The sequence below is a fragment of the Malaya genurostris genome, chromosome 3, assembly GCF_030247185.1.
Source record: "Malaya genurostris strain Urasoe2022 chromosome 3, Malgen_1.1, whole genome shotgun sequence".
Lineage (NCBI taxonomy): Eukaryota > Metazoa > Arthropoda > Insecta > Diptera > Culicidae > Malaya > Malaya genurostris.
Window position 1 is genome coordinate 278308593 of NC_080572.1, and position 121896 is coordinate 278430488.

The 121896-nt window shown below is 37.6% G+C and overlaps 1 protein-coding gene across 1 annotated transcript; it reads right to left on the reverse strand.

The window, feature by feature from the left end:
* Window positions 1-74644: 74644 nt before the first annotated feature.
* On the reverse strand, window positions 74645-116882 carry LOC131435419 (PDZ domain-containing protein GIPC3). The gene is made up of 5 exons (XM_058603280.1): window positions 115305-116882; window positions 75967-76197; window positions 75657-75905; window positions 75471-75560; window positions 74645-75410 (listed from the first exon to the last, which is right to left on the reverse strand). The coding sequence occupies exons 1-5, from the start codon at window positions 115644-115646 to the stop codon at window positions 75258-75260; spliced, it is 1065 nt and encodes a 354-aa protein (XP_058459263.1). The 5' UTR covers window positions 115647-116882; the 3' UTR covers window positions 74645-75257.
* Window positions 116883-121896: the final 5014 nt, after the last annotated feature.

Genomic DNA, 121896 nt, shown 5'->3' on the forward strand with positions numbered 1-121896 from the left:
CGCATAACTTTAAAAAAAACTGGCATGAAAATGTGAGATTTGAGTGTAGTGTGTGACCAAGGAGACGATTTTGAAATAAGTAAACTTAACTAACGAAAAGGATTGCCGGAAATACAGAATGATACCATTGTTGTTAGTTCAAACGGACCCGTATTTAACCTTTTCCACTTTGCTTAGAAATAAAACGCACCTCTTTCTAAATCAGTTGTATCTGCTCCAACGGAATGAATCGAATAGTGTTATCTACATTGAATTCTACAAGGAGTACAAAGCAATTCAATTTACTAAAGACAACAACAATATGCATTATGTGAAGCAAAAAAAAAACATCAAATAGTACAACATACCAGTCAAGATGGAGGATTGTGAAATCGAAAAGGATGTGTGGAAACAAATTCTGCGCGTTAATCGTAATGGCGTACGTTTAGTGCACATACTCTAGAAGTATTTTCTTTTCTATTTGACTTTCCGTCAGTATACAAGGGTTCCTTGTAGATCGCTAGTGACCTACGACCATCAACTGGTCACATGCCAATATTGTCAAAAATCTTTTCACTACGGTTAGCCTTGCAAGAAACTGAACAAAAAGTCTGAACAACTATAGCTGACTGCCAAATTAGAGTAAATTCTTTAGCATATATATAGCTTAGGGGAGAATCGGCAGCCTTGGGCCACTCGCGATTTATCGAAAAGTGTTAAAAGAATTTATATGAATTTTTTATTAAAGTAAAGTGAGAACTTTCTTATTATTTCAAAAGAAAAAAAATCATTTTTGCGACGACAATGTAAATTTTGTGTTGCAAGATTTGTTATCATGAAATTGACAGAATTTCTGTTCTTCAGTTTTGCAGAGAATCAGAAACTATGATTTTATAGTACTCATTATGAGCGAAATATTACAAAAAAAAAGTTTCATATTTAAAGATTTAAAAATGCATATTCGGGTGCCTTGCGCCACAGAGAAAAAAGAAATGGAATCAGCAACGGCCTTGGCATGTACCATTTCGGACCAAAAAACGCAAGAAGTCCTCAACATCAAGAAAATTAGTAAAAAACGCTAAGTGAATGTATTGCGTCAAGTGTAAAAACTAATTTCGCTTCAAAAAATAATATTTTTTATTTTTTATTGCAAATTGTAATAATAATTTCAATTTTTTTTTAATTGTGATAATAATTTACAAAAAAAAATCCAAAATAAAGTCAGGAGCTATACTAAAAAACCTGAGTGCGAAGTTTTTAAATGCCTTCCATTTACAGTCATTAAAAAAACGTCAAGTGGAACATGGCCCATGACTACCGACTTTCCCCTATATTAAAATTTATATCAAAAACACGGTACCGGGTTCGATAGGTTTCAACCGTCTATACGGCTTCATTTTCCCGGAAGATTCATTTCTAAGTTTTTGTTATATCCACTTCCCGGACAAAATTTACCAGTGTGCGAAAAAAGGCCTTATGTAAACGGTTGACGCCTACGAAAAAATGCACTTTCGCCCGCTGGCCGGGAACACACACCTTACCCAGTCGAAAGCCTCTGGTCTCCTGGCATTACCTTACCGGCTGGAGTTTTTTTTTCCTGATCGCACCAGATTTTGTATGTGCGCTTTGATTAAATAACACCTTCTTCGGAGTGATTTTGTATCGCCTTGGCGCCCATCGGTGCAGCAAGTTTTCAGCCTTTGCTTTAGGCTTCGGCACCCTCACCGGCTATCAACAAGGTGCAGCTAAACTTGCAGACATAGCATAGGTTCGATCTCGCAATTACCAATCTCGGCACGGTTGCTGCTGATGACGGTAGGGTAGCTGCACATAAGCAGATATCACAGCTGTTAGATCACCCGGTTTCGGTTCAACTCCGTTCTTTTCGGGGAGGACGTTTGCTGCAATGCTTCATTCTTCAGAAGAAGAAAAAATAGGCAAGCCTACTTAGTTAGGCTCGCTGTATTGTGCAAAATTGCAATTTACTGTCTCCAGTTATAACAGTAATAGAAATGATAAGCAATCTAGCAGTTTAACACGACCGCAATGCCATGGCAGCAGCATTTGTCAAACGGTTTGTTGGATTATAGAATATAATTGAGCATAATGGTTAGCTTTGACACACAGAGAAGCGTTTGTGGAAAGGGATTGATGTATGCAAAATTGTGCCGCTTGGACATGGAGAAGAGGGGGTTTGTTGTTTGGCTCACTTTGGCGAACGGTGCTCGTTGCACAACGAAGCATTCCTTTCTCCCAGAGATATGCTGTTTTTTTCTCTCTATAGCTAAGAATTATGATTGCTTCAACAGTGTGGTGATATTTCTAGCTAAACTGTTATGAGACACTTGTTATGTGAGGGTGACGAAATTTCATCTCATGCAGTAACTTGAAACTTAGAAACATTAATTACATACTAGGAAATCGTAGGATCTAGAGAATGGTTTTTGTAGGTATGTTGTGCGATTACAGCATGGCTTTTTGCTCCATATCAGTACTAACTATTTTGATCAATTCATTCATTAGACCAATGACTACGCCAAATTTGCAATTAGTGAGTCACTTTTTTTGAAATTATGGTAACTCGTTTTCGAATCAGTAAAACTTGCAGATCCCTGATGCGGGATTTTAAATCGAGCCCGGGTAGACCGCGTATATTGTAATAATTTTATTCAACACGGTGCATTTCGCAATATATCCACTTATATTTAATCGAAACTTGCTTTATTGAGTCTTACAGTTAGTATTTTCCTTTTCATTACTGTACATTGACGTTTAAGGAGCGGTCGATTCACTGATCGCATCTTCATCCATCTAGATATCTGATCCATCTTCATCCATCTGATATTCTGTTTTCTTCAAAACGGATGAAAACTCGTACTTATGTGTTCTTGGTGCTGGTGGACTCGCTTGTGTTTTCAAAATCGAGCTCCGTTGTTGGTTTTTGTTTTCTTTATCGCATGTATGATATCGAACACCACACACAGCGTGCTTCGTTCGTAGAGCCGGTGTTGTGTTTTCTTCTTCCGTACCACCGCAAGTATGTACCGGTGCGCTTTATAAGACGGTTTGAAACTTTGGACCTACATAACCTGGAAATCCCGTTACCGGAAGTCAGATCCGGATGAAACTCAGGAGTAATGTATGGATATCATAAAAACTTAAGCCATCGCTGAGAGAAGCGAGTTCGTTCCACTATTCCCGTTGTTTCCGGAACCGGAATCTTGGGACTGGACACGTTCGGCCGTTAACTGATAAGGTGAATAGTACCATCCTGAAATTCGGAACGACCTCAAACATTTTGATCAGGCATCTGTTCAGCAAACCCCACCGGAAATACACATTTTGTAAGGGCTTTCAAGGAATATCAATAAACCGGAAGTCGTCAACTTGGATTTCGGAACCACCTGGAAACATCGTTTTCCGGTATATACTTGTCAAACCCGTTCCGAGAATATCCATTTTGTAAGATTGTTTAAGGAATTTCAATATACCGGAAGTCATCATATTGAATTTCGGAATCACCTCAAACGTTTAATAATGTAAATGGAGATTTCGGTGTGTAATAAATGTCTGTCACCTTCCCGCTTTCAATTGCCATATTACAGTTTTGTTCAGAGCGTTGTTTGATGTCGTTTGCTTTTACTTTTCGTCTTGATTCTTAGTTCGACGGTTGTACACGACACTCCTAGCTTAGAGGTTCCGCTAGAAGCAGGTGTTCACACTATTTGACGTATTTGTGGTCTCCGGCTTTCGATTTCCCCTCAATACAGTCTTTCTAGATGTCAACAAAAGTTTTACGAGCACTTTCATTGTATTGGTGACAGTAAACAGCGGGTCAACCTTTGGAATTTCACAATGCGCAAGCAAAATTTTGAAGCGTTGCTCCGATGTAATTTTCATGACCGAAGAGTAAATGTCAAAATCGAACAGTAATAGATCGGCTGAAAAGTTCGTATCGTTTCTATGAGAGGACGCCACTAGAATTAAATCCATACCATTTTCAGTTAGTACCAACCTTCAAAAGATACGTGTATAAATTTGACAGCTGTCTGATTATTAGTTTGTGAGATATTTCATTTTGAGTGAAGCTACTTTTGTTATTGTGAAAAAAATGGAAAAAAAGGAATTTCGTGTGTTGATGAAACACTACTTTTTGATGAAAAAAAGTGCCGCCGATACCAAAAAATGGCTTGATGAGTGTTATCCAGACTCTGCACCGGGCGAAGCAACAATTCGTAAGTGGTTTGCAAAATTTCGTACTGGTCATATGAGCACCGAAGACGATGAACGCAGTGGACGTCCAAAAGAGGCTGTTACCGATGAAAACGTGAAAAAAATCCACAAAATGATTTTCAATGACCGTAAAGTGAAGTTGATCGAGATAGCTGACACCCTAAAGATATCAAAGGAACGTGTTGGACATATTATTCACGAATATTTGGATATGAGAAAGCTTTGTGCTAAATGGGTGCCGCGTGAGCTCACAATCGATCAAAAACAACAACGAATTGATGATTCTGAGCAGTGTTTGGAGCTGTTATATCGAAATAATAAAACCGATTTTTTTCGTCGATATATAACAATGGACATGAAACATGGCTCCATCACTTCACTCCGGAGTCCAATCGACAGTCAGCTGAGTGGACTGCACGCGATGAACCGAACCCAACGCGTAGAAAGACTCAACAATCGGCCGGTAAGGTTATGGCGTCTGTATTTTGGGATTCGCATGGTATAATTTTCATCGACTACTTTGAAAAGGGAAAAACCATCAACAGTGACTATTATATAGCGTTATTAGAGCGTTTGAAGGACGAAATTTTAAAAAAAACGGCCTCATTTGAAGAAGAAAAAAGTTTTGTTTCATCGAGACAATGCACCGTGTCACAAGTCGATGAAAACCATGCTGAAATTGAACGAATTGGACTTCGAATTGCTCCCTCATCCACCGTATTCTCCAATTCTCAGACCTCAAGAGAATGCTCGCTGGTAAAAAATTTAGAAGCAATGAAGAGGTAATCGCTGAAACTGAGGCCTATTTTGAGGCAAAGGACAAAGTTGGAAGATCGCTATAATCGCTGTATCGCCTCTGATGGCAATTAGGTTGAATAATAAAAACCAATTTTGGCAAAAAAATGTGTGTTTCTATTAAACGATACGAACTTTTCAGCCGAACTGTTATTAGTACATTTTTCACTCATATTCGTAAGGCTTTACCATCTGCAATCTGTTCAAACTTAAGCGTGTGGGGGGGGGGGGGGGGTCTGGAGGTGTAGGTGGCAAAAAATCATCATTTTTGCTATCTTTTCCAGAGCTTCGTTCAACAAAATAAATTCCAATGTTTTGAATTATAAAAAGCCTCATTCGAACAATATTTTGTAATTTTTTCGTTGAAATTTTTTGAGAAATAAGTCGGGGAAGAGGTATTTTCGAGGACGCTTCTTAAAAATCATGATTTGCAGTGTCCACTGAATCCCTGCGCAGAATAATGAGAAGTGAACAAATAAACGAAACATAGTTAGAGTAGAAGATTTTCTAGACTCCAACGTTTCTGTTTGATTTTTTCAATTTTTTTTTAATTTTTGATGGTTGTTCAAAGTAAAAACTACGATTTTCACGAAAAAATCCGCCATTTTGTAACTGTTAAAACTTCCACAGAAAGGAAAACGTTGGGGTCTAGTTTTTTATATGTAGAAAGTGTGTGCAAAATTTGATGTGTGTGCAAAACTGATGCAGTAGTTTTTGAATGACGATGGACACGGACTTTTAAAACCTGCTTTCGAGAAAAATATGTTTAAAGTTTTTTGTCATAAAATCAATGGTAACAATTAATTACTCCAGTGAGCCCAGAGGATCTAAAATTTTCAAAAAATCATATTTTTTCTTTTACAATTTATTATAATGAAACATTTCAAGAATGTTTTGTCAAGTTTTGCATTCAATCGAAGTAGAACTCTTGGGCCTGTGCGCCGAGCTCTTGCTTCTTCGCAGAATGAGATGGCCATAGATAAAGGTCCATATCTTTCAGAATCTCGTTCCAATATGCATGAGAATTTCACAGAATATTCTTGAATTGTTTAACTTTTAAATGATTATTCAAAAGTTCTAGACCCTACCCGCCCCTTGAATAAATTTATAATTGTTTTCTGAATGCATGTGATATGTCAAAAGTATCACCATTGCGCTACCTCGTGGTAAACACGCTGATAGGATTCTTCAATAACTTTCAATCGTAAGAAGGAAACCATGGCCTACTAAGCGATCATCAAAGAGATTTCGAAAATTCTTCTATCTTTGCGTTGCTATCTACTATGTTTCCAGTCTTCAGTCATATGCTTTTCAAGCCGATATTTGAACATATTGCCACCAGCAGCGTCTGAATATATTTCCTGCGAGGTTGAACCTATAGAATTATAACAGTTTTGAATACTAAAACGCTATAAACATTTAAAATGAAGCAACCAGTCGGTCGGTGTTAAATTACCGTTTTTCTTCGTCGGCAACTTTGGTCGTCGTGAACCAGAGACATCAGTCATTAGGTTTTTTTCGCAACACATCACTGATGGATGTTATAGACAAAATTAGATAAAATTTATATCTTTGAGTGGCTTAACCGCACTGTTCAACTCCACGGCACTTGTGCACGTGTAGATCAATTTTTAAACCACAGCGGGTTGCTCTCTCTCTCCAAAGCCGCGGCACACCTTTACGGTGTCTATAAATCCATGCTCCAAAATGTAGTTGCCTCTTTAAAACTTAGCTACATACTCATGAACGTTGATCGACCTTGACGTTGTTGTTAGGTGAATGTTTGCATTTGGTGATGAGAGAGGGCGGTGAATATGCACAATTGAATCGAGGGCCAAACCAATTTTCACCTCCATTGTTGTAGTGATGCCAATTTGGTAGAGTAGCGAACAAAGTGTGCAGTCGAGCTGTCATCGCACCAGGTTGAGGTTAGGTTTAGGATTTTTCCAACGCTAACATATCAGATCAATTTGAAACAACAGAACATCCATCTAACAGCCTGTTGCAAGCTGTCGATCATTTATTGTTAATATCCACCCGGAGGCAACGAGGTCTGCACTTCAAGGGAGCCGATTCCCATCGCGGGCATCCTTTATGTGATTGCTGGCACCGCGTATGTTATTAAATTGTGGCAAGAGTACACATTTACACTGAGAAATCATGGTTGTTTTCGAAATGAAACATTAGAGTCGATGAGATCGATGCCCTAATTAACTTTCAAATATGGGGAAATGTTTGGAATGGTTGAACTGGTTGAACTATAAGCTTCACTCTATGAGGTAAGTACCGATCTGTGAACAACTGATTGAACAAATTTTTGTTCGCAACCGGCATATACATTCCTGAATGCATACACGCTCGTTCAATGTTACTCACAAGTGAGTAATTTGTACTCACTTTTGCGTATTTAATTCAAATGTCAAAAAGTGAGTAATATTGATTTGCAAGACTGAGTAACTTCTACTCAGTTTTTAAATTGACAACAAGTTTTACTCACAGTTCTTTGTAAATGTTGTGTGAAAATTTACGTTCACTGAACTTTTCCCTTTGTCGGAGGCGGAACCAGATTATAAGGGCACATTATCGAAATGCTTACTATACACCTCAAAGCAATTCGCGCAAGTTGAAGACGGTAAGAAAGTGTTCAGTCATATAGAGGGAAAATTGTTCGCTATTCACGTTATCATCCATCGAATCATCGTCGCCGTTATTATTGGAAACGTCATTAAAGGGTTATTCGGTTCTATTTTTCAGGCACTTCCTACTTCTTATCAGTTTGGTTTATGCTAACTGACTTTAAGGGGCGTGCATGCAGAGAAACATTTCCTAATTATAATGAAATTTTGGTTTATCATTTATTTTATTGTGATAGTAACAAAGAAATCCTTGTTTGCAGACCCGTACCCAGGATTTCATTGCGGGAGGGGCTATCAGATAAAAAAAAATAATGTTACTGAAGATTACTTATGTACCTCGGTGTGCCTTTTACCGGCGTATTGAACATTTCTGTAAGACATGTCTAAGACCTTCTAAATATTTGAACAAGACGCCATATATTCTGAGGTCATTTACATTCCTACTTTAAATAACGATAATTCACTGCATAGAGTAGTACAGCCGATTCGTGGAGAACGGAAAACATCTTTCAAATTTATAGGTCATATTAGTAGGTGGTCATACAAATTTACTTTGGCTATACTGGTTTCGGATTCAGGTTCCGGAAGTAGTGGTCTGAGATTCCAGAACGACTCACATAAATTTCTCAGAGAGGAAGCCAAAACAGGTGAACGAGGGTGATGCCCAAGTAATTGAATCCTAAAGCGTTGATTTTAACCATGGGTGCGATGCTCATGTGCTTCAAGTAAAGGCATTCACAGCGATTTCGGTCTTCAATCGCTTCATTCATGCACGTTAATGGTGGCTTTTTTCTGATTTTAGGTATTCCTCCAAAAATATACTATGCCGATCCCAGAAAACCGACATTGTGATATTTCCGTCTCATTGAGACGCCCTTCGAAGCACTCGTGCCGCTTCAAGTAACGCTTCGTAAGGTCTATAACTCATAAAAAGTAACGCAAGTTACGCTTCGTTACGCCCAAAACATAGGAAAAGTAAGACATGTAACGCTTGTAACTTACGAACGAGTTACGTTTGCAATGCTTCGTAAAGCCTTCAACTTACAAAAAAGAAACGCTTCGTATCACGCCTCGTATAAACTTATAAAAAGTAACGCATGTAATTCTTATAAATTTCAAACGAGTAACGCTTACAACGCTTAGTAACGTCATAATTCACAAAATGTGTAACGAATGTAACGCTTTGTAACGTTTTTAACTTACAAAAAAGTAACGCTTCGTAACGCCTATAACTCACAAAAAAGAAATGCATGTAACACTTTGTAACATCTTGAACTTAATAAAAAGTAACGCATGTAATGCTTCGTAACTCTCCGTAAATGGTTCACAAAGAAGTAACGCATGTAACGCTTCGTAACGTTTTTAACTTACTGAAAAGTAATGCATGTAACGCTTCGTAACGCGGATAACTGACAAAACGCATGTAACGCTTCGTAACACCTATAGCACAAAAAAGTAACGCATGTAACACTTCGTACCATCTTGAACTTAATGAAAAGTAACGCATGTAATACTTCGTAACTCTCCGTAAAGCCTATAACTTACTTGAAAGTAACGCATGTAACGCTTCGTAATGCCTATAACTCACGAAAAAGTAACGCATGTAACGCCTATAGCTTACAAAAAATTAACGTCTACAACTTCCAAAAATGTAACGCATGTAACGCTTTGTAACGCCTATGGTTCACAAAGAAGTAACGCAAGTAACGCTTTGTAACGTTTGTAACGTACTAAAAATACTGCATGTAACGCTTCGTAACACCTATGGCACATAAAAGTAACGCATGTAACGTTTCGTAACATCTTAAACTTAATGAAATGTAACGCATGTAATGCTTCGTAACTCTCCGTAAAGCCTATAACATACTAGAAAGTAACGCATGTAACGCTTCGTGACGTCTATGGTTCACAAAAAAGTAACGCATGTAACGTCTACAACTTACAAAAAAGTAACGCCTATGGTTCACAAAGAAGTAACGCTTCGTAACGTTTTTAACTTACTGAAAAGTAATGCATGTAACGCTTCGTAACGTCTATAACTCACGAAAAAGTAACGCATGTAACGCTTCGTAACGCTTATAACTCACGAAAAAGTAACGCATGTATAGCTTACAAAAAATTAACGTATCTAACTTACAAAAAAGTAATGCATGTAAGCTTCGTAACACCTATAACTTATAAAAGTGCGACTTATATAACATTTCGTAACACCTACAACTTCCTTAAAAGTAACGCATCGTAACTCGTTTACCACAAGAATCTAACCCTTATAATGGTTTTTAACATTCATAATTTCCACAAAATAACTCACATGATTTGTGAACCTCAATTTAAGAAAATTATCGTTTGAAACGCTCTCTAGCTTCTTTAACTTAACGTAACGCTTCCCATCTCACGATAATATCGAGTGGAACGCTTCGTCAAATGGAATATTTCTCCATATTGGGGACGGATATAGCGTGATGGGTAAATCGTTGCCTTTCACGCCACCCGTCTGGGTTCGATTCACAACCCCGCACATAGCGTCAGAAAGTTTTTCTTGCCCGAAGAGGCGAATGACCATAAAGTTAAAACCTCTATAATCGGAACCAAATATCCATAGTACCTTTACTCAATCGTTGACTCAGATAGGTCTCAAACTTCATAACGTATATTGCTTCAGAAACTAAACTACTATTTTATGTATTTTATTTTATTTTTTTTAAATTTTACTAATGACCATCCTATATTTTAAACATTTTTTTTATTTTTTTATTTATTTTATGTATTATTATTATTATTGTCATTGATTTTGCCCCGGTTTCATCCTCCATATGATGAGGTTTTAACCCTTTTCTGCTTGGTAGTAAACTAAGCTGAACGATACAGTTTAAAATGAACGAACTTTGGATAATGACCAGAGTCTGGTGCAGTGAACGACTGTCAACGGTATAAATCAAAACACAAAAAGTGTGAATCATATTTGATATTTTCCTATATTGAAAATTGGTCATTAAAAGAATGCAGTTAGTTCATATTGCATTAAAATAGAAATTCTTAAGCTGATCCAAATCCGACTATCAGTTCTATTATTTTACAATGACGAATGTACAACCAAAACGCAAGAAACGTTATTTTCTCAAGCTGTAGCAATACATAAGTCTTATTAGTTGATGGAGCCAATTTTATAGAATCGAGTTTTTATGGTTTTCTCATATTAATGATTATGGGAAATGCTAGATTACACCACTGGGTGGATTGAAAAACATAAATGTTTGTATCGCACTGCAATTTGATATGCCAGCCAAAATATTTATGGATGGTGTTTTACAAATCTTTTTGATAATTGCAGCGCATTTTGGCGGAAAATGAGTTTCATTTCCTCCCCCACGTAGTAGCGCTCTAACTCGACACGAATATTTCCGTTGTGGAAATGTGTCATTAATTAATTAAAAAATAATAAATAAAGAATAAAATGAGTAATAGAGCACTCAAAAGGAGTTCAACTTCGTTAGTCATACAGTATTATTCCACAATCTCACATAAAAAAATTAATTATCAGAACCTCAATTATTCGAAGTAGTTTTCAATCAACATCTCAATAAGCCTACAAAGCTGTTGATGGAATTGGTCATTAAAATGTAACTGCAACCGTGCTGAGCCTTGACATTGTTCAGGCGGATGAGGAGAGACAATCTAGAATTACCACTCGGGTCGCTGTGGTAGCTCACATATTCTATGTGCGTTAGTTTTGTTTGAAACTTTTACATTCTAACAACTTTTGTTTCCCTTTCAAGAACGTATGCCAATCCTGTCGATGAAAAGAGAACGTTATCTGATCAGTAATACGAACAGGTCGGGGTGTCCAATACATTGCATTTACCATACACAGAGGGGAGATACACAATGATTGCATACCCAAAGGCGGTTATATTGTTATTGAAGACATACAGAGTATCAGAGATAGCCATGGGCGTAAAAAAAGCACTCGCTATAAATGTTTTAAGGAAGTTGTAGGTGTTCACTTCAAACAGGAATTATACTCTCGCCGTGTAACGTTAACCAATTATAACGCGTGGGCTTCAAAATAAGAATCAAATTAACTGATATCATCAGTTTCATCATATCATGTGTTGAAGCCTATGGTAAACGCAAAATCACTGTTAGGAATCTTTCCTAAACGAAATTATCCCACAGTATGATAAAAAAGTTTAAAATCAAACTTTACATTGTTTTACACATTATTTCGGAATTCTTTTCACAGTTGTTCTGTTAATGTGGAATAAAATCGAAGGATCGATGTTTTTACTTTCAACCAATTCAATCAGTTATTTCATGAGAAATTGCACTAGCGTCTCATTCGATCGATTCTTATTCTCAACACATAGCTTTTAGTTTTCGTGTTGAAATACGAAGAATATGGAACTTGCGAACCATGAACATCAACATCGTTCTTCATAACTCGTATTTGGTTTATACCCGCCGAAATTAGAAGGCGAAACGCGCAGAAATCGAAACGAAATATGTACTTTTTATACAAACCAAAACCTCTAAATGTTCCTCTAACGTGTTTCATGCGAGAATCAAGCATTAGCAATCATTTTGCTCATATTTATAGACTCGAGTGCATGTCACCGTTTTAAGTTCGAAGCATCAAATAGAGTGATGCGTTCCGACTGATATGTTTCTTATTCCTTCCAAGCCATCGTCTCCGATACATGAAAATATCAACAAGAAAATACCGTAATCGAGAGTGTCCAATATTGCAACAAATAAAATTATTGAAATTTGCACTTAATGGGACTGTCATGACTTAGCATATGGGACAGACATAAGTTGATATTTTTTCACATTTTACTTAACAAATCCTTAACTTTTATTGCAATTTCTGAGAGTATATTGAGAATAGATTTCATAAATCGATATGGAACTGATATGAGAGTATGGGCAGTATAAAACTAAATGAATTCAAACTACAGGGTCCGGCACTCGAAGTGTAACCAACTTCAGACCGCTCGCGCAGCTGACGCACGGGCATCAGCTCTCTAGAAATTTGCTAAATGACAGTTCGGAGTTGTATTGTTTACAAGCGCAAGAAAGCATTTTGCCAAAAGTGAACGCGAAAAAAAAATCTTGACTTGAGAGAGCGAAGGAGTTGCTTCGTTTGGCCGAAAGCGGTCAATTTCCGAGCATTGTATTTTCTGACGAGAAAATTTTTCCAATTGAGCAATTCGTAAACTCTCAAAACGATAGGGTTTACTTGACCGACCGTTCATACGAGAATTTGAGTCATCGATTGGCCACCAGGAGGCAGCACCCGCAACAAATAATGGTTTGGGCCGCTGTAACCGCAGATGGGCGCTCTCCAATCGTTTTCATCGAGCCTGGCGTCAAGGTAAATGCGACATATTATCGGGAAAGTATTCTGGAGGTTGCTTTGAAGCCGTGGGCAGACAAACATTTCGGTGGCAGACCATGGACGTTTCAGCAGGACTCGGCACCGTCTCACAAAGCTCGAGTGAACCAAGAATGGCTGAAAAACAACGTTCCGAACTTCATCACGTCCACACAATGGCTCTCGAATTCACCAGATGCGAATCCAATGGAATGGGCGCTGAAAAAAGTTATTGTCCGCGAGTGGGCCAAAATACCTGCAAGTCACATTCGGGCAGCTTGCGATTCGTTTTTTGACCGTCTCAAGGCCATAGTCAAGGCAAAAGGTGGTCATATCGAGCAAAAGTGAATTGATTCTGAATTTTGTATTATTTTTACACATTTTGTACTTTGAATCAAGTAAAAGTAATTTTCCAAACTGAATTTATGGCCTTTTTAATTGGTTACACTTCGAGTGCCGGACCCTGTATTAAAAAATATTGAAAATTATTGTGAAATTTCAGTTAAAATAACATGAAATTATTAGTTGGAAGTGGTTGTGAGCTGAATTCGTTCGCGTCCCTTATCCTGTTTATGACGAGTCGTCAGCAAAGTAATCATTGAAAATGTTGACAATACGAGGGTTGTTACTTATGTATTTAACCTTAAAATGAAAACAGTATTATAAGGCTTTAAGGCACTTGAATCAATTTTCATAGCATTCGGTTGTTTGAGCCGATGATGAAGAATGATTGCGTCTTGCGTTTGTTTTCCTGATTTCAGGAAAAAACTTCTGGCAAACAAATGGTGGTATACCAATCATAATTGACGGTCTTACGATCTTCTTAACGCAATGGTAGCGATATATCCGTTTATACTGAAAAAAACCCTTCTTAATCCACCTAGTGGTGTGATAATGCCTTTCTCTTCTTTCATAACAGTCTCATGAAAATATGTTTCATACTTTTATTAAATAATTTTGGATACTAATTTTGACACCAATTGATTCAGATTGATTCGAGTAGTTCACAAAAGCATGCTTCAGTGTTTATGTCACACAGTCAGCATCATTTTTCCAAACTAGTGCTTGACATTTGCGTTGCCTATTTGTATGAGAACAGTGATGCTAATCTAAAATAAAAAAAGCCTTCTTAGTCCACTTAGTGAAATTTTCATATATCTTGAAAAATCACCATAGGGGGGAGTACATGAAATTTTCGAAATCGAAAAAAAATTTTTGATGCCAAAAGGCTTAGAATTGCATGAAACGTCGAGATTTAGTGTCATCTCGAAAAAAAATTTTTTTGAAAAAGTCGACTTTTTGGGACTTAGAAAAAATATGAAAATTTTTCTAAGTCCCAGAAAGTTGATTTTTTCAAAAAAAAATTTTTTCGGGATAACACTAAATTTCGATGTTTTATGCAGTTTTAAGAGTTTTGGCATCAAAAAAAATTTTTTATTTTGGAAATTTCATGTACTCCCCCCTATGGTGCTTTTTCAAGATCGATAATTGTCAAACCTTTACCACCGGGCAGCACCCCTTAAGCATGTCCAATTTAGGTCAAATTTTGCATGAAGGCTTTTTTCGAGGTGCTTGAACTTTTGAGCACTAGAACTTTACGAAAATAGAGTTGATCCCAAAATTTTGGCACCCTTATATATACAAGAGCGGTAAAAATCAACGTGTTTTGTCGGTTACGTCACTTATACAATCATATTTCTGGAACCAAAAGTCACAACCATTTGATCTTCGAACTTGATCAATGGCACGACAGTAGCTTTCAAACGAGCCCAAGTTTGTTGAAATCGGATCAGCCATCTCTGAGAAAATTGAGCGCGTTCAAATACAACGCTTTTTGTCGGTTACGTCACTTATAGAATCATATCTCCGGAACCAAAAATCACAGCCATTTGATCTTCGAACTTGATCAATGGCCCGACAGTAGCTTTCAAACGAGCCCAAGTTTGTTCAAATCGGTTCAGCCATCTCTGAGAAAATTGAGCGCGTTCAAATACAACGCTTTTTGTCGGTTACGTCACTTATAGAATCATATCTCCTGAACCAAAAATCACAGCCATTTGATCTTCGAACTTGATCAATGGCCCGACAGTAGCTTTCAAACGAGCCCAAGTTTGTTCAAATCGGTTCAGCCATCTCTGAGAAAATTGAGCGCGTTCAAATATCTTCGAAAAGTGCACACACATACACACACACACACATACACACACACACATACACACACACACACACACACAGACATTTTCCGATCTCGACGAACTGAGTCGAATGGTATATAACACTATGGGTCTCCGAGGCTCCGTTCGAAAGTCGGTTTTTCCAGCAATTCTAATACCTTTCTATAGAGAAAGGCAAAAAGCCTTCTTAGTCCACTTAGTGAAATTTTCATATATCTTGAAAAATCACCATAGGGGGGAGTACATGAAATTTTCGAAATCGAAAAAAAATTTTTGATGCCAAAAGGCTTAGAATTGCATGAAACGTCGAGATTTAGTGTCATCTCGAAAAAAAATTTTTTTGAAAAAGTCGACTTTTTGGGACTTAGAAAAAATATGAAAATTTTTCTAAGTCCCAGAAAGTTGATTTTTTCAAAAAAAAATTTTTTCGGGATAACACTAAATTTCGATGTTTTATGCAGTTTTAAGAGTTTTGGCATCAAAAAAAATTTTTTATTTTGGAAATTTCATGTACTCCCCCCTATGGTGCTTTTTCAAGATCGATAATTGTCAAACCTTTACCACCGGGCAGCACCCCTTAAGCATGTCCAATTTAGGTCAAATTTTGCATGAAGGCTTTTTTCGAGGTGCTTGAACTTTTGAGCACTAGAACTTTACGAAAATAGAGTTGATCCCAAAATTTTGGCACCCTTATATATACAAGAGCGGTAAAAATCAACGTGTTTTGTCGGTTACGTCACTTATACAATCATATTTCTGGAACCAAAAGTCACAGCCATTTGATCTTCGAACTTGATCAATGGCTCGCCAGTAGCTTTCAAACGAGTCCAAGTTTGTTAAAATCGGATCAGCCATCTCTGAGAAAATTGAGCGCGTTCAAATACAACGCTTTTTGTCGGTTACGTCACTTATACAATCATATCTCCGGAACCAAAAGTCACAGCCATTTGATCTTCGAACTTGATCAATGGTCCGACAGTAGCTTTCAAACGAGCCCAAGTTTGTTAAAATCGGTTCAGCCATCTCTGAGAAAATTGAGCGCGTTCAAATAGCACGATTTTTGTCGGTTACGTCACTTATACAATCATATCTCCGGAACCAAAAGTCACAGCCATTTGATCTTCGAACTTGATCAATGGCCCGCCAGTAGCTTTCAAACGAGTCCAAGTTTGTTAAAATCGGATCAGCCATCTCTGAGAAAATTGAGCGCGTTCAAATACAACGCTTTTTGTCGGTTACGTCACTTATACAATCATATCTCCGGAACCAAAAGTCACAGCCATTTGATCTTCGAACTTGATCAATGGCCCGCCAGTAGCTTTCAAACGAGTCCAAGTTTGTTCAAATCGGTTCAGCCATCTCTGAGAAAATTGAGCGCGTTCAAATACAACGCTTTTTGTCGGTTACGTCACTTATACAATCATATCTCCGGAACCAAAAGTCACAGCCATTTTATCTTCGAACTTGATCAATGCCCCGATAGTAGCTTTCAAACGAGCCCAAGTTTGTTAAAATCGGTTGAGCCATCTCTGAGAAAATTGAGCGCGTTCAAATATCTTCGAAAAGTGCACACACATACACACACACATACACACACACACACATACACACACACACACACACAGACATTTTCCGATCTCGACGAACTGAGTCGAATGGTATATAACACTATGGGTCTCCGAGGCTCCGTTCGAAAGTCGGTTTTTCCAGCAATTCTAATACCTTTCTATAGAGAAAGGCAAAAAGCCTTCTTAGTCCACTTAGTGAAATTTTCATATATCTTGAAAAATCACCATAGGGGGGAGTACATGAAATTTTCGAAATCGAAAAAAAATTTTTGATGCCAAAAGGCTTAGAATTGCATGAAACGTCGAGATTTAGTGTCATCTCGAAAAAAAATTTTTTTGAAAAAGTCGACTTTTTGGGACTTAGAAAAAATATGAAAATTTTTCTAAGTCCCAGAAAGTTGATTTTTTCAAAAAAAAATTTTTTCGGGATAACACTAAATTTCGATGTTTTATGCAGTTTTAAGAGTTTTGGCATCAAAAAAAATTTTTTATTTTGGAAATTTCATGTACTCCCCCCTATGGTGCTTTTTCAAGATCGATAATTGTCAAACCTTTACCACCGGGCAGCACCCCTTAAGCATGTCCAATTTAGGTCAAATTTTGCATGAAGGCTTTTTTCGAGGTGCTTGAACTTTTGAGCACTAGAACTTTACGAAAATAGAGTTGATCCCAAAATTTTGGCACCCTTATATATACAAGAGCGGTAAAAATCAACGTGTTTTGTCGGTTACGTCACTTATACAATCATATTTCTGGAACCAAAAGTCACAGCCATTTGATCTTCGAACTTGATCAATGGCTCGCCAGTAGCTTTCAAACGAGTCCAAGTTTGTTAAAATCGGATCAGCCATCTCTGAGAAAATTGAGCGCGTTCAAATACAACGCTTTTTGTCGGTTACGTCACTTATACAATCATATCTCCGGAACCAAAAGTCACAGCCATTTGATCTTCGAACTTGATCAATGGTCCGACAGTAGCTTTCAAACGAGCCCAAGTTTGTTAAAATCGGTTCAGCCATCTCTGAGAAAATTGAGCGCGTTCAAATACAACGCTTTTTGTCGGTTACGTCACTTATACAATCATATCTCCGGAACCAAAAGTCACAGCCATTTGATCTTCGAACTTGATCAATGGCCCGCCAGTAGCTTTCAAACGAGTCCAAGTTTGTTAAAATCGGATCAGCCATCTCTGAGAAAATTGAGCGCGTTCAAATACAACGCTTTTTGTCGGTTACGTCACTTATACAATCATATCTCCGGAACCAAAAGTCACAGCCATTTGATCTTCGAACTTGATCAATGGCCCGCCAGTAGCTTTCAAACGAGTCCAAGTTTGTTCAAATCGGTTCAGCCATCTCTGAGAAAATTGAGCGCGTTCAAATACAACGCTTTTTGTCGGTTACGTCACTTATACAATCATATCTCCGGAACCAAAAGTCACAGCCATTTTATCTTCGAACTTGATCAATGCCCCGATAGTAGCTTTCAAACGAGCCCAAGTTTGTTAAAATCGGTTGAGCCATCTCTGAGAAAATTGAGCGCGTTCAAATATCTTCGAAAAGTGCACACACATACACACACACATACACACACACACATACACACACACACACACACAGACATTTTCCGATCTCGACGAACTGAGTCGAATGGTATATAACACTATGGGTCTCCGAGGCTCCGTTCGAAAGTCGGTTTTTCCAGCAATTCTAATACCTTTCTATAGAGAAAGGCAAAAACCCTTCTTAGTCCACTTAGTGGAATTTTCATATATCTTGAAAAATCACCATAGGAGGGAGTACATGAAATTTTCGAAATCGAAAAAAAATTTTTGATGCCAAAAGGCTTAGAATTGCATGAAACGTCGAGATTTAGTGTCATCTCGAAAAAAAATTTTTTTGAAAAAGTCGACTTTTTGGGACTTAGAAAAAATATGAAAATTTTTCTAAGTCCCAGAAAGTTGATTTTTTCAAAAAAAAATTTTTTCGGGATAACACTAAATTTCGATGTTTTATGCAGTTTTAAGAGTTTTGGCATCAAAAAAAATTTTTTATTTTGGAAATTTCATGTACTCCCCCCTATGGTGCTTTTTCAAGATCGATAATTGTCAAACCTTTACCACCGGGCAGCACCCCTTAAGCATGTCCGATTTAGGTCAAATTTTGCATGAAGGCTTTTTTCGAGGTGCTTAAACTTTTGAGCACTAGAACTTTACGAAAATAGAGTTGATCCCAAAATTTTGGCACCCTTATATATACAAGAGCGGTAAAAATCAACGTGTTTTGTCGGTTACGTCACTTATACAATCATATTTCTGGAACCAAAAGTCACAACCATTTGATCTTCGAACTTGATCAATGGCACGACAGTAGCTTTCAAACGAGCCCAAGTTTGTTGAAATCGGATCAGCCATCTCTGAGAAAATTGAGCGCGTTCAAATACAACGCTTTTTGTCGGTTACGTCACTTATAGAATCATATCTCCGGAACCAAAAATCACAGCCATTTGATCTTCGAACTTGATCAATGGCCCGACAGTAGCTTTCAAACGAGCCCAAGTTTGTTCAAATCGGTTCAGCCATCTCTGAGAAAATTGAGCGCGTTCAAATACAACGCTTTTTGTCGGTTACGTCACTTATAGAATCATATCTCCTGAACCAAAAATCACAGCCATTTGATCTTCGAACTTGATCAATGGCCCGACAGTAGCTTTCAAACGAGCCCAAGTTTGTTCAAATCGGTTCAGCCATCTCTGAGAAAATTGAGCGCGTTCAAATATCTTCGAAAAGTGCACACACATACACACACACACACATACACACACACACACATACACACACACACACACACAGACATTTTCCGATCTCGACGAACTGAGTCGAATGGTATATAACACTATGGGTCTCCGAGGCTCCGTTCGAAAGTCGGTTTTTCCAGCAATTCTAATACCTTTCTATAGAGAAAGGCAAAAAGCCTTCTTAGTCCACTTAGTGAAAATTTCATATATCTTGAAAAATCACCATAGGGGGGAGTACATGAAATTTTCGAAATCGAAAAAAAATTTTTGATGCCAAAAGGCTTAGAATTGCATGAAACGTCGAGATTTAGTGTCATCTCGAAAAAAAATTTTTTTGAAAAAGTCGACTTTTTGGGACTTAGAAAAAATATGAAAATTTTTCTAAGTCCCGGAAAGTTGATTTTTTCAAAAAAAAATTTTTTCGGGATAACACTAAATTTCGATGTTTTATGCAGTTTTAAGAGTTTTGGCATCAAAAAAAATTTTTTATTTTGGAAATTTCATGTACTCCCCCCTATGGTGCTTTTTCAAGATCGATAATTGTCAAACCTTTACCACCGGGCAGCACCCCTTAAGCATGTCCAATTTAGGTCAAATTTTGCATGAAGGCTTTTTTCGAGGTGCTTGAACTTTTGAGCACTAGAACTTTACGAAAATAGAGTTGATCCCAAAATTTTGGCACCCTTATATATACAAGAGCGGTAAAAATCAACGTGTTTTGTCGGTTACGTCACTTATACAATCATATTTCTGGAACCAAAAGTCACAACCATTTGATCTTCGAACTTGATCAATGGCACGACAGTAGCTTTCAAACGAGCCCAAGTTTGTTGAAATCGGATCAGCCATCTCTGAGAAAATTGAGCGCGTTCAAATACAACGCTTTTTGTCGGTTACGTCACTTATAGAATCATATCTCCGGAACCAAAAATCACAGCCATTTGATCTTCGAACTTGATCAATGGCCCGACAGTAGCTTTCAAACGAGCCCAAGTTTGTTCAAATCGGTTCAGCCATCTCTGAGAAAATTGAGCGCGTTCAAATACAACGCTTTTTGTCGGTTACGTCACTTATAGAATCATATCTCCTGAACCAAAAATCACAGCCATTTGATCTTCGAACTTGATCAATGGCCCGACAGTAGCTTTCAAACGAGCCCAAGTTTGTTCAAATCGGTTCAGCCATCTCTGAGAAAATTGAGCGCGTTCAAATATCTTCGAAAAGTGCACACACATACACACACACACACATACACACACACACACATACACACACACACACACACACAGACATTTTCCGATCTCGACGAACTGAGTCGAATGGTATATAACACTATGGGTCTCCGAGGCTCCGTTCGAAAGTCGGTTTTTCCAGCAATTCTAATACCTTTCTATAGAGAAAGGCAAAAAGCCTTCTTAGTCCACTTAGTGAAAATTTCATATATCTTGAAAAATCACCATAGGGGGGAGTACATGAAATTTTCGAAATCGAAAAAAAATTTTTGATGCCAAAAGGCTTAGAATTGCATGAAACGTCGAGATTTAGTGTCATCTCGAAAAAAAATTTTTTTAAAAAAGTCGACTTTTTGGGACTTAGAAAAAATATGAAAATTTTTCTAAGTCCCAGAAAGTTGATTTTTTCAAAAAAAAATTTTTTCGGGATAACACTAAATTTCGATGTTTTATGCAGTTTTAAGAGTTTTGGCATCAAAAAAAATTTTTTATTTTGGAAATTTCATGTACTCCCCCCTATGGTGCTTTTTCAAGATCGATAATTGTCAAACCTTTACCACCGGGCAGCACCCCTTAAGCATGTCCAATTTAGGTCAAATTTTGCATGAAGGCTTTTTTCGAGGTGCTTGAACTTTTGAGCACTAGAACTTTACGAAAATAGAGTTGATCCCAAAATTTTGGCACCCTTATATATACAAGAGCGGTAAAAATCAACGTGTTTTGTCGGTTACGTCACTTATACAATCATATTTCTGGAACCAAAAGTCACAGCCATTTGATCTTCGAACTTGATCAATGGCTCGCCAGTAGCTTTCAAACGAGTCCAAGTTTGTTAAAATCGGATCAGCCATCTCTGAGAAAATTGAGCGCGTTCAAATACAACGCTTTTTGTCGGTTACGTCACTTATACAATCATATCTCCGGAACCAAAAGTCACAGCCATTTGATCTTCGAACTTGATCAATGGTCCGACAGTAGCTTTCAAACGAGCCCAAGTTTGTTAAAATCGGTTCAGCCATCTCTGAGAAAATTGAGCGCGTTCAAATAGCACGATTTTTGTCGGTTACGTCACTTATACAATCATATCTCCGGAACCAAAAGTCACAGCCATTTGATCTTCGAACTTGATCAATGGCCCGCCAGTAGCTTTCAAACGAGTCCAAGTTTGTTAAAATCGGATCAGCCATCTCTGAGAAAATTGAGCGCGTTCAAATACAACGCTTTTTGTCGGTTACGTCACTTATACAATCATATCTCCGGAACCAAAAGTCACAGCCATTTGATCTTCGAACTTGATCAATGGCCCGCCAGTAGCTTTCAAACGAGTCCAAGTTTGTTCAAATCGGTTCAGCCATCTCTGAGAAAATTGAGCGCGTTCAAATACAACGCTTTTTGTCGGTTACGTCACTTATACAATCATATCTCCGGAACCAAAAGTCACAGCCATTTTATCTTCGAACTTGATCAATGCCCCGATAGTAGCTTTCAAACGAGCCCAAGTTTGTTAAAATCGGTTGAGCCATCTCTGAGAAAATTGAGCGCGTTCAAATATCTTCGAAAAGTGCACACACATACACACACACATACACACACACACACACATACACACACACACACACACACACAGACATTTTCCGATCTCGACGAACTGAGTCGAATGGTATATAACACTATGGGTCTCCGAGGCTCCGTTCGAAAGTCGGTTTTTCCAGCAATTCTAATACCTTTCTATAGAGAAAGGCAAAAAGCCTTCTTAGTCCACTTAGTGAAATTTTCATATATCTTGAAAAATCACCATAGGGGGGAGTACATGAAATTTTCGAAATCGAAAAAAAATTTTTGATGCCAAAAGGCTTAGAATTGCATGAAACGTCGAGATTTAGTGTCATCTCGAAAAAAAATTTTTTTAAAAAAGTCGACTTTTTGGGACTTAGAAAAAATATGAAAATTTTTCTAAGTCCCAGAAAGTTGATTTTTTCAAAAAAAAATTTTTTCGGGATAACACTAAATTTCGATGTTTTATGCAGTTTTAAGAGTTTTGGCATCAAAAAAAATTTTTTATTTTGGAAATTTCATGTACTCCCCCCTATGGTGCTTTTTCAAGATCGATAATTGTCAAACCTTTACCACCGGGCAGCACCCCTTAAGCATGTCCAATTTAGGTCAAATTTTGCATGAAGGCTTTTTTCGAGGTGCTTGAACTTTTGAGCACTAGAACTTTACGAAAATAGAGTTGATCCCAAAATTTTGGCACCCTTATATATACAAGAGCGGTAAAAATCAACGTGTTTTGTCGGTTACGTCACTTATACAATCATATTTCTGGAACCAAAAGTCACAGCCATTTGATCTTCGAACTTGATCAATGGCTCGCCAGTAGCTTTCAAACGAGTCCAAGTTTGTTAAAATCGGATCAGCCATCTCTGAGAAAATTGAGCGCGTTCAAATACAACGCTTTTTGTCGGTTACGTCACTTATACAATCATATCTCCGGAACCAAAAGTCACAGCCATTTGATCTTCGAACTTGATCAATGGTCCGACAGTAGCTTTCAAACGAGCCCAAGTTTGTTAAAATCGGTTCAGCCATCTCTGAGAAAATTGAGCGCGTTCAAATAGCACGATTTTTGTCGGTTACGTCACTTATACAATCATATCTCCGGAACCAAAAGTCACAGCCATTTGATCTTCGAACTTGATCAATGGCCCGCCAGTAGCTTTCAAACGAGTCCAAGTTTGTTAAAATCGGATCAGCCATCTCTGAGAAAATTGAGCGCGTTCAAATACAACGCTTTTTGTCGGTTACGTCACTTATACAATCATATCTCCGGAACCAAAAGTCACAGCCATTTGATCTTCGAACTTGATCAATGGCCCGCCAGTAGCTTTCAAACGAGTCCAAGTTTGTTCAAATCGGTTCAGCCATCTCTGAGAAAATTGAGCGCGTTCAAATACAACGCTTTTTGTCGGTTACGTCACTTATACAATCATATCTCCGGAACCAAAAGTCACAGCCATTTTATCTTCGAACTTGATCAATGCCCCGATAGTAGCTTTCAAACGAGCCCAAGTTTGTTAAAATCGGTTGAGCCATCTCTGAGAAAATTGAGCGCGTTCAAATATCTTCGAAAAGTGCACACACATACACACACACATACACACACACACACATACACACACACACACACACACACAGACATTTTCCGATCTCGACGAACTGAGTCGAATGGTATATAACACTATGGGTCTCCGAGGCTCCGTTCGAAAGTCGGTTTTTCCAGCAATTCTAATACCTTTCTATAGAGAAAGGCAAAAACCCTTCTTAGTCCACTTAGTGGAATTTTCATATATCTTGAAAAATCACCATAGGAGGGAGTACATGAAATTTTCGAAATCGAAAAAAAATTTTTGATGCCAAAAGGCTTAGAATTGCATGAAACGTCGAGATTTAGTGTCATCTCGAAAAAAAATTTTTTTGAAAAAGTCGACTTTTTGGGACTTAGAAAAAATATGAAAATTTTTCTAAGTCCCAGAAAGTTGATTTTTTCAAAAAAAAATTTTTTCGGGATAACACTAAATTTCGATGTTTTATGCAGTTTTAAGAGTTTTGGCATCAAAAAAAATTTTTTATTTTGGAAATTTCATGTACTCCCCCCTATGGTGCTTTTTCAAGATCGATAATTGTCAAACCTTTACCACCGGGCAGCACCCCTTAAGCATGTCCAATTTAGGTCAAATTTTGCATGAAGGCTTTTTTCGAGGTGCTTGAACTTTTGAGCACTAGAACTTTACGAAAATAGAGTTGATCCCAAAATTTTGGCACCCTTATATATACAAGAGCGGTAAAAATCAACGTGTTTTGTCGGTTACGTCACTTATACAATCATATTTCTGGAACCAAAAGTCACAGCCATTTGATCTTCGAACTTGATCAATGGCTCGCCAGTAGCTTTCAAACGAGTCCAAGTTTGTTAAAATCGGATCAGCCATCTCTGAGAAAATTGAGCGCGTTCAAATACAACGCTTTTTGTCGGTTACGTCACTTATAGAATCATATCTCCGGAACCAAAAATCACAGCCATTTGATCTTCGAACTTGATCAATGGCCCGACAGTAGCTTTCAAACGAGCCCAAGTTTGTTCAAATCGGTTCAGCCATCTCTGAGAAAATTGAGCGCGTTCAAATACAACGCTTTTTGTCGGTTACGTCACTTATAGAATCATATCTCCTGAACCAAAAATCACAGCCATTTGATCTTCGAACTTGATCAATGGCCCGACAGTAGCTTTCAAACGAGCCCAAGTTTGTTCAAATCGGTTCAGCCATCTCTGAGAAAATTGAGCGCGTTCAAATATCTTCGAAAAGTGCACACACATACACACACACACACATACACACACACACACATACACACACACACACACACACAGACATTTTCCGATCTCGACGAACTGAGTCGAATGGTATATAACACTATGGGTCTCCGAGGCTCCGTTCGAAAGTCGGTTTTTCCAGCAATTCTAATACCTTTCTATAGAGAAAGGCAAAAAGCCTTCTTAGTCCACTTAGTGAAATTTTCATATATCTTGAAAAATCACCATAGGGGGGAGTACATGAAATTTTCGAAATCGAAAAAAAATTTTTGATGCCAAAAGGCTTAGAATTGCATGAAACGTCGAGATTTAGTGTCATCTCGAAAAAAAATTTTTTTGAAAAAGTCGACTTTTTGGGACTTAGAAAAAATATGAAAATTTTTCTAAGTCCCAGAAAGTTGATTTTTTCAAAAAAAAATTTTTTCGGGATAACACTAAATTTCGATGTTTTATGCAGTTTTAAGAGTTTTGGCATCAAAAAAAATTTTTTATTTTGGAAATTTCATGTACTCCCCCCTATGGTGCTTTTTCAAGATCGATAATTGTCAAACCTTTACCACCGGGCAGCACCCCTTAAGCATGTCCGATTTAGGTCAAATTTTGCATGAAGGCTTTTTTCGAGGTGCTTAAACTTTTGAGCACTAGAACTTTACGAAAATAGAGTTGATCCCAAAATTTTGGCACCCTTATATATACAAGAGCGGTAAAAATCAACGTGTTTTGTCGGTTACGTCACTTATACAATCATATTTCTGGAACCAAAAGTCACAACCATTTGATCTTCGAACTTGATCAATGGCCCGACAGTAGCTTTCAAACGAGCCCAAGTTTGTTCAAATCGGTTCAGCCATCTCTGAGAAAATTGAGCGCGTTCAAATACAACGCTTTTTGTCGGTTACGTCACTTATAGAATCATATCTCCGGAACCAAAAATCACAGCCATTTGATCTTCGAACTTGATCAATGGCCCGACAGTAGCTTTCAAACGAGCCCAAGTTTGTTCAAATCGGTTCAGCCATCTCTGAGAAAATTGAGCGCGTTCAAATACAACGCTTTTTGTCGGTTACGTCACTTATAGAATCATATCTCCGGAACCAAAAATCACAGCCATTTGATCTTCGAACTTGATCAATGGCCCGACAGTAGCTTTCAAACGAGCCCAAGTTTGTTCAAATCGGTTCAGCCATCTCTGAGAAAATTGAGCGCGTTCAAATACAACGCTTTTTGTCGGTTACGTCACTTATAGAATCATATCTCCTGAACCAAAAATCACAGCCATTTGATCTTCGAACTTGATCAATGGCCCGACAGTAGCTTTCAAACGAGCCCAAGTTTGTTCAAATCGGTTCAGCCATCTCTGAGAAAATTGAGCGCGTTCAAATATCTTCGAAAAGTGCACACACATACACACACACACACATACACACACACACACACATACACACACACACACACACACAGACATTTTCCGATCTCGACGAACTGAGTCGAATGGTATATAACACTATGGGTCTCCGAGGCTCCGTTCGAAAGTCGGTTTTTCCAGCAATTCTAATACCTTTCTATAGAGAAAGGCAAAAAGCCTTCTTAGTCCACTTAGTGAAAATTTCATATATCTTGAAAAATCACCATAGGGGGGAGTACATGAAATTTTCGAAATCGAAAAAAAATTTTTGATGCCAAAAGGCTTAGAATTGCATGAAACGTCGAGATTTAGTGTCATCTCGAAAAAAAATTTTTTTGAAAAAGTCGACTTTTTGGGACTTAGAAAAAATATGAAAATTTTTCTAAGTCCCAGAAAGTTGATTTTTTCAAAAAAAAATTTTTTCGGGACAACACTAAATTTCGATGTTTTATGCAGTTTTAAGAGTTTTGGCATCAAAAAAAATTTTTTATTTTGGAAATTTCATGTACTCCCCCCTATGGTGCTTTTTCAAGATCGATAATTGTCAAACCTTTACCACCGGGCAGCACCCCTTAAGCATGTCCAATTTAGGTCAAATTTTGCATGAAGGCTTTTTTCGAGGTGCTTGAACTTTTGAGCACTAGAACTTTACGAAAATAGAGTTGATCCCAAAATTTTGGCACCCTTATATATACAAGAGCGGTAAAAATCAACGTGTTTTGTCGGTTACGTCACTTATACAATCATATTTCTGGAACCAAAAGTCACAGCCATTTGATCTTCGAACTTGATCAATGGCTCGCCAGTAGCTTTCAAACGAGTCCAAGTTTGTTAAAATCGGATCAGCCATCTCTGAGAAAATTGAGCGCGTTCAAATACAACGCTTTTTGTCGGTTACGTCACTTATACAATCATATCTCCGGAACCAAAAGTCACAGCCATTTGATCTTCGAACTTGATCAATGGTCCGACAGTAGCTTTCAAACGAGTCCAAGTTTGTTAAAATCGGATCAGCCATCTCTGAGAAAATTGAGCGCGTTCAAATAGCACGATTTTTGTCGGTTACGTCACTTATACAATCATATCTCCGGAACCAAAAGTCACAGCCATTTGATCTTCGAACTTGATCAATGGCCCGCCAGTAGCTTTCAAACGAGTCCAAGTTTGTTAAAATCGGATCAGCCATCTCTGAGAAAATTGAGCGCGTTCAAATACAACGCTTTTTGTCGGTTACGTCACTTATACAATCATATCTCCGGAACCAAAAGTCACAGCCATTTGATCTTCGAACTTGATCAATGGCCCGCCAGTAGCTTTCAAACGAGTCCAAGTTTGTTCAAATCGGTTCAGCCATCTCTGAGAAAATTGAGCGCGTTCAAATACAACGCTTTTTGTCGGTTACGTCACTTATACAATCATATCTCCGGAACCAAAAGTCACAGCCATTTTATCTTCGAACTTGATCAATGCCCCGATAGTAGCTTTCAAACGAGCCCAAGTTTGTTAAAATCGGTTGAGCCATCTCTGAGAAAATTGAGCGCGTTCAAATATCTTCGAAAAGTGCACACACATACACACACACATACACACACACACACATACACACACACACACACACAGACATTTTCCGATCTCGACGAACTGAGTCGAATGGTATATAACACTATGGGTCTCCGAGGCTCCGTTCGAAAGTCGGTTTTTCCAGCAATTCTAATACCTTTCTATAGAGAAAGGCAAAAACCCTTCTTAGTCCACTTAGTGGAATTTTCATATATCTTGAAAAATCACCATAGGAGGGAGTACATGAAATTTTCGAAATCGAAAAAAAATTTTTGATGCCAAAAGGCTTAGAATTGCATGAAACGTCGAGATTTAGTGTCATCTCGAAAAAAAATTTTTTTAAAAAAGTCGACTTTTTGGGACTTAGAAAAAATATGAAAATTTTTCTAAGTCCCAGAAAGTTGATTTTTTCAAAAAAAAATTTTTTCGGGATAACACTAAATTTCGATGTTTTATGCAGTTTTAAGAGTTTTGGCATCAAAAAAAATTTTTTATTTTGGAAATTTCATGTACTCCCCCCTATGGTGCTTTTTCAAGATCGATAATTGTCAAACCTTTACCACCGGGCAGCACCCCTTAAGCATGTCCAATTTAGGTCAAATTTTGCATGAAGGCTTTTTTCGAGGTGCTTGAACTTTTGAGCACTAGAACTTTACGAAAATAGAGTTGATCCCAAAATTTTGGCACCCTTATATATACAAGAGCGGTAAAAATCAACGTGTTTTGTCGGTTACGTCACTTATACAATCATATTTCTGGAACCAAAAGTCACAGCCATTTGATCTTCGAACTTGATCAATGGCTCGCCAGTAGCTTTCAAACGAGTCCAAGTTTGTTAAAATCGGATCAGCCATCTCTGAGAAAATTGAGCGCGTTCAAATACAACGCTTTTTGTCGGTTACGTCACTTATAGAATCATATCTCCGGAACCAAAAATCACAGCCATTTGATCTTCGAACTTGATCAATGGCCCGACAGTAGCTTTCAAACGAGCCCAAGTTTGTTCAAATCGGTTCAGCCATCTCTGAGAAAATTGAGCGCGTTCAAATACAACGCTTTTTGTCGGTTACGTCACTTATAGAATCATATCTCCTGAACCAAAAATCACAGCCATTTGATCTTCGAACTTGATCAATGGCCCGACAGTAGCTTTCAAACGAGCCCAAGTTTGTTCAAATCGGTTCAGCCATCTCTGAGAAAATTGAGCGCGTTCAAATATCTTCGAAAAGTGCACACACATACACACACACACACATACACACACACACACACATACACACACACACACACACACACAGACATTTTCCGATCTCGACGAACTGAGTCGAATGGTATATAACACTATGGGTCTCCGAGGCTCCGTTCGAAAGTCGGTTTTTCCAGCAATTCTAATACCTTTCTATAGAGAAAGGCAAAAAGCCTTCTTAGTCCACTTAGTGAAAATTTCATATATCTTGAAAAATCACCATAGGGGGGAGTACATGAAATTTTCGAAATCGAAAAAAAATTTTTGATGCCAAAAGGCTTAGAATTGCATGAAACGTCGAGATTTAGTGTCATCTCGAAAAAAAATTTTTTTGAAAAAGTCGACTTTTTGGGACTTAGAAAAAATATGAAAATTTTTCTAAGTCCCAGAAAGTTGATTTTTTCAAAAAAAAATTTTTTCGGGACAACACTAAATTTCGATGTTTTATGCAGTTTTAAGAGTTTTGGCATCAAAAAAAATTTTTTATTTTGGAAATTTCATGTACTCCCCCCTATGGTGCTTTTTCAAGATCGATAATTGTCAAACCTTTACCACCGGGCAGCACCCCTTAAGCATGTCCAATTTAGGTCAAATTTTGCATGAAGGCTTTTTTCGAGGTGCTTGAACTTTTGAGCACTAGAACTTTACGAAAATAGAGTTGATCCCAAAATTTTGGCACCCTTATATATACAAGAGCGGTAAAAATCAACGTGTTTTGTCGGTTACGTCACTTATACAATCATATTTCTGGAACCAAAAGTCACAGCCATTTGATCTTCGAACTTGATCAATGGCTCGCCAGTAGCTTTCAAACGAGTCCAAGTTTGTTAAAATCGGATCAGCCATCTCTGAGAAAATTGAGCGCGTTCAAATACAACGCTTTTTGTCGGTTACGTCACTTATACAATCATATCTCCGGAACCAAAAGTCACAGCCATTTGATCTTCGAACTTGATCAATGGTCCGACAGTAGCTTTCAAACGAGTCCAAGTTTGTTAAAATCGGATCAGCCATCTCTGAGAAAATTGAGCGCGTTCAAATAGCACGATTTTTGTCGGTTACGTCACTTATACAATCATATCTCCGGAACCAAAAGTCACAGCCATTTGATCTTCGAACTTGATCAATGGCCCGCCAGTAGCTTTCAAACGAGTCCAAGTTTGTTAAAATCGGATCAGCCATCTCTGAGAAAATTGAGCGCGTTCAAATACAACGCTTTTTGTCGGTTACGTCACTTATACAATCATATCTCCGGAACCAAAAGTCACAGCCATTTGATCTTCGAACTTGATCAATGGCCCGCCAGTAGCTTTCAAACGAGTCCAAGTTTGTTCAAATCGGTTCAGCCATCTCTGAGAAAATTGAGCGCGTTCAAATACAACGCTTTTTGTCGGTTACGTCACTTATACAATCATATCTCCGGAACCAAAAGTCACAGCCATTTTATCTTCGAACTTGATCAATGCCCCGATAGTAGCTTTCAAACGAGCCCAAGTTTGTTAAAATCGGTTGAGCCATCTCTGAGAAAATTGAGCGCGTTCAAATATCTTCGAAAAGTGCACACACATACACACACACATACACACACACACACATACACACACACACACACACAGACATTTTCCGATCTCGACGAACTGAGTCGAATGGTATATAACACTATGGGTCTCCGAGGCTCCGTTCGAAAGTCGGTTTTTCCAGCAATTCTAATACCTTTCTATAGAGAAAGGCAAAAACCCTTCTTAGTCCACTTAGTGGAATTTTCATATATCTTGAAAAATCACCATAGGAGGGAGTACATGAAATTTTCGAAATCGAAAAAAAATTTTTGATGCCAAAAGGCTTAGAATTGCATGAAACGTCGAGATTTAGTGTCATCTCGAAAAAAAATTTTTTTAAAAAAGTCGACTTTTTGGGACTTAGAAAAAATATGAAAATTTTTCTAAGTCCCAGAAAGTTGATTTTTTCAAAAAAAAATTTTTTCGGGATAACACTAAATTTCGATGTTTTATGCAGTTTTAAGAGTTTTGGCATCAAAAAAAATTTTTTATTTTGGAAATTTCATGTACTCCCCCCTATGGTGCTTTTTCAAGATCGATAATTGTCAAACCTTTACCACCGGGCAGCACCCCTTAAGCATGTCCAATTTAGGTCAAATTTTGCATGAAGGCTTTTTTCGAGGTGCTTGAACTTTTGAGCACTAGAACTTTACGAAAATAGAGTTGATCCCAAAATTTTGGCACCCTTATATATACAAGAGCGGTAAAAATCAACGTGTTTTGTCGGTTACGTCACTTATACAATCATATTTCTGGAACCAAAAGTCACAGCCATTTGATCTTCGAACTTGATCAATGGCTCGCCAGTAGCTTTCAAACGAGTCCAAGTTTGTTAAAATCGGATCAGCCATCTCTGAGAAAATTGAGCGCGTTCAAATACAACGCTTTTTGTCGGTTACGTCACTTATAGAATCATATCTCCGGAACCAAAAATCACAGCCATTTGATCTTCGAACTTGATCAATGGCCCGACAGTAGCTTTCAAACGAGCCCAAGTTTGTTCAAATCGGTTCAGCCATCTCTGAGAAAATTGAGCGCGTTCAAATACAACGCTTTTTGTCGGTTACGTCACTTATAGAATCATATCTCCTGAACCAAAAATCACAGCCATTTGATCTTCGAACTTGATCAATGGCCCGACAGTAGCTTTCAAACGAGCCCAAGTTTGTTCAAATCGGTTCAGCCATCTCTGAGAAAATTGAGCGCGTTCAAATATCTTCGAAAAGTGCACACACATACACACACACACACATACACACACACACACATACACACACACACACACACAGACATTTTCCGATCTCGACGAACTGAGTCGAATGGTATATAACACTATGGGTCTCCGAGGCTCCGTTCGAAAGTCGGTTTTTCCAGCAATTCTAATACCTTTCTATAGAGAAAGGCAAAAAGCCTTCTTAGTCCACTTAGTGAAATTTTCATATATCTTGAAAAATCACCATAGGGGGGAGTACATGAAATTTTCGAAATCGAAAAAAAATTTTTGATGCCAAAAGGCTTAGAATTGCATGAAACGTCGAGATTTAGTGTCATCTCGAAAAAAAATTTTTTTAAAAAAGTCGACTTTTTGGGACTTAGAAAAAATATGAAAATTTTTCTAAGTCCCAGAAAGTTGATTTTTTCAAAAAAAAATTTTTTCGGGATAACACTAAATTTCGATGTTTTATGCAGTTTTAAGAGTTTTGGCATCAAAAAAAATTTTTTATTTTGGAAATTTCATGTACTCCCCCCTATGGTGCTTTTTCAAGATCGATAATTGTCAAACCTTTACCACCGGGCAGCACCCCTTAAGCATGTCCAATTTAGGTCAAATTTTGCATGAAGGCTTTTTTCGAGGTGCTTGAACTTTTGAGCACTAGAACTTTACGAAAATAGAGTTGATCCCAAAATTTTGGCACCCTTATATATACAAGAGCGGTAAAAATCAACGTGTTTTGTCGGTTACGTCACTTATACAATCATATTTCTGGAACCAAAAGTCACAGCCATTTGATCTTCGAACTTGATCAATGGCTCGCCAGTAGCTTTCAAACGAGTCCAAGTTTGTTAAAATCGGATCAGCCATCTCTGAGAAAATTGAGCGCGTTCAAATACAACGCTTTTTGTCGGTTACGTCACTTATACAATCATATCTCCGGAACCAAAAGTCACAGCCATTTGATCTTCGAACTTGATCAATGGTCCGACAGTAGCTTTCAAACGAGCCCAAGTTTGTTAAAATCGGTTCAGCCATCTCTGAGAAAATTGAGCGCGTTCAAATAGCACGATTTTTGTCGGTTACGTCACTTATACAATCATATCTCCGGAACCAAAAGTCACAGCCATTTGATCTTCGAACTTGATCAATGGCCCGCCAGTAGCTTTCAAACGAGTCCAAGTTTGTTAAAATCGGATCAGCCATCTCTGAGAAAATTGAGCGCGTTCAAATACAACGCTTTTTGTCGGTTACGTCACTTATACAATCATATCTCCGGAACCAAAAGTCACAGCCATTTGATCTTCGAACTTGATCAATGGCCCGCCAGTAGCTTTCAAACGAGTCCAAGTTTGTTCAAATCGGTTCAGCCATCTCTGAGAAAATTGAGCGCGTTCAAATACAACGCTTTTTGTCGGTTACGTCACTTATACAATCATATCTCCGGAACCAAAAGTCACAGCCATTTTATCTTCGAACTTGATCAATGCCCCGATAGTAGCTTTCAAACGAGCCCAAGTTTGTTAAAATCGGTTGAGCCATCTCTGAGAAAATTGAGCGCGTTCAAATATCTTCGAAAAGTGCACACACATACACACACACATACACACACACACACACATACACACACACACACACACACAGACATTTTCCGATCTCGACGAACTGAGTCGAATGGTATATAACACTATGGGTCTCCGAGGCTCCGTTCGAAAGTCGGTTTTTCCAGCAATTCTAATACCTTTCTATAGAGAAAGGCAAAAAGCCTTCTTAGTCCACTTAGTGAAATTTTCATATATCTTGAAAAATCACCATAGGGGGGAGTACATGAAATTTTCGAAATCGAAAAAAAATTTTTGATGCCAAAAGGCTTAGAATTGCATGAAACGTCGAGATTTAGTGTCATCTCGAAAAAAAATTTTTTTGAAAAAGTCGACTTTTTGGGACTTAGAAAAAATATGAAAATTTTTCTAAGTCCCAGAAAGTTGATTTTTTCAAAAAAAAATTTTTTCGGGATAACACTAAATTTCGATGTTTTATGCAGTTTTAAGAGTTTTGGCATCAAAAAAAATTTTTTATTTTGGAAATTTCATGTACTCCCCCCTATGGTGCTTTTTCAAGATCGATAATTGTCAAACCTTTACCACCGGGCAGCACCCCTTAAGCATGTCCAATTTAGGTCAAATTTTGCATGAAGGCTTTTTTCGAGGTGCTTGAACTTTTGAGCACTAGAACTTTACGAAAATAGAGTTGATCCCAAAATTTTGGCACCCTTATATATACAAGAGCGGTAAAAATCAACGTGTTTTGTCGGTTACGTCACTTATACAATCATATTTCTGGAACCAAAAGTCACAGCCATTTGATCTTCGAACTTGATCAATGGCTCGCCAGTAGCTTTCAAACGAGTCCAAGTTTGTTAAAATCGGATCAGCCATCTCTGAGAAAATTGAGCGCGTTCAAATACAACGCTTTTTGTCGGTTACGTCACTTATACAATCATATCTCCGGAACCAAAAGTCACAGCCATTTGATCTTCGAACTTGATCAATGGTCCGACAGTAGCTTTCAAACGAGTCCAAGTTTGTTAAAATCGGATCAGCCATCTCTGAGAAAATTGAGCGCGTTCAAATAGCACGATTTTTGTCGGTTACGTCACTTATACAATCATATCTCCGGAACCAAAAGTCACAGCCATTTGATCTTCGAACTTGATCAATGGCCCGCCAGTAGCTTTCAAACGAGTCCAAGTTTGTTAAAATCGGATCAGCCATCTCTGAGAAAATTGAGCGCGTTCAAATACAACGCTTTTTGTCGGTTACGTCACTTATACAATCATATCTCCGGAACCAAAAGTCACAGCCATTTGATCTTCGAACTTGATCAATGGCCCGCCAGTAGCTTTCAAACGAGTCCAAGTTTGTTCAAATCGGTTCAGCCATCTCTGAGAAAATTGAGCGCGTTCAAATACAACGCTTTTTGTCGGTTACGTCACTTATACAATCATATCTCCGGAACCAAAAGTCACAGCCATTTTATCTTCGAACTTGATCAATGCCCCGATAGTAGCTTTCAAACGAGCCCAAGTTTGTTAAAATCGGTTGAGCCATCTCTGAGAAAATTGAGCGCGTTCAAATATCTTCGAAAAGTGCACACACATACACACACACATACACACACACACATACACACACACACACACACACACACAGACATTTTCCGATCTCGACGAACTGAGTCGAATGGTATATAACACTATGGGTCTCCGAGGCTCCGTTCGAAAGTCGGTTTTTCCAGCAATTCTAATACCTTTCTATAGAGAAAGGCAAAAAGCCTTCTTAGTCCACTTAGTGAAATTTTCATATATCTTGAAAAATCACCATAGGGGGGAGTACATGAAATTTTCGAAATCGAAAAAAAATTTTTGATGCCAAAAGGCTTAGAATTGCATGAAACGTCGAGATTTAGTGTCATCTCGAAAAAAAATTTTTTTGAAAAAGTCGACTTTTTGGGACTTAGAAAAAATATGAAAATTTTTCTAAGTCCCAGAAAGTTGATTTTTTCAAAAAAAAATTTTTTCGGGATAACACTAAATTTCGATGTTTTATGCAGTTTTAAGAGTTTTGGCATCAAAAAAAATTTTTTATTTTGGAAATTTCATGTACTCCCCCCTATGGTGCTTTTTCAAGATCGATAATTGTCAAACCTTTACCACCGGGCAGCACCCCTTAAGCATGTCCGATTTAGGTCAAATTTTGCATGAAGGCTTTTTTCGAGGTGCTTAAACTTTTGAGCACTAGAACTTTACGAAAATAGAGTTGATCCCAAAATTTTGGCACCCTTATATATACAAGAGCGGTAAAAATCAACGTGTTTTGTCGGTTACGTCACTTATACAATCATATTTCTGGAACCAAAAGTCACAACCATTTGATCTTCGAACTTGATCAATGGCACGACAGTAGCTTTCAAACGAGCCCAAGTTTGTTGAAATCGGATCAGCCATCTCTGAGAAAATTGAGCGCGTTCAAATACAACGCTTTTTGTCGGTTACGTCACTTATAGAATCATATCTCCGGAACCAAAAATCACAGCCATTTGATCTTCGAACTTGATCAATGGCCCGACAGTAGCTTTCAAACGAGCCCAAGTTTGTTCAAATCGGTTCAGCCATCTCTGAGAAAATTGAGCGCGTTCAAATACAACGCTTTTTGTCGGTTACGTCACTTATAGAATCATATCTCCTGAACCAAAAATCACAGCCATTTGATCTTCGAACTTGATCAATGGCCCGACAGTAGCTTTCAAACGAGCCCAAGTTTGTTCAAATCGGTTCAGCCATCTCTGAGAAAATTGAGCGCGTTCAAATATCTTCGAAAAGTGCACACACATACACACACACACATACACACACACACAGACATTTTCCGATCTCGACGAACTGAGTCGAATGGTATATAACACTATGGGTCTCCGAGGCTCCGTTCGAAAGTCGGTTTTTCCAGCAATTCTAATACCTTTCTATAGAGAAAGGCAAAACCCTTCTTAGTCCACTTAGTGGAATTTTCATATATCTTGAAAAATCACCATAGGGGGGAGTACATGAAATTTTCGAAATCGAAAAAAAATTTTTGATGCCAAAAGGCTTAGAATTGCATGAAACGTCGAGATTTAGTGTCATCTCGAAAAAAAATTTTTTTGAAAAAGTCGACTTTTTGGGACTTAGAAAAAATATGAAAATTTTTCTAAGTCCCAGAAAGTTGATTTTTTCAAAAAAAAATTTTTTCGGGATAACACTAAATTTCGATGTTTTATGCAGTTTTAAGAGTTTTGGCATCAAAAAAAATTTTTTATTTTGGAAATTTCATGTACTCCCCCCTATGGTGCTTTTTCAAGATCGATAATTGTCAAACCTTTACCACCGGGCAGCACCCCTTAAGCATGTCCAATTTAGGTCAAATTTTGCATGAAGGCTTTTTTCGAGGTGCTTGAACTTTTGAGCACTAGAACTTTACGAAAATAGAGTTGATCCCAAAATTTTGGCACCCTTATATATACAAGAGCGGTAAAAATCAACGTGTTTTGTCGGTTACGTCACTTATACAATCATATTTCTGGAACCAAAAGTCACAGCCATTTGATCTTCGAACTTGATCAATGGCTCGCCAGTAGCTTTCAAACGAGTCCAAGTTTGTTAAAATCGGATCAGCCATCTCTGAGAAAATTGAGCGCGTTCAAATACAACGCTTTTTGTCGGTTACGTCACTTATACAATCATATCTCCGGAACCAAAAGTCACAGCCATTTGATCTTCGAACTTGATCAATGGTCCGACAGTAGCTTTCAAACGAGCCCAAGTTTGTTAAAATCGGTTCAGCCATCTCTGAGAAAATTGAGCGCGTTCAAATAGCACGATTTTTGTCGGTTACGTCACTTATACAATCATATCTCCGGAACCAAAAGTCACAGCCATTTGATCTTCGAACTTGATCAATGGCCCGCCAGTAGCTTTCAAACGAGTCCAAGTTTGTTAAAATCGGATCAGCCATCTCTGAGAAAATTGAGCGCGTTCAAATACAACGCTTTTTGTCGGTTACGTCACTTATACAATCATATCTCCGGAACCAAAAGTCACAGCCATTTGATCTTCGAACTTGATCAATGGCCCGCCAGTAGCTTTCAAACGAGTCCAAGTTTGTTCAAATCGGTTCAGCCATCTCTGAGAAAATTGAGCGCGTTCAAATACAACGCTTTTTGTCGGTTACGTCACTTATAGAATCATATCTCCGGAACCAAAAATCACAGCCATTTGATCTTCGAACTTGATCAATGGCCCGACAGTAGCTTTCAAACGAGCCCAAGTTTGTTCAAATCGGTTCAGCCATCTCTGAGAAAATTGAGCGCGTTCAAATACAACGCTTTTTGTCGGTTACGTCACTTATAGAATCATATCTCCTGAACCAAAAATCACAGCCATTTGATCTTCGAACTTGATCAATGGCCCGACAGTAGCTTTCAAACGAGCCCAAGTTTGTTCAAATCGGTTCAGCCATCTCTGAGAAAATTGAGCGCGTTCAAATATCTTCGAAAAGTGCACACACATACACACACACACACATACACACACACACAGACATTTTCCGATCTCGACGAACTGAGTCGAATGGTATATAACACTATGGGTCTCCGAGGCTCCGTTCGAAAGTCGGTTTTTCCAGCAATTCTAATACCTTTCTATAGAGAAAGGCAAAAAGCCTTCTTAGTCCACTTAGTGAAATTTTCATATATCTTGAAAAATCACCATAGGGGGGAGTACATGAAATTTTCGAAATCGAAAAAAAATTTTTGATGCCAAAAGGCTTAGAATTGCATGAAACGTCGAGATTTAGTGTCATCTCGAAAAAAAATTTTTTTGAAAAAGTCGACTTTTTGGGACTTAGAAAAAATATGAAAATTTTTCTAAGTCCCAGAAAGTTGATTTTTTCAAAAAAAAATTTTTTCGGGATAACACTAAATTTCGATGTTTTATGCAGTTTTAAGAGTTTTGGCATCAAAAAAAATTTTTTATTTTGGAAATTTCATGTACTCCCCCCTATGGTGCTTTTTCAAGATCGATAATTGTCAAACCTTTACCACCGGGCAGCACCCCTTAAGCATGTCCAATTTAGGTCAAATTTTGCATGAAGGCTTTTTTCGAGGTGCTTGAACTTTTGAGCACTAGAACTTTACGAAAATAGAGTTGATCCCAAAATTTTGGCACCCTTATATATACAAGAGCGGTAAAAATCAACGTGTTTTGTCGGTTACGTCACTTATACAATCATATTTCTGGAACCAAAAGTCACAGCCATTTGATCTTCGAACTTGATCAATGGCTCGCCAGTAGCTTTCAAACGAGTCCAAGTTTGTTAAAATCGGATCAGCCATCTCTGAGAAAATTGAGCGCGTTCAAATACAACGCTTTTTGTCGGTTACGTCACTTATACAATCATATCTCCGGAACCAAAAGTCACAGCCATTTGATCTTCGAACTTGATCAATGGTCCGACAGTAGCTTTCAAACGAGCCCAAGTTTGTTAAAATCGGTTCAGCCATCTCTGAGAAAATTGAGCGCGTTCAAATAGCACGATTTTTGTCGGTTACGTCACTTATACAATCATATCTCCGGAACCAAAAGTCACAGCCATTTGATCTTCGAACTTGATCAATGGCCCGCCAGTAGCTTTCAAACGAGTCCAAGTTTGTTAAAATCGGATCAGCCATCTCTGAGAAAATTGAGCGCGTTCAAATACAACGCTTTTTGTCGGTTACGTCACTTATACAATCATATCTCCGGAACCAAAAGTCACAGCCATTTGATCTTCGAACTTGATCAATGGCCCGCCAGTAGCTTTCAAACGAGTCCAAGTTTGTTCAAATCGGTTCAGCCATCTCTGAGAAAATTGAGCGCGTTCAAATACAACGCTTTTTGTCGGTTACGTCACTTATACAATCATATCTCCGGAACCAAAAGTCACAGCCATTTTATCTTCGAACTTGATCAATGCCCCGATAGTAGCTTTCAAACGAGCCCAAGTTTGTTAAAATCGGTTGAGCCATCTCTGAGAAAATTGAGCGCGTTCAAATATCTTCGAAAAGTGCACACACATACACACACACATACACACACACACACATACACACACACACACACACAGACATTTTCCGATCTCGACGAACTGAGTCGAATGGTATATAACACTATGGGTCTCCGAGGCTCCGTTCGAAAGTCGGTTTTTCCAGCAATTCTAATACCTTTCTATAGAGAAAGGCAAAAAGCCTTCTTAGTCCACTTAGTGAAATTTTCATATATCTTGAAAAATCACCATAGGGGGGAGTACATGAAATTTTCGAAATCGAAAAAAAATTTTTGATGCCAAAAGGCTTAGAATTGCATGAAACGTCGAGATTTAGTGTCATCTCGAAAAAAATTTTTTTTGAAAAAGTCGACTTTTTGGGACTTAGAAAAAATATGAAAATTTTTCTAAGTCCCAGAAAGTTGATTTTTTCAAAAAAAAATTTTTTCGGGATAACACTAAATTTCGATGTTTTATGCAGTTTTAAGAGTTTTGGCATCAAAAAAAATTTTTTATTTTGGAAATTTCATGTACTCCCCCCTATGGTGCTTTTTCAAGATCGATAATTGTCAAACCTTTACCACCGGGCAGCACCCCTTAAGCATGTCCAATTTAGGTCAAATTTTGCATGAAGGCTTTTTTCGAGGTGCTTGAACTTTTGAGCACTAGAACTTTACGAAAATAGAGTTGATCCCAAAATTTTGGCACCCTTATATATACAAGAGCGGTAAAAATCAACGTGTTTTGTCGGTTACGTCACTTATACAATCATATTTCTGGAACCAAAAGTCACAGCCATTTGATCTTCGAACTTGATCAATGGCTCGCCAGTAGCTTTCAAACGAGTCCAAGTTTGTTAAAATCGGATCAGCCATCTCTGAGAAAATTGAGCGCGTTCAAATACAACGCTTTTTGTCGGTTACGTCACTTATACAATCATATCTCCGGAACCAAAAGTCACAGCCATTTGATCTTCGAACTTGATCAATGGTCCGACAGTAGCTTTCAAACGAGCCCAAGTTTGTTAAAATCGGTTCAGCCATCTCTGAGAAAATTGAGCGCGTTCAAATAGCACGATTTTTGTCGGTTACGTCACTTATACAATCATATCTCCGGAACCAAAAGTCACAGCCATTTGATCTTCGAACTTGATCAATGGCCCGCCAGTAGCTTTCAAACGAGTCCAAGTTTGTTAAAATCGGATCAGCCATCTCTGAGAAAATTGAGCGCGTTCAAATACAACGCTTTTTGTCGGTTACGTCACTTATACAATCATATCTCCGGAACCAAAAGTCACAGCCATTTGATCTTCGAACTTGATCAATGGCCCGACAGTAGCTTTCAAACGAGCCCAAGTTTGTTCAAATCGGTTCAGCCATCTCTGAGAAAATTGAGCGCGTTCAAATACAACGCTTTTTGTCGGTTACGTCACTTATACAATCATATCTCCGGAACCAAAAGTCACAGCCATTTTATCTTCGAACTTGATCAATGCCCCGATAGTAGCTTTCAAACGAGCCCAAGTTTGTTAAAATCGGTTGAGCCATCTCTGAGAAAATTGAGCGCGTTCAAATATCTTCGAAAAGTGCACACACATACACACACACATACACACATACACACACACACACACACACACACACACACACACACACACACACACACACAGACATTTTCCGATCTCGTCGAGCTGAGTCGAATGGTATATAACACTATGGGTCTCCGAGGCTCCGTTCGAAAGTCGGTTTTTCCAGCAATTCTAATACCTTTCTATAGAGAAAGGCAAAACCCTTCTTAGTCCACTTAGTGGAATTTTCATATATCTTGAAAAATCACCATAGGGGGGAGTACATGAAATTTTCGAAATCGAAAAAAAATTTTTGATGCCAAAAGGCTTAGAATTGCATGAAACGTCGAGATTTAGTGTCATCTCGAAAAAAAATTTTTTTGAAAAAGTCGACTTTTTGGGACTTAGAAAAAATATGAAAATTTTTCTAAGTCCCAGAAAGTTGATTTTTTCAAAAAAAAATTTTTTCGGGATAACACTAAATTTCGATGTTTTATGCAGTTTTAAGAGTTTTGGCATCAAAAAAAATTTTTTATTTTGGAAATTTCATGTACTCCCCCCTATGGTGCTTTTTCAAGATCGATAATTGTCAAACCTTTACCACCGGGCAGCACCCCTTAAGCATGTCCAATTTAGGTCAAATTTTGCATGAAGGCTTTTTTCGAGGTGCTTGAACTTTTGAGCACTAGAACTTTACGAAAATAGAGTTGATCCCAAAATTTTGGCACCCTTATATATACAAGAGCGGTAAAAATCAACGTGTTTTGTCGGTTACGTCACTTATACAATCATATTTCTGGAACCAAAAGTCACAGCCATTTGATCTTCGAACTTGATCAATGGCTCGCCAGTAGCTTTCAAACGAGTCCAAGTTTGTTAAAATCGGATCAGCCATCTCTGAGAAAATTGAGCGCGTTCAAATACAACGCTTTTTGTCGGTTACGTCACTTATACAATCATATCTCCGGAACCAAAAGTCACAGCCATTTGATCTTCGAACTTGATCAATGGTCCGACAGTAGCTTTCAAACGAGCCCAAGTTTGTTAAAATCGGTTCAGCCATCTCTGAGAAAATTGAGCGCGTTCAAATAGCACGATTTTTGTCGGTTACGTCACTTATACAATCATATCTCCGGAACCAAAAGTCACAGCCATTTGATCTTCGAACTTGATCAATGGCCCGACAGTAGCTTTCAAACGAGCCCAAGTTTGTTCAAATCGGTTCAGCCATCTCTGAGAAAATTGAGCGCGTTCAAATACAACGCTTTTTGTCGGTTACGTCACTTATACAATCATATCTCCGGAACCAAAAGTCACAGCCATTTGATCTTCGAACTTGATCAATGGCCCGACAGTAGCTTTCAAACGAGCCCAAGTTTGTTCAAATCGGTTCAGCCATCTCTGAGAAAATTGAGCGCGTTCAAATATCTTCGAAAAGTGCACACACATACACACACACACACACATACACACACACACAGACATTTTCCGATCTCGACGAACTGAGTCGAATGGTATATAACACTATGGGTCTCCGAGGCTCCGTTCGAAAGTCGGTTTTTCCAGCAATTCTAATACCTTTCTATAGAGAAAGGCAAAAAGCCTTCTTAGTCCACTTAGTGAAATTTTCATATATCTTGAAAAATCACCATAGGGGGGAGTACATGAAATTTTCGAAATCGAAAAAAAATTTTTGATGCCAAAAGGCTTAGAATTGCATGAAACGTCGAGATTTAGTGTCATCTCGAAAAAAAATTTTTTTGAAAAAGTCGACTTTTTGGGACTTAGAAAAAATATGAAAATTTTTCTAAGTCCCAGAAAGTTGATTTTTTCAAAAAAAAATTTTTTCGGGATAACACTAAATTTCGATGTTTTATGCAGTTTTAAGAGTTTTGGCATCAAAAAAAATTTTTTATTTTGGAAATTTCATGTACTCCCCCCTATGGTGCTTTTTCAAGATCGATAATTGTCAAACCTTTACCACCGGGCAGCACCCCTTAAGCATGTCCAATTTAGGTCAAATTTTGCATGAAGGCTTTTTTCGAGGTGCTTGAACTTTTGAGCACTAGAACTTTACGAAAATAGAGTTGATCCCAAAATTTTGGCACCCTTATATATACAAGAGCGGTAAAAATCAACGTGTTTTGTCGGTTACGTCACTTATACAATCATATTTCTGGAACCAAAAGTCACAGCCATTTGATCTTCGAACTTGATCAATGGCTCGCCAGTAGCTTTCAAACGAGTCCAAGTTTGTTAAAATCGGATCAGCCATCTCTGAGAAAATTGAGCGCGTTCAAATACAACGCTTTTTGTCGGTTACGTCACTTATACAATCATATCTCCGGAACCAAAAGTCACAGCCATTTGATCTTCGAACTTGATCAATGGTCCGACAGTAGCTTTCAAACGAGCCCAAGTTTGTTAAAATCGGTTCAGCCATCTCTGAGAAAATTGAGCGCGTTCAAATAGCACGATTTTTGTCGGTTACGTCACTTATACAATCATATCTCCGGAACCAAAAGTCACAGCCATTTGATCTTCGAACTTGATCAATGGCCCGCCAGTAGCTTTCAAACGAGTCCAAGTTTGTTAAAATCGGATCAGCCATCTCTGAGAAAATTGAGCGCGTTCAAATACAACGCTTTTTGTCGGTTACGTCACTTATACAATCATATCTCCGGAACCAAAAGTCACAGCCATTTGATCTTCGAACTTGATCAATGGCCCGCCAGTAGCTTTCAAACGAGTCCAAGTTTGTTCAAATCGGTTCAGCCATCTCTGAGAAAATTGAGCGCGTTCAAATACAACGCTTTTTGTCGGTTACGTCACTTATACAATCATATCTCCGGAACCAAAAGTCACAGCCATTTTATCTTCGAACTTGATCAATGCCCCGATAGTAGCTTTCAAACGAGCCCAAGTTTGTTAAAATCGGTTGAGCCATCTCTGAGAAAATTGAGCGCGTTCAAATATCTTCGAAAAGTGCACACACATACACACACACATACACACATACACACACACACACACACACACACACACACAGACATTTTCCGATCTCGTCGAGCTGAGTCGAATGGTATATAACACTATGGGTCTCCGAGGCTCCGTTCGAAAGTCGGTTTTTCCAGCAATTCTAATACCTTTCTATAGAGAAAGGCAAAACCCTTCTTAGTCCACTTAGTGGAATTTTCATATATCTTGAAAAATCACCATAGGGGGGAGTACATGAAATTTTCGAAATCGAAAAAAAATTTTTGATGCCAAAAGGCTTAGAATTGCATGAAACGTCGAGATTTAGTGTCATCTCGAAAAAAAATTTTTTTGAAAAAGTCGACTTTTTGGGACTTAGAAAAAATATGAAAATTTTTCTAAGTCCCAGAAAGTTGATTTTTTCAAAAAAAAATTTTTTCGGGATAACACTAAATTTCGATGTTTTATGCAGTTTTAAGAGTTTTGGCATCAAAAAAAATTTTTTATTTTGGAAATTTCATGTACTCCCCCCTATGGTGCTTTTTCAAGATCGATAATTGTCAAACCTTTACCACCGGGCAGCACCCCTTAAGCATGTCCAATTTAGGTCAAATTTTGCATGAAGGCTTTTTTCGAGGTGCTTGAACTTTTGAGCACTAGAACTTTACGAAAATAGAGTTGATCCCAAAATTTTGGCACCCTTATATATACAAGAGCGGTAAAAATCAACGTGTTTTGTCGGTTACGTCACTTATACAATCATATTTCTGGAACCAAAAGTCACAGCCATTTGATCTTCGAACTTGATCAATGGCTCGCCAGTAGCTTTCAAACGAGTCCAAGTTTGTTAAAATCGGATCAGCCATCTCTGAGAAAATTGAGCGCGTTCAAATACAACGCTTTTTGTCGGTTACGTCACTTATAGAATCATATCTCCGGAACCAAAAATCACAGCCATTTGATCTTCGAACTTGATCAATGGCCCGACAGTAGCTTTCAAACGAGCCCAAGTTTGTTCAAATCGGTTCAGCCATCTCTGAGAAAATTGAGCGCGTTCAAATACAACGCTTTTTGTCGGTTACGTCACTTATAGAATCATATCTCCTGAACCAAAAATCACAGCCATTTGATCTTCGAACTTGATCAATGGCCCGACAGTAGCTTTCAAACGAGCCCAAGTTTGTTCAAATCGGTTCAGCCATCTCTGAGAAAATTGAGCGCGTTCAAATATCTTCGAAAAGTGCACACACATACACACACACACATACACACACACACAGACATTTTCCGATCTCGACGAACTGAGTCGAATGGTATATAACACTATGGGTCTCCGAGGCTCCGTTCGAAAGTCGGTTTTTCCAGCAATTCTAATACCTTTCTATAGAGAAAGGCAAAAAGCCTTCTTAGTCCACTTAGTGAAATTTTCATATATCTTGAAAAATCACCATAGGGGGGAGTACATGAAATTTTCGAAATCGAAAAAAAATTTTTGATGCCAAAAGGCTTAGAATTGCATGAAACGTCGAGATTTAGTGTCATCTCGAAAAAAAATTTTTTTGAAAAAGTCGACTTTTTGGGACTTAGAAAAAATATGAAAATTTTTCTAAGTCCCAGAAAGTTGATTTTTTCAAAAAAAAATTTTTTCGGGATAACACTAAATTTCGATGTTTTATGCAGTTTTAAGAGTTTTGGCATCAAAAAAAATTTTTTATTTTGGAAATTTCATGTACTCCCCCCTATGGTGCTTTTTCAAGATCGATAATTGTCAAACCTTTACCACCGGGCAGCACCCCTTAAGCATGTCCAATTTAGGTCAAATTTTGCATGAAGGCTTTTTTCGAGGTGCTTGAACTTTTGAGCACTAGAACTTTACGAAAATAGAGTTGATCCCAAAATTTTGGCACCCTTATATATACAAGAGCGGTAAAAATCAACGTGTTTTGTCGGTTACGTCACTTATACAATCATATTTCTGGAACCAAAAGTCACAGCCATTTGATCTTCGAACTTGATCAATGGCTCGCCAGTAGCTTTCAAACGAGTCCAAGTTTGTTAAAATCGGATCAGCCATCTCTGAGAAAATTGAGCGCGTTCAAATACAACGCTTTTTGTCGGTTACGTCACTTATACAATCATATCTCCGGAACCAAAAGTCACAGCCATTTGATCTTCGAACTTGATCAATGGTCCGACAGTAGCTTTCAAACGAGCCCAAGTTTGTTAAAATCGGTTCAGCCATCTCTGAGAAAATTGAGCGCGTTCAAATAGCACGATTTTTGTCGGTTACGTCACTTATACAATCATATCTCCGGAACCAAAAGTCACAGCCATTTGATCTTCGAACTTGATCAATGGCCCGCCAGTAGCTTTCAAACGAGTCCAAGTTTGTTAAAATCGGATCAGCCATCTCTGAGAAAATTGAGCGCGTTCAAATACAACGCTTTTTGTCGGTTACGTCACTTATACAATCATATCTCCGGAACCAAAAGTCACAGCCATTTGATCTTCGAACTTGATCAATGGCCCGCCAGTAGCTTTCAAACGAGTCCAAGTTTGTTCAAATCGGTTCAGCCATCTCTGAGAAAATTGAGCGCGTTCAAATACAACGCTTTTTGTCGGTTACGTCACTTATACAATCATATCTCCGGAACCAAAAGTCACAGCCATTTTATCTTCGAACTTGATCAATGCCCCGATAGTAGCTTTCAAACGAGCCCAAGTTTGTTAAAATCGGTTGAGCCATCTCTGAGAAAATTGAGCGCGTTCAAATATCTTCGAAAAGTGCACACACATACACACACACATACACACATACACACACACACACACACACACACACACAGACATTTTCCGATCTCGTCGAGCTGAGTCGAATGGTATATAACACTATGGGTCTCCGAGGCTCCGTTCGAAAGTCGGTTTTTCCAGCAATTCTAATACCTTTCTATAGAGAAAGGCAAAACCCTTCTTAGTCCACTTAGTGGAATTTTCATATATCTTGAAAAATCACCATAGGGGGGAGTACATGAAATTTTCGAAATCGAAAAAAAATTTTTGATGCCAAAAGGCTTAGAATTGCATGAAACGTCGAGATTTAGTGTCATCTCGAAAAAAAATTTTTTTGAAAAAGTCGACTTTTTGGGACTTAGAAAAAATATGAAAATTTTTCTAAGTCCCAGAAAGTTGATTTTTTCAAAAAAAAATTTTTTCGGGATAACACTAAATTTCGATGTTTTATGCAGTTTTAAGAGTTTTGGCATCAAAAAAAATTTTTTATTTTGGAAATTTCATGTACTCCCCCCTATGGTGCTTTTTCAAGATCGATAATTGTCAAACCTTTACCACCGGGCAGCACCCCTTAAGCATGTCCAATTTAGGTCAAATTTTGCATGAAGGCTTTTTTCGAGGTGCTTGAACTTTTGAGCACTAGAACTTTACGAAAATAGAGTTGATCCCAAAATTTTGGCACCCTTATATATACAAGAGCGGTAAAAATCAACGTGTTTTGTCGGTTACGTCACTTATACAATCATATTTCTGGAACCAAAAGTCACAGCCATTTGATCTTCGAACTTGATCAATGGCTCGCCAGTAGCTTTCAAACGAGTCCAAGTTTGTTAAAATCGGATCAGCCATCTCTGAGAAAATTGAGCGCGTTCAAATACAACGCTTTTTGTCGGTTACGTCACTTATACAATCATATCTCCGGAACCAAAAGTCACAGCCATTTGATCTTCGAACTTGATCAATGGTCCGACAGTAGCTTTCAAACGAGCCCAAGTTTGTTAAAATCGGTTCAGCCATCTCTGAGAAAATTGAGCGCGTTCAAATAGCACGATTTTTGTCGGTTACGTCACTTATACAATCATATCTCCGGAACCAAAAGTCACAGCCATTTGATCTTCGAACTTGATCAATGGCCCGCCAGTAGCTTTCAAACGAGTCCAAGTTTGTTAAAATCGGATCAGCCATCTCTGAGAAAATTGAGCGCGTTCAAATACAACGCTTTTTGTCGGTTACGTCACTTATACAATCATATCTCCGGAACCAGAAGTCACAGCCATTTGATCTTCGAACTTGATCAATGGCCCGCCAGTAGCTTTCAAACGAGTCCAAGTTTGTTCAAATCGGTTCAGCCATCTCTGAGAAAATTGAGCGCGTTCAAATACAACGCTTTTTGTCGGTTACGTCACTTATACAATCATATCTCCGGAACCAAAAGTCACAGCCATTTTATCTTCGAACTTGATCAATGCCCCGATAGTAGCTTTCAAACGAGCCCAAGTTTGTTAAAATCGGTTGAGCCATCTCTGAGAAAATTGAGCGCGTTCAAATATCTTCGAAAAGTGCACACACATACACACACACATACACACATACACACACACACACACACACACACACACACACAGACATTTTCCGATCTCGTCGAGCTGAGTCGAATGGTATATAACACTATGGGTCTCCGAGGCTCCGTTCGAAAGTCGGTTTTTCCAGCAATTCTAATACCTTTCTATAGAGAAAGGCAAAACCCTTCTTAGTCCATTTAGTGGAATTTTCATATATCTTGAAAAATCACCATAGGGGGGAGTACATGAAATTTTCGAAATCGAAAAAAAATTTTTGATGCCAAAAGGCTTAGAATTGCATGAAACGTCGAGATTTAGTGTCATCTCGAAAAAAAATTTTTTTGAAAAAGTCGACTTTTTGGGACTTAGAAAAAATATGAAAATTTTTCTAAGTCCCAGAAAGTTGATTTTTTCAAAAAAAAATTTTTTCGGGATAACACTAAATTTCGATGTTTTATGCAGTTTTAAGAGTTTTGGCATCAAAAAAAATTTTTTATTTTGGAAATTTCATGTACTCCCCCCTATGGTGCTTTTTCAAGATCGATAATTGTCAAACCTTTACCACCGGGCAGCACCCCTTAAGCATGTCCAATTTAGGTCAAATTTTGCATGAAGGCTTTTTTCGAGGTGCTTGAACTTTTGAGCACTAGAACTTTACGAAAATAGAGTTGATCCCAAAATTTTGGCACCCTTATATATACAAGAGCGGTAAAAATCAACGTGTTTTGTCGGTTACGTCACTTATACAATCATATTTCTGGAACCAAAAGTCACAACCATTTGATCTTCGAACTTGATCAATGGCACGACAGTAGCTTTCAAACGAGCCCAAGTTTGTTGAAATCGGATCAGCCATCTCTGAGAAAATTGAGCGCGTTCAAATACAACGCTTTTTGTCGGTTACGTCACTTATTGAATCATATCTCCGGAACCAAAAATCACAGCCATTTGATCTTCGAACTTGATCAATGGCCCGACAGTAGCTTTCAAACGAGCCCAAGTTTGTTCAAATCGGTTCAGCCATCTCTGAGAAAATTGAGCGCGTTCAAATACAACGCTTTTTGTCGGTTACGTCACTTATAGAATCATATCTCCTGAACCAAAAATCACAGCCATTTGATCTTCGAACTTGATCAATGGCCCGACAGTAGCTTTCAAACGAGCCCAAGTTTGTTCAAATCGGTTCAGCCATCTCTGAGAAAATTGAGCGCGTTCAAATATCTTCGAAAAGTGCACACACATACACACACACACACATACACACACACACACACACACACACACACACACACACACACACACACACACACACACAGACATTTTCCGATCTCGTCGAGCTGAGTCGAATGGTATATAACACTATGGGTCTCCGAGGCTCCGTTCGAAAGTCGGTTTTTCCAGCAATTCTAATACCTTTCTATAGAGAAAGGCAAAACCCTTCTTAGTCCATTTAGTGGAATTTTCATATATCTTGAAAAATCACCATAGGGGGGAGTACATGAAATTTTCGAAATCGAAAAAAAATTTTTGATGCCAAAAGGCTTAGAATTGCATGAAACGTCGAGATTTAGTGTCATCTCGAAAAAAAATTTTTTTGAAAAAGTCGACTTTTTGGGACTTAGAAAAAATATGAAAATTTTTCTAAGTCCCAGAAAGTTGATTTTTTCAAAAAAAAATTTTTTCGGGATAACACTAAATTTCGATGTTTTATGCAGTTTTAAGAGTTTTGGCATCAAAAAAAATTTTTTATTTTGGAAATTTCATGTACTCCCCCCTATGGTGCTTTTTCAAGATCGATAATTGTCAAACCTTTACCACCGGGCAGCACCCCTTAAGCATGTCCAATTTAGGTCAAATTTTGCATGAAGGCTTTTTTCGAGGTGCTTGAACTTTTGAGCACTAGAACTTTACGAAAATAGAGTTGATCCCAAAATTTTGGCACCCTTATATATACAAGAGCGGTAAAAATCAACGTGTTTTGTCGGTTACGTCACTTATACAATCATATTTCTGGAACCAAAAGTCACAGCCATTTGATCTTCGAACTTGATCAATGGCTCGCCAGTAGCTTTCAAACGAGTCCAAGTTTGTTAAAATCGGATCAGCCATCTCTGAGAAAATTGAGCGCGTTCAAATACAACGCTTTTTGTCGGTTACGTCACTTATACAATCATATCTCCGGAACCAAAAGTCACAGCCATTTGATCTTCGAACTTGATCAATGGTCCGACAGTAGCTTTCAAACGAGCCCAAGTTTGTTAAAATCGGTTCAGCCATCTCTGAGAAAATTGAGCGCGTTCAAATAGCACGATTTTTGTCGGTTACGTCACTTATACAATCATATCTCCGGAACCAAAAGTCACAGCCATTTGATCTTCGAACTTGATCAATGGTCCGACAGTAGCTTTCAAACGAGTCCAAGTTTGTTAAAATCGGATCAGCCATCTCTGAGAAAATTGAGCGCGTTCAAATACAACGCTTTTTGTCGGTTACGTCACTTATACAATCATATCTCCGGAACCAAAAGTCACAGCCATTTGATCTTCGAACTTGATCAATGGTCCGACAGTAGCTTTCAAACGAGCCCAAGTTTGTTAAAATCGGTTCAGCCATCTCTGAGAAAATTGAGCGCGTTCAAATAGCACGATTTTTGTCGGTTACGTCACTTATACAATCATATCTCCGGAACCAAAAGTCACAGCCATTTGATCTTCGAACTTGATCAATGGCCCGCCAGTAGCTTTCAAACGAGTCCAAGTTTGTTAAAATCGGATCAGCCATCTCTGAGAAAATTGAGCGCGTTCAAATACAACGCTTTTTGTCGGTTACGTCACTTATACAATCATATCTCCGGAACCAAAAGTCACAGCCATTTGATCTTCGAACTTGATCAATGGCCCGCCAGTAGCTTTCAAACGAGTCCAAGTTTGTTCAAATCGGTTCAGCCATCTCTGAGAAAATTGAGCGCGTTCAAATACAACGCTTTTTGTCGGTTACGTCACTTATACAATCATATCTCCGGAACCAAAAGTCACAGCCATTTTATCTTCGAACTTGATCAATGCCCCGATAGTAGCTTTCAAACGAGCCCAAGTTTGTTAAAATCGGTTGAGCCATCTCTGAGAAAATTGAGCGCGTTCAAATATCTTCGAAAAGTGCACACACATACACACACACATACACACATACACACACACACACACACACACACACAGACATTTTCCGATCTCGTCGAGCTGAGTCGAATGGTATATAACACTATGGGTCTCCGAGGCTCCGTTCGAAAGTCGGTTTTTCCAGCAATTCTAATACCTTTCTATAGAGAAAGGCAAAACCCTTCTTAGTCCACTTAGTGGAATTTTCATATATCTTGAAAAATCACCATAGGGGGGAGTACATGAAATTTTCGAAATCGAAAAAAAATTTTTGATGCCAAAAGGCTTAGAATTGCATGAAACGTCGAGATTTAGTGTCATCTCGAAAAAAAATTTTTTTGAAAAAGTCGACTTTTTGGGACTTAGAAAAAATATGAAAATTTTTCTAAGTCCCAGAAAGTTGATTTTTTCAAAAAAAAATTTTTTCGGGATAACACTAAATTTCGATGTTTTATGCAGTTTTAAGAGTTTTGGCATCAAAAAAAATTTTTTATTTTGGAAATTTCATGTACTCCCCCCTATGGTGCTTTTTCAAGATCGATAATTGTCAAACCTTTACCACCGGGCAGCACCCCTTAAGCATGTCCAATTTAGGTCAAATTTTGCATGAAGGCTTTTTTCGAGGTGCTTGAACTTTTGAGCACTAGAACTTTACGAAAATAGAGTTGATCCCAAAATTTTGGCACCCTTATATATACAAGAGCGGTAAAAATCAACGTGTTTTGTCGGTTACGTCACTTATACAATCATATTTCTGGAACCAAAAGTCACAGCCATTTGATCTTCGAACTTGATCAATGGCTCGCCAGTAGCTTTCAAACGAGTCCAAGTTTGTTAAAATCGGATCAGCCATCTCTGAGAAAATTGAGCGCGTTCAAATACAACGCTTTTTGTCGGTTACGTCACTTATACAATCATATCTCCGGAACCAAAAGTCACAGCCATTTGATCTTCGAACTTGATCAATGGTCCGACAGTAGCTTTCAAACGAGCCCAAGTTTGTTAAAATCGGTTCAGCCATCTCTGAGAAAATTGAGCGCGTTCAAATAGCACGATTTTTGTCGGTTACGTCACTTATACAATCATATCTCCGGAACCAAAAGTCACAGCCATTTGATCTTCGAACTTGATCAATGGCCCGCCAGTAGCTTTCAAACGAGTCCAAGTTTGTTAAAATCGGATCAGCCATCTCTGAGAAAATTGAGCGCGTTCAAATACAACGCTTTTTGTCGGTTACGTCACTTATACAATCATATCTCCGGAACCAGAAGTCACAGCCATTTGATCTTCGAACTTGATCAATGGCCCGCCAGTAGCTTTCAAACGAGTCCAAGTTTGTTCAAATCGGTTCAGCCATCTCTGAGAAAATTGAGCGCGTTCAAATACAACGCTTTTTGTCGGTTACGTCACTTATACAATCATATCTCCGGAACCAAAAGTCACAGCCATTTTATCTTCGAACTTGATCAATGCCCCGATAGTAGCTTTCAAACGAGCCCAAGTTTGTTAAAATCGGTTGAGCCATCTCTGAGAAAATTGAGCGCGTTCAAATATCTTCGAAAAGTGCACACACATACACACACACATACACACATACACACACACACACACACACACACACACACAGACATTTTCCGATCTCGTCGAGCTGAGTCGAATGGTATATAACACTATGGGTCTCCGAGGCTCCGTTCGAAAGTCGGTTTTTCCAGCAATTCTAATACCTTTCTATAGAGAAAGGCAAAACCCTTCTTAGTCCATTTAGTGGAATTTTCATATATCTTGAAAAATCACCATAGGGGGGAGTACATGAAATTTTCGAAATCGAAAAAAAATTTTTGATGCCAAAAGGCTTAGAATTGCATGAAACGTCGAGATTTAGTGTCATCTCGAAAAAAAATTTTTTTGAAAAAGTCGACTTTTTGGGACTTAGAAAAAATATGAAAATTTTTCTAAGTCCCAGAAAGTTGATTTTTTCAAAAAAAAATTTTTTCGGGATAACACTAAATTTCGATGTTTTATGCAGTTTTAAGAGTTTTGGCATCAAAAAAAATTTTTTATTTTGGAAATTTCATGTACTCCCCCCTATGGTGCTTTTTCAAGATCGATAATTGTCAAACCTTTACCACCGGGCAGCACCCCTTAAGCATGTCCAATTTAGGTCAAATTTTGCATGAAGGCTTTTTTCGAGGTGCTTGAACTTTTGAGCACTAGAACTTTACGAAAATAGAGTTGATCCCAAAATTTTGGCACCCTTATATATACAAGAGCGGTAAAAATCAACGTGTTTTGTCGGTTACGTCACTTATACAATCATATTTCTGGAACCAAAAGTCACAACCATTTGATCTTCGAACTTGATCAATGGCACGACAGTAGCTTTCAAACGAGCCCAAGTTTGTTGAAATCGGATCAGCCATCTCTGAGAAAATTGAGCGCGTTCAAATACAACGCTTTTTGTCGGTTACGTCACTTATAGAATCATATCTCCGGAACCAAAAATCACAGCCATTTGATCTTCGAACTTGATCAATGGCCCGACAGTAGCTTTCAAACGAGCCCAAGTTTGTTCAAATCGGTTCAGCCATCTCTGAGAAAATTGAGCGCGTTCAAATACAACGCTTTTTGTCGGTTACGTCACTTATAGAATCATATCTCCTGAACCAAAAATCACAGCCATTTGATCTTCGAACTTGATCAATGGCCCGACAGTAGCTTTCAAACGAGCCCAAGTTTGTTCAAATCGGTTCAGCCATCTCTGAGAAAATTGAGCGCGTTCAAATATCTTCGAAAAGTGCACACACATACACACACACACACATACACACACACACACACACACACACACACACACACACACACACACACAGACATTTTCCGATCTCGTCGAGCTGAGTCGAATGGTATATAACACTATGGGTCTCCGAGGCTCCGTTCGAAAGTCGGTTTTTCCAGCAATTCTAATACCTTTCTATAGAGAAAGGCAAAACCCTTCTTAGTCCATTTAGTGGAATTTTCATATATCTTGAAAAATCACCATAGGGGGGAGTACATGAAATTTTCGAAATCGAAAAAAAATTTTTGATGCCAAAAGGCTTAGAATTGCATGAAACGTCGAGATTTAGTGTCATCTCGAAAAAAAATTTTTTTGAAAAAGTCGACTTTTTGGGACTTAGAAAAAATATGAAAATTTTTCTAAGTCCCAGAAAGTTGATTTTTTCAAAAAAAAATTTTTTCGGGATAACACTAAATTTCGATGTTTTATGCAGTTTTAAGAGTTTTGGCATCAAAAAAAATTTTTTATTTTGGAAATTTCATGTACTCCCCCCTATGGTGCTTTTTCAAGATCGATAATTGTCAAACCTTTACCACCGGGCAGCACCCCTTAAGCATGTCCAATTTAGGTCAAATTTTGCATGAAGGCTTTTTTCGAGGTGCTTGAACTTTTGAGCACTAGAACTTTACGAAAATAGAGTTGATCCCAAAATTTTGGCACCCTTATATATACAAGAGCGGTAAAAATCAACGTGTTTTGTCGGTTACGTCACTTATACAATCATATTTCTGGAACCAAAAGTCACAGCCATTTGATCTTCGAACTTGATCAATGGCTCGCCAGTAGCTTTCAAACGAGTCCAAGTTTGTTAAAATCGGATCAGCCATCTCTGAGAAAATTGAGCGCGTTCAAATACAACGCTTTTTGTCGGTTACGTCACTTATACAATCATATCTCCGGAACCAAAAGTCACAGCCATTTGATCTTCGAACTTGATCAATGGTCCGACAGTAGCTTTCAAACGAGCCCAAGTTTGTTAAAATCGGTTCAGCCATCTCTGAGAAAATTGAGCGCGTTCAAATAGCACGATTTTTGTCGGTTACGTCACTTATACAATCATATCTCCGGAACCAAAAGTCACAGCCATTTGATCTTCGAACTTGATCAATGGCCCGCCAGTAGCTTTCAAACGAGTCCAAGTTTGTTAAAATCGGATCAGCCATCTCTGAGAAAATTGAGCGCGTTCAAATACAACGCTTTTTGTCGGTTACGTCACTTATACAATCATATCTCCGGAACCAAAAGTCACAGCCATTTGATCTTCGAACTTGATCAATGGCCCGCCAGTAGCTTTCAAACGAGTCCAAGTTTGTTCAAATCGGTTCAGCCATCTCTGAGAAAATTGAGCGCGTTCAAATACAACGCTTTTTGTCGGTTACGTCACTTATACAATCATATCTCCGGAACCAAAAGTCACAGCCATTTTATCTTCGAACTTGATCAATGCCCCGATAGTAGCTTTCAAACGAGCCCAAGTTTGTTAAAATCGGTTGAGCCATCTCTGAGAAAATTGAGCGCGTTCAAATATCTTCGAAAAGTGCACTCACATACACACACACATACACACACACACACATACACACACACACACACACACACAGACATTTTCCGATCTCGACGAACTGAGTCGAATGGTATATAACACTATGGGTCTCCGAGGCTCCGTTCGAAAGTCGGTTTTTCCAGCAATTCTAATACCTTTCTATAGAGAAAGGCAAAAACCCTTCTTAGTCCACTTAGTGGAATTTTCATATATCTTGAAAAATCACCATAGGAGGGAGTACATGAAATTTTCGAAATCGAAAAAAAATTTTTGATGCCAAAAGGCTTAGAATTGCATGAAACGTCGAGATTTAGTGTTATCTCGAAAAAAAATTTTTTTGAAAAAGTCGACTTTTTGGGACTTAGAAAAAATATGAAAATTTTTCTAAGTCCCAGAAAGTTGATTTTTTCAAAAAAAAATTTTTTCGGGATAACACTAAATTTCGATGTTTTATGCAGTTTTAAGAGTTTTGGCATCAAAAAAAATTTTTTATTTTGGAAATTTCATGTACTCCCCCCTATGGTGCTTTTTCAAGATCGATAATTGTCAAACCTTTACCACCGGGCAGCACCCCTTAAGCATGTCCGATTTAGGTCAAATTTTGCATGAAGGCTTTTTTCGAGGTGCTTAAACTTTTGAGCACTAGAACTTTACGAAAATAGAGTTGATCCCAAAATTTTGGCACCCTTATATATACAAGAGCGGTAAAAATCAACGTGTTTTGTCGGTTACGTCACTTATACAATCATATTTCTGGAACCAAAAGTCACAACCATTTGATCTTCGAACTTGATCAATGGCACGACAGTAGCTTTCAAACGAGCCCAAGTTTGTTGAAATCGGATCAGCCATCTCTGAGAAAATTGAGCGCGTTCAAATACAACGCTTTTTGTCGGTTACGTCACTTATAGAATCATATCTCCGGAACCAAAAATCACAGCCATTTGATCTTCGAACTTGATCAATGGCCCGACAGTAGCTTTCAAACGAGCCCAAGTTTGTTCAAATCGGTTCAGCCATCTCTGAGAAAATTGAGCGCGTTCAAATACAACGCTTTTTGTCGGTTACGTCACTTATAGAATCATATCTCCTGAACCAAAAATCACAGCCATTTGATCTTCGAACTTGATCAATGGCCCGACAGTAGCTTTCAAACGAGCCCAAGTTTGTTCAAATCGGTTCAGCCATCTCTGAGAAAATTGAGCGCGTTCAAATATCTTCGAAAAGTGCACACACATACACACACACACACATACACACACACACAGACATTTTCCGATCTCGACGAACTGAGTCGAATGGTATATAACACTATGGGTCTCCGAGGCTCCGTTCGAAAGTCGGTTTTTCCAGCAATTCTAATACCTTTCTATAGAGAAAGGCAAAAAGCCTTCTTAGTCCACTTAGTGAAATTTTCATATATCTTGAAAAATCACCATAGGGGGGAGTACATGAAATTTTCGAAATCGAAAAAAAATTTTTGATGCCAAAAGGCTTAGAATTGCATGAAACGTCGAGATTTAGTGTCATCTCGAAAAAAAATTTTTTTGAAAAAGTCGACTTTTTGGGACTTAGAAAAAAAGTCCCAGAAAGTTGATTTTTTCAAAAAAAAATTTTTTCGGGATAACACTAAATTTCGATGTTTTATGCAGTTTTAAGAGTTTTGGCATCAAAAAAAATTTTTTATTTTGGAAATTTCATGTACTCCCCCCTATGGTGCTTTTTCAAGATCGATAATTGTCAAACCTTTACCACCGGGCAGCACCCCTTAAGCATGTCCAATTTAGGTCAAATTTTGCATGAAGGCTTTTTTCGAGGTGCTTGAACTTTTGAGCACTAGAACTTTACGAAAATAGAGTTGATCCCAAAATTTTGGCACCCTTATATATACAAGAGCGGTAAAAATCAACGTGTTTTGTCGGTTACGTCACTTATACAATCATATTTCTGGAACCAAAAGTCACAGCCATTTGATCTTCGAACTTGATCAATGGCTCGCCAGTAGCTTTCAAACGAGTCCAAGTTTGTTAAAATCGGATCAGCCATCTCTGAGAAAATTGAGCGCGTTCAAATACAACGCTTTTTGTCGGTTACGTCACTTATACAATCATATCTCCGGAACCAAAAGTCACAGCCATTTGATCTTCGAACTTGATCAATGGTCCGACAGTAGCTTTCAAACGAGCCCAAGTTTGTTAAAATCGGTTCAGCCATCTCTGAGAAAATTGAGCGCGTTCAAATAGCACGATTTTTGTCGGTTACGTCACTTATACAATCATATCTCCGGAACCAAAAGTCACAGCCATTTGATCTTCGAACTTGATCAATGGCCCGCCAGTAGCTTTCAAACGAGTCCAAGTTTGTTAAAATCGGATCAGCCATCTCTGAGAAAATTGAGCGCGTTCAAATACAACGCTTTTTGTCGGTTACGTCACTTATACAATCATATCTCCGGAACCAAAAGTCACAGCCATTTGATCTTCGAACTTGATCAATGGCCCGCCAGTAGCTTTCAAACGAGTCCAAGTTTGTTCAAATCGGTTCAGCCATCTCTGAGAAAATTGAGCGCGTTCAAATACAACGCTTTTTGTCGGTTACGTCACTTATACAATCATATCTCCGGAACCAAAAGTCACAGCCATTTTATCTTCGAACTTGATCAATGCCCCGATAGTAGCTTTCAAACGAGCCCAAGTTTGTTAAAATCGGTTGAGCCATCTCTGAGAAAATTGAGCGCGTTCAAATATCTTCGAAAAGTGCACACACATACACACACACATACACACATACACACACACACACACACACACACACACACACACACACACACACAGACATTTTCCGATCTCGTCGAGCTGAGTCGAATGGTATATAACACTATGGGTCTCCGAGGCTCCGTTCGAAAGTCGGTTTTTCCAGCAATTCTAATACCTTTCTATAGAGAAAGGCAAAACCCTTCTTAGTCCACTTAGTGGAATTTTCATATATCTTGAAAAATCACCATAGGGGGGAGTACATGAAATTTTCGAAATCGAAAAAAAATTTTTGATGCCAAAAGGCTTAGAATTGCATGAAACGTCGAGATTTAGTGTCATCTCGAAAAAAAATTTTTTTGAAAAAGTCGACTTTTTGGGACTTAGAAAAAATATGAAAATTTTTCTAAGTCCCAGAAAGTTGATTTTTTCAAAAAAAAATTTTTTCGGGATAACACTAAATTTCGATGTTTTATGCAGTTTTAAGAGTTTTGGCATCAAAAAAAATTTTTTATTTTGGAAATTTCATGTACTCCCCCCTATGGTGCTTTTTCAAGATCGATAATTGTCAAACCTTTACCACCGGGCAGCACCCCTTAAGCATGTCCAATTTAGGTCAAATTTTGCATGAAGGCTTTTTTCGAGGTGCTTGAACTTTTGAGCACTAGAACTTTACGAAAATAGAGTTGATCCCAAAATTTTGGCACCCTTATATATACAAGAGCGGTAAAAATCAACGTGTTTTGTCGGTTACGTCACTTATACAATCATATTTCTGGAACCAAAAGTCACAGCCATTTGATCTTCGAACTTGATCAATGGCTCGCCAGTAGCTTTCAAACGAGTCCAAGTTTGTTAAAATCGGATCAGCCATCTCTGAGAAAATTGAGCGCGTTCAAATACAACGCTTTTTGTCGGTTACGTCACTTATACAATCATATCTCCGGAACCAAAAGTCACAGCCATTTGATCTTCGAACTTGATCAATGGTCCGACAGTAGCTTTCAAACGAGCCCAAGTTTGTTAAAATCGGTTCAGCCATCTCTGAGAAAATTGAGCGCGTTCAAATAGCACGATTTTTGTCGGTTACGTCACTTATACAATCATATCTCCGGAACCAAAAGTCACAGCCATTTGATCTTCGAACTTGATCAATGGCCCGCCAGTAGCTTTCAAACGAGTCCAAGTTTGTTAAAATCGGATCAGCCATCTCTGAGAAAATTGAGCGCGTTCAAATACAACGCTTTTTGTCGGTTACGTCACTTATACAATCATATCTCCGGAACCAAAAGTCACAGCCATTTGATCTTCGAACTTGATCAATGGCCCGCCAGTAGCTTTCAAACGAGTCCAAGTTTGTTCAAATCGGTTCAGCCATCTCTGAGAAAATTGAGCGCGTTCAAATACAACGCTTTTTGTCGGTTACGTCACTTATACAATCATATCTCCGGAACCAAAAGTCACAGCCATTTTATCTTCGAACTTGATCAATGCCCCGATAGTAGCTTTCAAACGAGCCCAAGTTTGTTAAAATCGGTTGAGCCATCTCTGAGAAAATTGAGCGCGTTCAAATATCTTCGAAAAGTGCACACACATACACACACACATACACACATACACACACACACACACACACACACACACACACAGACATTTTCCGATCTCGTCGAGCTGAGTCGAATGGTATATAACACTATGGGTCTCCGAGGCTCCGTTCGAAAGTCGGTTTTTCCAGCAATTCTAATACCTTTCTATAGAGAAAGGCAAAACCCTTCTTAGTCCACTTAGTGGAATTTTCATATATCTTGAAAAATCACCATAGGGGGGAGTACATGAAATTTTCGAAATCGAAAAAAAATTTTTGATGCCAAAAGGCTTAGAATTGCATGAAACGTCGAGATTTAGTGTCATCTCGAAAAAAAATTTTTTTGAAAAAGTCGACTTTTTGGGACTTAGAAAAAATATGAAAATTTTTCTAAGTCCCAGAAAGTTGATTTTTTCAAAAAAAAATTTTTTCGGGATAACACTAAATTTCGATGTTTTATGCAGTTTTAAGAGTTTTGGCATCAAAAAAAATTTTTTATTTTGGAAATTTCATGTACTCCCCCCTATGGTGCTTTTTCAAGATCGATAATTGTCAAACCTTTACCACCGGGCAGCACCCCTTAAGCATGTCCAATTTAGGTCAAATTTTGCATGAAGGCTTTTTTCGAGGTGCTTGAACTTTTGAGCACTAGAACTTTACGAAAATAGAGTTGATCCCAAAATTTTGGCACCCTTATATATACAAGAGCGGTAAAAATCAACGTGTTTTGTCGGTTACGTCACTTATACAATCATATTTCTGGAACCAAAAGTCACAGCCATTTGATCTTCGAACTTGATCAATGGCTCGCCAGTAGCTTTCAAACGAGTCCAAGTTTGTTAAAATCGGATCAGCCATCTCTGAGAAAATTGAGCGCGTTCAAATACAACGCTTTTTGTCGGTTACGTCACTTATACAATCATATCTCCGGAACCAAAAGTCACAGCCATTTGATCTTCGAACTTGATCAATGGTCCGACAGTAGCTTTCAAACGAGCCCAAGTTTGTTAAAATCGGTTCAGCCATCTCTGAGAAAATTGAGCGCGTTCAAATAGCACGATTTTTGTCGGTTACGTCACTTATACAATCATATCTCCGGAACCAAAAGTCACAGCCATTTGATCTTCGAACTTGATCAATGGCCCGCCAGTAGCTTTCAAACGAGTCCAAGTTTGTTAAAATCGGATCAGCCATCTCTGAGAAAATTGAGCGCGTTCAAATACAACGCTTTTTGTCGGTTACGTCACTTATACAATCATATCTCCGGAACCAAAAGTCACAGCCATTTGATCTTCGAACTTGATCAATGGCCCGCCAGTAGCTTTCAAACGAGTCCAAGTTTGTTCAAATCGGTTCAGCCATCTCTGAGAAAATTGAGCGCGTTCAAATACAACGCTTTTTGTCGGTTACGTCACTTATAGAATCATATCTCCTGAACCAAAAATCACAGCCATTTGATCTTCGAACTTGATCAATGGCCCGACAGTAGCTTTCAAACGAGCCCAAGTTTGTTCAAATCGGTTCAGCCATCTCTGAGAAAATTGAGCGCGTTCAAATATCTTCGAAAAGTGCACACACATACACACACACACACATACACACACACACACATACACACACACACATACACACACACACACACACAGACATTTTCCGATCTCGACGAACTGAGTCGAATGGTATATAACACTATGGGTCTCCGAGGCTCCGTTCGAAAGTCGGTTTTTCCAGCAATTCTAATACCTTTCTATAGAGAAAGGCAAAAAGCCTTCTTAGTCCACTTAGTGAAATTTTCATATATCTTGAAAAATCACCATAGGGGGGAGTACATGAAATTTTCGAAATCGAAAAAAAATTTTTGATGCCAAAAGGCTTAGAATTGCATGAAACGTCGAGATTTAGTGTCATCTCGAAAAAAAATTTTTTTGAAAAAGTCGACTTTTTGGGACTTAGAAAAAATATGAAAATTTTTCTAAGTCCCAGAAAGTTGATTTTTTCAAAAAAAAATTTTTTCGGGATAACACTAAATTTCGATGTTTTATGCAGTTTTAAGAGTTTTGGCATCAAAAAAAATTTTTTATTTTGGAAATTTCATGTACTCCCCCCTATGGTGCTTTTTCAAGATCGATAATTGTCAAACCTTTACCACCGGGCAGCACCCCTTAAGCATGTCCAATTTAGGTCAAATTTTGCATGAAGGCTTTTTTCGAGGTGCTTGAACTTTTGAGCACTAGAACTTTACGAAAATAGAGTTGATCCCAAAATTTTGGCACCCTTATATATACAAGAGCGGTAAAAATCAACGTGTTTTGTCGGTTACGTCACTTATACAATCATATTTCTGGAACCAAAAGTCACAACCATTTGATCTTCGAACTTGATCAATGGCACGACAGTAGCTTTCAAACGAGCCCAAGTTTGTTGAAATCGGATCAGCCATCTCTGAGAAAATTGAGCGCGTTCAAATACAACGCTTTTTGTCGGTTACGTCACTTATAGAATCATATCTCCGGAACCAAAAATCACAGCCATTTGATCTTCGAACTTGATCAATGGCCCGACAGTAGCTTTCAAACGAGCCCAAGTTTGTTCAAATCGGTTCAGCCATCTCTGAGAAAATTGAGCGCGTTCAAATACAACGCTTTTTGTCGGTTACGTCACTTATAGAATCATATCTCCTGAACCAAAAATCACAGCCATTTGATCTTCGAACTTGATCAATGGCCCGACAGTAGCTTTCAAACGAGCCCAAGTTTGTTCAAATCGGTTCAGCCATCTCTGAGAAAATTGAGCGCGTTCAAATATCTTCGAAAAGTGCACACACATACACACACACACATACACACACACACACATACACACACACACACAGACATTTTCCGATCTCGACGAACTGAGTCGAATGGTATATAACACTATGGGTCTCCGAGGCTCCGTTCGAAAGTCGGTTTTTCCAGCAATTCTAATACCTTTCTATAGAGAAAGGCAAAAAGCCTTCTTAGTCCACTTAGTGAAATTTTCATATATCTTGAAAAATCACCATAGGGGGGAGTACATGAAATTTTCGAAATCGAAAAAAAATTTTTGATGCCAAAAGGCTTAGAATTGCATGAAACGTCGAGATTTAGTGTCATCTCGAAAAAAAATTTTTTTGAAAAAGTCGACTTTTTGGGACTTAGAAAAAATATGAAAATTTTTCTAAGTCCCAGAAAGTTGATTTTTTCAAAAAAAAATTTTTTCGGGATAACACTAAATTTCGATGTTTTATGCAGTTTTAAGAGTTTTGGCATCAAAAAAAATTTTTTATTTTGGAAATTTCATGTACTCCCCCCTATGGTGCTTTTTCAAGATCGATAATTGTCAAACCTTTACCACCGGGCAGCACCCCTTAAGCATGTCCAATTTAGGTCAAATTTTGCATGAAGGCTTTTTTCGAGGTGCTTGAACTTTTGAGCACTAGAACTTTACGAAAATAGAGTTGATCCCAAAATTTTGGCACCCTTATATATACAAGAGCGGTAAAAATCAACGTGTTTTGTCGGTTACGTCACTTATACAATCATATTTCTGGAACCAAAAGTCACAGCCATTTGATCTTCGAACTTGATCAATGGCTCGCCAGTAGCTTTCAAACGAGTCCAAGTTTGTTAAAATCGGATCAGCCATCTCTGAGAAAATTGAGCGCGTTCAAATACAACGCTTTTTGTCGGTTACGTCACTTATACAATCATATCTCCGGAACCAAAAGTCACAGCCATTTGATCTTCGAACTTGATCAATGGTCCGACAGTAGCTTTCAAACGAGCCCAAGTTTGTTAAAATCGGTTCAGCCATCTCTGAGAAAATTGAGCGCGTTCAAATAGCACGATTTTTGTCGGTTACGTCACTTATACAATCATATCTCCGGAACCAAAAGTCACAGCCATTTGATCTTCGAACTTGATCAATGGCCCGCCAGTAGCTTTCAAACGAGTCCAAGTTTGTTAAAATCGGATCAGCCATCTCTGAGAAAATTGAGCGCGTTCAAATACAACGCTTTTTGTCGGTTACGTCACTTATACAATCATATCTCCGGAACCAGAAGTCACAGCCATTTGATCTTCGAACTTGATCAATGGCCCGCCAGTAGCTTTCAAACGAGTCCAAGTTTGTTCAAATCGGTTCAGCCATCTCTGAGAAAATTGAGCGCGTTCAAATACAACGCTTTTTGTCGGTTACGTCACTTATACAATCATATCTCCGGAACCAAAAGTCACAGCCATTTTATCTTCGAACTTGATCAATGCCCCGATAGTAGCTTTCAAACGAGCCCAAGTTTGTTAAAATCGGTTGAGCCATCTCTGAGAAAATTGAGCGCGTTCAAATATCTTCGAAAAGTGCACACACATACACACACACATACACACATACACACACACACACACACACACACACACACAGACATTTTCCGATCTCGTCGAGCTGAGTCGAATGGTATATAACACTATGGGTCTCCGAGGCTCCGTTCGAAAGTCGGTTTTTCCAGCAATTCTAATACCTTTCTATAGAGAAAGGCAAAACCCTTCTTAGTCCACTTAGTGGAATTTTCATATATCTTGAAAAATCACCATAGGGGGGAGTACATGAAATTTTCGAAATCGAAAAAAAATTTTTGATGCCAAAAGGCTTAGAATTGCATGAAACGTCGAGATTTAGTGTCATCTCGAAAAAAAATTTTTTTGAAAAAGTCGACTTTTTGGGACTTAGAAAAAATATGAAAATTTTTCTAAGTCCCAGAAAGTTGATTTTTTCAAAAAAAAATTTTTTCGGGATAACACTAAATTTCGATGTTTTATGCAGTTTTAAGAGTTTTGGCATCAAAAAAAATTTTTTATTTTGGAAATTTCATGTACTCCCCCCTATGGTGCTTTTTCAAGATCGATAATTGTCAAACCTTTACCACCGGGCAGCACCCCTTAAGCATGTCCAATTTAGGTCAAATTTTGCATGAAGGCTTTTTTCGAGGTGCTTGAACTTTTGAGCACTAGAACTTTACGAAAATAGAGTTGATCCCAAAATTTTGGCACCCTTATATATACAAGAGCGGTAAAAATCAACGTGTTTTGTCGGTTACGTCACTTATACAATCATATTTCTGGAACCAAAAGTCACAACCATTTGATCTTCGAACTTGATCAATGGCACGACAGTAGCTTTCAAACGAGCCCAAGTTTGTTGAAATCGGATCAGCCATCTCTGAGAAAATTGAGCGCGTTCAAATACAACGCTTTTTGTCGGTTACGTCACTTATAGAATCATATCTCCGGAACCAAAAATCACAGCCATTTGATCTTCGAACTTGATCAATGGCCCGACAGTAGCTTTCAAACGAGCCCAAGTTTGTTCAAATCGGTTCAGCCATCTCTGAGAAAATTGAGCGCGTTCAAATACAACGCTTTTTGTCGGTTACGTCACTTATAGAATCATATCTCCTGAACCAAAAATCACAGCCATTTGATCTTCGAACTTGATCAATGGCCCGACAGTAGCTTTCAAACGAGCCCAAGTTTGTTCAAATCGGTTCAGCCATCTCTGAGAAAATTGAGCGCGTTCAAATATCTTCGAAAAGTGCACACACATACACACACACACACATACACACACACACACATACACACACACACACACACACAGACATTTTCCGATCTCGACGAACTGAGTCGAATGGTATATAACACTATGGGTCTCCGAGGCTCCGTTCGAAAGTCGGTTTTTCCAGCAATTCTAATACCTTTCTATAGAGAAAGGCAAAACCCTTCTTAGTCCACTTAGTGGAATTTTCATATATCTTGAAAAATCACCATAGGGGGGAGTACATGAAATTTTCGAAATCGAAAAAAAATTTTTGATGCCAAAAGGCTTAGAATTGCATGAAACGTCGAGATTTAGTGTCATCTCGAAAAAAAATTTTTTTGAAAAAGTCGACTTTTTGGGACTTAGAAAAAATATGAAAATTTTTCTAAGTCCCAGAAAGTTGATTTTTTCAAAAAAAAATTTTTTCGGGATAACACTAAATTTCGATGTTTTATGCAGTTTTAAGAGTTTTGGCATCAAAAAAAATTTTTTATTTTGGAAATTTCATGTACTCCCCCCTATGGTGCTTTTTCAAGATCGATAATTGTCAAACCTTTACCACCGGGCAGCACCCCTTAAGCATGTCCAATTTAGGTCAAATTTTGCATGAAGGCTTTTTTCGAGGTGCTTGAACTTTTGAGCACTAGAACTTTACGAAAATAGAGTTGATCCCAAAATTTTGGCACCCTTATATATACAAGAGCGGTAAAAATCAACGTGTTTTGTCGGTTACGTCACTTATACAATCATATTTCTGGAACCAAAAGTCACAGCCATTTGATCTTCGAACTTGATCAATGGCTCGCCAGTAGCTTTCAAACGAGTCCAAGTTTGTTAAAATCGGATCAGCCATCTCTGAGAAAATTGAGCGCGTTCAAATACAACGCTTTTTGTCGGTTACGTCACTTATACAATCATATCTCCGGAACCAAAAGTCACAGCCATTTGATCTTCGAACTTGATCAATGGTCCGACAGTAGCTTTCAAACGAGCCCAAGTTTGTTAAAATCGGTTCAGCCATCTCTGAGAAAATTGAGCGCGTTCAAATAGCACGATTTTTGTCGGTTACGTCACTTATACAATCATATCTCCGGAACCAAAAGTCACAGCCATTTGATCTTCGAACTTGATCAATGGCCCGCCAGTAGCTTTCAAACGAGTCCAAGTTTGTTGAAATCGGATCAGCCATCTCTGAGAAAATTGAGCGCGTTCAAATACAACGCTTTTTGTCGGTTACGTCACTTATACAATCATATCTCCGGAACCAAAAGTCACAGCCATTTGATCTTCGAACTTGATCAATGGCCCGCCAGTAGCTTTCAAACGAGTCCAAGTTTGTTCAAATCGGTTCAGCCATCTCTGAGAAAATTGAGCGCGTTCAAATACAACGCTTTTTGTCGGTTACGTCACTTATACAATCATATCTCCGGAACCAAAAGTCACAGCCATTTTATCTTCGAACTTGATCAATGCCCCGATAGTAGCTTTCAAACGAGCCCAAGTTTGTTAAAATCGGTTGAGCCATCTCTGAGAAAATTGAGCGCGTTCAAATATCTTCGAAAAGTGCACACACATACACACACACATACACACACACACACATACACACACACACACACACACACACACACAGACATTTTCCGATCTCGACGAACTGAGTCGAATGGTATATAACACTATGGGTCTCCGAGGCTCCGTTCGAAAGTCGGTTTTTCCAGCAATTCTAATACCTTTCTATAGAGAAAGGCAAAAACAACCCACCTTTTTCGAACAACTTTTGTTGAATTTGGTTCTTCTTGGAACACCCATATCCATGTTTCGTCACTTGTGTAGATGTTATACACCAAATTAGAAGCACCACGATTGATTTTTTCAGCATTTCTTTGCACCAATGGACACGAGCCTTTTTTTGAGCGATTGTCAAATTATGTGGGAACAATGAAAAAAAAAACATATAAGCTCTTCACACTAATGCCCAATGCTGCCGCCGTTTCACGGTACATCACATTAGCAGATTTTTCACAGCATCGATGTTTTCTGGCAATACAACTGATTTTGGACGACCTCTTTTGAATTCATCGACAAGTGAACTACGACCACGATTGAATTCGCAATATCAGCTTTTTACAGTCGCATAGGATGCTGCTACACTGCCAAAAGTCGAACTAAGTAATAAATCGTAATAAATCATTGCACGAAACTATTCACGATTCAAATCCGTTTTTTTGCTAAGATAAAATTTTCAATTCACTGTAAACAAAACAAATAGCGCTCAGATGAAAGTATGTTCTGCAGATGTTAATGGTTAAAAATGCCAAACTTTATAATGGAAACGTCAAATCCACCGAGCAACACCTAGTGTTGCCAAGGCTAAATACATCAGAGACCGTTCATAAGCCACGTAGACTAAAATCTGGTACTTTTCACCCCTCTTCCCCTCTCGTAAACTTTCGTAGACTTTTCAAATACTCCACTGTGGAAAGAAGGGGTGGCTCCGCAACAGGAGTAACTTAGATGAAGTTTAATAAATTTGACAAGACTTGAAACTTCTTTACGAGTACAGATAATACTCTTATCTCAGAGCAGGTTCAAGGAGTATTTTCAGTTGACAGATTTAGCAAATGCACTTGAAAAGAGGAGTCGAAGGTCTAACTGATCTGATTTTCCACGAAACGAGCATCTAACGAACGGAGATAATTCATGCAATTCTGGTTGAAGAGTATTTTCGTCATAGGGAAGTGGGGAGCTAAGGAAAGGTGGAGTATGGGATGTGATTTGGTTGTCTAAGGTAAAACAAAATTAACGAGAAACAATACTCTTCGACACAGATACTTCTTGATTCTCAGAGGTGGTTGTAGGATTTTAGTTTGTAACAGAGATGCCAGGTAAAAATTTCAAATATCTGCATACAGGGTTTCAAAAGTCTGTAAATGTAAAAAACTACAAGGATCAGCCCAATGGGGTTGTTCAAGCCATTGATGTGGAACAAGGCAACCAAAATTTCTAATGATCGACATTTTCAATTAATCGTCAAACTTTTGAATCCGCAAATGCACGAGAGTCTGCTTAGTCTTTATTATGAACCAACACCGAACACGCGAACCCAGAATATAGACTATAGGGCAACGGCTCGCTATTTCATCTGAGCTCCTATTTCCATCTCATCCCTTCACCTCATTACTTTGAACATGAATAATATTCTACAACCTACCTGAACCAAACTGTGAAATGTTTTAAAATTATTATAAAAGCTATTGTCACACTTTCCTATTGAAAGAAATGGTTTTAAGTTCTTCGTTAATCGTTTTTTTTCATATAAAATAAACCTACTTTTCAATTTAGGACACATTTTCGTCTCAAGATTTACAGTTCGTCATGTTTCTGATTATCTACTAATCGATTCGTCTCAAAACATGATCACTTTTTCGCACAATTACACTACCATCAGACCCTGTCAGCTTGGAGCGAAATCAATCTTCAGTTCAACAACGCCATCGCACGGCATCACATTCAGCATATCATGTCAATTGCATGGGTGCGCAGCCCTGCTATTTTGGCGCGCACGAAGTTGACATTTCTCTCCCCTACTTCTATGTATGAGATTCGATGCGGACTCACCTGAGGGCGACATGCTCGCGAAAAAGGATGTTGCCAATGATTTGTTCGGGAAATGTGAGAGCTGGAATGCTGGATGACTTCATAATTAGTAATGTTCACTTGCCACTTCTTTAATTAACGATTTAAAACTTCAAAAACTACCCGACAAACAATAAAAGTCTTTAAAAATATGAGATGAAAGTTTTTCACTTAGTTCACTTAATTGCGCTTTGTTTTCATCTCATTTGATTTCGCAAAGTTGCCAAGTTTTCTCATAATGTTACAAAAAATAAATTGTTTTTCTTCTTCAAATTATTATCAAGAAGTATGTTTTTGGTATCCGTGACATTAGTTTAATTATATTATTGATATTAATACTTCAATAAAACTGTTTTTGCTTCGAATATTACCAGAAAGAGCGTGTTAAATACTAATGAAATAACCATTGTGGCAAATCTAGTAGCACTGGTTTCAATCCGCTATACGTCAACATAACGCTGTGAAGTGTGTGTGTTTCATCGGCTGTGCACAGAGATGCCAGATATTTTCATAGAAAATATGTATTCCGTTGCATAGAAAGTCGATATCTGCTCTATCTGTATTCACTAATGAAATGATGTTAACAGATAGTTCTTTATATTTCCGTAAGTCATTGTCTCGCCCACGAGAATATTCAACGAGTTAATATATACAATAACAATATATATACAGGGTGATTTTTTAAGAGCTTGAGAACTTTTTTAAACAATAAAACGCATAAAATTTGCAAAATCTCATCGGTTCTTTATTTTAAACGTTAGATTGGTACATGACATTTACTTTTTGAAGATAATTTCATTTAAATGTTGACCGCGGCTGCGTCTTAGGTGGTCCATTCGGAAAGTCCAATTTTGGGCAACTTTTTCGAGCATTTCGGCCGGAATAGCCCGAATTTCTTCGGAAATGTTGTCTTCCAAAGCTGGAATAGTTACTGGCTTATTTCTGTAGACTTTAGACTTGACGTAGCCCCACAAAAAATAGTCTAAAGGCGTCAAATCGCATGATCTTGGTGGCCAACTTACCGGTCCATTTCTTGAGATGAATTGTTCTCCGAAGTTTTCCCTCAAAATGGCCATAGAATCGCGAGCTGTGTGGCATGTAGCGCCATCTTGTTGAAACCACATGTCAACCAAGTTCAGTTCTTCCATTTTTGGCAACAAAAAGTTTGTTAGCATCGAACGATAGCGATCGCCATTCACTGTAACGTTGCGTCCAACAGCATCTTTGAAAAAATACGGTCCAATGATTCCACCAGCGTACAAACCACACCAAACAGTGCATTTTTCGGGATGCATGGGCAGTTCTTGAACGGCTTCTGGTTGCTCTTTACTCCAAATGCGGCAATTTTGCTTATTTACGTAGCCATTCAACCAGAAATGAGCCTCATCGCTGAACAAAATTTGTCGATAAAAAAGCGGATTTTCTGCCAACTTTTCTAGGGCCCATTCACTGATTTGCAAGCGTTGCTCGTTAGTAAGTCTATTCATGATGAAATGTCAGAGCATACTGAGCAAATAATAATGCATGAAAATCATAACCTCAAAAAATCTGAGCAAATACTAATGCATGAAAATCCCTCAAAAAAATCACCTTTTATATATATATATATATATATATATATATATATATATATATATATATATATATATATATATATATATATATATATATATATATATATATATATATATATATATATATATATATATATATATATATATATATATATATATATATATATATATATATATATATATATATATATATATATATATATATATATATATATATATATATATATATATATATATATATATATATATATATATATATATATATATATATATATATATATATATATATATATATATACAAATATACAAATTGACTCAAAATTTTAATATAAATGTTTGTCAGTATTCATAATCAATTATCTACATAAAAAATTTCCTCTTTAACATGTGATTTGTCCATTGATTAATAAGCTTTTAAAGAATCACTGCAATCAAATACTAAAAGATACTCAGAGAGAAAAGTCTAATTTTTTACTTCTCGCTTTCTATGAACCTGTACAAATCTGTAATAAATTTAGGAAATCTGTATAAAATCTGCACTTTGATTTAAATCAGTATGCGAATGCAAAAATCTATACAATACAAATAAATCTGTATAATTGGCATCTCTGGCTCTACATTTTGGTTTTCATTTAAAGTTCACCAAATTAATTTTACAGTAAAGTTTTAAATTCAAAGCGAAACGTAACGGAAACGACCGAAAAATTTTTAAACGTTGATATGATTTCAAACTGGTCCTAAAAATATCGTATATTGTCTCATAGTTGGCATTAGGCCGTTTTCAAGAAGAATTTTGACATTTCGAACCTGAGAGTGTAATAGTGGAATATTTTGTTTTGATTGCTGTCGCCATTGCTAATTTATAGGATGAATAAAGGACCAACGATAGGATGGATAAAAATCCATTGAGATGAAATTAGGAGCAGAGTAGTGAACACATTATAAGTGTTTTTAGCTGTTTCATGAATGTTAGTTAAATTTTCAAGAAATGTGAATCAATTCTCAGCGTAGAGCAAGGCGAATGAACCAGTAATATGAAATAGTTATAGTGATTTTAGTGGCTAAATCGGGGTTTGAAGGCGACGTCCTTACAAATGAGATGAAATAGGGAGCCCTTACCCTATTTGTCATGATTTGTATTTGTTTTTCAGCCGACGAAATTATATGTTTATACAAGCTTGCGATACAGATATCGATATATAAGCTTCTTTTCGCCAAGCTTGTATTCAAGTTTTGTATGCAAGTAGTTATTTTTGTAGCGTTTCTCTACCATTACTACCATTCTGTGATTTCGGTTGAAGCGATAAACTTGTTCTCATTATCAATCGAGTTCATCTTATATGAATAAGAAATTAATCTTATGCACTCAAAATTTACCCTGGGGTAGTTGTCAATTTCTCAGGCGAAACGACAACATGGGATTTCATTTCATCTTTCCTAACACAAGATCAGAGCATAGCAATTAAAGCTTCAAATCGTTTTATGGTACTTTTTGTCTTGCTGTCTAGCAACAACCAATCTCTAGCAAGCTACGTGTAGGACTGAAACGTTAGCTATAATTTTGCTTATATTTATAGCTTCGCGTGCTTCCAACAGCTTCGCTTTTGCATCGATTGACCAATCAGAGCGCTGATTTCCCTTTGATTTATCGCTTACTCCTTCAAAACCGTCGACTATGGCAGGGAAATCCGGTATGCCGGAGATTTTTTGCAGACAAAATAGGACACTGCTAGCTAATAATCAACATTTCAATGATATACAATTAAAAATACATGACTATGAACATTCAAATCAATACGTAGAAATATTTCCAATCAAATGGTGACATAATATTAATAATTGATACAAAATTGACTGAGCTGTAATTGTTCAAAACCTGACCACATTTCTACGTGTATTTTTCTTGAGTTTGCACCCCTATATAGAAAACAAAAATGTGTTCCACATTAAAAATCTGCAGTCAGCAAGCATGTCTTGCTGGCAGTAATTTCTCTTTTAAGTATGGCACGCAAAACTGACTTGGCGAGCAAAAAAAAAAGGTCGCGCTAATTTCAAAAGTCTGTAAATTTGGACGAAAGTCTGCGAAAAACTCGATTTTCAAAAGTCTGCAAAAGTTTGCACAACAAAAAATGTCTGCAGCACTATACCCGAAATCTGCAGATTTACAGACAAATATCTTTAGAGATTTAGTGTCATCTCGAAAAAAATTTTTTTTGAAAAAGTCGACTTTTTGGGATTTAGAAAATATATGAAAATTTTTCCCAGAGTCCCAGTCCCAGAGAGTTGATTTTTCCAAAAAAAAAAATTTTTTTGAGATGACACTAAATTTCTATGTTTCATGCAGTTTTAAGAGTTTCGGCATCTAAAAAAATTTTCGATTTTGGAAATTTCATGTACTCCCCCCTATGGTGCTTCTTCAAGATCGAAAATTGTCAAACCTTTACCACCGGGCAGCACCCCTTACGCATGTCCGATTTAGCTCAAATTTTGCATGAAGGCTTTTTTCGAGGTGCTTAAACTTTTGAGCACTAGAGCTTAACGAAAATAGAGGTGATCCCAAAATTTTGGCACTCTTATGTATATAAGAGCGGTAAAAATCAATGTGTTTTGTCGGTTACGCCACTTATACAATCATATATCTGGAACCAAAAGTCACAACCATTTGATCTTCGAACTTGATCAATGGCCCAACAGTAGCTTTCAAACGAGCCCAAGTTTGTTAAAATCGGTTCAGCCATCTCTGAGAAAATTGAGCGCGTTCAAATATCTTCGAAAAGTGCACACACACACAAACGCACACACACGCAGACATTTTCCGATCTCGTCGAACTGAGTCGAATGGTATATAACACTATGGGTCTCCGAGGCTCCGTTCGAAAGTCGGTTTTTCCAGCAATTCTAATACCTTTCTATAGAGAAAGGCAAAACCTTTGTGTTACATTTTTTGTAGGGACGGAAGCGGGTTAAATAGCTGGTACTAACATATCAGCGTCAAAAGGTCGGGTCAATCACGAAGTGCAACGTTTACTTCTGTTCCATATGTAGTATATCAGTAGTATATTTTACTTCGCAATATATTTCAAACGAACAGCCTTCGAATTGGACTTACTGTTATGTGATGACAAACTGATAAGGGTGCATTGACAAACAATACACTTCTCTGGATCTTTCGGCCCATTGCCATGTTTAACATGTGAGTTTTGTCAAATTAAAACCTAAGATTTTGCATTCAAGCAAACCTAAACCCATCAACCTGGGACTTTCTCTATGTTGGCTTGAGTAACAACAAAAAACTATTTATTTCCATGATATGATTATTGTGTTATCTCAATAATCATTTAGGTATAGAAAGTCTACGAAGCTAAATCCTCTATGCTAAAAAAAAGTACCGTACCATACTATCCTCTTTCTTTCTCTGAATGACTTTAATCTCCGTCCTCGTTCACTTTAAGTACACTTCCGAATGTGAATACGTTAAATTAGTTAAAATTACTCATATCACTTGCGTCACATTTTATTTACTTTGCTCGGTTTGCCGTTTCCGGGGCTTGTTCTAGTTGCACTCGATGACAAAGCTTGCTAGCAGGAGTCTTTCTTCGAGCAAGAAGCTTGTTTATCAAGCTCGATGTTGAAAACCGTTTTTATTTATTTATTATCATAACAAACGTAAATGCTATTGCCCAAGACGAAACACCAGCGAAGCTGTTCTTGGAATGTTGAAAGTAGTCAACAGTTTCTATAAGTTATAATTGCTCAATTTTGTTTAAAACACTATTTCACGCGTTTGGAATTTTTTTTTTGATCGCATACCGAATGTAGGATTGGATGCGTTGCGGTTTTTTTTTAATATACACAGGCTATTTTTTGTTTAGTGTCTTCGTCTCATCAGTCACTCACGTTGGCGACAACTTATCTTTTGTGACGTCCCTGTCGAGCATCGGTAATAGCACCCCACAGCTCGATTATGAAGTCGTCGGTGAATCCGAAAGCCTCCAGATCGGAAGCATCGATCGCTTCGGCAAAGTCCATCGAGTTATTTTTATTGTTACCTAGGTCCCAGATCTACAACAAACAAAAAAATGGTATCATATCATTTGATTAAATTTTCCATTGTTTACGTACTTGCGTTGCTAGTTCGGAATCGTTGATTCCCATGAACGAATCTAGTAACGAATTGATGGCATCTATTCCACACTGTGTGACGTCGTCGTGCTGTTTTTTTTTTTTTTTTTTTTTTTTTTTTTGAATAAAAGGACACATTTTACGGCATATCGTGATTTGTAGTAGATGCATTATTTTTTTTCATACCTCGTCTTCGATGGCTGCATTGCCGTTGGCCTTAAACCTAAGAGTCTCCTTGCCACTGCCATAACCGGGTTTCGACTGCTTAGCACCGCCCTTACGCGGGGCAATACCCTGGAAACCGCTCTTCATGGGTTCAACCAATCGAATCGTAAAAGTCGATCCCGTTGGGATATCTTTCAGCATTCGTGCTACCTCGTAGTGCCGCTTGCCGACCACATTCTCACCGTTGAGTCTCTCGATGTGATCGCCGACCTGCAAAACAGTTACTGTTACGAACAGTGTTTGTCTAAACTGATATGAAGTAGCCACCCACCTGTATGTGAGGAATCCGATCGATCACGCTTCCACTCTTGATCCGCTTGATGAACGCGTATCCGGCACCGTTATCGGTTATAGTGAGACCGAGCGCATCCTCCGATTTCACTATCTCCACCTCCTTCGGTCGGCCCTTCTTGTGTGCAAAGATGAAATCATTCAGTCCGATCTGACCGCCCAGCAGGTTGCTCATGTCGACCTTGTGAGAGTTCAGCGTGCAGAATAATATCTACGGAGAAAATGTGTTGGAGAATTAGACTGCATATTCGTTGAATTTACTGTTAAAATTTTTGTCACATGATTAAGGAATATTTATTCCTTACCTAAAACCATCTTCCAAGTGAAGAAGAAGGCAAAGATAAACTCAAGATGGAGTAGTCTGCGATTTCTTGTGTATCATTTAAATAGGACCCCTCGATGAGCTCGGTTCACTGTCAGTTTCAGTATTTTTAAGCAAAACAACAAGCGTCTGATCGCTAGATGCGTCGTAGCTATGACAATGATTGTTTATGTTTGGAAAAATATCAAATTACAGTATGAACGATATTGAACAATTTTGCTTTATACCCAGTGATTCTTGCAATAAGAAAGTAAAAACTACTTAGAACAATTGCCTAGAATTTATTTAGTTTGTTATTGCCTCATACCATGAAGCATTGAAGTCAGTGGTGTCAAGAAAACATTATGTGCTGAATGTAAACATATGTTTGATTCCTTCCTAACTTGAATCGTTTCCATGGCATTTTGTCGGAACTAGTCGACGCTTATTAACGGAGGGTCAACAAAATTACATTATTACTGAACCAACTGGTTCGCGATTACTGACCCAACAACGTATGGGACATTGTAATCTTGAGTTTATCTTTGAAGAAGGTACCGGAGATAAGCATCTCTTGCTACGTATGGTTTTCATTGTTTTGTACTTTTTGTGAAAAAGTTCAAATAAATCAGTTTCAAGAATTTTGCAATTTTTCGCTATATTTTCGAAAGATACGTTTTTCTACATCTCTTAATTTTTTTTCTGACACTTGTAGTCACTTGTACGTTTCGAGTCTCATAATGTGACCCGATAAAAAGTTCGCACTTCACGCTTTTGGAATGAAGCGAGCGCCGAACAGCAGAATTGTGCCGAAGAAGTCGCAGTGGGGCACACACCTAGAGCCTGCGCCTGTTAATTTGTCTGGAATCAGAGCCGCATTTCATTGTGAGTTCCAAATGCACAAATTGATTCCACCCGAAATGGATTGTGTCATCTTCTGCGGAATCCAATTGGAAATCATAATGAATACCTAATACAGGGCATTAAAATTGTCGTTCAATGACGATGCATAACTGGTACGCGTCGGTACGTGCGGCTTTGCTCCGTTCGCAGCGTGCTTTGTTCAATTTTGTATAGTGTGCAGGGTTGCCACATTAAAATTTTTATTTTCAGGTGAAAAAAATGTACTTTACTAAATCTTTTATTCAATTTGTACCTACTTGTTAGTGTTATTACAAGATCATGATAATGATGCTTTTCTATAAAAGTACACTTATTGCCTTTCTCATATAGAAAGTATATGCAATCAGGCGCGGCAACTATGGAGGGGGGGGCACTGTTGCCCCTACAAAAATTTATGTTTCTCCAACTTTTAATAATCACTCTACTCTCTCCGTTTGCTTTATAAAGATATTTTTGTGCTAAATAGAATGATATATGATAATAATTTTTTGCCCTACTGTGAAATTTCATCCGGATCCGGCATCCGGTTCCGCAGTTACAGGGCGATGAGTGTCAACGTTTTCAAATCGCCATGTAAAATGACAATATGTACAACACCGGTACGTGAAACGTGGAAGTAGAAAACACAAAACGAACGATGCGTGCTTTGTTCTATTTCGTTCACGTTTTAAAAAAACGAAACAGTTACGGATGTCTGCTACTGGTGTGTGGTATTGGTAAAAGACGGTGTTGCGGTTGATTAAAAATTTTAGCTGTTTTATAATAAGTGCGACTGATTTTATACAATGTCAATGAAATGAAATTTATTAAACCTGTTTTAATCCACCTAGTGGTGGAATGATTCTTTTCTCATATCTCACATATTCTCATATGAGCAATTCCAGGAATGAGTAGACGAAAAAGTGACAAAATGAGAATCGACCATCTCCGATTTAAATGAAACTTTGCACATGGCTTCATGTTATTAAAACCTGCAGATTGATGGCTATCCCATCCGTGCCTTTTGAAAACTGAAGAAGTTACAGCTGGCCTAGTGAGATAGTGAGTCTAGGTTTAACTAAGTTCAAAACTGTTACAATTTGTAGGTCATATTTGTTGCTGGCAAACTAACCAACTTCGGCTATTCCGGTCATCTGAATCCGGATTCAGAAGAATTGAAAATAGTGAACAAAAACTGCAAAAACAGATTTCACTCAGTGTTCTTCAAGATGGTCAAACCGATTTCACAAACTTATAGATTCGAAGGAGATGTCTTACAGTTTCATACGGAATTCCTAAATTTATTGTGGATACTACTTCCGGTTTCGGAGCTGCAAGGTAAACAGGATTCTATTCAATGAGCAGTAGTTTTTTGGCGAATTCCACAGTAATATTTATGATGTTAAGAGTAATATGAAAAAGGGCATCATTACACCACTAGGTGGAGTCAAGCAGGTTTTTTTTTATAGTGCATACTTTCTCCTTACCTACCTTATCAATCGGACCTATCGTTTATATGTTTGAGAAAATTTCCAAGGAATTCTTTCTTATGCCCTTCTTAAAAGTAAGACGAGAATCAAAATTTTGAACTGATGATGCATTGGATTTTAGGTTATGAAGAATGCATTTGCAAAATTTACACTTTCATTTTTTGCCCTCTACGTATAGTAATTATGTGCAAATTATACTCACTGTTCACACAGTTCGGCAGGACGAATAGGGTCAAATAGATCGAAACTCCTAAGGTCTAATTGAAATTTTTACAACACTAATTTGGTTTCCTTCGATTTTCTATTTTCCTTTTCATGGTCATTCAATGTGACCTGTTATCACTTCCAAATATTTTTTTTTCTGAACGTAACACATTTTTTATCCGCACTGAATTTCAACAGAAACCAAAAAATAAGCAAAAAACGTGATTTTTTTACAATTGTTTTCAATAACACCAAAATTTTAACAGAAAATGTTTATCACTGAGTCCAATTTTCCAATCTCTGGCAACAACTCCGACAGCATCGACTATCGAAAACGGCGCTGGGCCAATCGAAAACCCTTGAGTTCCGCGGATAGAAATCGACTGCGAGATGTTGGCGCGTGGAACAGTACCGACCGCCGAGGTGGCAGATCTGGCTGCCAACTTTGCCGAACTTTGCCAAGAAAGATCACGAAGTCGTGCGCCGTCGGAGATGAAACTGCGAGTATCGCTGCGATGGCCCCAATCATCTCTAACTATGTACATGCATAATCATCACCGTCAGCATCATCTATCGGGAAAAATTTCGTATCTGCGAAGATTCATTACTCTATCCGATAAACTAAATGCAAAAGAGGCGGTAGAGTTTATTTTTTTCTGCTCGATTCAGTTTTGTTTTCTTCTGCTTGATTTATTGGCTTCAATCGGAGCAGCCCAATTGGCCGCGGCGGGTTGATTAAACTTTCACGCCTTTCCACTTCCACTCAAAAATAAATTTCAACAAATGTTGTGCTTGCAAGGTTGTAGGAAATGCTACTTCAGTATACAAATTGATTGTAAAAAAAAACAGGTAACCAACTGGTCTTTAGTGGAAATATTGTCCAATTTTTATTTATCAAGCGACCATATTTTAGTGAAGCAAATTGAAAATACGTGCGCTATAAACTTCACTATATAGACTCAAATGAGACCGCATCCACAAAGTAACCCCCAAAAGAATATCAAAACAAAGAGATTTCTATCGAACCGCAGCAAAGCAGTTTCATTCGTGAGATCAATCATATCTAATTAGCAGAAATTTCCAAACGTAATCATCAATCTTTCAATTTGGTTCTTCCACACTATCCACCAGTTAGGTTAGGCAGCCTGTTGGGCTCTGTTGGGCAAGCAACGTATTACGAATCTTTTCCAAAATCCACGTCTTTCAATTATGCGCCGAGTTACGCGCCCCGTTTGATTGGCATCAATGTAAATGACATGAATTTTGTGCTTTTATTTCCTTCGCACTCATACTCATTGCTCATACAGTAGTGAATCTCGATGGGACTGAAACTGACAGTATCATAGCATCATGGGAAACGAAAGTTGCGCAAGAAAATAACACTATCATCATATGCCATCATATTTTGGCAACCCTGTATCGGGGTGCAAGATGACTATAAATTATTATTATATTTTTCCTTTTGCAACCGAGCCGGTTTCGTTTCAGTTTTGGGGGAATTCGTGTAGCATTGAGTAGTTATCCAACAATTGGTGCACTTGTACAGCCGCCCGATGGTGAGATGAGAAAACAAGTGCACGTGCGAGTAGACGTTGTATGCACGTCTCAACTCAACCGAGCGGGCTTGTAAATAAGTATGTGATATATAATCAAAGCTTTGTTAGATTTTTTTTCTTCACTCAGACGCGATTCACGACTGCTAAACTGAATTGGCCTCAGTTGATGGGAAAATCGCAATATTGCTCTTAATTTTTCGCAAAACTAAAACAATGGCATCGGTACGCGAGCATCGATCGCAGCTTTGTTTCTCTCTTTCACGCGCGTACAGCAAGTGACTCAATTAGTCGCATGAACGACGAACATGTTTTCTAGCGATTTGCGATGTTTTATAACATAGACTGCACACGAATCTAGTCGGCCATCATCACGTCTAATGGGTTTTGGGTTGCTTGATCTCTTCTTTTACCACGTTCGAAAGTGACAGTTTGCATGTTTGCAATATTTCTGTCGAATTTTATATAATGCCGAAACAAAGCAACGTATTTGAAGAATTGTTAAAGCAATAATTTTCGCTAATTTGTCGTTTGACCGTTTAGTAGAATTAATTCAAGTGAAAAATATTTTATCACCGCTGATGAAGGATATAAACATCATTCCGAATTTCTGTATTGTATACACATTGAGGGCGAATTTTTTTTCCTCAAATAACAAGAAAAAATCCAGAAAATGATGTGAAAAAGTCCCGAAGGTACGCACGACCGAGAAAGTTGGTAGAAAAAGAGGGAACGGTGCGCGTCCAGGCACGATTAGTCACAAATAAAAGCTATAATCGACTTTTTCTCAAAACCATGTTTTTACCTTTTCTTATAAAGACTGTCCCAGAAAGTATGGACGCAACCAAAAACCGCTGCCATTTCGCAATGGTTCAGAATCTGTCAATTTTTATGGCTGCGTCCTGTTGTTTACACTCTTCTCTAACCACTTGTGCAGTTGTTTATTCGTTTTCATTAGTTAGCTCCGAAATGCGTGGACTTTCAGCAGAACAACGTCGAAAAATTGTGTACAAATGGTGCACAGAACGCGGACTGTCACTGAGAAAGATAGCAAAAATGGAAGGAGTAAGTAAAAAAGCCGTGCGAAATGCAATCAGGAAGTTCGGTGAGGATAACACCTTTGAGGATAAACCGAAATCGAGTCGAAAAAAAGGTCCTGCTAACCCTGAGTTGGATAAACGTATACTGAAGGCGTTCGAGCAAAAGAAGGAGGTAGTGGCCAAAAAAGTGGGCACTTCGAAGTCAAATGCTTTTCGTGCTAAAAAACGTTTGAATCTTCGAACCTATAAGAAGCAGAAACAACCAAAACTTAGTCCGAAACAAGAAGCATCCTCGGCCGAGGGTTCGAAAGCTGTACAATACGATTCTTGCTGGAAATTTGAACTGCATAATCATGGACGACGAAACCTACCTGAAACTCGATTACAAATCCTTGCCGGGATCACAATATTATACGGTGCGAGAAGGGCATGTGTTAAACCAGTCCGAGACATCGAATGAAGTCGAAAAATTTGGTAAGAAAGCTATGGTCTGGCAAGCAATTTGTAGCTGCGGTAAGATTTCGAAACCCTTCATCACCACTGCTTCAATAAACAGCGAAATGACTAGTTTTTGATAAAAAAAACAATCATAACTTTTTACTGGTAGCTCATATGAAAAAAGATTATGGCGTTTTCGTTTTTAATTTGCACTACACCGGTGCAGTGCTACACTGAGGTTTTAATAAACGAACAAAAATGACGAAAACATAAACAGTAACCATTGACTACAATAGACGATTCCATTGCACAGAGCTACACCAAACTTTTGATGAGTGCTACACCAGTGGCATCGGTGCAGAAAAAGTGTAGCACTGGTGTAGTGCAATTGGTAAAAACGAACGGTTTCAGTGCAGCTTTCGCTACACCAGTGTAGTGCAATTTAAAAACGAAAACGACATTAGTTGAGCAAAATTGTGCGCAATAACTAGTTCAACAACTCTTCTGAAAACTACTTTTCCATAGAACGTTTCACAAAAAAGTTAGAACAAAAAAAGTGTTTTTTCAGGAGTCACCCTACTTTTACTGGGGAAAATTGATGTAACTCGATCAAACGAAAAGCTAGAGAGGTACTTTTTTCAGCAAAGTTGCTCGCAATAAAATTTCCTACAACTTTATTGTACAACGAAATCATTTTTGAGTTCAATTAAGAAAGTTCAATTTCAGATTTCAATCTAAATGAGGACCACCCTAGTAACTTTTTTTAACAAAAGGAGCGCCATTTGATTACAAAAAACTTTTGTGAAGACACCAACTACAAAAAACTAATATTTAATAGTGAAATTATTTTTTCACGCTAATTTCCCGTTTCGGACCACTGTGCATTGTAGACTAGCTGGCGCACTCTCTGGCAAACGTTCCTCATTAAATTCCGTACAGATTTCTTGGAGACAAGTTTTGACACTTTTTTCCAATCTTTTTCGAATTGTTGAATGGTTTCGGCTGCCGAGACATGTTTCCTAAGATGTGCCTTCGTTAATGTCCAAAATTCCTGAATTGGTCGAAGTTGTGGGCAAATTGGTGGATTCATGTCTTTTGGGACGAAAGTGACATTTTTGGTAGGATACCATTCTACCGTTGATTTCGAGTAGTGGTAAGAAGCAAGATTTTTCCAGAAGACAACAGGATCCTTGTGGCTTCGAATCGTGGGTAAAAGTCGTTTAAACTTACAGACGATATGTATTTTTAATTTTCGCTAAAATTGCAAAGTATTCTCGGTAGCTGGCTACCCAGAGCAATAAACACTGATAATATTATTCGGAAATTTACTAACAAACCATCCCTTCCTGTGGTGCATTTGAAAAGGCTGAGGAATCAACGGTTTTTAGTAGCATCATGCATTCCACTGACAATCCTTCCTTCCCAAGTAGATCGGCATTCGGACGTGGCCGACGTCGGTATTGATCAGCATGCAGGGATCAATGCAGTTTACACCATGTGGAACTACGTGTTATTCCCAAGCAAATTGTTTCAGAAAAAAAAACATTTTGCAAGCTTAACTGGTTCCAATCAATAACGGGCGGTCTTTAATGTCATGCTAATGCTGTTGCTGTGCTATTATTCAATGAGCAAATTTTTTGAGTGTATAATCGATTCCCTACCACTTATTTTGTCTCAAATTTTGTACCCATAAAAGCTTCCGAGTTACAATGATTTGAGGAAAATTTCAATACTGATTTTGCTACTTTTTCTCAGTTTAATTTTTTAAATTTCTCAGTAGAACAATCGACTATTTCCATAAATACGTTTATTTCTTATGGCAATTTACATAAGTTTTTCTTCGCCGTAGCATCACTTTTACATAGAATTATTATCCTAATATAATACTAATATAGTAACAACGATTTGAGTTTGATAGAACGTATTCCTCTTATTTTTTAAATATCATATTAGGTATTTCGTTATTTCTTATTAAATCTACTTACGATTAACTGCTTTAATAGTTGAGATCTGACATCACGATACTTCACGCATATCTAAACGACATGATCAATATCGCGATAGCCTTCGCCACAAGCACAATGATTAGTTTCGGAAAGTCCAATTCGAAGAAGGTGTGCATCTAACGTGTAGTAATTGGACATGAGTCTGGACATCACACGAATGAAGTCCCTACTCACATCCAGCCCCTTGAACCATGCCTTTGTCGATATTTTAGGAATAATTGAGTGCATCCACCGACCCAGATCATCTTTATCCCAAGAAGCTTGCCAGCGGTCTCTCATAAATTTCACCCTCAATAGCACCACATTTGGCTAAAATATCGGCTCTTTCATTGCCTGGAATGGAGCAATGAGCCGGGACCCAAACTATTGTGATTTGATAATTGTTATTCAATATGTCGTTCAGACACTGTTTTATGTTGCCCAAGAACGGTTCAATTTTCTCTATGTTGGCATTTTGTTATCAGATACCTAATGTGTCCTCCCCACGTGCATTTGGAATCAAACCACACCCCGAGGTATTTAAAAGTCAAAATCTGTTGGATCATTCTTCCCATCATATGAAGCTGAAGCTGCGCGAGATCATGCTTTCTTGAAAAGACGACCAGCTCTGTTTTCTCCGCAAAGAATTCGATACCCAAATGAACAGCCCAAACGGACAATTTATCTAAGGTATCTTGCAATGTTTTTTGCAAATCAATAGTTTGGGTCCAGTAACTGAAACCACGCCATCATCTGCCAATTGTCTTAGTGTACATAGGGTTACGAGACAGCTGTCAATGTGTCGAGACGTCGAAGAATAGTTTTTTCGAAAAATTTTCTAATGCAGGACAACATTGCAATGGGTCTATATGAGTTGTGATTGGAAGCTGGTTTCCCCGACTTTTGAATGGCGATAACTTTCACTTGCCTCCAGTCAGGTGGAACAACATTTTGCTCAAGAAACATGTTGAACAATTCCAACAAACGTCTTTTTGCGAGGTCGGACAGATTCTTCACCAAGTTGAATTTAATTCGGTCCAACCCAGGAGCGTTATTGTTACAAGACATGAGTGCTATGGAAAATTCCATCATTGAAAAGGGGCTATCAATGGTACCATTGTTTGAAGAAGACTCCCTAATAATGCTATGCGTAGTAACAGAATCTGGACAAACTTTCCTCGCAAAATCAAATATCCATCGGTTCGAGTATTCCTCACTATCATTTCTTACGTTACGATTCCTCATCCGTCTGGCCGTATTCCAAAGAGTGCCTTCAAAAATTCGACAAAATGTCTCCAATAGCTACATTCCTTGGCCCGAAGTATGCTCTTGTACTTGGTTTCTAAAAGCAAGAATTTTTCAAAATTTTTCGTTTTTTTTTGCATTTTGTTTCGCGTGTTTAGCATCTGAGCACTCTTTGTCCCACCAAGGGTTTGGAGGCCTTCTGTTAGACGATGGACCAAGAAATCGTTTGGTTTAGGCTTGTTCTGCGGCCTCCAGAATCGAACAAACGAGGAAGTCATATTCTTCAAGTGGGGGGAGCTCTTCCATTGAATTTAAGATACTTGACATATTACTTTGGAATTTAATCCAGTCAATATTTTTTGTCAAATCATATGGAATATTAACTGAATTACCAATGCCTTTGTTACTGCTAATTGAGATGATGATTGGTAAATGATTGCTACCGTGTAAAATCAGGAAATACTTTCCAGGTGCAATCTAGCCGAATTGAAGTCGAGCAAAGAGATAAATCTAATGCACTTGGACGTGCAGGAGGTCTTGGAATCCGTGTCATGCTACCCATATTCAATACTGTCATGTTGAAATTGTCGCAAATAATATATAGTAAAGATAATCTGCTATCATTGTAAACGGAACCCCACATCATTCCGTGCGAACTGAAATCTCCTAAAATCAAACGTGGAGCAGGAAGGGCTTCGACAATTTCATTAAGCTGTCGTTGTCCAACTTGAGTTCTTGGAGGAATATATACCGAAGCAATGCAAATGTCCTTTCCTTTAATGCTTATTTGACAAGCAACAACTTCTGTACTAGAAGTCGAAGGAATGTTTAATCTATAAAAGGAATAACATTTTTTAATTCCTAAAAGCACTCCACCATACGTGGAGTCTCTATCGAGACGTATAATGTTAAAGTCATTAAAATTTAAGGCTATATTTGATGTAAGCATTAAGCAAATAATCACATGTTTGACTATGCAACAAAACTTTAAATGAATCAAGTTTTGCCATGATGCTTCGACAATTCCACTGCAGGACAGTGATTGAATCATTTGCGGCGGATGGTAAATTATCCATCAAATGATACAAAACCTGAGAGAGCTGGCCACTGAGCTAATAACTGTTTAGAGGTTCAGAAATATTGAATGCTGCGAAAATCCATTCTACAATTTCCGAAAACTCCAGTAATCCTGATGGTGGCTGTGAAACGAAGCCCGCTGGATTATTGTCTTTTCTTGTGCTAGTTCCTGGATTGGTTTGTGAATTTGACACACCAGGAGGCACAGTTTTTGGTTTTAAATTAGGCTATTTAGATTTAACACGGCTATCTTTTTTTGAAGGTGTGATTTTAGGTGTCTTTTCTGGTATTTTGTGGTTTGCTAATCTCCTCTCAACAGACCCTTGAGGAGTGACAAACGAGGTATCTTCACTATTTCCGTCAGAGTTAGATTCCTCTGGCTCCGCAAGATTTGGAAAACCGTTTTCGGTTTCCAAAGGTGGGACATAAAACAATCGACAATTAAACGGTATTTTAATCAATCCTCAATTTTGAAATCGTCTTACTGAATCAAGAAACATATCAGATCCATGCCATGCGATAAAAATTCTTTATGTTCTGTCGCACCAGCCTAACAAACACGCTTCTAGATACTAGAGAAAAATCTAAAATAACATTTTCATATTTACAATTATACCTGCATTCCACAACCAGTGATGACTACATCGTAATGCACTCAACATGCGCTTATTTAATGTAATTTTCATCTCAGTGAGAAGGAGAAAAAGATGAACTACGGGCAACACAAAATGATTCACTACACAATAAACAACTCTAAGGATTTTTGTTCCCTCCACGTGCGGAACGTCCATTTGTTTGTATGCTGCTCTGTTCGAATCATAACAATTATGTATAAAGATGTATAACTTTTTGCGCTCAACTCAATGGCAGTACACAGAAGGTAGGGAAGCCACATCAAGCGTCAAAAGAAAAGAAAATAATCCAGTTATATGTGCTAAACTGTTATTCTCTCTCTTTCTCTCGAAAGTCTTTCGTTTCATCGACCTGATCATGCTATAGACTGTTGGGTTGTTTTTGTTTTCTGTTTAATTGGTGCCGCCTGTGATGCCAACAGGTTGCGGCAGTACATGTGCATGCTAATCCTAAACTCATTATTTTAAGCTTTGAAACTATTCGCAACTTGACAGAACAGCCTTAGCTAATAGGCTTTCTTCCGAACCTTTTTACATTCGAATTCGTAAATTCTATGTGCACCATAGTCTTCGAGATATCAAACTTTCATCTGAACAGTTTAATTGCATGGATTGGATCCGGTTAGTGCAACCTTGACTCATGATAATCGGCGGATGTACGAAAGCCACCATCTGACCTCTACTTGCTTTCGTGTCATCGACACTACCCCATACTATAGCTGAAACGCGCTCACACGAACACTCGAAACGAAAGCGCCATTATTGCCCTCCCTCCTGGCCTGGTGAGTGAGTGAAGAGATTTCCTTCTGGTGCAATCATCAACTGCAACAACTCACCGTCACCGTCGCGTCGGGTGTTGAATTTTACCCGCACAGGAGGGGACCTCTGCGTCCATGCCTATTTGTAACCATGTTTCGGTAGTGCTCTGGCCAGTCGTGGTTTGTGTTAAACAGAGCGTGGTTCCCCTAAAATCAGTAACCGGCACACGGAGGTCGCTGAGCTCTGGCCGGTGAACTGTTGTTAGCTTTTTTGTTGTTGTTGTTATTGTTATGTATCACTTGTATTCGAATCGGGCAAAGTAATATTTTTCAGTAACCAGGGACATAAGCATAATGAGCTCATTTGTTAAAGAAATTTATTCAACTGGTGCTATTTTTAGTTAAACACCTTTGCAGGAGTTTTTTTTTGTTTAAATTGTTTGCGAATAGAAATAACTAGTAGTATGAAAAATTTGCTAAAAATGTAGAGCAACTAGTTTCTATATTTTCTGCTTCTCACAGAAATATTTTAAAAGGTAATAAAAATTCTAAGAGTTACTCAAGCTGTCGAGGGGGGTTATTGGCCGCTAAATTCGAACTATTTTCAGCAATTAAATAAATGTAATAAATTTTAGTTGGTAATGATAAATCATTAGAAAATAACCAAATATATTCCATTAAATTTGATGCGAAGGCGAAGCATCAATACGATTGCACTTATACTCGCATAAACTCAGAAACTTTTCCTGTTTCGCTTCAGCTTTGTATGACCATAAATGGTGCTTCCCGACTTTTATTCTCACCCAACATCAATTCCAATCGATGCGTAGTCAATTTTCCAACTCAACATTTGGAAATAGTGCCGCCGAGAGGGGGGATGGAAAGGGGAGAATCCCCCCGGGTCCGAACATTTTCAGGGCGCCTGAAAATTGGAAGATTTAAAAATGCTTCGTATTGCTCATAATCAAATCATACCTCGGAATTTCTGTGCAGTAGGATTATTATTATTATAATTATTATTACTATTATTAATATTATTTTTAATATTATTGACATCACTACACCACCGGCACGGTATTACTGCACTACCGACTGTGAAAAATGCATATTTTATTCAAATAAACTTCAATTCATTGACATACTTTTATTTTTTTATATTATTTATATTACCCCGGTTTTACATTCTTTTATTCTCTCGGTCGCACTTAAAAAAGAGCAAAATTTTTTATCAATCGCAGCACCGCCTCTTACCAATATCACACACTAGTAACAGACATCCGTAACCGTTTTGTTTTCATTACATAACGTGTACGAAATAGAACAAAGTACGCATCCTTCGTTTTATGTTTCATTCTTCCACGTTACACGGTATTGTATTGTCATTCCATATGCCAATTTGAAAGCTTCGACACTCATCGCCCTGTAACTGCGGAACCGGAAGTTGGATTCGGATGAAATTTCACAGTAGCTTCAAAGATAATATGAGCTTTAATTCAAATCAAGATTTGTGAAAATCGGTTCAAGCATCGCAGAGCATGGAGTTTTTCATCACCACTTTCGGGTCAACCGGAACTGGAAAAACGGGAATCAGTAGTGCCGAATTAAATTTTTATGCCCACAAACTAAAATTGAGTGCATATTTTTGCTACATACACACATACACACACAGGCATTTGCTCAGTTCGTCGAGCTGAGTCGAACGGTATATAACATTCGGCCCTCCGGATCTCGCTTAAAAAGTCGGTTTTCACTGTGATTGCATAGCCTTTCTATATAAGAAAGGCAAAAAGTTTTGAACAGATTTTTGGAGTAGCTTTAAGAGTACTTTGCCGGAACGGCTTTTCGAGCACTTTCAAACAGTTTCTGAGCTTGAGTTCTTTTGAGAGAGCAATTTTCAGAGCAGATTTTTCGAACCTTTTTCAATCAGTTTTCAAGCAATTTTTCGAAATGTTTTTTGAACAGTATTTTCGAGCAGTTTTTGTATCGATTGATTCGAGCAGTTCTTTTGAGAGATATTCCAGGAATTTGTCGAATGCGTTCTCAGAACTGTATGTTGAGCTTTTCTTGAAGCAAGTTAAAAAAAAATTTCAACCTTTTCTCAAGCCATTTTTGGAGCAGTTTTTATGAATAGTTTTTCGAACAATTTTTATATATTTGAAGCAGATTCTGGAGCAGTTTTTCGAGCTGTTCACAAATATCGAGAAATTTTTTTAGAACTGTTTTTCAAGCAATTTTCTAGCAGTTTTTTAGGCAGTTTTTCGAAGCTTTTTTAGAATTATTTTTCAAGCAATTCTCTAGCAGTTTGTTAGGCAGTTTTTCGAATATTTTTTTTGAGCAGTATTTTTAAGTAGTTTTTAGAGCAAATGTTAAATCTGTTTTCCGAGCAATTTCCAATCCATTTTTAGGCAATTTTTAAGAAACTTTTCGAGTAGTGCTTAAAGCAGATATGTTTTAGCAAATTTTACAGTCATTTTTCGAATAAGGTTTTCAAACAATTTTTTCGAGTAGATTACGAAAAGGTTTTGGAGCATAATTTCGAGTTGATTTTCAAGCAGATTTCTCGAGAAGTTATCCGAGCAGTTTTTTACCAGTTCATCTGAACTGTTCTTCGAGCAGTTTTTTAAATCAATTTATTCCAGCAGTTGTTAAGAAGGTTTTTCTAACAATTTAATCGAGCAGTTTTTTCAAACAGTTTTTCGAGCAGTTTTTTCGAAAGTTATTTCGAGCAGTTTTCTAATGGTTTTTGCACTTTCGAGCAGAAATGGCAATGAAACAGCTTCAGAATATTGCATTTCTGCTCGAAAGTGCAGAAGCATAGCAATCCACGCTACCAGTTTTCAATGAAAAATGACTGCTCCTCACAGCATAAACAAATCATGTAAATTTACGCTTCGTTAGATGTGCACAAAAGGAGCGGTGCCTTTTGAGTAATGTTTCCGTCAGAGTAATTTATCAAGTCCTTTTTCGAACCGTTTTCGAGTAGTTTTTTAAATAGTTTTTCAGTCAATTTTTAGAGTGATTTTCGAGCAAGCTTTTGATCAGTTTGTTCGAGCAGGTTTTTGAGCTGTTTTCTCGAGCAGCTTTTTTGAGCAGTGTTTCTAGCAGCTTCACGAGTATTTTTTCCGAACTGTTTTCTTTTTTAAATAGATTTTTCGATCAGCTTTGAAGACTAAATTTCTGTTTGAGCTGTTAGTAGAATATTTTCACTAATAGTACTGTTGTTGTACCGTTGAATTCCACCATGTCACAACATTGTGGAACTCAACGGTACAACAACAGTACTATTAGTGAGCTTTGAAGAATTTATATTTCGAACAGTTTTTTAAAGTAGCTTTATTGAGCACATTTTTGATATTTTCTTCGAGCAGTTTTCTAACAATATTTCGAGAAGGTATTCAAACAGTTTTTGAAGCAGTTTATCGGTCAGCTTTTTTAAATTTTCAAGCAGTTTTCCGAGTCGTTCCAGGTAGTTGTTTCGAGCAGTTTATCAGGCAGCTTCAGAACATTATTTCAAGCAGTATTATCAAACCATTTTCTTTTCATGCAGCTTTTCCGAGCAATTTTTTCGAATAGTTTATCAAGTTCAGTTTTTTTTCAGAACTGCATTTCGAACACTTTCAGTGTTATGAGCAGTTGTTTCGAGCTACTATCCGAACAGTTCTTTCGAGCAGTTTATCGGGCAGTTTTTCAAAACTTTATTTTGAGCAGCATTTTTAAGCAATTTTACCGAATAGTTCTTCGAGTAGATTTTAGAGCAGTTCATCTAAGCATTTTTTTCGAGCAGTTGAACGGGAAATTTTTTGAGTGGTTTCCTCAAGTTATAAAAAGTTTTTAAGGCAGGTTTTCCACTTCGTTCAGTTTTGAAGCAATTTTTTCTAGCAGTTTTTAGGCCAGATATTTCGAGTTTTTCAGATTGTTTTTCGAATCAAAGTTTTTCAAAATTTGTTGAACAGTTTTGAGGGAAGTTCTCCGGAATTGCATTTCGAGCGGTTTCCCGAGTAGTTAGAAGCAGTTTTGTAAACAATTTTTTCAAAGTAGTTTTTTAAATAGTTTTTTCGATCAATTTTTTAAGCTGTTTTCCTGAATTTTTTACAACTTACTGATCCTTTCTATACCCTCATATTTATAGATTCTGTTAGAAATGTGCTACTTCAGACATGCTTCATAAATAATTAGAATCAATCGAACATTACCGGATTCGACACACATTTGATAGACATTTACATCACGTGTAACATCAACAGAAATTGTTCATTCTGACAAACATATGGAAAATAAGCAAGTAAACTCCAGTACACGAAGAGTGGTGAATACAATCACTGCAAAAATTGTAGCAAGAGAAATTTCATCCAAGCTGAGCCAACAAACAGGTTTGTCAGCACGTCTGACCATATAAAACAGAAAACACTTTTTGCTTCAAGCCTGCCGGTCTGTTTTGGTCCTAGATATTACACGGTACAGTAGACTTCCTAAACGGGCACGGAAGTCCAAAAGGCTCCGAGTTGCAAGTCAACGACCGGTCGTCTGGAAGCATCTTGTAAGCATAAATTTTGCTATTTAATTGGAGCCACTTATCGCATACGGTTGATCTGGGCGATCCGCTCGCTAGACATGTCGTTTGATAGGGTGACTGGCCCCAGCTGGCGATTCCCATCAGTGTCATGAGATCCGAACTGACCGTATATTGTTGTTAGTCAACTCATCAAACCAGCTACCGTCGACGGCGGCGGCTACTTTCTATTGGTATCTGGGAATCTGGTTGCACATTTTGTTACATACGTTGCTTCATCACACATCCAGGCTCTTACTTTTTGTGTTGGTTTTCCATCCAGGTGTTCATTCGGATTCATTTGACCCAAGGGCGATAGCCTGAAGGTGACAAACAAGCGAGCGATCAGTAAAAACAAAGCCCCTCTTGCTTGACAAATATGTATGAGATGAAACGAAACTAAATTGGCAAGACGTACGAAGCCATAGGACGGAAAGTGAAATGCGTTTGTTGCCACGTTTCAGGCCACTGCCAATCGGAACGTGACTGTGTGTCCAACCTGTCAACCGGGTCATAAATTACGATAACGGAACGAACCTTTTCTTAAGCGAAAGTGAAACATTCATTCCATCTGAGAGGTGTCATAACGACTCCAAGGCAGACACAGGGATGGGAAAGCTTCCACACAGTTTCTTATAGTATGTTTTGTTTGTTTTATTACTTCCACAATTATCTAGGCGCTGTTTGTGAAGTGATTATAGGAGATGAATCCATCAGCATAACCTTAACACATGAAAATAGGGCTCTTACAATCCGAGTACTTAAATCATGATCATTTTTTAATAAGACCATACGTTCCACACAATCATGTCACCGAAGGAATGGCTTTCCATGCAAACGGACACCGTGGTCCATGGTCCGGTCACAAAACTAAACAGGAAATAAATCATTTCTTTGCTCGCATGCCCTGCTCTACCGCACCCGAACGCTCATCTCGCCACCAGACACGTGGGCTCCGAATTCAGTATGTCGGTCGGCCAGACACAGACAATGCAGTGAGCGATCCGAAATCAACTACCAAAATGAAGTCAATTCCATCGGTGATGTGTGCTGTAAGTGATCTATGTACGTACGTACGTGGCAAGCCAAATATTTCAGATCAGTAATTGAAGTTTTCTGTTTGCCGTTCACGTACGCAAACGTATGAAAGATTGACTGACCGATTTTGTTTACTCTTCAACAGGCTCAATCGGTATGATGGCTTACAAATAATTTTAACTCAGTGTTCAACTAGTGAATGGTGAGAAATTGGATTAATTTTAAAAGATATTTCGAGTTTTACGCGTTCCGTACTTCGTTTTAATAGGTTAGCTCTTACTTACTTGTTGTAAGGCGAGTATAAATTATACATCCACATTAAATGTGTGAGATACTTCTCCTGTCGATATTACGAAAAATATTATTATTGGGGCAATTCACAAACCACGTAGACTCACTGAGGGAGGAGATGTTCATCAACATTGGCCTACGAAAGGAGAGGGGTTTTTTTTCACAAAGTTTACGAAGTCTAATCAATGTTTTTGAAACTACGAAAGATATTTTACTTCGAAATGTTTCTATGATCTATTACCACCATTCTAACTGTAGAGGGGTTTCTGACGAAAAAGAAAAACATTGGACTTTTCGGAGAAAACACTGAAAATTAACCAACAGAGAGTTTATTATGAAGTACTTTCCTATTCCGGTTATTTTTCTCACTATACCACTGTTCCTGCTTTACATTTAGGTTTTCTATTACGATTTCTATCATTTGTTCACAAGCGCAATGCAATTTATTCGTTTACAAGCGCATTCGAATGGCAAATATGTTCCGGTGGTAAACAGATTAAATGAATGGTTTCAATTTCGATTCAAAAGTTCGATACTTGATTTGGCGTTGGGAAAAAATGGCAACTTCATCCCCATTCCCTGTATACCTCTCGAATCAATAAACCACATAATGTGGACAGATTTTCAATTTGACATTTTGTTTAAAAAACGTTTCTGTCACAAAAGCAATATGAATTTTGTGAGCTTTGAAAATTTTATAAAATTCATCTTCACTCTATTCTAAAGATCGAGCATTCCAATTATTTACCCTTATCTTCTATATACACTGAATTCTTTTTTTTTTTCGTGAATACGATCTACTTTACTATGGGGTCCCTTTTCAAAATTTACCCTCTAAGAGAGTGATAAGTTTTTGATTGTGAATATCTCTTGTTGTATCTAACGAATCAATATAATTTTTGCTACATGCCATCGGAAATATGATCACAATTTTATGATAAAATACTCAGTTGTGTGACATAATCTCCAATAATTCAAAATTAAACTTTTCTGAAATGTTTAGTATAAACGAGTGTCAAAGAGGATAATTCATAAGGCGCGTTTGCTTTCTCGTATTTTTAAAGCTCATAGCTCAGTGATCTGTGAAAGGATTTATATAATCTAACTACCAATAGAATCGAAGCGTGTCAAGAAAAAGCATTGAAGTATTTCAATAGTACACTATTGAAAAACCTGTCTCATTTAACCCATGTCAACACCAGCCAATCAGAACGCGTTCTGAGGAGGAGAACAAAATATCTGCTGCTGTACAACAAATCGTTCGAGAAAAATGTTCGGAACAGTGCTTAATATCGTAGTGAGTTCCGCAATTTAGTCCTTCTGAAAGGCAGGAATGAATCCCGTACAGCATCCTGATAGTTTCTTTCAATGAAATGCAAATCCGAAATGAAATATCGAAATTTAAATTCTATATGCTGCTATTTTTATAGCCGTTAGAACCGCCCATTAGTGAAAAAGCTACAAACGAAATCAGGTAAAAACAAACCTCTCAACAAAAATTATATCAGTTTGGATTCTATCGCCACTGCGAGCAGATGTATTTTGTGTCGTTTGCAAAGCTAGTTTCGCCTCCGACAAGAGCGATTACGTCACAGCTGCCAGTCATTTGCATTGATGAAAAAGCAACGGTGGAGAGCATTACACAAAATCAGCCGTTCTAATGGCTCTAAAAGTTTTCTAAAGAACTATTAGGATTTCTTGCTCGCAAATCGAAGGGAAATATCCTCAGTTTAGTGCAAATCTAGAACTGTTTGATTTGATTTTTGCACTTTTCGCTGTGTGAAATTCACAGTAATCTAGATCAAGTGAAGCCTTCTTTGTTTTGGCGAAAAAATGTGGAAAAGGGGAATGCTTGCATAATTCATACAATTGATCAACTAATTGATATTCGGAAGTGTTAAGGAACATGTCAGTTGTTTTCGTATTCACGACATCCAGTTATGTCTCTGACATTACCCACCCGCTTTTTTATGCGAGTTTACGTACCGCATAAAAAAGCGCATAAAAAACCGCATAACTCTGACAATTCGCATAAAAAAGACCTTAGTGTTTATAAAAATGGATGTAAGTTTGTATGTTTGTAACGCCATAACTTCGGAACTACTGAACGGATTGCCACCAAACTTGGCACAGACACTTCTTGCATTTCAGAGATGGTTTAAGGAATATTTTGATAGGGGAGGGAGCGTAGCAAATTTCATAAACAAGGGGGGGTCATGAAAAAATTCATATAACTTGACGAGAATCGATACGTTTTGAAGATCTTAGAAACATTTTGCATACCGTAGATATGATTCAATAGGGAATGGTTGGAGGAAGTGCCTTTAAAAAGGAAGGTGTAATGTTTGTAATGGCATAACTCCGGAACTACTTAACGGATTGCTATCAAACCTGGCACATATACTTCATGCTTTTCAGAGATAGATATAAGAATATTGCTATGGGAGAGGGAGCGTAGCAAGTGTTAACAACAGGGGGGTTTTGAAAAAATTCATATAACTTGACGAAAATCGATATTTTTTAAGACTTTAGAAACATTTCGCATACCTTAGATATGATTATATGGGGGATGGATGTAGCAAGTGTCCTTAAAAAGGGGGTGTATTGTTTGAAATGGCATAACTTCGAAATTACTTAACGGATTGCTATCAAACATGGCACATGTTCTTCTTGCTCTTTAGAAATGGTTAGAATTTTTTTTATTGAGGAAGAGAGCGTAGCAAGTGTCCTTAACAAAGGGGGTTATTTAAAAAATTATCTAATTTGACGAGAATCGGTACTTTTTCAAGACCATAGATACTTTTTGCACAACTTAGATATGATTATAAGGATATTCGATGGGGGGAGGGTGTAGTCAGTGCTTCAAAAAAAGGAGTGTATTGTTTGTATCGGTATAACTCCGGAACTACTACACGAATTGTTCTAAAACGGCTCAGGTATTCCTTGCTCCTTAGAAATAGTCATAAAAGTATTTTTATAGGTGAGGAAGCGAAGCAAATATTATTAACAGGAGGAGTAATGAAAAAATTCAAAAAATTTGACTAGAATCGATAATTTTTGAAGACCATGCAAACATTTTCCATACCTTAGATATGATATATATGGGGATGGATGTAGCAAGTGCCTTTAAAAAGGGGATGAAACGGCATAACTCCGAAACTACTGAATGGTTTGCTATCACATTTGGCATTGATGCCTTTTGCTAGGGGAGGGAGCGTAGCCAGTGTTCTTAACAGGGGCATGAAAATTTTTATCTAATTTGAAAAGAATTGGTACTTTTTGAAGAACATACGTACTTTTTGAAAAACTCAAGTATGGTTTTATGGGTATTTATGGGAGGTGGATGTAGTAAGTGCCTCTAAAAAGAGAGTGTAATGTTTGTAACGGCATAACTCCGAAACTACTGAACGTATTGCTATCAAAGGAGGTTCGAGGAAGTGTAGCAAGTGACCCGAACACGGAAAGTGTAAGGAAAAATTGATCGGATTTTACGAAAATTGGTACTTCTTTACGAGTACAGCATATTTCTAGCAACTAAGTGAGGTTCACAAAAATATTCACAAAATGGGGGGGGGGGGGGGTAAATATTCTCAACATTGATCAGAATTGACGAAATTATACAATCAAGGTGCATTTTTATGTAAATTGAGAAAACTCAGGTACTGTAGATCGGGTACGCTACGAACACATATACTTTTTGGAACAGAGGTTACTAAGAAGGTATTTATAGAAAGGAATCGGTTTTAAATGTTCCTAACAAAAGGTTCAAACATAAAACAAATGATTATTGAGAGAGCTGAGATGGGACACTGATCATTCGCCATCTAAACATGAACGGAGTATTGTTCAAACGGGTTGCCGTCTAAGTTGTGTTTCATAACAATCAGATTATTTCAATGGGCAATACAATTTCTAGAATTTTTTTCGAGCTTGCTGTCTCGAAACATTTCCGAGCAACGCCGGGTTGTTAAGCTAGTTCCTAATGTTTACGTTTCGTCTTAGACTCGTCAGTGCAGAGCAGTTCAAATTGAACTGCTTACTGCGAACTTAAACAGTTCAATTTGAACCGCTAAGCAGACGTAAAGTTATTGCTATTTGCAACACACTTGTAATAAGCACCGAAGTGCTAAGTCTTTCCTGACGTGCCGAACGAAAACAAGTTTCGACTAATACTGGCCGATTCAGATGGTCATTTAGGGGTTAACCTTATTTTGTGCTAGGGCACATAACCAATTTCACTATCTTTACGTTTCGTCTTAGACTCGTCAGTGCAGAGCAGTTCAAATTGAACTGCTTACTGCGAACTTAAACAGTTCAATTTGAACCGCTAAGCAGACGTAAAGTTATTGCTATTTGCAACACACTTGTAATAAGCACCGAAGTGCTAAGTCTTTCCTGACGTGCCGAACGAAAACAAGTTTCGACTAATACTGGCCGATTCAGATGGTCATTTAGGGGTTAACCTTATTTTGTGCTAGGGCACATAACCAATTTCACTATCTTTACGTTTCGTCTTAGACTCGTCAGTGCAGAGCAGTTCAAATTGAACTGCTTACTGCGAACTTAAACAGTTCAATTTGAACCGCTAAGCAGACGTAAAGTTATTGCTATTTGCAACACACTTGTAATAAGCACCGAAGTGCTAAGTCTTTCCTGACGTGCCGAACGAAAACAAGTTTCGACTAATACTGGCCGATTCAGATGGTCATTTAGGGGTTAACCTTATTTTGTGCTAGGGCACATAACCAATTTCACTATCTTTACGTTTCGTCTTAGACTCGTCAGTGCAGAGCAGTTCAAATTGAAGCACAAAATAAGGTTAACCCCTAAATGACCATCTGAATCGGCCAGTATTAGTCGAAACTTGTTTTCGTTCGGCACGTCAGGAAAGACTTAGCACTTCGGTGCTTATTACAAGTGTGTTGCAAATAGCAATAACTTTACGTCTGCTTAGCGGTTCAAATTGAACTGTTTAAGTTCGCAGTAAGCAGTTCAATTTGAACTGCTCTGCACTGACGAGTCTAAGACGAAACGTAAAGATAGTGAAATTGGTTATGTGCCCTAGCACAAAATAAGGTTAACCCCTAAATGACCATCTGAATCGGCCAGTATTAGTCGAAACTTGTTTTCGTTCGGCACGTCAGGAAAGACTTAGCACTTCGGTGCTTATTACAAGTGTGTTGCAAATAGCAATAACTTTACGTCTGCTTAGCGGTTCAAATTGAACTGTTTAAGTTCGCAGTAAGCAGTTCAATTTGAACTGCTCTGCACTGACGAGTCTAAGACGAAACGTAAAGATAGTGAAATTGGTTATGTGCCCTAGCACAAAATAAGGTTAACCCCTAAATGACCATCTGAATCGGCCAGTATTAGTCGAAACTTGTTTTCGTTCGGCACGCCAGGAAAGACTTAGCACTTCGGTGCTTATTACAAGTGTGTTGCAAATAGCAATAACTTTACGTCTGCTTAGCGGTTCAAATTGAACTGTTTAAGTTCGCAGTAAGCAGTTCAATTTGAACTGCTCTGCACTGACGAGTCTAAGACGAAACGTAAAGATAGTGAAATTGGTTATGTGCCCTAGCACAAAATAAGGTTAACCCCTAAATGACCATCTGAATCGGCCAGTATTAGTCGAAACTTGTTTTCGTTCGGCACGTCAGGAAAGACTTAGCACTTCGGTGCTTATTACAAGTGTGTTGCAAATAGCAATAACTTTACGTCTGCTTAGCGGTTCAAATTGAACTGTTTAAGTTCGCAGTAAGCAGTTCAATTTGAACTGCTCTGCACTGACGAGTCTAAGACGAAACGTAAAGATAGTGAAATTGGTTATGTGCCCTAGCACAAAATAAGGTTAACCCCTAAATAGTTCCTAATGATTATAAGGCACCTTTTCGAACAAGCTCGAACGGGTAACCAATTCTAGGCGTAAGACGACTAGCTTGAAATCATCTTACGAAGATACCACCAACCGAAATGATTCATTTGAGTGTAGTGGGAAGGATTCTAACAAGCAAAATGCTTCAAACTAATCAGGCCTAAACGAAATATTTTCTTACTGTTGGGAGCGGTACTTCCATGATATTCTCAGCGATATTTATATGTCAATAATTACTTGAGAGTGTACCCCGATCAAATTTTTCTTAGTCGTATTATTGAATTTTTGCAGGTAAACCATAAAATTCATTTAGAGCTATCAGTGACTGACAACGCAGTAATTCTACTTGTCACCGAAAATAAATTTCAACAACGTTTTGTGAAAGCGAAAAGTTTACGAAGACATACAGTGGAGTGGGAGGGGAAACAAAGAGAATACGGGAGCGGGTCATTTCGCCGAAAGCCATTTCGCCGAATGCCATTACGCCGAATGCCATTTCGCCGAAAGTAGTTTCGCCGAAAGGGTAATTTTGCCGAAAGGGTCATTTTGCCGAAAGGGTCATGTCTCCTGTATAACTGATGCGGCGCAGCCACATAACCGAAGCCAAGATAGCTCGGCGGCACAAAGCCGCTGAGCCGACGCCAGCTGAGTCGGCCGCCGACCCGCAGGAAGCGGCGGCTTCTTGCATACAAACCTGTAACCGCCTCGTTTGCCGGTCTACTCAAAGCTAGGTTTACGAGCGAGCGGTAGCGAGGTCGGACAGCAAAAGAAACAAAACAATGTGGCGTAGCCGCATTAGATATTTTTTCATTTTCACTTAATAAACAGAAAATACCACAGACATTTGACTGGTAGATACTCCTATGCAATTGCTTTGATGCTCAGTAGCTAATAGTCAACAAGTTTTCTTGGGAACTCCGTTCTGAGGTTCATGAATCAATCTTTATTCTAGATGTACAATTGTAGGTCAACAAAACGGGTGTTAACGCTATCATCTTTCGTTTGCCCTTATTTTAAATGAATTTCAATTACGATTTTAAGACGATTTCAGGATTCGGCGAAATTACTTTCGACGAAGTGGCCCATTCGGCGAAATATCATTCGACGAATTAACCTTTTCGGCGAAATGGTTTTCACCGAAACAGCTTTCGGCGAAATGGCTTTCGGCAAAACGGCTTTCGGCGAAATGACCCTGATCTAGACAATACAGTGTAATGAACAATTGAGTGTACGAAATTGGCAAATACGATTTAACAAAGCCTGAAACTTGGCCTACAAGACCAGCAGCAAACGAAATGGTATGTATGTAACTACGTAAGGCAATCCCATCTTACATAATTTGTGGTCAAAGTGTGATACATCCGTGTAAAACACTGATTACCTATGAAAATCAGCTGATTACATGCCAGTTTTATGAACAACTTGCTCACTACGGTCAACCCTGTACTGACGGTGCGAAAAAAAAACATCTTTAACCAAAGACGGCTCTACAACGGTAACTAATGAACCCGTACTTCTGTTTTAAAGACACTTTCAACATCAAACCAACTATCAACTGCAATCAATGTACAAAGAGCAACTAACAACAAGCCCAAAACTGCGATCAACAAGGTAAACCAGTAAACGGAAACCACCTACAACTCCGACGATGAAACAATGGATGATATGAGTCACTGACAAAGTGACCTTCAATCCTCGCTAGATGGAAATTTAAGCTCCTCTCTCCCTAGAAGAAGGGTCACAACGAGATCTAACAATCAAAAAATAATATTATCTTATAGAGCTCGATCTAGTGCTCTAAATCACAAAGAAGAAAATACTATCAAAGTATCTTAATGCAAGTCTAAATAATAAATAATAAGAAATTTGTTTATTTGTTTGATTGTTTTTCTGCTGATAAAAGTTGTTGGCTGGTTCAGAAGACTGAAGATTTTAATGGTTTCGATACGATAAAAAATGAAACATTGAATGCAAACTCGAGCATTGATAAGATTCGAAAATGTTAATTATTAATACAAAACTGAAGCACATAAACTAGATACGCGTTGATTGCTTACCAATTGGAAGGGGTCGAAAGTCTTTCTGTTATGTTTGAATCCATTTGATGCAAAAATTTCATTTAGGCGGGGCTGTTCGATGGAACGGTGACCTCGAAACATAATTTGCGAAATGGGTCATCGGAATTCGATTGAGTCAACACCTCCCTGAGTCCTTGACTAAAGTTATTTGAATATATAACAAAACACATTTATGGAAACATTCTTTTCTGTAAACCGCTGTCAGACAGTGGGGCTTGGGATAGGTTAACAACACATAGTATTAGTATTAGTGATTAAGAACCAATTGTAGTAAAAATAACAGTAAAGCAATTGAACAGAATTTGAACATGCACTAATCAATTAAGGCACATCTACTAAATCCACGTTGATTTTAGCCATAGATGATTTGCTTGGTTCCAACTTAAGCGGGTAGGCCGATAGGAGCAAGAAAACAGGAAACCTCAATTAAACGCCTCAAGGCACGAATAGTAATTGCTGTTTCACATTCCCATTCACTCAACCGTGAGCCATTTTTCGTCACTTTGGTTTTGATTTCACCCGACAGCTGCTTTTAATTAGGATTGTTAACACGAGATGCAATATCGGATGGTTGAAACAGCGCCAAGAGCACCAAAAGACACCCATACTAATTTTTATTGCTGCTGATCAGTTTTTGGGAATCGTGAACATTGCAACTGCTTTTATTGAGACTTCATTTTACAGGAAGCAACGAAAGCCATATAATTATTTAATTGTCCCTGGCTCAGTTTTTCGGCACTGTTAACGTCAAAGTTATGGAATAATGTCGCAAAGCGACACACTGAAAGAGTGAAAAATATCATTTGCATCACCCACCGACACAATTCCAGCAAAATAAATGCATGAAGCAAGGAAACCATGCGTACACATAACTCATTTAATTACGACCAGCATATCCGTAATGCACACCGAATATCACTGATCGTTCAAACAGTACGGTTGATGGTTGCATTCAGTTCGACATAAAGAACATGACTTGCATTGAAGTTTTCCAACTTGAACTTTCATAACTAGTTCGACAGAGCAATTACAAAGATAAAAATTACTCTGAGCTTCAATAAACGTCCCAAAACATACATTTCAACATTAGTTTCCGAAACAAAACGTCACCTTTCCGACCGAGACCCATGTAGCATGCTGATCTAGCAAAATAACCGATTTCACCATCCATGAATGCAAGCATGCATTATAATGAACATATAAAAACCAATTCACGTGACGTCGCCCATCACGCGGTATCGCACACGTAAGATGCAAATGTTTGTGTACAGCATAAACATATTAGTAGCAGCAAGACCTCAATAGCAGCTGTGGGATTTTTCCCTGAAAAAAAGTTCACCTATGAATTTTGCAACGGAATGCATTTCTCGATAGGGTGAATTTGCACATTTATGTTTAATTAGACTAAGTAAATGCCATGGAAAGTAGTAAATTACACTTTGAATAGGTCACCTTGTGGTATCGTATAAAATGTGTGTTTTATTTCTGGTATGAAGTTTTTCAATTATGTATATCTTTCGAGTCACCAATAGAACTGAAACTTGTTCAACCAAGCGACCCGACCGTAGAAAAGGGGCTTTGATAAGGATTTATGGTCCTTAGTTATACATTTTGTCGCCATAAATAATGCGACTCAAAAGCTCGAGGGCAATAATAAAAACTCCAATATTATCTCTGCGAGACTACTTCTTATAAAAGTATGTATAAAGACCACTATTTAGTATGGTGTTATCTAAAAGATAAGATGCAATTATTTTATTAGTGGTCAACTAAGAGTAAAGAAAAAAACAGAACCCACTTAAGGTTCAAACGGAAACGAAACTTGGAAGTGCTTAAAATTGTGCGAAAATTCTTCTTTCAACTGTTATGTCACCATACTTTCACTAAGGTTACAATACAGATACCAATTCCGAACTACTTTTTGTAGTTTTCACAATTGTATCGTACCCGGAAGATAAAAAACGTAGTGAAAGTGTAGTTACATGGCTGTGAATTTCAGAACCCAAATAGCAAACATTGTTCTTGTACCGAATTTATTAATTCTTCTCGCAACGATTATGCAACTGGAAATGCGCACTTCTCTTGTATGATGTGCAACAAGTTTCACAACAGTGATATTTGCTAAGTGGAAACCAGAATTCAAACTGCTTAAATGATCTTGTCGTACAGTCAGTTAAAAAGCCGGATGTGAAACTTAATCCATTCAGGTTTTTGAGTTGGTTTCACAAGCAGTCATATGAATGAATTTCACATCCCTTACAAAAACGTGTTGAATCAATTGTCTAACATATAACAAAAATAACGGATCTGAAGCAATTGTGAAACATGCCAATTATAACAAGTTTTAATTGCTACTTGGGAATTTAATTGTGATAAGCCGTTATATCCTCAACCCTTTGCAGAAAAATTTGCCGAAGAACAAAAACTGAATCTTTCTTAAAATGTTAAGTGCGCGTAGTTACAATGAAAAATAAAAACTATATTTTCAGCTTTTGCAATTTTATGCTCTGTTGATAAGTGGATCAATATTTATATATTTATATTTATTTATTCCGGAATACCGTGGTAGTGGAGTAATATCATCAATAAAATGAGCAAATGCTGTGATTATTATTAATAATAATGATAATAAAAACATTTATAAAAAATAAATAACAATTGGCTGATTAAAAAATATTGCCCAATTTAGCTTGAATATCATACATACAAGCAACAGGAGCGCAGATTATCACTACGCCAACACAACCGCTGCGCTTGCTGTGTGTTCGAGACATGCAAACTGTTGTGCTCCTGTCACTCCTGTAAAGACTGTCCCAGAAAGTATGGACGCAACCAAAAACCGCTGTCATTTCGCAATGGTTCAGAATCTGTCAATTTTTATGGCTGCGTCCTGTTGTTTACACTCTTCTCTAACCACTTGTGCAGTTGTTTCTTCGTTTTCATTAGTTTGTTTCGAAATGCGTGGACTTTCAGCAGAACAACGTCGAATAATTGTGTACAAATGGTGCACAGAACGCGGACTGTCACTGAGAAAGATATCAAAAATGGAAGGAGTAAGTGAAAAAGCCGTGCGAAATGCAATCAGGAAGTTCGGTGAGCACAGCATCTTTGAGGATAAACCAAAACCGGGTCGAAAAAAAGGTCCTGCTAATCCTCAGTTGGATAAACGTATACTGAAGGCGTTCGAGAAAAAGAATGAGGTTTCAATTCGGGATGTGGCCGAAAAAGTGGGCACTTCGAAGTCAAATGTTCTTCGTGCCAAAAAACGTTTGAATCTTCGAACCTATAAGAAGCAGAAACAACCAAAACGTATTCCGAAACAAGAAGCATCGATCAGGCCGAGGGTTCGAAAGCTGTACAATATGATTATTGCTGGAAATTTGAACTGCATAATCATGGAGGACGAAACCTACATGAAACTCGATTACAAATCCTTGCTGGGACCACAATATCATACGGTACGAGAAGGGCAAGTGTTAAACCAGTCCAAGACATCGATTGAAGTCGAAAAATTTGGTAAGAAAGCTATGATCTGGCAAGCAATTTGTAGCTGCGGTAAGATTTCGAAATCCTTCATCACCACTGCTTCAAAGAACAGCGAAATATACATCAATGAATGTTTACAAAAACGACTTCTACTCATGATTCGAAGCCACAAGGATCCTGTTGTTTTCAGGCTTGATCTTGCTTCTTGCCACTACTCCAGTCTTTAAGTCAAATTTATTCTCAATTGCGTTTTATTGGTTTTAATCTAAATAGTGCAGTGTAATCAACCAGCTGGAATTAAAACAGCATTTCGTCACTATAATCACTATTTTGAATGAGGAAATTGACCATCCTACTTACATAGAAAATAATGCAGTTATTATTTATCACAACTGTGAATTTCTTGCAACTTCAGTTGCAAATTTATTCACTACATTTTTGTTGTTGTTGATTAAAATATAATAATAAAATCTTGCACAAATCTCTTCGGTGTTGAACTGAAGCGTAGTGAAAATTCAGCATCGAAATATCATTGGAGACTATTCTCCCTTTCGATAATCTCTTTAGGGCAGTCACGTACCCTAAGAGAGGGGGGCCAACGACTTACTCTTCACGCTATATCCGTCCCCAACATGGAAAAATGTTCCATTTGACGAAGCGTTATGTTAAGTTAAAGAAGCTAGAAAGCGTTGCATACCATAATTTTCTTAAATTGATGGATACAAATCATATGAGTTATTTTTTGGAAAATTTATGAATGTTCAAAACCATCTTACGGTAAACAAGTTACGATGCGTTACTTTTTTGTAAGTTATAGACGTTACGTAGCGTAACTTTTTCGTAAGTTACAGGCGTTACTAAGCGTTACATGCATTAATTTTTTTGTGAAACATAGGTGTTACTAAGCGTTACATGCGTTACTTTTTTGTGATTTATAGGCGCTACGAAGCGTTACATGCGTTACTTTGTTGTAAGTTATAGACGTTATACAGCGTTACATGCGTTACTTATTTGTAAGTTTTAGACGTTATAAAGCGTTAAGGGCGTTAATTTTTTGTGAATCATAGGCGTTAAGTAGCGTAACGTGCGTCACTTTTTTGTTACCTGTGCTAGTTTTTTGTAAGTTATAGGTGTTACATGCGTTACTTTTATGTCAGTTATAAACGTTACGCAGTGCTACAGACGTTAATTTTTTTATGAATGCAGTCGTTACGAAGCGTTTGTAAGTTTTACATTTTAACATTCCAAATACCAAGCCTGAAAAAAAGTTGGAATGGTAACTTTGAGCTGTCATAGCTCAGCTGTTTTTCAACGAATCTCAATAAATTTTACACCCTCGAAGTTTGTGAAGTTCGTAGATTGATTCCAAAACTTTGTAGCAGACGATTGGTAAAGAAAAACCAATAAAAATTTGATTTTTCCTGTTCCAAGTTTTTTTCACGCGCCCGATATGCCCTATCTGCTTTCCAATTTTCTTTCCTTTGGCATAAACGTCGCATAGAAAATATTGAATACTTCAACTTTACCGAGTCATAACTTTGTTGTTAGTCAACCGATCTTCGAAATTTGTTCACCATTGGAAAGGTACTACTTACAGAAATAAAATGCACCGAAAAAAAAACGAAAAATAGGGTTGTCTACCCAAATTTATATTGAAAACTGTAAATAGATGACCTAAGAAAAGATGAGACTTTTTACAATGATCGTAAATATCTCGAAATTCAAAGCGATGTCCTAGGTATATATTGTTACACATCATTCGATTGCTAGTGATACCAGCTACAATTTGCGCTCAACTACCATTCCTGCTCAATCAAAAGGAAACATTAAGAAATCGATGAATTTATAAATATGTATGAATTTTTCTTTTTTTTCACATGTTTGTATATAACTCAAAAATTAAAGCGATGACATGTACATTTTTTGATTCAAAATATTGAAATCATTACCAGAAACAATGTATTGATGACCAAAATTATATATCCGTTCAAAGAAGCTCAAGAAAATTGGTACAAATACAGAGAATTTCTATTATTGGGAAAATTTTGCCAAACAAAAACATCAAAACTTTTAAATTTTATGACATATACTTTTTTATTATTTTAGTTGGAAATTTATTATGAAAAATATTTACAAAAAAAAACTGAAACTTGGATTTCACTAAAAGTTTTAAAAATAACCTAAAACCAAGGGGAGAGTCGCTTAACACAAACTATATTGTGCCTCTAAAAAAACACGTGATATACTGTGAGTCTACGTGTGCCACGCTGTTCTCCATGAAACAGCTACTTGTCAAAACTGAGTCCTTTGTGTGCCGCAACTGTGCAACTGTATGAAAACGAAAGTGCCTATATTGATAAATGCGCCAACGCATTGTGTTAATGTGTGATTGGCACATTGTCCTAAGCGTCCTCCCCTTGCCTAAAACTCTAAAAATAGTTATATTCTTGTATTGGACAAACGATCTAAACAATTTTTATGCACAACCCAAACGCAATTGATAACTACTAAAATTCTGTTTTTGTTGTAGGTTTGCCGTAGAATCTCAAAAAATAGGTAAAAGATCGGAAATTTTAAAATTTCCGAGTTAAATTGCATTGCACAGTGGTCCGGATCCACAACTTAGGGTGACAAAAACATTTGTGGCTTAACCTTATACTTTAGAGCTATGATGTCTTCAAAACAAATGATCAGTGAACTTATTTTCCGGATGTATTGAGATAGAGGACTGCATTCTTCGGCAAAATTGTAGATAAACTTATTATTATTACTAGTTGACGTATCCATTCAACCAGGAATGAACTTCGTTGCTGAACACAATTTTCCGATAAAAAGTGGATCTTCCTCCAACTTTGCCAGCGCTCATTCATGATTATATTATAGACCAAACGTGAATTCATAATAAAATTATAGAGCAAACTGAACAAGTTTGACATTAACACAAGACACGATTCACGCGCGATCTGTCAAAAACAGTGTTGCCAAAAAGATACCAGCAAAAATCACTCTTCAGTGTCATGTATCAAGAATTAATTCCAACAGTGTTTCATTATATTTTACTGAATTACACAGCCCGGTGGCAAGGATAGGGCGCTGCAGCAAGTGCTAGCGTAGCCAACATCTGGGGCATTTGGTGGGCAATCAGAGCGCTCAGAGTACGGTAAACAAACATTCGAGCATTTCAATTCGAGTAAAATCTTAATTTTCTTATCGTAGTGATGATATTCTGATCGATTATTTGCGGGGAAGTGCTTTAAAGGGTACTGAATAAACAAGTAGTTTGTAATATCCAGTTTTTTGTTAGCCATTCTTCTTCATTGTTTTAGTTTTTGATGAATGATGCTGGCCACAGTTTCATGACGTCATAGCAGGGGGCTGGAATTACATGACGATTCGACTTTGCTACGCTTGTATAGTGAAGGCAAAGACAAAATCGAAATATAAAGCAATCGTTAGTTGACATTCAACGAACATCAAACACTAGGCCTCATGTAATTATAATGTACAATGTCACCTTGTCATCGATAACATCTGGTGTACCGAAATGACGGTAGATACTTGTTGACTAGTAATTAAAGTGATAAACTTGACGGTTCTGTGGAGAAGATTTGTTTCACGTGTGTTTGTTATTTCTATACTCTTCATTTGGACATTTTGACTGATTGTTTTTCTCTTCTGCCAGAGTATAGCCAACCCAATTGGTTGTGTTACGTTGGTTAACGTCTTGTTATGAAATATGTCATTAGTTGTGTTTAGTTGATCATCGACATTAATAATCTCTTGAAAAACGAACATGGGCAGAACCCGCAATCTATTTCTCTGCAAGCTAAACACATACCTTAATCTATCCAATAACACTGCGGCGGTAATAATTACACACTGGGAACTCAAGTAGAGATTCGCTTTGTGGCTCTAGTTATGGGCATCGAGCACTTCGTAATGAAAAAATAATGGAAGAAGGAAGTACATTAATGATAGTCAAAATGCATAAATGGTTAATGTGAAAATCGTATACATGCAGATTTGCTTACAATGAGTAGCCGCAGAAACAGAATGAATTATATTTTGTTTCCGCATTGCTCAATTTTACTACACTCCGGGGGTGGATGAGTACATTTTTACTTTCGATGGCAGCATTTTGAACCGGTTTAAACTTTCTTGGTAATTTTTTACGATGAATGAATGTTAGTATTTACAAAGAAAAAACCCTGATTGAATTAAACCAGAATCATCATTACTTTTTCAACATGATAATTTTTGGCTTGATTATTTTACTATTGTCATTTTGTCATCTTTCTTTTTGCTAATAGTTTGTGATGGTGCCAGATAAAATGATAGAAATTATGTAAATAATTGAGTTTTTTTTTGTGTATAAAATTCCTATCGACCTTCAGGGCATTTCAACTCTCCCATTAAAATGATTATTTCAAAACCCAGAATTTGAAAAAAAAATTTTTACACCACATCACATGAATTTCTCAGAGATAAATTACCGTTTGAGTACAGATAATAGTACGAGGAAGTCAAATCGAGGGTGATGTCCAAGTGATTGAAATCTCACAGTGTAATCTACAGAATCATTACCGCATCTAGAATGAAGATCAGCCAGAAGTATTGTAAAAGCTACCAATGTAATATCAAGAAAGACGAAGCAGTCTCTAACAAACAATTTTACATTTACTATAACTAAATCAAAATTAAAATAGGCAACCCATAGTTTATATTTCAATCCATGCTAGAAATAAAGCAACGAAGCAACCCTCGTTTACAAGAGAAGCTCGAAAAATAAATGAACATGAATTCAAATTTATTATTTCGTTGATTAAAAATCAAGTAATCGCAAATTAGTATGGCGACTCTACTACATTGAATGAAAAGTCCCGGGCCTAACAAAGAAAAAGTCGATTTTTTACCGTGAAAACTTTATTATTCTTCAGTATAATCTCCATCTAAAATGATACACTTGACCCATCGGTCCTCCAACAATTTGACGCCCCTTGAAATAAAAATGATTTCATATTTCAAGATGAATGAAAAGAGAAAAAACAAATGCTAACAAAACCTTTCTCTTATCCAGAACATTTTGCCAATATTGGAAAATTTACGGTAGATACCTCTGTGAAGTCTCTCCGCAAATTGAATTTCATGACATTCTTGGATGATTACGACTTTCAGTTTAGCTTAGGTTTCGATAAAAAAAATTTGTTATAATATTTTTTCATCTGCAGAGTGTTAAATGGTTGACAGGGAACATAATTACCAATATTGGGACAAAGTCTCATAAAAATTAAAAACAATTGCCTATTTTCCTAAATCCATCTTCGAATTTTTAAAATCTATTATATTTGTAGGATTCAATTAGACATTTTTCGAGTATTTTCATTAGCAAAATTGAACTGTTTTTTTAAATCTCTACCCAAGTAGCACAATTCAATGGCAGTAACTTGTATGAAACAAGTTCATGGAACAAATATGTAACCTGAAATGAGTAAGAGGCAGAGCTTGTGAGACTTTCCGAATGTTGCCAAAGATTTTGTCAGGTTAACATATTTTTTTGATGTTTTTTCCTTTCAACATTTATGACCAAAGATTGGCATCCGATTATCAGAACTAAAATATAGCATTCAATTTTGTTTGAACTCACTATATTTATTCAAAATCTATGCGCTATTTGATATTTATGATGAAGTTGACCATTGTACTTTTTAAAAACATGCGCGTCTGCGATATTCTGGGTCTTAGAACATCGACTTACAAAATAATATTCATATTTTTATTTCCGTCATATGAAATTCAAAGCTAAAAAGTTGAAATGTGTTAAGATAGATTAGATTTTGTTTTATAGATAGATTTTTTTTTATTATTTTTTCATATACCAAAGTTAAAACAGTCGACAAAACGCAATGAATAAAATTGAATTTTTCGATATTTAATGAATGTTTCATTCAGTGGTCATAATGGTACAATGTGATATAAAAAGCTAGGGCAGACCACATGGCTTGCTTGTGTTAGCTTGTTGTAGCGAAAGCAAGCACCTGGTTATTAGTTTTACTTGGCTTGCTAAAGAAAACTTAATTTCACTAACACAAAAAAGTTGTATTTGCCCCACCCCGCGCCAGACTTAACTATATCCATTTTTTTTAAACTGAAGGAATTTTATACTTATTCTATTGATTTAATATTACTGTCCGGGAAAATGTACAGAAGCTTACAACCGACACTGTATTTGTATTTCTACGGTAACCGATATGAAATCATTACTTAACTTTGTCTTGTAGTGTGTTAACTTTTTATTGTCATATCCTGTTGCGGAGAAATTCCAGGAATGAGTAGACGAAAAAGTGACAAAATCAGAATCGACCTTCTCCGATTTGGATGAAACTTTGCACATGGCTTCAGTATGGTAAACCATAAGCTTTGAACCGATGGAGAGGTCAATCCGACTCACGACTGATTTTTAAAAAGGGCGTATGTATTTTTGCATTTCACCAAAAATGCCTTTGTCAAATCGTTGTAACTCGGAAACCGTTCATCGTACAAAAATGGCGTCCAGGAAGAAGTTGTAGGGAATCAATAGGGCACTCTAAAAATATATACACTGGAAAAAAATTTGATTTTTTCTCAATAATTTCAAAATGAACCAAAAAAATTAAATAAAAAAAATCAGGGTTTCGATTGTTTTTTGATAATTATTATCTTTCAACGAGAACTTGAAATGTCGAATATATCTGTAAATTGTTTTAGCTGTAATTTCTTCATTCTTCAAAAGGCACGGATGGGATAGCCATCAATCTGTAGGTTTTAATAACAACTTTAAAATAAAATTATCAAAAAAAAATTTTGTTTTTTTTATTTAACTTTTTCGGATTATTTTGTAATTATTGAGAAAAAAAATCAAAAATATTTTTCAGTGTATATATTTTTTCGAGTGCCCAATCGATTCCCTACAACTTCTTCCTGAACGCCTTTTTTGTACAATTAACGGTTTCCGAGTTACAAGCATTTGAAAAGGCAATTTTTGTGAAATGCGAAAAAAAACGTGATTAATCCACCTAGCAGTGAGATGATACCTTTTTTATCAATCCGCATATGTTTTTTGAATGGATATTCTTAAGTGTTTTAGTTCTCATTATTTTAATTATCGTCGTTTTCAACGGCAAATTGAGATTTTAATCACTCATTACCCTGTAATGTCGAAATCGTATTGAATTTCAATCTTAACGTGTGAAAATCGATTGAACATTCCATGAGATGTCGAAGTAAGTTCCACTTTAGAGTTTTTCGTCATTATTTATGGTACTTCCAGAGCTGGTATTCAGGAACTAGCATAACCCAAAATGATTCGAATGGCCATAATTTAATACGCCAAACAATTTACATCTTATATATAGGTATGAATTTTAAAAACTCATCATCTGTAATTCCAGAATCGGATAAACTTCACTAATTTTGTATGGGACCTTAAGTCCTTTAATTTGCATTTTTGTTTTTGAAGTTCGATTTGGCCTTTTTGAAAAAATGATTGAGCTTTGAGAAACGATTCGATACTGAAACCTGAATTCTAAAATCGGTGTAGTCGAAATCACTTAAGTTCACCTGAGGAGTGTGTAGACATATTTAAGAAATTGTAGTGCGAATTAAAATTTGGGGGTACATTCCGAATCCAAGAACGAATACCGCTTAAACTGAAATAAATTTATTTGGTAATCGACTATCCAAATCTGCCAACCCGATAAACCTTATTAATTTATGTGTTTTAAAGACTTCTCATTGAAATCATAGATGATTCTTAGATTTCATTTGAATCTAAGATCGGTTCAGTGAATTGCATTATTTTAATTTCGTTTCACATATCATCCTGTGGTTCCGCAAACGTAATTCAGGAACCTTGTTTGGGAGTATACGACTTTTCATATGATTCTGAGTTTGTAGAAAACGTTTTAGCCATTTCCGAGAAAATTGAGTTAAATTATTTGTCACACACGCATTTGCTGATCTCGACGAACTGAGTCGTATGGTATATGGAAGCTATGTTCTTCCAGCATTGCTGTAAGTACTTTAAATCAATATAATTATGGAATTACTTTCAACTTGAAAATGTTGATATCATCTGGTTTACATATGCCATATTCGAACGATTATGTTGCCAAAAACGAACCGTGCTAAAATCGGTCCGAGGCAAAATGTCATAAAAAGATGCTGTACACAGTCTTTTTGGTACTTAGAAACAATTATATAAAAAATCGCGTTTCACATTGCTCCCAAACATTGCTTTGCCAGACAGCGCTGACAGTGTGACAGATACTGTCAAAAAACTGAAAATCTTGACATAAAACTTCATATAACTCAAAAAGCAAACATCCGATCTCAAAACCATTCAATAGCGTTCTGGGTGACGGGAAGGCCTTTCATTTGCGACTATTTTGATCAAAATCGGTCCAGCCATCTCTGATATCTCAACCCCTAGTTGACAACACACATACAGACACATACACACACACGAACATTTGTTCAGTTCGTCGAGCTGAATCGATTGCTATATAACATTCGGCCCTCCGGGCCTCGGTTAAAAATCAGTCGTGAGTCGGATTGACCTCTCCATCGGTTCAAAACTTATGGTTTGCCATACTGAAGCCATGTGCAAAGTTTCATCCAAATCGGAGGAGATCGAGTCTGATGATCTACTAAGCAATTCTGGAATTGCTCTGCGGTGACCTGACTGGCAACCAAAAAATATTCAATGCGAACATTTCGTAAGAATTAAGTTACACAAAAATTACGTTGAAACTTATTGTAACTTAGTATGATGAGATGTGAATTGTAACATTATGTTGACACTATCATAATACGACTTGTTCCTCGTCTGTCATGCGACCAGTGTTGCCAACATTTATCTGGCAAATGAAAGATTTTCCTCGCTTCGACATACACACTAACCAGATCTTTTTCCAGATTTTTTCAGATCTCACCAGATCTTTACGGTTTTGGCCTAGACGACAGGTAGTGAGACCTTTTTTTTATTGCTCAATGAAAATGAAGCCCGGTCGAAAAGTTTCCTTGTACATAGTTAGACACAGACAAATCCAGATAAAGTCTGCATGCAACCATTATGCAGCATCTGTTTCATTTCATTTTTTCATGAACAAGTTACAGGTGCTACTTGGGATAGTAGAACCCTTTTTTGTAGGATTTATCAGTTTTCAACTACAACTACACTACAAGTCTCTTTGAATGCGTTTTTTTCATGCAAATTTTCTGAGTTATACAGTTGTTTCAATGCAAAGTTTCAAAGTTAGGCAGATATTTTATATGAATTTTCTTATTTCTTTTCGATATTCGCCAGCATTTCTAAAACATTTGGCATTAAAATAAAATTTACGTTTTCGGAAATCTCGAAGTCGATATTTTTCAAAAATATTTTCGAGATTACACAAGGATTTTTAAGACATCTTGCAAACAAAATTCTTCGTTTTGCGGTTATTTTATGCAAATTTTCAAAGCTATGCAATTTTTTCGATGAAATTTAAAAGTTATGCGTTTTTATGCGAATTTTCGAAGTACTTTTTTATATATGAGTATTTTTGAAAAAAAATTGGTGAAAAAGTTGGGTCAATTCAAAAAGACAGGCTAGATCAATTTTGGAGAAACAAAGTATGCAAAGTAGGACCACTTTTACGTTATTATGGACCCGGGGGCAAGATTTATTTGTGTGCCCTTCTAACTAAATGACCTTTTTTTTCTTGATTTGCGGGTTCTGTCAAGGGCTCCTAAGACCGTGAGCCCGGGAAGCACGTGCCCCCACTATAAAAGCGAACTTGATGCAAAGTGGCTTTTCGTGACAAAGTCTACATGTCCAGAAAGTTTTATTAAAATGGGTGCGGCAGAATCATTTGTTCAGGTTGGCGCGAAATTCATCACAATTATCATGTATTTGATTCAATACGCTAATATGGCACTTCTATACCAATTATTTCCTAATCTTTTGAGTACGTTGTTATCTGCACACAAACGGAAGGAAATTGGAAATTCAATTCAATGGTTTTGTGACACAAAATGATTGACTGTATCCTCTATCATGAATCATTTCAACATAAATTAAAAAAATATCCGAAATATTTCAGAACTAATATGATCTCTGTTGAATGAAGACACGTTTGTCACGAAACGAATTGGAACTGAAGTACACTTATTCCAGTAATCTTCAACTTAGGGCGGAACTCTTAAAAAAATTTCCCCGTGCAACCGTGATGAATCCACTGAAAACTTCAACGGCCACTCCAAACAGCACGTAGTTGAACTAATCAAGAAAAAAAACCCTCAATTCATTACACAGTCGATCCCTGCAGCGATAAGCCGCGATCGTGATAATGGATTGTGATAGATGAAGCGCACTTACCTCGTCCATCGAAAAGTCGTAACATTCGGCAATCTTCTGGTACAGCTCCTTGACACTGGCAAATCCGGTGATGAATCCGGTCGGACTGCCGTGGGCAAGCTGACAGTTGAAGACGAGCTGGGGCTTGCTCACGCTGCTCTCGTGGCTGCCATTCAGGTCATCGATGTGGGGTGCCGTGGGCATCGCGGCCGATGGATTCTTGCCGTTGTAGATGTTGTTGTTGTCGTAGTTGTGGTGACCCAGATGATGATGCAGCTGCGGATGACTCGGATGATGTGGGTCTTTCGTCATGGGAGGGGACGGGTTGGAAATTTTTGCACTCTTCTTATTGAACAAAGGCATTTGGTTTGGATTGCCTGTTCGCGCGCCTAGGAGAGAGAGGTCGGAATACGATCGAACCGAAAGAGGCCGAAGAGGAATCGAAACAAAATTCCAAATTAGTCCAAAGAAAACTTGTTGGCTGCTTCCCGCGCACAAACACACACTCGCCAGGCTAGCTATACTTTTATTATTTTCGGAGGGGTTTCTTTTTTTCTCAACTCCTTTTCCCAGGTGAAAAACGGTAAATTTTAATGCACTAGCACTCGTTTCAACAAATTTAACCAGATAACGATACCGAACACCTCATCATTTACTGGCAGGCACACTCTATTTCAGCACCGATTTGATAGTGGATCGGAGACCCCCTTTCTGATAGAACGAAAACGGTGCAACAAAATCGAGACAATAATTACAAGCATGTGTTTTTATCTTTCACCAACACACTCAACCAACTCGCTGATAACAAAACCGTATGTCGCGAAACTCAACAACCAGCGCTCTGAATATCGTGCCAAGTTATTTGAACAACTGAAATTGTATATACACTTGAATTTGACTTTTGATAAGACCTCGTAGCTCAAGAGAACGAAAAAAAAACTATAAAAAATTTACTCTATATTGAATTTAACAAACAGAAACAAACGTCACATTTTATGTACAAATCCAACAGTTTAAACCGGTTACCATCACCAATTAGTTCACTGCACACTTGGATCGATTCCACCGCAACAGAAAGTCCATCGAATTAGGCTACACGCACGTCAAATTCACTCAAAAAAAAAAAACTCCTCCTCCGTGCACTGGTTGAAACTCGATGGTCCCAATCCGAAGGCAGGCAAAATCAATTACAATTTCAATTCCCGGATCAACGGGAACACCTTGCGCTATTGACTCCCGAAACAGTACACGTTGTTTATTTTTTTCGTCGTCTTCTTCTTCTTCTTTTGCTTCACGATGAACTGCTGATCGATGAGGAAAAGTTCAATAAATTCCACAGCTGACCGGTTGGAACACCCACAGGTCGGTCACTGGCGTTGGGTCGTCTACGTCGTCTAAGCGTACACAGGCACGTCACACGGATCTTGGACTTGAACTCTAGCAAATAGCAGCTTTGGCTGGGGGAACCGAGTACGTCGGGAGTTGCACTAATTTCGCGCTACGCGAAGAGCTCTCCGTGCGTCGAGCGTGTAGAAAGTTTCCAGAGAAAATAGGTTTCAACAGGCACTTGTGAGCGGTTCGGCGCTTGAGACCGTTATGTTTGCTAGTAAAAATGCTTGGAAAATAAGCGGCTGTCGTTTACTACAAACACCTGCGAGCTCTCGTTCTCTCCATTTTCCCCTTTTAGTATGCTCTTATTTTCTCTTTTTCGATGAACATTTCAGCGTTCTCCACTTTCCACTGAGCAATGCGATGCTTGCCTCCACCGTTCAGTGCTTTGTTGAAACACGTGGAGAGTGAGAGAATAAGTTAACATCGATTCTCGTAGGCTTCCAATGCTGTATCGCAACCTGTTGATTCCCTAGACCTGAGGCGCACAACGCACAAAGTCTCGGAAATGCCCATACCCCCAAGCTCCTGCTATGTGTTATGCTGAACTGAATAATGACCCTTGGGAAATAAGTTCCAAAGCGAATGTGGCAGGCGGATAATGTTCCGTTTGAAACACGGAGCCAACGAACCAGAACAAATCAACGGAAGTTAGTCGAATAGCAGGGCGATAAGGTGAGTGCTCAGTTTACGGTGACGTCACACGGACGCATTGTGCTGAATTAAGGTAAGGGCTCCCTTACCTTAAAAGCCTGATTTAGCCTCTAGAATCACTATTGTTCAATATTTCTGCTTGAATCGCCTTGCTCCACATTGAGAATTGATTTACATTCCTTGGAAACTAAAATAAAATTTAAAAAATCAGCTAACAACACCACTGAAATGTTCACTACTCTGCTCCTAATGTCATCTCAACGGATTTTTATTCGTTGGTCCTTTATTCATCCTATTAATTAGCAATGGCGACAGCAATCAAAACAAAACAATGCACTATTACACTCTCAGGTTCAAAATGTCAAAATTCTTCTTAAAAAGAGCCTAATGTCAACCATAAGAAAACACAGGATATTTTTAGAACCAGTTTTGAATCATTTCGACGTTTAAAAATTGTTGGGTCGTTTTCGTAACCTTTCATTTTAAATTTAAAATTTTAATGTGCAATTAATTTGTTAAACTAAAAAAAACAAAAAAAAGGTATTGTTACTATTTAGGCATTACCCCTTCTAAAAACGAAATGCAGAGCCAGAGATGCCTTTTATACAGACTTATCTGTATTGTATAGATTTTTGCGTTCGTATACTGATTTAAATCAGAGTACAAATATTATACAGATTTCCTAAATTTAATAGAGATTTGTACAGATTCATAAAAAGTGAGAAGAAAAAAATTAGACTAAGTATCTATTAGTATTTGATTGAAGTGATTCTTTAAAAGTAATTTCCTCGTTAAATATTCCAGTAAGTGCGGCAATGACTTACGAAGATATGAAGAGTTATCTTTGAACATCATTTTTTTATAGAAATCTCATTTTTTTAGTGAAAACAGATGGAGCAATTATAGACTTTTTTGCACAGCAATACATATTTTCTATGGAAAAATCTGGCATCTCTGTGCACAGCCAATGAAACACACACACTTAACAGCGTTATGTTGACATATAGCGGAAAGAAACCAGTGCTACTAGATTTGCCACAATGGTTATTTTTAATTAGTATTTAACACTCTCTTTCTGGTATTCCAGTAAACCTGTTTCGGCTTCGAATATTATAATATTCGAAGCCGAAACAGGTTTACTGGAATAGAAATATCAATAATATTATTAAACAAATGTCACGGATACCAAAAAAAAAACTTGTTGATGATAATTTGAAGAGGAAAAACAATTCTTTTTGTAACATTATGAGAAAACTTGGCAACTGAACTAAGTGAAAAACTTTCATCTCATATTTTTAAGACTTTTGTTGTTTGACGGCTATTTTTTGAAGTTTTCAACCGTTAATTAAACAAATGGCAAGTGAACATTACTAATAATGAAGTCATCCAGCATTCAATAGTAATGTAATTGTGCGAAATAGTGATCATTTTTTTCAAAATTTGTCCTAAATTGAAAAATGAGTTTGCTTTAAATGAAAAAAAAACAATCACCGAAGAATTTGAAACCATTTCTTCCAATGGGAAAGTGTGACAATAGCTTCAATAATCATTTTAAAACATTTTACAGTTTGGTTCTGGTACGTTGTAAGTAATGAGGTGAAGGGATGAGATGAAAATAGGAATGATGAAATAGGGAGCCGTCACCCTATCACAATTCGACGGGAATATTTCATAAGGTCGCATAAACGAATGAGAGATTTGTTTACTTTCTCTTCTGCTAATAACTCCTTTATTTTTCAATTTTACCTTCAAAATTTCCAAGTAGAATGAAAGAAAATATTTCCGCCTTTATAACAGTATCAGATATGTAACGAACAATTACATAATAACGCAAACATTGTCGAACGAGAAAGAAAACAAAAAGAATCTGTCAATTGTTTTAAACCCTTTTTTAATATTTCAGTCGAATTACGCTTTGTTAGTCACCATTGTTAATGTGAATAAATTCTACTAACAACTCAACCTAATAAAACGTGTTTTAACGCACCTATTGGAGAAAAAGAGCCGGTATCGGAATAGCCAAGCATGGTCATCAGCTACTAAGACCAGTGGGTTGAAAAAGTTTGATTTTTTACGTACCATTGCAAAATCCTTATTTTAAATAAGGACTTGAAATCTTTACTTTTGATGTGAATACGTTTTACTTTACTATAGGATGTTTTATCAGAATTCGCCCTGTGGAAGAATGGGTACAACTTAATCATGAATTGTACTAAACGCAACAACCTAATTCTTTTTCCAGGCCATCAGATATATGATCAGCAATTTATGTTTACATTTTCAATAGTGTGAGGTAATCATAAATGAGTCAAAAATTTAATTTTCTCAAAGTTTTGGAAGTAATTATAAAAACTCATGCTGCTTAAAGATTTGCTTTTCAGTCTTTTTTCCCTTCTACTTTACCGCACGATACTGATTCGAGACTTTTGTTATCATCCCTTTTGCTATCTACTGGATCCACACGATAGTTAAATGCATCTATTTAATGATATCCACTAGTGTGTGGTAACCGCAGTGACGAGAGTGTGATCTCAAACTTATCACATATAAGTGTATTTAGAATTTTAAATTGGGGGACGAGTATAGCGGATAGTCGATGCCTTTCACGCAACCCACCTGGGTTCGATTCCCAACTGTTGCTACTGTTTCATATGGTAGTGGTGTGAGAATTGCACAATGGGTTCGGTAGAGTTATATCGTGAGTAAAAATTTCATTTAAAAAATGACACGAATTTATGCATTGGGTTTTGGATTGAAATAACAACGAGTTTAACACAATAAAATGGGTATTATAAGAAATTGTTCATTTTCTAAAGTAACTGACGTTTATAATGCTAGTTAAGTCCAACTCTGTTGCATTGAAGTTACTTTGTAGTGTAATATCATATAATAGATATTACTTCAGATTGTAGTAAAACTAAAAAAATTTTCTAGACAGGCTACTGAATGAAATGAATACTAGCCAAGTATTATAGTTCATTTACAACATTGAAACATATAACATCCATATAACCCGGCGCAAAAATCTCAATTCAAAAATATATACGTTTTAAGAAAATGTGTTTATTTGGTACATTTCCGTTGTCTAGTGAGTGTTCAGTAATTTCTTATTAATATTTTTTAATCAATAATGAAATTCGTCCGCGCTCTCTACTGTGACGAATTACTCTTTAGTACTGGTTAAGATACCGAAAATACTTGGATGTTTTCTTGTTTTTAATCGTACTTTAAAAGGAGAATCTATGCTTGCTAGTAAACTCATTGAAATACATTGTTAGCATGTTAGTCAACACATACACATATAACCTCATGGTAGTCAGTTATAAATACTAATGGTTCATAGTTATAGTGTAATACTTATCAATAACAAAAAAGATTGAATTAACATATATACAAATTGTGTAATATTCACAAATCCATTACATATCAATCAAGTCTCTTTTACAAGCTAACGAAACGTATGGTTAGCCCACTGCGCTCAATCACTGAAAATATTCCTGGTCTCTATGTGTCGGTTTTGACTGTTATGCTTTGTGCGACGATTCGTTCGAACTCAGGCGGTTAAACTTTGCGCGTAATTTTTAGGACTAGATTTCGGGTTTAGAATTTAGTTAGAAAATACAAATGCAGAAATTTAAACTAAGCTCTGGACCTGAATCCTAATTTTGGATTCTGGAACTACATTTTCGGAACTGATAGATCGACTAGATTTCGGAACTGAATTCAGTTTCTTATGTTAAGTTCGGAATTTAGGAATTCAACTTCTGAATTCTGGAACAAAATTCAAGATATTAATTATTTTAGATTTGAATTCTAGCACTAAATTTTAGTTCTTAACTTCTTACCTGTATTTTGGAACTGACTGCTGAACTATTAGTTCAGAATTTAGTTTATAAATTCAATTGCAGAACAAACAAAACAAAACAAAACCTCGATTCTGAAAGTAAGCTCCGTTCCAAAATATATTACCAGCACAATTATTTTATCAAAAAGAACCATACCTGTTATTTCATACTATTTGATTGTTTGTCAGAAAGTTTGATATTAATTGCGTACTTTAGATCAGGTTAACCGTTTAAAATTCTAGTAGTGAAAAAGGGATCGCTTGCACAAATCACATAATCGATCGACTAACTGATTTTAGGATGTGTGAAATAAGCGTGAAAGTTTTATTCCTATTCACCTCATGCAGTTATGTCTCTGACATTACCCAACCGTACCTTTTATTCTACAACTCCGAGCCCATAAGACATATGAGGCCCTCAAAACCTTTGGTTTAAGTCCCAGCTTTGTGAAAATCGGTTCAACTATCCCGGAGAAATCGAGATCAGTTCCGTTTCGTCAAAGTTTTAGGTCATTATTTCCGGTATTTCCAAAACCGAAAACCGAAAGCCGCTATGTTCGGCAACAAAGATCTACATAAAAGCAAAGTCTTGGCATTACATTCCTTTTGTGGAATTTGACCTTTCTGTTTGAACAGACTTCGCAGCCGATTCTTAGTGTACAGAATCATTGCATGGCTAGTACTATGAATCCTACTGACACTAAGAATCCTTCCAGGTCGGGGCTC

Excerpts from the sequence above, each read along its gene's own strand:
- LOC131435419 (XM_058603280.1), bottom strand. The coding sequence starts at position 115,646 with ATGCCTTTGTTCAATAAGAAGAGTGCAAAAATTTCCAACCCGTCCCCT. Across the intron at positions 76,198-115,304 it reads ACGACTTTTCGATGGACGAG|ATATTATTCTGCACGCTGAA; the intron begins GTAAGTGCGCTT and ends TTTTCTCCGTAG. Across the intron at positions 75,411-75,470 it reads ATTCCGAACTAGCAACGCAA|ATCTGGGACCTAGGTAACAA; the intron begins GTACGTAAACAA and ends TGTTTGTTGTAG.